The sequence below is a fragment of the Salarias fasciatus genome, chromosome 3 (assembly GCF_902148845.1).
Source record: "Salarias fasciatus chromosome 3, fSalaFa1.1, whole genome shotgun sequence".
Taxonomy (NCBI): domain Eukaryota; kingdom Metazoa; phylum Chordata; class Actinopteri; order Blenniiformes; family Blenniidae; genus Salarias; species Salarias fasciatus.
In genome coordinates this window covers 7063570-7207748 of record NC_043747.1, presented here as the reverse complement: position 1 = coordinate 7207748, position 144179 = coordinate 7063570, and the positions used below count along the sequence as shown (strand labels likewise).

Below are 144179 nucleotides of genomic sequence, written 5' to 3'. Positions count from 1 at the left end.
CTCTGAATACACGGTGGAGAAATTAAAAGAGTGCTTTGACAAGGTGTGGGATGTGTTCTGTGAGGATCACGGGGAAGACATCGACAGTTTTATGAGCTGCATCACAGTCTACATTAATTTCTGTGTAGACTCGACCAAACCCACCAAGACAGTAAGACTGTTGGTGAACAGCAAACCGTGGATCACTCCTGACATAAAGACCCTGACATAAAGGAAAAAAGGAGGGTTTTTATTTCAGGGGACAGGGAGCAGATGGACACACTGCAAACACAGTTAGAGGAGAAGATCAGAAAGGGAAAGAGTAGCTTTGGCAGGAGGATGGGGGAGTAGCTGCAGCAGAAGGATGTCAGTGTTGTCTGGAGGAGTCTGAAAACTCTCTCTGGACACAACAACTCCAGACCTGTGCTGGGTTGGAATCAGGACTGGATGAATTTCTTTCACTGAATTTCATTCAATCCATTTTCATTACATTTTGCAGATAACTTTTAACAAGAGATTTGTTTTTCTTCTTCTTTTGTTGTTTTCTCTTTATTGAACTGTTAAGGAGCTGTACCATGCTTTTTGCATGCATATTAGGTGTATTAGGCACTTTATTATTATTGCCAGCGACCTACAGAAATCGGTGGTATAAGCCAGTCAATTGAAGGGAGCTCGAGCTTGGACTTGAATATTCATATAGATTACTCAATTATGCAAGAATGAAGAGAAAAATGATTTAAATTAACATTTTTTTAATGAGGTAACCACACAATAACAATGTTAGGAACTCACAAAAGTCAATTTTTCATGATAGGGCTTTGCATTTTGTATATAACTGGTACTCTTCTTTTTTTGGTCAAGAGGCTTTGTTGTTAGACATACCTTTAACCAAAAAGTCACTTCCTTAATATTATTCCATGCTACACACACACACACACACACACACACACACACACACACACACACCCACACACACACACATATATGCATATATATATATATATATATATATATATATATGTGTATAGGGATGAGTGAGCACACCACTATCTGTATCTGTACTCGGAGGGTGCTTGGCCTAATCAGGAAGTGTGTTTAAGTAGAAATGGGGTAGGGCAGAAATTGTTACACTGTTGTTTTTTAAGTCTGAAATTGATATGGATTGCTCAGAATTTGCTGTTTATTGTTTATTTGAAAACTGTTTGCAAAACAGTTGCAATGACCAGGGCCGGCTCTAGGCATAGGCGAACTAGGCGGCCGCCTAGGGCGCCACGTCCCGAGGGGGGCGCCGCGGTCGTACAAGGGGCGCCACGACGCTCTGTGTTCCGTGTGCCCCGCTGTGCAGCGGTCCGACGCACTGCGCTCCTCGTCCTCGGTGCTGCCCGGCACTGATCGGTATTGTTCGGCATCGCTCCTCAGCGCCCCCCCTCAGCGAAGGAACTGGTCACTTCACCTGTGGAAGTCTCAAAGAACAGTTTGTGAGAGTAGAGGCTGCGTTCCTCTTGCCTGTTCTTGTGGTCCTTGGTGGGGCCTGAATCCTGGATGCTGGTGTCCCCTTTCTGGTTAGGCCTTGGATCTGAGGGCCTACCCTTCCTTTGTTAACCACCAGCAGTGCTGGCTAGCTGACTGTGGGACCAGGGAAGGTCCCTTCCTGCCTCCTTGGAAGTCAGGCAAGAACTCCTGGAGAACCTTCCTACTCGAAGGTCCGGTAAAACTCATGAAGTGGGGAACGGAGGAACCGCGGGGCTGAGCAGTTTCTGTGAAACCTGACCAATCACAGTTCATCACCTCCTCTCAGAGAAGGGCTTTGAAGCTCAGCTTGAATTTCAAATGTGTTCCCCTCCTTTGAGGGTGGGAGGAAGGGCTGACCCCCCCCCCGTGCTGTGGGCGTGCACACACACAGCAGTCGTGGCAAATGAACAGCTTCCTGGTGATACCCGCGATCCCCAACAAAATATTTCAGACATAATTAGAAAATTCATCAAATTAGGCTTCATCAAAGCAGCAACTGCAACATTGAAACCAGGCAGGTCACAAAATTAAAAGAAAATTAAGAAGAAATTAAACAGAACGAACTGTCAATGCAAGGAATCTGCACTGTCGATTGTTCTGAACCATAATTCATAAATGTAACATTTTGTATGAGCATTGCAACTTGCGCTGTTGTAATTGTTTTTCTGTAATTGTATAGAATAAACCCTTTAATAAGGGAATACCCTAAAATTCAAGTGGCTGTGTCTACTGGAGACTGGTGTCTCTTTAGAGGGACAGGCCTGAGGACTAAATGGAGGACATGTTTAAAACAAAAGAGTTGGACCTCATTGCTGAAAATAAATGGTCAAAACTCCCAGTACAGACATTAAGCTGCTCAAGTAATTATAGGAAGAGTTTGATTGCTGTAATAGCTAATAAAATATTTTCTATTGATTATTTAGAAGCCTGGGAATAATTCTTAAAATGCCACTTTTTGTTCAAATGTAAATAAAAAGTGAGATTTCTTTTTCCACAATGGTGCATCTTGTACATCATCTTAACTTTTAATAGAACCCTGTGTCATTTCTATTAAAAAAAAAATCTGGTTGTATTAAAGTAAGTTTGAGCCAAAATATGCATGGAATACGATTAATTTAGGGCTTAAGTGTATCTACATCCAGAGGTTTTAGTTATCAGTCCTGAAGGCCAGAGAGATAAACTTTCACCAAAACTACAAGATTGTAAACCAGACCAATCGGTTCAAGATCTGGGCTTGATTTTGATTCTGAGCTGAATTTCATTCCACATATTAAAAATACAACAAGGATTGTTTTTTTTATCATCTTAAGAATATAGCCAGAGTCCGCCCGTTTCTCTCTCTGGCCAGTACAGAGGTGCTATTGCAGCTTTTATCTCCTGTCAGTTAGATTACTGTACTGCCTTGCTCTATGGTCTTCCCAAAAAGAGTGTCTTAAATCTCCAATTATTACAAAACTCAGCTGAGGACCAGGGAGCGGGCCCACATTACACCAGTTTTAAAGTTGCTGCACTGGCCCCCTGTCCGCTGTCCCTCACACTGGGAGTTTGATCTGGTTAACTGTGGGGGACACTGTGTGTGGGTCCTCCCACACACAGTGTGGGGGGCTCCACACCTTGATGAGGGGGTGCCCTGGTCTGGGCGGTGGTGGGGACGGTGGCAGGTGTCCCAGCAGTCTTGACGCATGACTGGGTGGTGTTTCCCATGATGCTCAGTGCCATGCCATGTCTCCCAAATGTATATGATGAAAGTCGGAATGTGTGTATGTGCGATTTCGGTGAAGGTGTAGCTATGTTTTTATTTTATGATGTACTGATTCCAACATGGTGTGTGACCCAGGAATGGACAGACTCAGTACCACAGGTACAGACCAACGAGTCTGGCAATCCTCAGAAACTGTGAAACAACACATGAAGGATTACGGTCTCTGCAATGCCTGGCGCCCTCACCACCCCACTGTGAGAGAAAACACCTTCTTCTCTTCAGTTCACCATTCCTACTCGAGATGAGATTTCTTAACTAGCAGCACACTGATGAATGAAATCTCAGAAATTAAAATCTATGCCTTTACTATCAGCAGTCATGCACCGGTATTGTTTAAGATTCATGGCCAATCCATTCAAAACACATAAGAAGAAAACTACAATCTGCTGTCAAAGACCCAGAGGGAAATATCATCCATGACCTAGATGAGATAAATAATATCTTTAGAGATTTCTATAAAAGATTATACGAATCACATACAGACACAACAGATGACACTGATACATATTTTAGCTGTAGTCTTCAAAAATTGCAAGATGAAAACAGAACAGTGCCACAGTGCAGGTAGACGGACCCAAGCACAGGCAGCACGAGATGAGTTGCAACTCTTTATTTCCACAGTCAGAAGGACCAATCCAGCCGATGCAGGGATGGACACAAGGGACAGAACACACGGACAGACCCACAAGGAGCCAACAAGACACACAACCAGAGCAGGGTCTAAATGGGGAAGACACAGGTTCAGCACATGAGGATGATGAGAACACGAAAACCAAACACAGACAACAGGAGGGGCTAAATGACACACACGGACACATGCATGTGGCTGACACCTGACAGCCCAAAGAACAACCGGGAAGACGAGGACCCAAGAGACACTAGGAAATCAGAGACAGGACAACAAAAGACCAGACAACACAAACACAGAGACACAGAACCGGGGGAAAACTGAACACGGGGAGCACTACCGACCATCCCAGGGGGGCAGGACTCAGGAACTAAAAGACTCGGGGGAATCAGGACTGGGGACCGCTAGGAACTTTGGAACCAGACTAGGGAAGCACAAAGAAAAAAATTGACCAAAAACTCAAATATACAACCGACACAATTCAAAATTCTGCATAGAATTCATTATGTAGGACAAAGGATGTTCTAGATGGGTCTGTCACAGTCTGATATCTACTCATATTGCAATGATAAGATGACTGACAGCTCCCTCCATGCCTTGTGGTCCTGCACACTCCTGCAGAGGTTCCGGCTTCAGGTGTGTGAAGACATGTCAACATGGTTCACATGTAACATCCCCGCAACTTCCACACTGTGCCTGTTAGGTGATCTGGGTGAAATTAACATGACAGTAAACTCTGTCCACATGGTTCTCACTGTCTTGTGCATTGTAAAGAAAACTCCTTGGAAACTTGAATTCCAGAAATAAAAAAGCAGTAATCACAGGTCACACACACGATGTTCATGACGCTCCTGTTGCATATTGTGACGTTTCCTTGTGTTCCTCACTAGAGGAACAAACTTCTCCAACACTGGAGCTCTGCTCTAAGTTTCAGCTGATTTCAATCTGGACTGAAAACATGATTTAAATATATTTTAATCATTCCAATGTTTCACTACTCTAGCTTCACTTTAATTCTTAACACTGTTTTCTCATGTTTTGATCACCTCTTGTCTGTAATTCTATGTATTTCTTTGCCTTTGAAAAACTCTTTGAATGGCTTTATATATAAATTCCACTTGCCTCTCCTTGAGGAAACACACCGGCTACACTCTGAAATGGATGACATATTGACTGAAACTTGAGCTGAGAAGACAGTTCAAGTGTAATAAAAAAAAATCACATGGGTAACTCTGTTTTCTGAAGCAAAGTTTTATCATCCAGTTACACAATCTGCGTAGTTAACATCATAATATGAGAGTAATGAAGCCATAATAACCTGCCATCCAGGGTCAGTGCTGTTTTTGATGAAGTGAAACTGAAAGAGTGAATCAGTGTTTGGTCTCCTGGAAATAAAAAGCAGGCAGATCACAGTTTAGAGTCACACCGGCAGAGAGACAGGTAAGCTGCCGCTCCTCTTAACTTCACGCTTTTATCCAGTTTATCCACAGCATGAAATGATATTTGAAGTTCTTTTTACTGTTTTTATTGATTTCATCAGTTCTGCTGTGTTACATGAAAGTCTTTATTTGACCTAATTTGACTATAAATAGTACATCAGAAAATGCTAAGTGACAAAAGTATTTTTGCCAAATTTTCCAGAGTACTTGAACGTTTCAATACCTTGAGGTTGTGTGCCTTTACTGGCAGTTACAAGAGTGAGGACATTTATATTTCTGGATTAACAGACCAGAGTATGGCAGATTTGAAATGATGTACAGGTGAAAATGCCACAAATGACAGCACTGGCTGTGTTTGCACTATGATAGATAAATAGTTAGATAATAGAGCTCAAATACTCAACATGGGAAAACCTGTTTCTTTCTGAAGTGATCCTGAATGTGTGACATTGTGACTCAAAACAAATATTGCATTAACGTGTATCTCTTCAACAGACTCCATCATGTCTAGCAAGAGCCTTCATGTTTGCCACTGTGGTTGGTCTGACTGGACAACTTACCGTGGCCTGAGAATTCACCAGGGGAGGATGGGATGCACGCCCGAAGTAAATTTAAACTCCATAAAGGCTGATTCATACTCAGTATACAAATGACGTGCAGACGCTGCTGTGGACCACTTCTGTATTGATTCTGTGTTGCTCATTCCACAGGACAGCATCTATTGACACATTGCTGTCTAGTATAAGGCAGCTGAAGATACAAGTACCATCGATGCAGAGGCTGATATCCCCAATCCATAACTGTTATCTCCTATCCATCTCCTCTTTCAGATCCCTCTGGATGCTGAATGCCTCCAAATCAACAGTGTCTTCTCAAATGTGATGAAACTTGTTCAGGATGCCCGTCAGAAAGTCCTTCAACCTCTGGAAGACAGGTCGGCTCAGCACAGTAAAAGAGCCTTGATGCTCTTATAGAAGTATTAATTATGTTTGAACAAACATGTTGTCACACTTTTATTTGTAGAAGGAGGGAAGTAGAAGGAGGAGCTGAAAGTCGGAATCCACAAGGAGAAACCAATAAACTTGAACAGGCCATTGGAAAGTTAAACATTAACCAGGTGAGCTTTAAAGATTAGAAGTCTGACTTCTGCCATTTCTAACATTGGCAAAACATTCAAACTTGATGCAGTTTGCTCAATTCTAGTTTTCAAACTCAGTTTTTTCTTTGTGTAAAATGAACCTGGCCATGTCTCGGTATGTCTTGTTACTGCCCTAATGTGCCACACCTGTGTTCATTTACCCGGGTCTGAGTCTGGTTTCTGTCCCGTCCCGTCTGCCCACCTCCTCTGCCAGGGAGGGTTGCCTCGTTGTGCGCCAGGAGGTGCACATTAGGAGGGGGGTACTGTCACGCCCTGTGCCCCTGCGGCCTCGTGGAGGCGCTCGGGTCTTGTTTTGTGTTTGTCTGCCCTCATGTTCTGCTGCCTGTCTCGTTCCCGCCCTAATGTGCCACACCTGTGTTTCCCCTACTGAAGCCCTGCTGTTCTCTCTTGTCCTGGTCGGTTCGGTGTGGGTCTGCCCGTGTGTCGCCTGTTCCCCTGCCTGCACCTCAGCTCAGCTTGCATTTTGTTCCTGTTACCTGTACCTGTAATACAAGTCAAGCTCAAGTCAGCCTGGCTGCCTGCGCGTGGGTCCTTCCATCCTGCACCCGTGACACGGTGTGGCATTTTTCTCTTGCTAACAAATCTCAGATTTCATCTGTAACAAGCCTGGATGAATCTGAGGATACGGAAGAGACCAACATTGATACCCCACCCTCCTTTGGTACGCTGAGAGCCACAACTTCAACCATGATGAATCAGATTCAGCAGGAACTGGAAAAGCTCACTTGCATTGGTATGTATATGTCTGTCATAGCTTGTTCCAAACTATGGGATTATTCATGTTTTAGATTTTCATAATTTTTTTTTATGAATTTTTGTCTTTGCAGAGCTAAAGAAGATTCCAGAATTTGCAGGTGAGTGTTTACATTTCTGTATTGGCATGCCGGAAACAAAAATGCACATATTTATTGACAGACAACTTAAAATAAGAATTCATAGTGAAGTTATACCCAACTTGGAATCTGAGATCTTGTCAGAGGAAGGTGGAAGGTTCCCAAGTTGGAAATGTTTAAAAATGTTGTGACTCCATATCTGTGGAATTGGGGCAAAAATGCAACTTTCTGAAAATGCTCAGAAGCGTCTCTGTGCAAATGGGAAAAAATGCAATTTTTCTGAAACACTGCTGCTGCACATGCACACTATGGCTGCGATAAATATTTTTTGTGCATGAACACGGGTACATGGGCAATAGCAGTGATTGTTTTTGTAATGTACCACAGAGTAGCACTCTATAGCAACCCTTGTCCGATTGTCTCAGATCGGTAACATGCATATTTGGACAAGACCTCATGTCCATCACCTTGTCCGGCCGGACAAATGATTTTTTTTTGTAATCAAAATGTTTATTTATGCCAGATTCTTGCCAGATTTACCCATTCATTTCACAATCATGGAGCGCATGCCATATAGGATTACAAACTCATGCATGGAATCCCACTGAAAACGAGACCTATTCCCTTTCCACATGACAATGCTGTTTCATGGACCCGCATATTTATGGCTCGACATCCACACAGCGCTGCGTTTTAGGAGGCTGAATAGGATGCTCTGATGTTTTTTGCAGATGTCTGATTTTTTTTGCATAGCATTCACACTAAATTGGAAATGTGACCTCCATCAGAGTACAGTGTGAACGTGATACGACCAGACAATGAACGTCTGCACAGAAAAAAGCATGAGTAGCGCTGGGGGTAAATTTCTAAGGTGGTTCGCTTCATGATTCTTCAAGTCCAATGTGTTTATCAACCAGATAGCGGTGGATGACTTTAAATTCACCCAAAGCTGCAGCCACCGCCGCCCGCCAAGCGCTGTCCGCGGGAGTAAATATGCACGCCACACTGATCAGTGCAGGGATATCAATTTTCAAGTCGTTGTGCAATACGAGCCGACATCATTTTGAGCGATCGCCGTGAAAAATATCAGATACGTATCTTATTTGGTACCACATATGAATGAGGCCTGGGTCTGATGTGAAAAAAAAAAAAAATCAGAATTGCAATGTTTACACGGTCTCAAAACTGATCAGATATGGGTCACTTGTGATAACAAAATCAGAAATGAGTCAGAATTTATAAATTACACCATCCATGGGCAGAACCTCAATCAGAAGGATTCAGACCCTTGAGTGACGCTGGGCAAGCGGCCTTCTCTATACCAAGTCGTGGGTCTGTTTGGAGGTTCGAGGGTTCACAGGGGAGAAGCCCCAGTGGCGTGTTACCAGTGTTACTCACTGCCATGGTGCACATGTACAGTAGCAGCATTTCCACTATTCTCAAAGAGCTGTGTTTTCAGTGACTCTCAGCATCATTTTCCTGTAATTGGACCCCCTGAAAGCAGCAGAAATGCTCCATTTACTCTTGAGATGTGCAAACAGTGTATTAATCGCGACGTGTCTTTCATGAGTTTATCTTGTTCACCTGCAGTGGATGTGAAGCTGGATCCGACCACTGCCCATCAGAGCCTCGTTGTTTCTCCTGATGGGAAGAAAGTGAGAGACCGTGGAAGCAACACAGACGTTCCCAACACGGCTGACGGGTTCGACATGTTCTGCAGCGTCCTGGGGCTCAACGGCCTGACCTCTGGAAGGGCTTACTGGGAGGTGGACGTCGGCCGCAAGCCCAGATGGGATCTTGGTGTGGCAAGACGCAGTGCCAACCGTAAAGGCCAGCTGGTGCTGAACCCTGAGAAGGGTTTCTGGGTTGTTGGTTATTATGAAGGCAAACAGTATAAAGCCCGGACGGCGCCACTTGTCAGAATCCCTTTGAAGGGGAAACCAAGGAGAGTGGGGGTGTTTGTAGATTACGAGGAAGGCCTTGTGTCCTTCTACGATGTCACAAATCAGTCTCACATTTACTCCTTCACTGGGTGCTTCTTTGGTGGTGAGATCTGTCCTTATTTCAGTCCAAATCCTCAAAAAAAGGAGAACAACGCAGATCCTCTGGTTGTCTGTGCTTTGTAGCCAATGAGGAAATTCTAAAGCACAACTTACTGCAGTAAAAGTCCAGGTTTAGAATTCAAAGGGTTAAACAGAGGAGTTTGCAACCTCAACCCTCATTGGCTCTCTTTCTACAAAATAAAATTTAAGAGACTGCTTAACTTATTTAATGTTCAAAATCGGCACTACTACAATATAAAATGCAGGATATATTTCTATAGACAGTTTTTTTTTATTTGTTTTCTTTTTCTTTTCTCTTTTAAAGCCTCAGTTGTTAAGCAACTTCAGCCATTTTAGTCAATTCCAGTTTTTCCCTATTTTGACTGTTTTTGCCATTGTTCTGGTGATTTTCTGTATTAGCTTATCAAATAAAGCTTACGTAAGATAAACCCATCTTTTAATCACTATACTTATACAGACTTCCATTCCAGTGGAGCTGAAGAGCTGCTAAAATATATTAAAGGTGAAATACACTATTTTCTCGAAAAGACGAAGCCCCACGTCTGTTACTCACTTTTTGAACAACGCGCATGCGTCAGACCATCCGCCCGGCTCTCCTGCTTCTCCCAGGAAACGCGGAAGTGTACGAGCGCGATCTCCTCTTCTCCGGCGTGCACGGCTCTGTTTACAGTTTCTGCGATCCGCCTCGCTCATAAATAAAGCTTTTTTTCCGAAACAGTTACAGTTTCATTATGTCAGACTCTCCATCGGTAAGTACTAGCTCAGAAGCTCACCGGCTACATAAACACTCTGAATGCGCATGCGCAAAAGGGAGAAGCTGATTGGGCGCAAGCACGTAGAACCGCCTTACGAAAGCAGCTCGTCAGAATGATTGACAAACAGACCCACCAATTATTTAGGTGATCCACCCGGAAATCAAAATGTTGTATTACACCTTTAATGGAGTTGTTTGCTGTGATCATAAAAATAGATATTTTTTTTTGAGAACATTGTATTTTCCCTTGAATCAATAAACTGGGTGGTGTGATTTTAAATGAAAAATGAATTTTTAATTTCATTGTTTCATTGCAGATTTTAGGTGCTCTTTCATGTGCAGTGTATTAGGAATTTATTTTAATGTAGGGTACCGATGCCAGCATCCGGTCTGATAATATGGAGTCAAAGGGGTGTCATAATAAAATATAAATCTCTTAAGAATAAGGAAAAGTGTAAATATAAACAGGGAAAAAATAAAAGAACAAATTAGTGTATGTAAATAAATAAACATACATCAATGAAAATTTTGTCTTTGCTTTTCTCTTTTCAATCTCTTTATCGTCTTACTGTTCCATTTTGCTGTTGCCTTTACTCAGTGGATTTATTTGTCAATCGAATTACTTTGGGCACACACACACACACACACACACACACACACACACACACACACACACACACACACACACTTTTAACGGTTGTGATTATGGCTATTCCATATAAGATTTCCCACTCCAGCTGGACGGAGCTGCAGAAGCAACAGCTCAAACATTAGTTCCAAGCTGAGGTGTGAGACCCCTGAGAGGGACACCAGAGGTCACAGTGAGGGTCAGAAGAGTTTCTGTTCTGAGATCATCAACGTGAGATTTAGACACACCAAAGAAGAACAGAGCAGAACAAGAATGAACATATTCTGTCAATGAAATATCAATTTTAGAGGGAATTGAATTGGCTGCTCTTTTAAATGATTTTCAGTATTTTCTCTGTCATGTATTACTGTTGAAGTAAGCTTAAGGATTGTAATGATATTAATTTTTTTAAATCCAGTTGCTCAATCAATTGCCAGATTAATAGATAGGATACTCAACTATCATAATGATCAATAGCTGCAGCCCTGCTGTTGGGACAGCAGGTGATGGAGAGTGAGAAGCTAGCTGAGAGACAGCTACATTTTAAAGACGCACTCAAACAAAACACTGTTTTTGGATGCAGACACATTGCTCAAGTCCCTTTGCAAAAGTCAACTAACTAATCGAGCAAACATGTCTAAACCTATTTGTTACCAGTCAGATCTGTTTAGCATGCTGATGCCGTCAGTCTCAAATATTATATAAATATTAATTCATTATTCTAACAGTAGATATACACTCACTGGCCAGTGAATTAGATACACCTACGCAATGTAAGGCAGTTGAATACAACTGCTCTGTCCTAATTTTTAGTTTTACAACTCTTTTACATTTTTAGTCGTTGACATTGCCAGTTTGATCATTCCACTTAAAGTGTGTTGTTGACGTCATAGTGGATGGAGTACCTGAGTGCATATTGAGCTGCGTTTCTGATACCTTTGTCCAATCCATTCACATAACATTATCGGAGACAAAGTATAAGAAAAACTTTTCAGTACGCCACCACCACTCATTACAACATCAGAACAAAACATTAAAAAATCTCCAAAGATGTCTTTGAATTTTTTGTTTGGAAAATATGACTTTTGTGTCAGTTTTCCTCTTTGCATTTCAAAAATCAATGCTTGATTAGGTCAACTGATCATGTTATGGGCCGGTCTGGGTCAAAGGTGGCAGGAAATTCTGACAAACTGCCCAGCGCCTTAGGAAGGGAAAGCAGGTCTCTGCCAACACTGTTTACAGTCCAGGTGGGGATCTCAACTCATCAGACTAATCGAATAATACTAATAAGGAATACTTTGAGTACTTCCTTAATCCCGTCTCCATGTCTTCTGTGGAGGAAGCAGAGACTGAGGTCTCAGAGGTAGACTTGTCCATCACCCAACCTGAAGTCACCGAGGTGGACGATGGAGGGTGGACAAGATTCACCCTGACTTCCTTAAATTGCTGATGACACCAAACAAGGAACCCAAAGAAAGTATAATTATGAAAAACTGTGGTATGTTTAACCCCCTTTAATGATTTGTTGAAATAAACTCTGTCAAAACACCATGTATTTCCAAGTTTTGTATCACTAAGTGGCTAGCTGCACACTGAGCTAGCGCTCCTGCTGAGAAAGCCTGGAGGAGACCAGAGAGTCCCTGATTCTGCTTCAGATGATGAGGCAAATTTTGAGGCAGATATAGTTCATCCCAGAAGAGAAAATGCCTTCTGTATTGTCCCTTACATTTTTGAACCATATCTGAAGGAGTCTAACTGAAAAACATCTATGAAAGAGGGATAGAGTCAGAGTCCGAATCTGTCAGTTAATTCATCTTCTTTCTGTACTGCTTAGTGGTTGCGGAATTTGTGAACACTAATCAGAGAACTATCTCGTTATAACTAGATACAACTCAGAAAATATATTTGTTCAGTGTTCTGCATGTCTGTAATTTTACAATATATATTATATTTATTGTTTTTTTATATCTATATTCATGCATCCTCTATCCTCTCGACTGGATAAACACTCTGGTGAGAATGAATATGATTTGTTATTCTACAGTGGCTCATGGTGGGTTATTAATCATTACCACAGACTTTTATTTTTTTAAATCAGTTTATTTATTCATTTTTATTGTAGTTCACATGCCAGGCCTTTAGATGGCGGCATCACTCTGCCACAGAAAACACCAAAATAGACAAGATGAGCTGCACATGCAGTGTGCATGATGTAAACAAACACAACACCAGAAGATATGGACTGATTAAATAAAACAGCAGGAGGAGCTTCTGCAGCAAAAATCAGCCAATCAGCTGAACAGGAACTGTCCGGGATGGTCAATCTGGAGCCCTGCGTGCGATGGCAGTTTCCCCACTGTCGAGATGCAATTGATGGAAAGCACATCACTATTCAGCCACCTTCACACAGCGGAAGCACCTTTCAGAACTACAAACCGCTCTTCTCCGTGTTGCTGATGGCCGTAGTTGATGCCAAGTGCCAGTTCAAGTATGTCAGCGTGGGAGCACAGGGCAGAGCGTCTGACGCGGGAGTATTTGCATAATGTGATTTCAAACAAGCGCTCGACAGGAATCTCCTCAGTATTCCTGCAGCAAACATTGCTCCCAGGCTCCGACATGGAAGTCCCTTTTATGTTCATGTCATTTGTGGTCCAACCTAATGAGAATGGGTTTGGTCTTCTTGCTCACAGATGGAGAGTGTTTCTCTCCACAATTGCACTCAATCCTGACAAGGTGCAAAAGATCATGTTAGCATATGTTTGTCTCCACAACTACCTGCGAGAGGTTCGGTCAGAGACGTAAACAACTCCAGGCTGGGCTGACACACAGACCACAGACCACAGGCTTGTGGAGGGCTCCTGGAGGAATCATGGCCTTTCCGTTATGCTCCCTCTTCAAACAGGGAGAAGTGGCTACATCTCTGTGGCTGCTAAAGAAGTGAGACAAACTGAAGAGGTATTTTGCTACACCTGCATGTCAGGTTCCCTGGCAGGATAACTTCATTTCGTAAGGCTGTTAGCCCTTCAATTCTGAGGAGCTAATAATGTTTTTCATTTAATTTTCTTCAGTGTTTGAAGGGTTCATATACTTTTTAGTAACAAATAAAGACAAACATATTCCCTGTTTTTCCTTTTGTCATTCAGAGAATGTCATCATTAAAATAAAGACATTTTCAACTCAAATGACCTTGTTTATTCTGTGGAGATATTGAATAAAGAAATATGTCAAGTGATTTTGTTCTTGGTCATACGTGACATAGGATGATGAGGCTGTCCTAGAGGGTGGTGAGGTGGTGCTTGTGTATATGATGGAGCTGGCTGTATGTGGGCGTCAGATGTTGGATGAAACAGGGGTGGCAGTGTAGATGAGTGGTCTTGCTCTCGGGCCTCGTGTAGATCATTCATGATCTTTCATTTGACCCTGGTCTTTATAGCAACGTTTCTAATTGCCCTCAACTCTTGAGTGACTTGAGCTCCAAATGTTGTGTCATGATCTGAAGGCTTGCTTCTGCTGGCAAGGAAAGCATCAGAAATCTGGTTAACACTTTACTTGAAGCACCCCTGTATAACACATTATAAGTACATTATAGCACTACAAGAACAAAAGAGCTGCTTTGTTCAGAGCTGTGCAACAGGTCTCAGCTTGATAACCCCTGAAACAGATAAGATTCCTGTAAAACAGGACAAATGATGAGACTGACGACTGTTGCTTCTGGTGCAGTGGAGCTTCGCTAAACAGAATTTATTCACCATTCCCACAATATATCCTTTCCTTATTCCAATATCTATTTAACATAACATTCATAATATCAAGAATAAAATCACAATTTATCTGCAACAGTAACAAATCCATCCTGTATTTCAATGAAACACACAATTCCATTTTTTTCACAAAGTATGATCCTAAATTCAGTATAGTACTGCTTGCCTCGTAAACCAGCCCTGCCCACTCCTCATCCCTGTTTGGATTTTGGAGTTGGGCTCAGTCTGGGTAGGAGTCCATAGACGGGGATTTCACTCTGTCCTGAAACGACAGAGCCAATCAGCATTGCCGCTTTTTGTTTTCATATTTTTTTGGCGAATTCCGGTGGCTAAACCAGAAGTGACGCTATCGCTGTGCGTATTGGAGATGACGGACTTTAACTTAAACCATCGTCTGAAAGCTGCAATAAGTAAAGTTATCGCCAAAATACCAAGAATTACAACAGTCAAGCAAGAGCAACAGTCTGCGGTTGGTGAGTTTCTAACAGGAAAAGGCGTTTTCGCGTGTCTTTACGTGTAAGGAAGCTAGCGCTAATGAGCTAATGCTAACCAAAAGCTAACGCATTTTGATGACGTATTTGTTTTGAAGCGCTGATTAGCTGAAGTGCGCTGTCAGTGATGATGCTGGCCACCTCTGGCAAAATTGCCTATATCCTCAGTTAAACAGATTGTGCCATTCTACCTCTTTAGTATAACTGCCTATATCAAGAGTGTGACTTAGGCAGTTTTATTTTGCCTAAGTCAAAAGACAATGTGACTTACGTAATTTTACCAGTGTTTCAAGATGAGATTTTCAAGATTTTTGTGTTTCATTCAAACATGGGAATATTAGTAAAGCCGCGTACGACACACGTCACCAAGAAGGATGAAGCGAGGCAAGAGAAATCCCGGGACAAGGATTCTGCCAATGAAGAGAAGTCCGTTTGGACAATGGACTTGCAAGCTGTGCTTCTAGAGAACACAACTGCAGGTTCATAACTTTACCCTTGTCAACTTGAGATCAAAGGAAGGCTGCTGCTACCTTCTGGACGAATCAGACGGCGACCTTTGGAGTGAGGTATTTGCACATATTCAGTATCGTCATTTTGAAGGTGTGATCAAAGGCCATCCAGAACTCAGGGAGATGATCGTGTGGAGCGACGGTTGGGGTTATCAGAATCACAGTGCATGTGTGGCGAATGCGTACTCTGAGCTTGCAAGGAAATACGGGGTACTAATAACACAGAAATACCTCGTCGCAGGTCATACACAGATGAAGTGTGACAGCAGGCATAGTACTATTGAACGCAAAATAGTTGCAGATCTTCACCTCAAGAGACTATGTCATCATACTCCAGACTGCAAGAATCAGGCCATCACTTTACCAGGTGAAAGTGCTCAAGCACGATGAGTTCCTGAAATCGGATGGCTCTTACTTCTTTAGCATCAGTCCAGGCAAAAAAGCTGGAGGCCCTACTGTGCGTGACTTGCAGGCTCTTCAGTTTAGCGGTGACAGCAAGGTCCATTTCAGAAGCCTCTGTGTGGGAAGAACTGCCACAAAGAGTGCAGATGCCAAATAGCCCAATGGCACGGATACGATTGTTTCCATGTGCACTGCCAATCAAGGAGAGGAAGTTCCAGGACCTCCAGTCAATGAAACCCATCATGCCTGTTGAGTGTCATCATTTCTTTGACAATTTGCCACACTGACAGGCATCCGTCAAGAACCCAGCAAAGACGACCTGGAAGGAGAAGTGAAGAAATGCGCATGCCTCCTCAGCATTATGTTTAGCTAGCTGGTTAGGCTTTATACCTGACAGAGTAGAAGTTTTAAAATTGTCTGATCCACAAAGGAATGTTAAAAAATTTGCCTAGTCATTTAATTCTCTCATGTTGCATGTTTGACTGACCTTGTTTGTGTGTCAAAATGCATCTGTTGGTTTAACTGTTTTAATTAACATTGTTAGTAAATATCATATATTCAACCAGTGATTCAGTTTTTGTTTCCTGAAAAATTACTTAGGCAATTGTTTTAAGAAGGCATCAATATTCCTTTTCAGTCAAATTAACTGTTCAGCACTCAGTTCACAGCAAAACCAATGAAATTATAACTTATTTAACCTTATTTTTAATTCAAATGACAGACACAAGTGTATTGCTCTTAATAATTTTTGGAATAAATGTGTGAGTAGAAGACAAAGTTGATCAATTTTAACCATTTTCAAAGTTCACATGAAGATATTACTGTAACATATAACCTATTTACACATCAACAATATACAGTACTCATAAGAATGATTTTCAAACCTAAATTAAATGTGCAGGAGCCATAAATTAATACATAGCTTGGCTATAAAGAAAAACTATACCGCAGCGCCATCTTAAGTCACATGCAACACACAGAGAAGGAGGAAATGTTTGTTGTTCATTCAAAGAAAAAAGGAAACATCATTGAAATACACTCACAACATAAACAAACTAAAACTATCATCTAATTTAAATGCTTAACAACAACACTGACCTGTAAAACAAGACAAATGATGAGACTGGTGACGGCTGCTTCTGCTGCAGTGAAGCTTTGATCAACAGAATGAATCTGTTTGCAAGGAGAAGCAAGGCGCCACTGCCTCGCACTGGTGACACTGGATAACTGTAAGTGTCTCATATCAAGAAGATTTTCCTTGCTCTTATAAGAAGCAACAATTAACCATTTCGGCTCATAATCACAAATCTCATTAAGAGAAACAGTATCTTCAAAATAGCTCCAGGAGGAGCCGGAAGCAGCTTAGCTCCAGAGCGCAGCAGCACTTTACAACCAAGAGCAAAGTGATGCCACTAAACAGGAGTGTTGCTTGGGAGGAAGTTGAGAATCTGAAAAAAATCCCTGGACTTTCTCTCTGCAGAATTAACACTGGTAAGCAAACAACAGAAACAAATAATGGATCTGGTGGATGAGGTCAAAGCTCTGAGGTTGATAAGTGATGAGAAAGACAAAAAGATTGCTCATCTGGAAAACAGAGTAGCAGAGTTAGAATAATACACTCATATGAATGACAATTGTGTCAGGACTGGAAACAAAGCCAAGGTCTTATGCCAGAGCAGTGTCAAGAATGGAAGTTCCTGCACTAGATGAGAAATATGAAGAGTCTGTGGAGGATCAGGTCACAACTTTCCTACATTCCAAGGGGTGGATAAGAGGTGGATAAGGATCACAATGAGGCCTGTCATCCCCTCCCACAGAAAAGGAAAGAGTACAAACCAGCCATAATCATAAGATTTGTAAATAGAAAGCATAAGATGGAGTTGCTGAGACAGGGGAGGAAGCTGAAAGGAAAGGATGTCTATTTAAACGAACATTTGACCAAGAAAATGTCACGCCCTGTGCCCCTGCGTCCTCGTGGAGGCGCTGGAGTCCTTTTCTGTTTGTCTGCCCTCATGTTCTCCCGCCTCGTTACTCCCTAATGTGCCTCACCTGCCCTGCCATGTATTTAAGTCCCGTGCTGCAGGTGTGTCTTGTCGGCTCCTTGTGGGTCTGTCTGCGTGCGTCTGTCTGCGTGCGTCCGTGTCCCTGCCTGCACCTCAGCTCCGTTGCCTTTTTGTTCCTGTGTTCCTGAGTTATTTTTTTGGACAAACACTTTATACCCCGCCTGGCTGCCTGCGCCTGGGTCCTTCCACCCCGCACCCGTGACAGAAAAACGCAGACATAGCCAAAAAAGCCCGATTCTCGAGGAAGCAGAAGAAGATCCAATCCACGTAGACATCAAATTAAGGTGTTCATAAAAGTAAATGGTACACCCGAGGAAGCAAGAGTTCTGGTCATTAGAAATATGGAGGAGTTGGAGAAATACACACACGACAACTATGCTAGGTAAAGGCCAGACAAAACAAACACTCAATGCAAATCTCAAAAGTGATTCACAACTTACTTTATGTCAGAATCCGAACAAGATATAGACACAGAACAATTTAATTGTAATTTTGAGTCAAATCATTGTTTATCAATAATACATATAAACAGTTGGAGTTTGTATACTAATTTCCAGAATATTAAAGATTATCTCAGTGAATTCAATACACCATTCAATGTGATTGCCATTTCTGAAACTTGGCCTGATCCAGAGAAAGGGATGGATTTTGAGATGAACGGGTATGAAATGAACTAAACTAACAGGAAAAATAAAAAAGGAGGGGGTGCTGCATTGTATATAGATAATGAACTTCAAATACAAAGTTGAAAGTATGACAAAGACGGTCGATGATGTGATGGAATGCATAACAATAGAAATCTGTATGGGAAATAGAATATTCTGGTTAGTTGTGTATATAGAGCACCAAGCTCAAGTGTTGATACTTTTAGAAGTGTCATGGAGGAAATGTTTGCAAAATCTCATCAGAAGGTTACCTTCCTCTGTGGCAACATCAATATTGATTTGCTTAACCCTAAAAAGCATGTGATGACAGATGAGTTTATTGCTTCCATGTTCAGTATGAGTCTGAACCCACTGATAACAAAGCCTAGTAGAATAACATCTCACAGTGAGACATTAAAAGACAATATATTTACTAACAATGTGGAAGACAAGTTAGTGAGTGGTTTACTTCTGAAGGACATCAGTGATCATTTACCAGTGTTCACAGTTTATGAACGTGACTGTAGACAGAAACGGGATGAAGAGGTTACAAGATTCAGGAGGGCGAGAAATGAAAAAACCTTAAATGCATTTAGATGTGCACTATTGTCACAGAGCTGGAAGGAAGTCTACAAATGTAAAAGTACTGATCAAGCTTATGAAAACTTCGTAAATGTATTTACAGCCCTTTATAATAAACACTGTCCTATGCAACAATACAAAACTAAATTAACCCATAAGGACAGACCCTGGCTAACTAAGGGATTGTTAAATGCCTGCAGGAAGAAAAACAACCGATAAAAGAATTTTATAAAATTGAGAACAGTTGATTCAGAAAATGCTTACAAAGCATATAAAACAAGTTAACTAATATCATGAGAGATGATGTAAAAGAGACTATTATGAAAAAATACTAGAGAACAATAGAGGCAATATCAAGGAAACGTGGACAATATTAAACAGTGTCACAAGAAATGGATCTGCTAACCACAGTTATCCTGACTTTTTCATTAATGAGGATAATAAAATTGAGAATATGCAGAAGGTGGTGGATAAATTCAATGAATTTTTTGTAAATATTGGACCAAAACTTGCAGGACAAATTGAGACACCACAGACAAGAGATGAAGGGGTGAGTCAAGTTCAGGAACACAAAACTGGGAGCTCAATGTTTTAAGGAGCTGTAGAAAGAGAAGAGATGATCAAAATCATTTCAAAATGCAAGAATAAAAAATCTAAAGACTGGAATGATATCGACATGACTCTTGTGAAATATGTCATGGATGGCATCGTTGATCTCCTGACTTATCTCTTTCATTTGTCTTTCACATGTGGCACATTTCCAAGTAAAATGAAGGTCGCTAAAGTTATCCCCTCGTACAAGACAGGAGACAAGCATCAGTTCACCAATTACAGGCCAGTGTCTTTAATTTCCCTGTTTTCCAAAATTCTAGAAAAGCTTTTTGTTGCAAGGCTGGACAACTTCATTGAAAAAAATAAGTTGTTAATGAACAGTCAATATGGCTTTAGATCAAACAGATCAACAGCAATGGCATTAATGGACTTAAAGCGAGGGTTGGCGATCTTGGAAAACAAGCATGAATGAGCCTTGGGGGAATGTAGCATTCCCCCAAGGCTCTGCCTAGCTCCGCCCAGCTCCGAACCCCATTGGAGGAGTTCCCGCTGTTATGGGGAACGCACTGGACGCGGAAGCGCCGCACACGGAGTTTCTGAGTTTTCCTCCCATGTTAACCTATCTGACTGCCCGCACACAACGCGTATGGCAGGCCATTAGAGACAATAATCGTCATTCTTTTACGCGCCAGTGAAGAAAAAAACGCCGCAAAAAACAGCCGCGCACGCTGTGGCTCGCACTCTGCAGCGTGCCCGCTGTGCTTCGTTCTATTTTTCACGCGAGGGGGGGGGATCTGATTGGACACTACATCACTGCCACAGTTGCATGTCTGATGTTCAATGACTGTAATAAATGTGACTGTAATAAAAAAAAAAACCGAATTGTTAGTGATGAATGGTTTAATGTCATTGTTTCATTGCAGATTTTAGCTGACCTTTCATGTACCCATACCAGTATGAGGCACTCAGGGCTCATAAGACTACTTGTATTTGTGCAGAGTGTCCTGATAAAACCTGGTGATGACGTCATACAATTTTAATGCAGAGTCAGTAAAAAGTATGTGAACACAAATAAAGTGATTTTCCACACTGTAAACCAGAATCAAGGTAACCTACACGTGAAACATTAGATATATAAAGATGAATATGAATTGCTGCTTCATATTTTGTCTTTTACTACTATCTCAGATAAATAGATTGTGTGGTGTTGGTCACATGGTGGTGACATCAGCACACGTCCTTTCAGTCCTTTCAGACTTTTGTTGCCGCTGCCGGGCTAGCCGACGCTAGCGAAGCGCGGCTACAAGCGCTGCTAATTCATAGTCAGGGAACCGAGGGACAGCGCATCTTCCGCAAGCTCGGACCGGCTAAGAAGTACAAGGACTGTGTGGCTTTACTGGCAGGACATTTCGCGGCTCCACAGAGCGTTATCGTCCGGAGGTTTGCTTTCCGGCAGCGCAGACAGAGACCAGGTGAGCCTGTACACCAGTATGTCACGGATCTCCGGTGTTTGGCGAGCCTCTGCAAATTCGATCATCTCGAAGATGAGTTCATTCACGATCAGCTGGTGGAGCATACATCTGATCCGAAGCTACGTGAGAGACTGCTTATGACACTGGATGATCTGTCCTTGTCCAAGGCGGTGGAGATGGCGTTTCAGTTTGAGTCGGCGGCGCAGTTAGCATCACGGATAGAGTGTGCGAACCCAACTTCATCGCACTTGGCTTCACTCGCACAGACCGTGACCCCGGCGGCGCAGCTTCCCGACCCCACTTACCCTCCCGACGAGCTGGAGGTTAACGTCGCGGGTTATCGGGACCACTCAGCGCGCCGATCCTGCGGGAACTGCGGCTCAACATCTCACCCCACACGCGCACCTGTCTGCCCAACCATAGGACAGAAGTGTCAACGCTGTGGGAAACTCAATCACTTTGCGAAAGTGTGCCACTCAGTCCCGGCAGCTACGAGACCCCAGCCCGACCACCATCCACACCGTGGGCTCAGCCTCCAAGCCTTTCACGTGGTGTACAGTGGAGCTGGAGCTCTCTGCACAGTTCCATGGCTCAACAGTCTTCTCTAAGCTGGACCTTCGCCAGGGCTACCTGCAGGTTCCCCTACACCTGGACAGCTGCAACCTCACCGCATTTGTGACCCACATGGGGGTTTTCCGCAACACCCGCATGCCCTTCGGACTCAGTTCTGCTTCCAGAAAATTATGGTCACCATCTTCGCAGGCATCCCTGGTGTGGTCGTTTACCTGGATGACATCTTCGTGCACGGACCAACACCCGCCCTGCATGACGACCGCCTCTCCAGGGTCCTGGATGTGCTCGCGGGTCACAGCCTCACACTCAACGGAGAGAAGTTCATCTTTGCAGCCGCTGCCATCGATTTCGTGGGGTTCCACCTGACTGCTGAGGGTCTGAGTCCACTACATTCTAATGTGGACGCCATCCTGCGCCTGCCTGAGCCCTCCTGTCCTGCGCAGCTGTCCTCATTCCTGGGGATGACTGCCTACTACCTGCGTTTCCTGCCCCTCTACTCTGAGACCACCGCACCACTGCGCGCTAGAGCTGGGCGATATGGCCTCAAATCAATATCACGATAATATTGAGCAGTTCACCTCGATAACGATAAATGGACAATAACTACTTGGGGGGGGGGGGGGGGGGGGGGATTTAATCACAGCTTTTTATTGTACTGGATTAAACTTATGACAGTTTACTGTGGGCTCAGGTGGTGCAAACATTATTATTTTATTTCTCATGTTATGGGGTCAATTTTCTTGAAATCCTATTAGATTTATCAATATTAGGGTACAAAACATATCTATGTATCCTAACTTTCACAGCAACAGACGTCCAAATCCGACAGAACTCTGTTGTTAATGTAAATGTCTTCTCTGTGGGCATTCGGGAAAATCCGATGACTGGAAGACTATGGGAAATTATTAATGGTACGTGGTTCCAGATGTTTCCAGTGTGATGTGGCGTTATCAGCAGCTGAGAATGGAACACGACCGGATGTCTACCTGTCCCTGAATTACAAATGAGCCCAACTTGTTTGTTTATAATCTCCTTCTCAGTTTCCTGTCCACACAGCATCACTTCAGGAAATATCTACATCCACGCAGCATAACAAGGACTCAAAACGATGTAGTTCAACTACCACGCCTTCAGATGGCGCTGTTACTCTGACACAGCAACTCCAAAATGGAGAAGAAGACACGGAGCAGGACTTGGAGCTGTACATGCGGCGTGATATAAACAAACACAACACCAGAACATACAGCCTGTTCAATAAAAGAGCATGAGGAGCTTCTGCAGGAAATATCAGCCAATCAGCTGATGAGGAGTTTTACAGTCCGGGACGGTCGACCAGCATTAATCTGCAGCCCTGCAGGCTGTTAGCCTGTAGCCGCTAGCGGCTAAATAAGCATGTCGCCATGCTAGGTGTCCATAGATCATGTCTGCTGGTTCGGATGTTCAGAGGGTCGAACAGCGTCTGTCTGCTCTGCTGACAGCTTCTTCTGCTGGTTGCTGTGATTTTAAACAGGAGTTGGTGGAGTCGCGTAGTGCAGCGTCTTAAAGGGACATGAACACAGCCCACCTACACAGCCAAGGCGGACTTTTTTTAAATACCGAATTTACCGCCATGGGAAAAATGACGTCGGTTATCGTGATAAATCTCGGTAACGATAAATTTTCGGTATATCGCCCAGGCCTACTGCGCGCCCTCCTTAAGCAGGGCGTCCCCTGGACCTGGTCTGCTGCATGCTCCACAGCAGTCCGCCGGCTCAAGTCACAACTGACTTCTCCACCTGTGCTCGCTCACTTTGACCTGGAGAGTCCTACGTTCGTCACCTGTGATGCCTCCAACACTGCGATCCCAAGGGCTCTGAGAGAACGTGTTCTGACTATGGTCCATGACGGCCATCTGGGCATTGTCAGAGTGAAACAGAGATGCAGGGGGTTAGTCTGGTGGCCAGGCATCGACAGAGACATTGAGGATCTAGTCCGGGACTGTGCAGCCTGCCTCACCAGCGGTAAAACCGGCCCACCTCCCTCCCCACTTCTGCAGCCCGTGCCGTGGCCTCAGACACCATGGACCCACATTCAGGTAGACATCTGTGGCGAACTCCACGGCACCTCACATCATCAGCGCTTCCTGCTGGTGGCCTATGATCTCCACTCCAAATGGCCAGAAGTGCTGCCTGCTGGGTCTGTTACCACTACGGTAGTCATCGGTTTCCTCTCCTCCCTGTTTGCCCGCTGGGGTGTCCCTGACACCATCACCACGGATAACTGGCCCCAGTTTATCTCGACTGACTTTGCGGCTTTTATGGAGGGGAGGGGGATTAAGCACATCAGGACTGCCCTGTACCACCCGCAGGTCAATGGCGGCGTGGAGAGGTTCACTCAAACTCTAAAGAATGGGCTCAGGGCGCACATGGTGGATGGCCTCCCATTTTCACACTCTCTGCAGAGCAACACCACACTCCACGACTGGCAGCTCACCGGCGCTCCTGATGCTGGGGCGTGAGCCGCAGCTTCCTCTGGATTGCTTGCGTTGCCCTGTTAGCAAAGTCCTGGCAGTGACAACTTCCAACGGGAACAGAGTGGCAGAGCAGCAACGGCGCATGAAACAGCGGTTTGATAAGGAGCATCGGGCTAGGCATCCAGCGCTGGCCGTGCTGGACTGGGTTCGAGTCCGGCGACCCACTCGCTCCCACAAGCTGCTCTCTTTGTGGTCCACGCCGCTGCAGGTTGCAGCACAGCTTGGACCGGCCACTTTCCTCCTGGCGGATGGTTCGTGCTGGCATGCCAGTCGCCTCTGATGGGTGGCGCCACCATCACTGACTGATCACCTGACTCCTTCAGATCTTGTCACGACAGATGGGGTTTGGGACCCACTTCATGAGCAGACGGAGATTTCAGTACAGGTGGAGGCTCCGGCAGGGCAACTCAGTGAATTGGCTGGGCCATCTAAGCCAGCGCAGTCAGGAGCTCATCCGGTTAGGGCCCGTCAGAGGCCCGCATACCTCAGGGACTACGTCACGGACTTTTGAGTTGAAGTTTAGGTACATAGCCTGTGACGTGGCAGAATAATCTACAGGGCTATGGAGGTAAACTAGTGGTCCACCCGGTTTACCTAGGGAGGTTATATAATAAGTTATTTTGTCATGTCACGCTTGAACTCGGTTGTTTGTTGTGTTTTTCGGGGTCGGGGGGGGGGGGGGGGGGGGGGGGGGGGATGTGGTGTCGGTCACATAGTGGTGACGTCAGCACACGTCAGGTATTTGTAGGCACTGTTCACGCCCTGGGGATCATGGGAAATGTATGCCAGAATAAAGCCTCATTCATTTGAAGTCACGCCGTTGTCTGGACCATCTTTTGGGATATAATAGATTGTGAATCTACAGTTTCTTAGAAGTAGCCTACCATCTAATTCTTGAAAATATTTTAGATATAATTATTAGCAGTGGCGTCGCCTGGCCTGTTTTTTCTTTAAGCCCCGGATAATTCAACTTCAGAAGAAATAATGATAACTGGACATTAACGAGCCATGAAAACATTGTAGTTTTCCATTATCAGTGAATGCAACACAGGATGATGTCTCGACGTCAAGAAGACCAATCAGAGAGGGTTTGCGTGCTGACGTAAACCATTGGCGTGCACGATTTAGTGAGAGGTTTGCAGTAATCAGAAAAGAACAACATTGAGTACAAAAATATGGATATTTGGCATTTTTTCAAAAAGAAGGAGGCTGACTCGGCTGAGGCTCACGTCTCCGGGGAGCCGCCACCAGAAACAGGAAAATGAATTATTTAAATTCTGTTTGTGAAACGTGTAGTGTTAGGGGGCGTGCCGGCGGGGCTGGGGGACAGTCCTCCCCGGGGATAGACACCCTTAGGCGGGCTGAAAATCCCTGAAGGCTCGGTACAACTGGCAACTTTTCCCGCACAATGCCGAGCCCCTTCCCTCATTCTGCTGGTGTTCTGTGGTGCGGGAGTTGAAAGTAAACAGCACTTTATGAAACTCGAGATCATTAGTGTTGGTGCAATTCATGCGTGTATACAGTGATTCTTGTAAATATTTGTCAGTATAGTTATTGATTAGACTACTCATGTATTGTTGCAGCATTTAAACTCTTAAGTATCACATATTTGAGTGATTTATTCTGGTTTCCACTTCCATTTACTTGGGAATATAATACTTTTTCATCAATTTTTAGTGTATTTACTATATACACAAAATATCTTTAATTACATACAGCCATAAAAAGAAAATTATCCTGAGAGGAGAAGTTTAATTCATGTCAAATTTTGACTGACATCTCTTGTATTTGATAATCAAAACAATATGTGAGCTCATTTTTCCCAGTGAATGCCACTTTAGCAAGGAAGGAAAAAGACGAGTAAATACTAATCCTGTTGCAGGGCCCACTTCCCTTGTATGATTACTTTTTGATAAAGTCTACTATGATAAAACAAATCTGATGTTATATTTTGTTTGCAGATGACCTAGACAGTACAGAGAAAAGGGAAGATGCAGACCCAGACCCAGACCCCAAGCAAAAGGAGGTAGAAGGAGGAGACCAATTAGACAATGAGGAAGTCTGTAACACTGAGGTCAGTGATTTGGGGACTGCAGACACAGGACCAAGGCACATAAAAAATCACTGCTTTCCTTCAAGCATGTTCAAGCAAAAAAGAGCATTTCAATCAAGTTGGTTTGAAAAATTTGAATGGCTGGAATACTCAGTAAAAGCCGATGCAGCGTTCTGCTTCATTTGTAGATTATATGGCAAACCAAAACAGACAAGGGATCAAAAGGATACACTCAACACAACAGGTCACACCAACTGGAAGAGAGCATTAGACTCTTTTAGAGAGCACGAAAAATCCAACCTGCTTAAAGCCTCAATGATTCAGTGGAAGAGCTTTAAATCCACGCAGGTCCATGGGGACATCACAGAGCAGCTACAAACCGCACATTTGTGTGACATTTTGGATCGCAGGGAGTATCTTAAACGCATAGCATCAGTGACCGCCTTTCTCGGAAAACAAGGCATTGCTTTCAGAGGGCACAATGAATCATCAGAGAGTGACGATAAGGGGAATTTTATGGAATGCATGCAGCTTCTTGAGAAATTTGACCCTTTCCTTCAACATTATAAGCCAACTTCATGTGCAACTTACCTTTCACCCTCATCCGGGAACGAGATGAAGTTATAATTTCAAGGATCATCTCTGAAATTAAAGAGGCAGAAATGTTCTCGATAATGGTGGATGAAGCAAGGGATCATCAGTCAGAGCAGCTTGCACTGTGTGCACGATATGTTTCTCCACAAGACTTGGTGAAAGAGAGATTCCTTGGATTTTCACAGCTTGATTCATTTGATGCGAGGTCCATCACTGACAACACAGAGCAGCAGCTTGAAAAACATGGAATGGGACACGTGAGATGTGTTGCTCAGTCTTATGATGGTAAGACTGCGGTGATGAGTGGAGCAGTGCGCGGTGTACAAACCCGATTCAGAGAGAAGCATCCAGAGGTATTATACATTCACTGCTATGCCCATGAGCTTAATCTTGTTCTCTGTGCCACTTGTAAAGCCATCCCAGAGGCACGTGACCTCTTCAATCTCCCGGAGTGTCTCTACTCTTTCTTTACCACGTCTCTTCTTCACCACCAGAAATTACAAGAATTTCAGAGGCAGCTTGGGGTGGTGGCCCGGGAACTTGTTCAGTTGTCTGCTACTCGCTGGGCATGTCAGGTTGACAGTGTGAAGGCCACTCTACAAAACCTTCCTGCTTTGATACAGGCTTTGGGGAGCAGTTCAGCACCTGTAGCTAAAGGGAAAGGTACAGTAACACTGAATTACATTTATCTGAAATTGTCAAAGTCAAAAAAAAAGAAATGTTTTTTAAATACTTCACTTAATATGTTCTGTTGCCATTCAAGTATACATGTCTTTGTTTTTCTGGCAGCAGATTTAAAGGATGGAAAGGGTGAGCAGATGGAGAGAAAAGAGCTGCAGAGACAGAGGTGCAACACAACACAGTGGGGAGGGGCATAAAGTAAAAGTTAAAAGGGCTCAAAATTAAATATATTAAATCTTAAACTGACTTGTGATGTGCATTTTTTTGGGGGAAATATTGCTCCTGATATAGTCTGTAGGCAAAATCACTCAACTTTTTCACATGGCAAACTAAAAAAAGCAAACTAAAAATTGCAAATCATGTAACTTCTAACAATTTTTTTAAAATTGAGGGGACATATGCCTTGGCTTTAGACAAAATATTTACAAACTATTTATTTTTTGCTTTAATTCCTGTATTAACTCTAAGTGCATCAGCCTGTTTCTATCAATGTAATATAATATAATTTTGACACATTTTGAAGTACACGTTGGGAGTATTTGGGGGCTATATTTATTTATTTCTAGACAAGATGTAACAAGGCTCAAAAAAGCATAGAGCTTTTTTCCCGGGCAGGATCCCCAAACTTCCCCATAAGGGTTTGGGCTCAGCCCCCAATGTTCTCACTGCCAAGAAACGCCCCTGATCACACGCCCCTGTGTATCTGTAAGTATGTATGTATGTCTGTACATGTGGGTGTATATGTGTGGGCGATTGGAGCTATGTATGAGAGAGTGCGGTGTCCTGTGGGGGGTGGCCCCGGTGGGCCTGGGGGCGGTGGGCCCTGGGTCTGGGTCCTTCTGCTGCCCCCTGTCTGTCCTCACCTTCACTCCTCCTGATGCATGATGGGTGTGTGCTTCTTGGGTCGGTGGCTCTCTGGCCATGGTCGCTGTCCGCCCTGGTCCTGGGGGGGGGGGGGGGGGTGGCGCTCCTGGCCCTGTCCTTCATCGGGGGGCTCCTGGGTGACGGGGGTGCTGCGGCATCCCCGGACCCCCCCTCTCCCCCCCGCTCTCATGCACACACACATAGGGCTTTGGGAGGCGGGCTTATCAAGTTGGGTGTGGTGGAGGGGGCCATCTAAGTGGCCCCAATCACTGCACGCTTCAGTGGCTCGCCTCTCAGTCTTAATTGCACTTAGTCATCTAACACGACCAAATACATACAAACACACACGTCGGGGGGTCTTGGCGCGCTGTGTCGGGGGTGGGGCTGTTCAGGTAGATGAAACTGCTCGTTTGGCCTCACTCGCGGCATGGTGTGGTTACTGACCCTCAAATTTTAATCGCAAACAACATATACTCCATCAACACTCACGAGACGGAGGGGGGGGAGGGAGGGCAATGGGGTCTTCTGCGCCCCCGTTTCCGGATTCCTTCTGGTGGGGGGTGGGGCGGGGGGGGCTGTTGTTTTCCCCACAGGCCGGGGGTTTGGAGCGGCTGTGGTTTGGGGGGCTGCTGGCTCTGGGGGGTGCATACCTGTCTGCGGCGGTGGGGTGGGGGGGTGGAGGCGGCAGTTGTGGGTGGCGGGGGGGCCTGGATGTGGGGTTCGGTGTTCCCTTGCCTTCCGGGGGTGTCTCCCACAGGATGTGACAGTTGGATGACGCGGGAATGTGAGTGTGTTTGGGGTAGGATGGACTGTGTGTGTGTGTGTGTGTGTGTGTGTGTGTGTGTGTGTGTGTGTGTGTGTGTGTGTGTGCGTGCTTGTTAGCGTGTGCGTGAGAGTGTGTGAGTGTGTTGGAATGTGAGTGTGTGTGTGTGCGTTTGGTTTAGGGATGAGTGGTTGTGTGTGTGCGTGTGTGCATGTGTGTGTGTCAGTATGAGTGAGTGGGTATGAGTGTTGGGTTGGGGCGGGGGGGAGTGAGGCGGGAGAGGACAGGGGGTGGGAGGGGTGGGCCGGGCGGTGGACGGGGGGGTGGGTTCCGGGTGGGGGTCGTGGGGTGGGGGTGGGTGGGGGTGATGCCCTGGATCTCGGGGTGCGTGGCCGGAGCGCTGGGGGGTGTACTGGCCTGGGGTGGGTAGCCGCCCATGTGGGCTGGTTCTCCCGGGTGGGTCATAGCCCTCCGCCTGGGTGGGGGGTTGGCTCCTGGGCTCTCGGGCCTTGGGCTCTCGGCCCTGCCCGCCCCGGGCGTCCGGCGCCCGGGGTGGACCGGCTCCTGCCGGTCGTGGCTCCGCGGGGCCCGGGCCCCGGGACTGCCGGGGTCCCCGGCCGGGGCTTTTCTCTGCCCCGTTTCTGGACCGGAGCGTGGGCGTCTGCCTGGGGGGGCGGCTTGGATCCGGGCTCTGTGATGTCCGCCGGCTGTCTGGGCTCTGAGGGCCTCTCTGGCCTGCTTCTGGCCTTCTCAGAGGTCAGAGGTCATATATGCATGATCACTATCACCATCACTGTCACCATCATATTCACATGATCACGTTGATCTTTAACCACTCTTCACATACTCGGTTACCTTGTCTTCTTGTGGTGGTTAGAATAATGGTGATCTGTAGCAGACCTCTCTTGATGCACGCCCCGAGTTTACTACTAGTTACGACTAGCTATATTCAAAAAAAAAAAAAAAAAAAAAAAGGGTTTGTGGTGTCCTTGCATTTCCTTCCTCCCCTACACCTCCTTTTATTTTTGTGGCCTGGTCTGTTCACTAATATGGTTCGGGGAAAAAAAAAAAAAAAAAATGTATGTATGGTTCTGTAATTTTCTGTGTTGGTTGTCGGCTCTGTTTTGGTGTTGTCTAGATTGGGGGTTTGGGATTATTCTAGGTTGCGTGTGGTGCGTCGACAACACTGTTTTGTATTGTGACTTTGTACATAGGTTGTGACCCCCCCCCCCCCGTTCTCCCTCTCTTTATCTTTCTCTCTTTCTGTTCCTGCTCTCTGAGCATTTCCGTCCCGGTCCTGTCCGGCAGCCATGCCGGATGCCAGCTTTAAATAAAGGCAGCAGCAGGAGGAGACTCAGTCTCGTCCTGCTGCTAACATTAAAATTTGTTCGGATAGTAAAAGGCTACAATCATACAATATTGCACGCCCCAGCTGCCGAACAGGACAAGGGGAAAAAAAAAAAAAAAAAAGAAACGCCCCTGATTAGTAGATATAGTAGTTGATATTACGTACACTGACGAGCAATGATTGCCATCACACACAACAGTAGTGTGTGGCTTTTCCTAGATTTGTGTGCAGGTATTTTGAGATTCTTGTAATTGACTCAACTGACAAGTGGATTTATAAAATTTATTTAAGTGGAATGTTTATAAAATTCCACAGTAAATAGATGCATCAGATATGCAACTTTGGCCATATTGTTCATTAAATTAAATGCATGTAATTATGGCTGTGATCTGTGTCTAAAGATCAATGAGTTTTTTTGTCCAGGATGGTCAACTGACCTGTCAAAATTTTCAACACTTTAAATACAAATCAAAATGAACTGAAAAGATGGTAATGCATGATTGACTTCTTGAATGTTACCTTAACTGTATGTGTGCCTGTTTCAAAAACCTAACATTGTTAGTGGAATCAGAAATTGGCATTATTCTTGCTGAGAAATGAGAAATGTGTATTAGTGAGAATAGCACTAGAATAATCTAAGCACATGGAGTAATACTTTATTTTTTCACTCAACAGATTCATCTAATCCTTCAAAGATCTTTTATAAGTAAGTTATGTCAGCATTTGAATTCTGTTTTTTCAACATGATGCAAGATTATTATCTTAACATATGCAGTGCAGTATTTTCTCTTGTTAAGACAGCTGTTGCTATTTGTTATGTAGTATCAAATTGCTGATGATGAAATTAGGCATTGTTGTCCATATAATACACAGTAGTTCATGGGTCAAACGTAGCTACTTTTTAATGTGCAGGCAATCCAGATGCCCTTAAATTCAGTAAAAAAATCTGTGATTATGAGTGACTGCAGCCTGTTTAAAAACAGCCTATGTAATTGGTAGTGACAAAATTAAAAGTTGTTTAAGTGTTTTGGAAAGTTTTACCTATTCATAAAATAACTCAAAAAATGTTCACAGAACGCCCATACTGAAGGTTGTTAAAGACCTTAATTTTGTCTGAAAACTCATTAACTGATTTAATCAAGCATAGCATTTACTCTGTGGGAGAATGCCATTTATGGTAGAGTTATGTCAGCACTTTAAATGATGTTAATTATAGCATGATGCAGGTTTGTCTGTGATGATGCCAAGCTGACGTTTGACACATATGATGCAGCCATTCAGATCTTGGACTGTCGTGAGACAGGTTAGTTTTACCCTATGATGATGTGTTGTTGCAATAGTAATCCTCATACATGTAACATGTGATACCAAGTTGGTGAAGTTACTTTCAATTGATTACATGTAATTTTTCTTTTTTTCTTTTTTTTTCATTATTCTTATGGATCTACAACCCAGATGATGTCCACAGCCAACATATTCTTGCTACGTCTTTACCTTTCTATGGATGTTGCTGTGAAAGTAACCCTGTCTGAAAGGCCAAAATCTGTGGAGGAGCTCATAAACATTCTGAGAGAGAAAGTCAAGGAAAGACTGGACTTTGAGTTCACGCTACAGTACGAAGATCCTGACTTTGACGGACAGCTCAGCTGTCTGGCTGATATTAAAGAGCTACCAGACAAAGGGCACACTGAGAGTTGTCAGATCAGAAAGTGACACCAGCTCCTGTGCAAGTTCTGACACAGACATCCTTCCTCATGTGCCTGTAAGCAACCGCCAAAAGACCTGGCCTGATGTTTTCCCTGTGCCTACCTTTTCCTACGAAGTGGAACATGTCCTTGCAGAGAGAAATGATGTTTTTGAGAGATCTGGAAAGACTGTGAAATTAAACAGGGCCCAGAAGCACAACATACTGGAGACAATGGCTGCGGCAATGCACGCTTACAAAGCCTATCCCAGTGACAGAGATGTTGGTGCAGCAGCTGAAGCTCTTGTCATAAAACACATCCTTGTCTGAAAGAACTTGGAAGTGTGAGTGGATGGTACGGCTGGAAGGTGAGCCTGAAGTTTAAGATGGGAAATTACCGCACGAAGTTAGCCAGATCTGGATGCTTGGAGGTTTCCCTCAACTCAGGAAAAAGAAGCAGGAACAACCCTGATAAAGAGAGTCCCCACTCCAACATAAAGAGCTCTGCGAGCTGAAGTAAACTTCCTTCCAGACTTTCCCCGTGGAGAAAACCAGGCTAGTCTGGAAGAAATGAGACTGCAGATTGTGCAAGAAGTGGCAAAGAGTGAGAAGAACAAAGTCTTCATCGAAAAGCTGATGCAGACAACCTTTACCCTTTGTCAGGAGATTGTCCAGGAAAATGCACCGGTAAAAGACATCGTGGAGAGATTACCAGCCCTTCAGATGGAAACTCAGGTAAAACAATTTGCCAGTGTTTGTAATATTTGCCCTCCTTATTAATCCTGTTTATTTGTTTGTTTGTTTTTTCCATTAAGACCCCAAGTGTTTGCCGTTGTTCTATAACCATAACAGCATTACATTCAGGATGGTGATAGTGTTGGTTGTCACATTCCTTATGGTTTTATGTTGTTGTTTGTTTTGTTTTTTATCTCAAGATTTACGCCAAATTCCACCGAATCACTAACATAAACCTTCGAAACCGGTTCTACTCAGAGCTTGACCGGCACATACCACGACTTCTGGCAATAATACAGACAGAAAGCAGCACGCACTGGCAAGGTCTCTGAAGCACTGCGCAACATCTTTAAGCTGTATGATCAGGTAAGTCAGACATGGAATTGGATTGTTGAAGATCTGCAAATAATAGCAAAGACTGAATTTCACTGTCACTGCTATGCAAATTAGTTCGTAAAAGCTCGTTTCATTGAAGTTTAAGAGGCAGTTTCTATCACAGCTTTTACATAAAGAAGGCCAATCCTACACTGTAGTGCAGCAGTTCTCAAACTGGTCCTGTCCTGCATGTTTTGGATGTTACCCTCTTCAAACAGCCTGCAGAGCATGATAACGAACATTATTTGAATCAGGTGTGTTTAAAGAGGGAAACATCCACAACACGCTGGACAGGGGTCTCTGAGGACCGGGTTGAGAAAAACTGCTGTAGTGGAGTTCCTTGCCGTTTTTCCACAAAGTACAGAATAATAACATACAGAAATCCAGTGGATCAGGATGTGCACTTAATGTACATTTTTCTTTTCTTTCCAGCAGGATACAGGATATTGACATCAAGTGCACCACAGCTCTTTGGGCCCGTTCAGCTTACCTGTGTGAAGATGACCCAGATTTCTACAAAACCTGGAATGTAAGCAATCCAAATTAATAGACTCACAGGAATCAACCAATCTGTAGCAGAATGTGAACGATCTAGTTATGCTATATTCCTGACATTGTTATTGATCATCATCTTTTCATGGATTTGCAAAGCATCATTTAATAAACTACACATTAAGAGCTTTATAAACCTTACAGATAGATAGACTTTGTCATTGTTGTGTCCAACAGTGGAATTTGGTGCTTTCTTTCAGTACAAATGCAGATAAAAATGGATGACAATGGAAAATACAAATAAATGTAGTTTGAAAAACTATAAACCATCACACACTAACAGCTTTTGAGGGGTTCTGTTTTTCCGTCTAGTTCCTTTAAGTAAATATGTAAACCTTTTTTGTACATATTTTAGGCTGAGGAGAAGGACGAGCCAGACATCACAGACAGTCCTGTTGCCCTCGTCATGGTCGTCACTGACAGCACCTCAGAAATGGTCCCCTTCGCTCCTGACAGCTTCTCCATTGTGGTGGAAGACGGCATGATGATGGGAAGTATCCCCACATTCTCACATGCATTTACACTGGAATTTGGGTTGATGTATGTACAGCATTTGGCGTACCCCTGCAAACTCACCAGCACTTTTACATTTATTCAAAAAGTGGTGATGGGGCTTGATGATGGCAAACCACTAAAACCCCGCCGACCTGCTCTGAAAAATGGCCTGCTCCAGTAAGTGTGGATATCATTGCAAGGTGCCAGGAGAACTACAGCACTGCAGCTTTCTTTTTTTTCTTTTAAGAGTTGTTAAAAGCGGAGAAAGAACTTAAAGGTTGTATAGAGGATTTTCCATGGAGAGAGAAATCCAGTGACAGTTAGTCCTTTTTGAAATGCTGCGCATGTGTGACCCACACCCCCTCCTCCCCTGCTCTCTACGAGGAACGCCTCCTTCTTACGTAGAAAGTAGCATGTAGCATGTAGCAACTTAGCATCATAGTGGAGCTGCAGGACTGGAGCAGAGCTCACAGCTGATCTGTGTGGCTGCAGCCTGCAGGCGTAAACAACTGCCCAGCTATGTGAAAGACTGCCCTCTCAATGATAAAGAATCCTTTAAAACATTCCTGGATCCAGACAGTGATCCGTATCATCACCAAAATTTAATGGATTCTAAGTTAGCCCAAGATCCACCTTTCCACAAAGTTTCATTGCAATCCGTTCATTACTTTTTCCATAATGTTGCTAACAGACCAACCAACAAACCAACCAACAAACCGACGTGATTACATAACCTCCTGGCGGAGGTAACTATGTTGGGAGCATCCATTTTAATGAACATAATTAGGTTCAATAAACATAAAATGGATAAAGGACTAAAAATTTTTGAGTTTTTAGTAAAGCAAATGTTCATGAACTGTATACATTAATTATAAGTACACTAAACCTAAATACAACAATAATAAATAGAAAACTTTTTAAGTTTGAGAAAATTGTCGTCTTTATTGAAGTGCTGACTTGAAAATTCTAGTTTGCCAACTTAAACATTTCGAGGTAATCGGTTTCCACAAACATTTTGAGTACTCTGAACTTATCCGGGTTCACAGTGCAGAAATAACCTCACAAGACACATTTAATGCTTATGAATGATTTCATTAGCAAGAAGCTTTTTCACCATTTTTTTAAACTATGATTATGGGTGCTTGGCAATAAATACAGTTATCTACTGCTGAAAATCATGTTGGTAATTTGAAGAATATGCTGTAATAAACCAAGACCAGAGAATTCAGGTTCATCTGGAACTGTGGTCACATTAAGGAGTTCACTCTGTTTGACCTTACAGGCCAACAGTATGTCAGCCCCCAGAGGACAAACCGGGAATCACCGCTCAAAAGAAATGGTCTTTACTGTTGCAGCAGTAGTCAAAAATTATAAATATCGAGGGCGTTACTCGAGCAGATCAGTCACTACCTTACCCAAGGTGGGGCCCAGTTACTTCCTGAAATTTGCTGACAAAAGCGACCAAATGAAAACACAGCAGCTTGGTGCTTCGCACTTCACACAAACAGGGTCACCTCACACCCCAAGCATGCAAAGTCAGTGATGAACTCTGTGCTTTTAAAGACTTCCTGAGCCTTATGTCTTGGGTGTGAATTTCACTGGTATGCTGTACACGTCTGTGCACACAAGACACTGTTATTAAGGCTCAGTAAAATATTTTCACATGGAGACTTTTGACAGGCAATAAGAAACTACTGCAGAGACTGACCAACATGATATCCTATTACACAACTTATAGGATGAAAATAAGCTCAAATTCTCACTGGATGTCTTCAAAAAATCTTTCACAATCTGTCAGACGGCTGCAGCTCATCCAGTCTCCACCAACACAAAGGAGATGGAGCTCAATACAGCTGAGCTTCAATCTCTGCACAGGCTGCCTGTGTGTCAATTGATCCACTTGAAATTCTTAAAAAGCTTTCAACAGTCTCCAACCTGGACCTAGATACAGCTAAAATCCAGTTGCAGAATATGAAACATGCAGAGCCCTGAAGTCTTCAGAAAGAGGTTTACTCAGTGTTCTAAAAGTCAGAAGAAACAAGTTGAAGCAGCTTTTAGTTCCTCCACCTGTGGAAGAAGCTTCCTACTGGTACTTCTTTTAAATTGGGACTTAAAACACTGTTGTTTGCTCAGAGTTTCCAATAAATAACACTAGGGATGTGCGAGTATCGGGCCGATACTGGCCTTATTTCAAAGTATCGAGTACTCGTGAAGGCTACAGATGCCAGCCGCCGATACTCAAGGCAAGAAAATCCCACGCGTAGTAAGCCCTCCTCACCAGCAGATGGCAGTAGTGCAACCAAATGGGATGCAAGCTGCCAACAAACATGAAAGAGGAAGAAGCCCTCCTCTCCGGGGAGCTGACAGGAACTGAGCGCTACACTGCAGCGGGCTGACTTCTCCATGAGCGTCACATCCAGAGCAGAGACAACAGGAATGAATCCAGAACGGCTGCTCGTCTCACCAAAAATTCGCCGGTGTGGAAATTATTTTATATCGGCGAAAAGGAGCCGGGGGTCGGTCGTTGTCGCCGTCGCTCAAAAACTCGAAATAAGGAATTTCAGTCATAATATGTTTTAATCACAATATAACAGATAAGAGACAATTGAAGACTCAATTGTTCAGAGAACACCTAGGGTCTTAATCCGACCCCATGTTCGGGGAAGAATAGATCAGGTGTTCTAAAACCCAGCACTTATGTACCACTGACTAAGTTGACACACAAAAAAACAAAAAAAACCAAAAACAAAAACAAAAAAAAAAAACAAAAAAAAAAAGGGGGGGGGGGTAGTGGCTCCTCTTCTGCAACTTGATGGCAACTCCCTTGACCAATCGCACTTGAAGCAATTGAAGCATTTACTAATGGTTTCTTTCTTTCTTATGTCTATATATTCTTGCTTGTGTTGTACGTCGCTTTGGACAAAAGCGTCTGCTTAATGAAATTGTAGAATTGTAGAATAACATATATACATAATACAGAAAAAAACTAAATAACTAAATTTTAATAAATAAAAAACTAAATAAATTATACATTTTTTTATCTCTATGTTTTTATATATATATATATATATATATATATATATATATATATATATATATATATATATATATATATATATATATTAAGTTTCATCACTTTGAACACTCGGACACGATTGAGAACAACAAAAACAACAACAACACATGGCCCTGCTATACGGTCATAATTCCCTCATGGCGCACGTCACTTGTCATCAGAGGTGGTTTTTCTTCAGCTTCTTCATTTTATGGCTGAAATAACTCTATATTTTGGCCGTAGTTTGTTGTAGAAAGTAAAACACGAGATGCGCCACTGCAAACTAGTGTTTGTGTGTGTGGTGACTGGGTGGGGGTGGGGGGGGGGGGGGCAGTGTGACTGTTTACAAGACGGAGGGAGGGGGAGTGGACACAGTGGAGTGCTGCAGCGAGTGCCGACGCACTGGACGCGGAAGCGGGGTGCGCGCCGCGAACGTCTCGGCGCGTATTGGAGGCGTGTCTGCTGCCTGCGCTCTCCGCGCTGGTCGACTGCACTCGGCTGGATCTATCTGCTCTCGGTTTTCACATTTAAAGAGCATTTTAAACGTTAGAACTAAGCAGAGCGGGCGCGCTGCAGAGCGCGAGCTGTGGCGCACGCGCGCATTGTGTGCGGGCAGTCAGATAGGTTAACATGGGAGGCGATCAGAAACTCCGTGCACAGCGCTTTCACGTCCAGTGCGTTCAGGACAGCATGTGGAGCGGTCTTTATGCAGGAAAACTAAAGTTTGCGTGTAATAAAGTAACAATTATTTTAATTTAACTTGACCTTCTTGGGGGGGCGGGGGGGGGGCGGGGGGGGGGGGGGGCGGGGCGCCACCCTGATATAATGGTAGGGGAAACACTGAGACTTTTATTTTGGACTTAAACATAGATAAAACACAAATAAAAGTAATTTTTCAAAAATGATCTGTCACTGCATTATTTAAAATTTTATGTATCAAAAGTATCGGTATGAGTATCGATATCGGTGAGTACTGAAGATGAAGTACTCGTACTTGGTATCGGTCTGAAAAAAAGTGGTATCGCACATCCCTACTGGAAACACAAACAATTCATGTATGTAAAGTCAGATCTGTGTCTTTGACTGAAGAACGGAGAACAAAACTTACAGAGTTATTGTTCCAACTCGATGTCACCGTGAACCAGCTCTGGTGAAACGAAATATCAGATCAATTCCATGGAAACCTTTTGGCACGGTGAGATCAAGCAGGTGGTTTCCTGGATGTTTTGGCTGCTGTGACTTGTGGATTCGCTGGAAAGGCGGCGACTGATTGGGCTTTGACAAGCAGAAGATAAAAAGAGAAGAGCTGGGAGCAGCGCTCAGTAGAACAGGACTCGATAGGAATCGGCTCATCACCTGAGAGGTAAGCATTCCCTGAACACACTGAAAAGAAATAACTTATTAGTTCTGATTATAAACCTTTAAATTATATGTTGAGATGTCAGTTCACTTTGTGCTTTCTGTACCTTCCTGTTGTAATAAAATCTCACTTTGCTGGATTGAATTACTGGACACGGTATAACAGTAAGAGGCTGAAGACCGTTTTATTTGTCTGTGAGTCTCTGAATGGTCTCTTCCTGCCTGACGCTACTGCTTGGGGCCTCATATCAGCTGATCAGCTGCTCTGGAGGTTTACTCAGTGTTCTAATAGTCTGAAGAAACAAGTTGAAGCAGCTTTTAGTTCCTCCACCTGTGGAGCAAACCTCCTGCTGACACTTCTGTTAAATCAGGACTTAAAACACTGTTGTTTGCTCAGAGTTTCCAATAAATAACATAGTTCATTCCATCTTAATGTTTTCATTTCATTTATTCTCTTTTCCATGTCTTTATTGATCGCCGTGCTCTCATGTATTTCCCGTATTTTCTTGTAAAGCCCTGTTGTGTCGTAACGCTGCATTAAAAAAAAGCCCTGTTTGAAGACAAGTTGTTGCAAGAAATTTTTATATTTGCATGTGTAAAAGCTAAATCCTGCTTTCTCTCTCTCTCTGTCCAGACATAATGAACATCGCTAACCTGACCAGCATGTTCTTCACGGTGAGCCTCATCTCCGGGATCCATATGACAGACGTGAAACCGTGCACCCAGCAAAGCAGCATGGGGAAGTACAACGATTTTCTCAAAAAACATGTCCTTCAGAAGAATTTCAATAGAAGTTCTCTTCCAGCATGGGAAAGGTGAATATAAACATTTGATTTTCTGTACTTTTGCTCCATTTTGAATGTGTGATCCAGCTGTAGCTGGCAGTCAGGCTGCATCAGTGGTAAAGTGGCACTCGGAGATCTCATTGATGTCTTCATGATGTGTCTAACAATGAGTGTTGATTTCATCCTGAAGCTATTTGACGGAGCAGAATCTGTGGTGCCGAGTCCCCGTCCAGTCCTTCTTGGAGCGCAGCCAGAATGTGGAGGACATCTGCAGAAATGGCTGGCAGGTGAACAAGGGAAGAAAAAACCTGTGTATCAGCGGGTCAAATAAGACCGTTTATGATGTGAAAACCACGAAGACCACCACCGACTGCAGGATTCAAGTAGAGAATGTACAGCGTCCTGTGGTTGTGGCGTGTGACAAGGTTGGAAGCGTCTGCCGTCCTGTTCACTATGAGAAATACGAAAACCAAAAGGCAACAAAGACTCCCTGCTCACTTCAGCGGGGTTTATTAGGGCAGCCGCGGGTCAGTGAGGTGCACAGACATCTTGCATTCGGGAGGTTGTTAGTTCGATTCCTGTCTGCAAATCGAAGTGTCCTTGGGCAAGGCACTGAACCCTAAATTGCCCCCAGTGGGTGGACTGAGCGCCTTGCATGGCAGCCGCCTCCACTGGTGTGTGAATGTGAGTGTGAATGGGTGAATGTGTTAATGCAGTGTAAAAGCGCTATATAAGCATAGACCATTAGTTCACTTCAGTTTAATTTGAAAAACACCAGCATTAATACTGTGTCAGCTTAATTCTCAGCTTAATTCTTACGTAATACTTTGTGCTATGTTTTATTTTCTGATTTTTTTTTTATTTTTACTTTTTTGCGATTCATGTTGACCATCAAATCTAAAACAAATTAATATTCTTTGTTAACACTGCAGAATGTCTCACTTTCCAGCAGGGATGCAGCGATATCGATTCCAGCGGCGGGTCTGATGCTGCAGCTGCACTCATACTTAAAAACAATCCCAAATAAAACCCAATAGATTTTCCAGGATGACGTTCATCAGAAACATCGGCTGCAGGGAGACAAGGGAGGACGAGCGATGTCCGCTGTTTGGACATTCTTTAATATCAATGAGAATGAAAACATGAACAGACTGTAAATGATGTTTTGCCAAAAAAAAAAAAAAAAAAAAAACAATCAATCAAGAAATGAAGTTCACAAAACACCAGGAAGTTAATCAGAAGTGACATGAGGTCAACCAGAGTTAACCCTGAATGATTTCAATAACAAGATGATTTCTCACTGTTTTCTTTCACATTGTTATTATGGGTGTTTGGTAATTAATACAGTTTATTAACGCTGAAAATCATGCAGATATTATTCGAAGAACTTGATCATGTAATATTAAATCTACATTCTTTGGGACGATGTTACTGGTCGTGACAATAAGGGTTCATTTGAAGACTGTCTTTACTGCATTTAGCAAGGTGTTTTTTTCAGGTGTAAAAACTTTGATTTCAACATTTCTGATGTTAATCACACTTCTTCCTTTGCTTTTGTACTTATTCTTTATTTTCCTGAATAAAGTCGATGTTTTCACACAAATAAGAAGTTTCTTTTTTTTCTTCAAATATTAAAAAAATGTTTGTTTCTTTCTTTTTAGTATCGTTATTAATAAGAGTTTGAAACCCACTGGTTGTGGGTTCAAACACCGTCCAGGGTCTGTCTGTGTTGAGTCTTCATGTTCTCTCCCTGTGTGTGGTCAGTCGTTTCCTCCAGGTGCTGCTGTTTCCTCCACAGTCGGTTAAAAACAGGAATGAGAGGCTCACTGATGACCCAGCGCTGTGTGTGTGTGTGTGTGTGTGTGTGTGTGTGTGTGTGTGTGTGTGTGTGTGTGTGTGTGTGTGGGTGTGTGGGTGTGTGTGTGTGTGTGTGGGTGTGTGGGTGTGGGTGTGGGTGTGGGTGTGTCTGAAAAGAACATGTACTTCTCCCCTGCCAGCAGGGGGCAGCACAGAGCTGCGGCTTCCTTGTTCAGTTATTTGTGACTTGCAGATATTTTCAGCTGCGTCAAAACGCTCCAGGAAAGCTTCACCACGGTTCATCCGGTTTGACAGGTTTGTTATTTGTTCTTAAAACTCTCCAATAATCATAGAAAATCTCTTTTTGTTGTGTTGAAAGTGAAAGTATTCACTTTTACACAAAGAGACAGACGGAATGAAAGATTTTTCTCGAGTTTTAACTTCAGTTAAGAGTTTGACCTTTGACCAAACTACAAATAAATATCTGCCGTTCTTTTTCCTCCAAGAGTCATGTTTGCACACATTCTTGTCTGCTATAATATAATGTAATAATGGGAGCATTCAGGTTTTTAGAAGCAGAAGAAGGTTTATTGTCCTTTAAAAAAAAGCTCCCTGACTCTTTTGCCTTGTTGTGGATTTTATTGATCTTTCTGTACATGACTGAGCACACAGGAATCTGTTGTTAACCTTTTGTGAGGCACTCAGTAAAATGTTTACAGTGGTGTCAGTCTTCACCAAAAAAAAAAAAGTTTTTTTCCTTTGTAACAAAATTATGACAACCTGACCTACATGACATCCTTTTACACAACCTATAGTATGAAAATAGGCTCAGGAAGAGGTTTCACTCAGTGTTCTAAAAGTCAGAAGAAGCCAGTTGAAGCAGCTTTTAGTTCCTCTAACTGTGAAACAAACTTCCTGCTGACACGGACTTAAAACACTGTTGTTTGCTCAGAGTTTCCAAAAAAGACCATGTATTATTGTATTACCTTAATCTTAATGTTTTCTGTGCTTTCTTCTCTTCACTTCTTTTATTCTCTTTATTGATCGCCGTGCTCTCATGTATTTCCTTGTAAAGCCCTGTTGTGTCGTAACGCTGCAATTTAAAAAAACCCTGTTTGAAGACAAGTTACTGCAAGAAAAGCAGTCAGAAAAGCAATAAGATTAACATGAGATTTGTTTTCTGAGAAAAAGTTATTTTATTGTTTCCATGGATGAATGTAAAATGAACCATGCAGGGTTAAAATGATCAGGGAAGATGAACAAAACACATGAAACAATCCAGTTTTTGACACTTTCACATCAGCAGAGTGGTCACCTCCCCTCGAAAAAAACCTGAACAATTTCACTCATTTTACTAATTTGCTTACATTGTATCCCCATTTATGAATTTTTTTTTACGGCAGCATTCAATTGCAAGTGATTTTTTTTTTTAATCAAACTGATTTATGTTCTAATCGTTGCTTAATCAGCTTGACCTTTCCCTCTGCTTTCATCATGAATCTCCATATTTAAAGTTAAAGTTTGAGCTCTATGTAAAGCGATACGCTGAAACTCAGAAGAAGCTGTGAACTGTGACAGTCGGGATGTGTTGATATTTGTATGCATGCTTAATCCTGCTTTCTGTCTCTCTTTCTGTCCAGACAAAATGAGCATCATTAACGTGACCACCGTCTTCTTCGCTTTGCTGACCCTCATCTATGGGAATCATGGTGCAGACTCTGATCCGTGCATCAACAAAAGCAGCGTGACAAGCTACAATAATTTTGTCCAAAGACATGTCCTCCAAACTGTTTTCGACAGAAATTCTCTGCAAGCATGGGAAAGGTGAATACAAACATTTGAATTTCTCTACTTTTGCTCATTTTCAATGTGTGATCCAGCTGTAGCTGGCAGTCAGGCTGCATCAGTGGTAAAGAGGCGGTCAGAGATCTCATTGATGTCTGTATTCTGTGTCTCTGTGACGTGTCTAACACTGAGTGTTGATTTCATCCTGAAGCTATTTGAGGGCTCAGCAGCTGTGGTGCCGAGTCCCCAGACAGTCCTTCTTGGAGCCCAGCCAGAATGTGGAGAACATCTGCACCAACGGCTGGAGGCTGTCGAACGGAAGAAAAAAGAACCTGTGTATCAGCGGGTCAGATATGACCGTTTATGATGTGACAACAACGAATACCAACAACGGCTGCAGGATTCACGTTCAGAGAAGACAGACTCGTGTGATTGTAGCGTGTGATAAGGTTGGAAACCGCTGCCTTCCTGTTCACTATGAGAGATACACAAACCAACAGGCGACACAGATTCCCTGCTAAAATCGACAAGATTCATAACTTCAGAGTTCACTTCAATTCACTCTGGAAAGAAAAAAGACATTGATTGACATCAACTTGATTCTTATCAAATACTTTACGCTGTGTTTTGTTTACTAATTGTTTTTTGTTTGTCATTTATAATGAAAGTTTAAAACAAATTGACCTTCTTCATTAACACTGCAGAATGCTTCACTTTCAAATAAGGATGGACCGATATCGATACCAGTATCGGGTCTGATGCTGCAGCTGCCCTCATACTTATAAACCATCCCCAGTACAACCCGGCTAAAACTTTCTAACGTCTCGCTGTGTGATTCATTGTTGATATCAGGCTGTGAATAAAGTCAATCTCTGAAAACTGATGTTGATGGAGCCCTGTTTTTATTTCTATAGAGGTTCTGGGTGGGACGGCTGCAGGGTGGGACTCAGAGGAGTGGACGTGCAGCAGTGTGATCTCTGCAGTAGTAAAATATCATCATGGAGGCAGCTCAGCATCTGCATCGACACCACGGACTCCACCAGCTTTGAAGACTCAAGTTATTTACTCTGCTCCCTCGAGCCAATGACGCCTCTCCTCCAGGGTGACATTGACAGCCAGTAGTTCCTGGTCTCCCACATTGCAGTGGTGCTTCGCATCAGTGAGTTTCCTGGAGAGAAAAGCACAGGGATGTACCCAACTATCGGTGGGTGAGAGCACCGCCCTGATACCGAGGTTTGAAGCATCCACCTCCACAATAAAGTGCAGATCAGGGTCTGGCAGGACCGGATCTTCAGTGAACCTCCACTGGAGTTCTGTGAAGGAGGTCTCAGTTTGCAGGGACCACTCGAAGGTGGAAAGTAAAGAGGTGAGGGAGTGCAGGGGTGCAACTACTGTACTAAAACCGAATAAAGCGACGGTAGAAGTTGACGAATCCCAGGAAGCGTTGAAGCTCCTTACGGTTGGTGGGAGCGGGCCACTCCCTGACTGCCCTCACCCTCTCAGAGTCCATCTCCAGTCAGACCTCTCTGATCACGTATCCCAGGAACAACACCCTGGGTACGTGGAACTCCAGTTTCTCAGCCTTGACATGTAGCTGATGATCCAGGAGTCTCCGCAGCACCTGACGGACATGTTGGATGTGAGAGGGAAGGTCTGTGGAGAAGATCAGGATGTCGTCCAGATAGACAAACAGTGACATTAAGAAGCTCTCGATGCACGTCATTTACAAACCCTTGAAACACAGCTGGGGCGTTCGTAAGTCCAAAACATGTTCTTCAGAGGGATTGATAGAAATTCTCTTTCAGAATGGGAAAGGTGAATATCAACATTTGAATTTCTGTACTTTTGCTCCATTTTGAATGTGTAATTGAGCTCTAGCTGAGCTGGGAGTCAGTCTGCATCAATGGTAAAGTGGCGGTCAGAGATCTCACTGATGTCTTTATGACGTGTGTAACACTGAGTATTGATTTCATCCTGAAGCTCTTATAAGCCCAGGACGGCCAGCACATCTGAGAACAGCAAATGAACAGCCCAAAATCATCCAGAGCTCTTCCATTTATTCATTACACCAGGACACAGTGGCAGCATCTCCCCACAACAGGCAACCCAGGTGTGTGTGCCCAAACCCTTTATATAGCTGGGACCAAACCATCCATGTGGAGTGCTGAGGGTTGCGCTCAATCACATTAACAGTTATTAAATTAGTGCTATTTACAATTAAGTATCCTATTGACATCATTCAACACTCACTCTATGTACAAAAACAAACAGTTCTATCTTCTCCATTTATACATTTAAGTTCCCTTTAAACCACGCATTACAAATCCCTCAGTGAAACCTCCCCTCCGCAGGGCTCCACTTGGGTCAGTCCAATAAGGGTGACGATGTGCAGCTGGCCTGCACTCACATGGGCGTGCTTCCATGCCAGTGCCCCGGCCAATCACCTCAAAGACAGAGAACTGGTGAGAAGTTAAACAAACAAATCGATGTGAAAACTAAACAAGGATCCAATCTTCAGTGAACACAAAACCATCTATAAAAGAAAAACCTACACCTAAATGAAGACCTAAATAAATGACATGAAGACCTAAATAAATGCGTGAAGACCAGTGGCGTAGCTGGGATGTATTCCACATGGGTTTTCATTTGTGTCAAAGGGGCCCGCATGTTTGGCATGCATTGCACATAAGAGTAGAGGACAGAAAAAAGCCAAAAAAGTGCAGTAAATAATAATAATAACATTGCGCATGTTCTATCCACAAGGAATCTAGGTCTTTTGAGTACAGGAACTACTTGTGATACAGCTTAACTGCTACGAAGTAAATAAAATGTGCGGAAACGATGGTTCAGTTCTTGTCTGTTACTGAAAAAACGGTGCATCGCGTCATTGAACATATCACCAGGGGCCCCTCTTCTTCTGTGGCGTCTGTGTAAAATAAGGTTGAACATGCAAACAGCACACCTTGTGGCATGAATTGCAAATGCAGTCATGGCCCCATTAGGTAGGTTTCTGACGTGTCATTGTAAATTATCCAGGGGGTTTCAAGTTGCGTCGCTGATGTCCGCCGTCTGTCGGGGCCCCCTATCAGCAACTAACCAGTGAGTAATCGTAAAGGGCCCCATGCGGGGGACTTTCGACACGCTGTCGTCGCAGTGTCTAGTGTAGCGCCTTTAATTTGTCATTGAAATTGACTGATGTCAGCCGTCCCTCGGGACCCCCTTCAGCTCGGGGCCCGATGTGTAGCGGCGCCTCTGACCGGAGAGAAGCAGCTGCTGCTCATTCCGCCTCGGATTTAAAGCTAGGGTCAGCAATCTTGGAAAACTAGCATGTAGCACGAATGTAGCATCTCCCCAAGGCTCCGCCCAGCTCCCACCCCATTGGAGGAGCTCCCGTTGGGAGCGAACGCACTGGACGCGGAAGCACCACGTGCACGGAGTTTGTGATCGCCTCCAATGTTATTAACCTTTCTGACTGCCCGCACACAACGCGCATAGGAGCGCAGCGCGCCCGGTTCTATTTTTCACGCGAGCCGCAAGCACCGAGACCGTCTTGGCAACAAGCGCGCACGCTGAACCAGGGTCAGTGCACGCCATTGAGATGTATGCGCAGGGGGCTGGTAGAACGGCGAAGGGATTTGATTTGTTTCTTAAGAGCAGTCCGCGCCTTACGATTGGTCGGTTTTTACTGTCCTGTGGCCGCTACAGTGGTCAGATTGTTTCCGCACTTTTTTTCCGTACACATAATGTATTGACTTCTCCCAGGGGGCAAGGAGCATTTCACTCAGTATGACAAAAAGTGCTTTTGGACAACATTGTCTACCCGAGCTTTAAACAAACAAACAAAAATGCTCTGCAGTGGATTTCACCACAAGAGGACCCGTGGGTTTTCATAACCCACCAACCCTACGTGAATCACACCTCTGGTGAAGACAGAAACTAAATGAAAATGTACAGAATAGAAAGTAAGTGGCAGGAAACACCTGATTAGTGAGGACTGGCTGACAGCTTCCTCACATATCATAACCACAAAGACCAGCACCGGCTGCACGATTCGCCTGGAGAAAGTACAGAATCTTGTGGTTGTGGCGTGTGACAAGGTTGATAACATCTGCCGTCCTGTTCACTATGAGAAATACAACCACCAACAGGGATCAAACATTCCCTGCTCACCTCAGCAGGATTTATAAGTTCACTTCAGTTTACTTTGAAAAAGAAAGGCATTAATGTCAGCTGGATTCTGAAGTACTCCTTCTTGCTGTCTTTTGTTTTATGATTTTTTTTTGCGATCCATATTGACCATCAAATCTAAACAAATTAATATTCTTTATTAACACTGCAGGATGTTTCCCTTTCCAGCAGGGATGCAGCGATATCGATTCGAGCGTCGGGTCTGATGCTGCAGCTGCACTCAAAAACAATCCCAAATAAAACCCAGTAAGTTTTCCAGGATGACGTTCATCAGCAACATTGGCTGCAGGGAGACAAGGGGGGACGAATGATGTCTGCTGTTTGGACATTCTTTAATACCAATGAGAACGAAAACATTAACAGACTGTAAATAATGATTTGTCAAAAAAAAAAAAAAAGAAACAATCAATCAATCGAGAAATGTAGTTCACATAACACCAGGAAGTTAATCAGAAGTGACATGAGGTCAACCAGAGTTAATCCTGAATGATTTCAATAAAAACATTTCTCACGGTTTTCTTTCACAATATTATTATTGGCGCCAGCTCAGGAAGGGGGGTTCTGCCGGGGCTGCAGCCCCCCCACCCCCCCCTGGTGGCGGCTGCAAGCTGTAGCACCTTACATTAGAGTTGACTGTAAACTCACAAAAAAAAAAAAAAAAAAAACACTATAAAAATATAAAAAGTCTGTGTGGAATGGATTTACACAGAGCTGTGGGAATATGTGGAAAAATCTATTTAAAGGAAATGAAATTTAAATAGCTTGTTGAGGAGACTCCTCCCTCACCCGGAAGCAGCTTCTTCACAATCAAACGACAACGATGGCAGACAGCAAGCAGAAGAGAGAATATCAGATTTTTCATCTGTTTATCGCTTGCCGTGGGTTTGCAGGACTTGTGTTCATCTGATGATGCTTTTTTTTAATCTATCCTTACTACTTGTCCTGTCAGAGGGAGTGAGTTTTGAAGTATAGACCCACCTGACTGGTTTTTTGTTTTTTGTTTTTTTGCATCTTCAACACCAAGGACAGCGCCTAAAATGGCAGCGATTAACTGCTGTGAAAGTGTTTTCGTTCCCGTCTGTTCTTGTTACATAGTGAATTGCTGCCGATCTCCTTATGGAGAAAAAATGTAATAAAGTTTGAATTTGTTAGAACTTCTTAATGTTTATTTCTGTGTATCATACGGTTTCCAGCCAGTTGCCTGCTATAACAGCAGCACAGAATGCAAACACGTCCCTCCTTCATTCATTCAGTGAGCTCTCTCTACTTAAACACCTTCCCGCGCGCCTGATTATGGCTGTTTGGCAATTAATACAGTCTGCTACTGCTGAAAATCATGTAGATAATGTCATTATTCAAAGAACATGATCTTGTAATATTGAAAATCTCCATTCTTTAGTAAGATGTTACTGGTAGTGACACTAAGGGTTCATTTGAAGACGGTCTTCACTCCATTTAGAAAGTTTTTTAGGAAGGTTTTAGGAAGTTTTTTTTTAGGGTAAAAACTTTGATCTCAATATTTCGGATGTTAATCACACTGCTTCCTTTGCTTTTGTACTTATTCTTTATTTTTCTGAATAAATTAGATGTTTTCACACAAATGAGAAGTTTCTTTTTTTCCTTCAAATAATAAAGATTGTTTGTTACTTTCTTTTTAGTGTTGTTATTATGAAGGACTGAGTGTCACTGAAAACAACATGTACTTCTCCCCCGCCAGCAGGGGGCAGCACAGAGCTGCAGCTTCCGCGTTCAGGTGTGTGTGTCTTGCAGATGTTGGCAGCTGTGGACAAAACGCTCCAGGGAAGCTTCTTCATCACGGTTCATCCGGTTCAAAAGGTTCGTCATTTGTTCTTCAAACGCTCCAGTAATCATAGAAAATCTGTTTTTGTTCTGTTTTCATTCTGTATTCATGTAGATAATCCGTTCTATAAAGTGAAAGTGAAAGTATTCAGTTTTACACAAGGAGACAGACGTAATGAAAGATTGTTCAGTAGTTGTAACTTCATTTAATAGTTTGAACTTTGTCCAAGCTTTACTGATAAACGCTGTCGCTTTAAAGGCCTCCTGAGCCTTTTGTCTTGTTGTAGATTTTATTGATCATTCATGACTGAGCACACAGGAAACTGTTGTCAAAACCCTTTATGAGGCACTCAGTAAAAAAATTACATTTTAATTTTAATAGGCATATTTGTAGTTTTTGGTGTCAGTCTCCATCAAAACATTTTTTTCTTTGCAATAAAAATATGGCAGAAAATGACCACCATGTACTTAAACTTAAAGGGGAACAGTCGTTTTTACAATCTGGACCTTATTTCACATTCGTAACAACAACATTTACTCACCCGTTTGACTTTCGTGTGATTTGCAGTTGGTTCGGAGATAATTAGATGCTCCCATATACAACAGCAGCGGGCGGGGCACCGACATGCAGCCGTTACAGACGCTCTTTTCTCTTATGTTTGTTGTGGTGTGGTAGATATATGTAAATGTATTAACTCAGCATCACTTAACGCTATTGGGAAGTCTGTAAAGCGGCTAGATTGAGCAACTCTCCGGGAGCGCTGAAGTGATGACGTCATCACACTGCGCCGTGGCGCACATTCATTCTGTTTGTTTACATGGAATTAGCGTCTCTGCTCTGCAGTTAGACCACGGCATCTCGATCGGCTTTTTAGACACTCACAGTTTATTTTCAGCTGGTTTTAACTTTGGTACAATGGTTCCAGTGTGCATATATCCTGGCTGTGAAAGTAAAATGACCAGCTGGACGTCATTGAGCTCACAGGCTCCCACTTCGTGACCGGGATTTATTGAAGCCCATCCAGAGAATGAACCTGAAAAAGAATGCCATTCCAGCGGCTGCAGGAGGACAGGTCCAGGTAACGTGATGCTTTTATTTTTTCCTTTACTAATGTCTAGATGTTAGGATGTTTACTGTTTAGTTCATTTGAGCAACAAAAGGATGATACAAGTATATCTGTCAATGACAAGAGTTGTACATAAACAGTAAAATATTCTGTACACTGTTGCTCAAAAGGAGTAGGAACAAGTTTCTAACATTCTAGCCAACTCTAGACATTAGTAAAGAAAAAAACGAATAGCATTAGCATCACGTTACCTCGACCTGTTCTTCTCCTGCGGCCGCTGGAATGGCATTCTTTTTAAGGTTCATTCTCTGGATCTTCTGGCCTTCATTTCTTTCCTGAACTGGGAAGAAGTCCTCAGATGTGAAGTGGGCACTACACACCCGATAATCCAAACGTCGTAAAGTTTGAACTTTGATGCTGGGGTCCATGTTGAGCGCTATTAGCCATAGCTTCAATAAATCCCGGTCACGCAGTGGGAGCCTGTGAGCTCAGTGACGTCCAGCTGGTCATTTCACTTTCACAGCCAGGATATATACACACTGGAACCATTGTACCAAAGTTACAACCAGCTGAAAATAAACTCTGACTGCCTAAAAAAGCCGATCAAGATGCCGTGGACTGACTGCAGAGCAGAGACGCTACTTCCATGTAAACAAACAGAATGAATGTGCGCCACGGCGCAGTGTGATGACGTCATCACTTCAGAGTTCCCGGAGAGTTGCTCAATCTAGCCGCTTTACAGACTTCCCAGTAGCGCTAAGTGATGCTGAGTTAATAAATGTACATGTATCTACCACCCCACAACAAACATAAGAGAAAAGAGCGTCTGTAACGGCTGCATGTCGGTGCCCCGCCCGCTGCCGTTATATGGATATGGGAGCATCTAATTATCTCCGAACCAACTGCAAATCACACGAAAGTCAAACGGGTGATTAAATGTTGTTGTGACGAATGTGAAATAAGGTCCAGATTGTAAAAACGACCGTTCCCCTTTAAAGCACCAACAAATAATGTTGTAGCGTTACGACACTGAAGCAAATACTGGGAACTACTTTTTCTTTTGAGATCACTACGCCCAGACGCCATGTTTAGTAAGTAGTTCCGTCTTAGCAATCTTAACATTAATAACTCAATCTCATAATTTTGCATTAATATTTCACAGCGTAGTGAATGTGTGGATTATAACGTGTCCACCAAAGTGTTTTGGGGTTGTTGGATTGTGTATTTGATGAGTTTGACGAGGGGGAACCAAAATACCGTTCACCTCCATTGTGTTCGTCCCGAAAACCTTCCCCAACTCACGTTTGAATAAACAACAGCTCGCCCTCACAAAAAAAGTAAGTATGCTGTTCAAAATGACTAAGGAATTGTGCTAAATGGGCCAATTTGCCAAAATGTTGAAGTATCCCTTTAAAAACCTTGTTTGAAAGCAAGTTACTGCAAGAGAAAAGCAGTTAGAAAAGCAATAAAATTAATAGAAGATTTTTTTCCTTATAAATAGCTGTTTTATGATCGATAAGCATAAAATGAACCATGTAGAGTTAAAATGATCAGAGCAGATGAAGAAATCACATGAAACAGTTCAGTATTTACCTCTTTAACATCAGCCGAGCGGTCACCTCCCCCGGAACCAAACCAGCACAGTTTCACTCTGAATATCAATTCGTCTACATTATATTTACTTTTGTGTAAAGTGATACGCTGCAACTTAGAAGAAGCTGTGAATTTGTGACAGTCGAGATGTGATGATATATATTTGCACATATGAAAGCTAAATCCTGCCTTCTTTCTCTCTCTCTGTCCAGGCATAATGAACATCGCTAACCTGACCGCCATGTTCTTCGAGGTAGTGAGCCTCTTCTCCGGGATCGTTGTGACAGACTCTCCTTGCACCAAGGAAAGCACCAGGGAGAAGTACAACGATTTTCTCCGAAAACATGTTCTTCAATATGCTTTCGATAGAAATTCTCTTCCAGCATGGGAAAGGTGAATATGAACATTTGAATTTCTCTACTTTTGCTCCATTTTGAATGTGTGATCCAGCTGTAGCTGGGAGTCAGGCTGCATCAATGGTAAAGAGGTGGTCAGAGATCTCACTGATGTCTTTATTCAGCATGTAACACTGAGTGTTGATTTCATCCTGAAGGTATTTGAGGGACCAGCAGCTGTGGTGCCGATTCCCCGTACAGTCCTTCTTGGAGAAGAGCCAGAAGGTGGAGGACATCTGCACCAGTGACCGGCGGGTGCTGAACGGCGGTAACCTGTGTATCAGCAGGGAAACGAAGGACATTTATGATATCATAACCACAAAGACCAGCACCGGCTGCACGATTCGCCTGGAGAAAGTACAGAATCTTGTGGTTGTGGCGTGTGACAAGGTTGATAACATCTGCCGTCCTGTTCACTATGAGAAATACAACCACCAGCAGGGATCAAACATTCCCTGCTCACCTCAGCAGGATTTATAAGTTCACTTCAGTTTACTTTGAAAAAGAAAGGCATTAATGTCAGCTGGATTCTGAAGTACTCCTTCTTGCTGTCTTTTGTTTTCTGATTTTTTTTTTTTTTTTGCAATTCATGTTGACCATCAAATCTAAAACAAATTAATATTCTTTATTAACACTGCAGGATGTTTCCCTTTCCAGCAGGGATGCAGCGATATCGATTCGAGCGTCGGGTCTGATGCTGCAGCTGCACTCATACTTAAAGCTCGTGTCCGGAGTTTTGAAAGAATGAGGTAAGCGGGGCGGGTGCTGCGTTGCAAACTCTCCTCTGCCTGGGCGAGTGTGCGTGCTGTCTGGCTGCGTGCACACATTGATTGACAGCATGACAAATTGGAAGCACGGAATCTATTGGCTGAAGCTGACCACCGCTTTTCCGGATAACATGGGCGTCTATGAGACGAAGGCGGAGCTCATAAATACATTTTTATATTGCTTTATGCTAATATTATATTATATTATATTATAGTATAGTATAGTATCGAACCAGACTGACACATTTAAGCTCTGTTAGAAAATGATACATACAGTGGAAACGAACAGAAACTCCGGACAGGAGCTTTAAAAACAATCCCAAATAAAACCCAATAAGTTTTCCAGGATGACGTTCATCAGCAACATCGGCTGCAGGGAGACGAGGGAGGACGAGCGATGTCTGCTGTTTGGACATTCTTTAATATCAATGACAATGAAAACATTAAAGCTAGGGTCGACGATGTTGTCCAAAAGCACTTTTTGTCATACTGAGTGAAATGCTCCTTGCCCCCTGGGAGAAGTCAATACATTATGTGGACGGAAAAAGATGCGGAAAAAATCTGACAACTGTAGCGGACAAAGGACAGTAAAAACTCCGACCAATCGGAAGACGCAGACCGCTCTTAAGAAACCAATAAGATGCCCCCCCCCCCCCCCCTCCCCTCATGTGAAAAATAGAAAGAAGCAGAAATGGCGCACGCTGCCGTTTTTTGCGGTGTTTTTCTCTTTACTGTCGCGTAAGTGAATGCCGATTATTGTCTCGAATGGCCTGCCATACGTGTTGTGTGCGGGCAGTCAGATAGGTTAACATGGGAGGCGATCAGAAACTCCGTGTGCGGCGCTTCTGCGTCCAGTGCGTTCCCCCATAACAGCGGGAACTCCTCCAATGGGGTGGGAGCTAGGCAGAGCCTTGGGGAGATGCTACATACAAATACATGTTACTTTTCCAAGATCGCCAACCCTAGCTTTAACAGACTGATGTTTTGCCAAAAAAAAAAAACAACAACAATAAATCAATTAAGAAATGTAGTTCACATAACACCAGGAAGTTAATCAGAAGTGACATGAGGTCAACCAGAGTTAAGCCTGAATTATTTCAATAACAAAAAGATTTCTCACTGCATATTGGCACTGCCTCAGGAAGGGGGGTTCTGCCGGGGCTGCAGCCCCCCCTGGTGGCAGCTGCAAGCTGTAGCACCTTACATTAGAGTTGACTGTAAACTTATTAAAAAAAAAAAAAAAAAAAAACTATAAAAATATAAAAGTCTGTGTGGAATACATTTACACAGAGCTGTGGGGATGTGTGGAAAAATCTATTTTAAAATAAATTAAATTTAATGTGTTTGTTGAGGAGACTCCTCCCTCACCCGGAAGCAGCTTCTTCGCAATCAAACGACAACGATGGCAGACAGCAAGCAGAAGAGAGAATGTCAGATTTTTCATCTGTTTGTTGCGTGCTGTGGGTTTGCAGGACTTGTGTTCATCCGATGATGTTCATGTTTTTTTTAATCTACTTGTCATGTCAGAGGTAGTGAGTTTTGAAGTATAGACCCACCTGACTGGTTTTTTGCATCTTCAGCACCAAGGACAGCGCCTAAAATGGCAGGGATTTACTTCTGTGAAAGTGTTTTCGTTCCCGTCTGTTCTTGTCTTATACTGAATTGCTGCCGACCTCCTTAAGGAGAAAACGATGTAATAAACTGTGAATTTGTTAGAACTTCCTAATGTTTATTTCTGTGTATCATACGGTTTCCAGCCCGTAGCCTGAGTGGCGATGCGCTTTACAGCAGGGAACAAAATGCAAACTCCTTCATTCATTCAGTAGTGCGCTCTCTCTACTTAAACACCTTCCCGCGCGCCTGATTATGGCTGTTTGGCAATTAATACAGTCTGCTAACGCTGAAAATCATGTAGATAATGTCATTATTCAAAGAACATGATCATGTAATATTGGAAATCTCCATTCTTTAGTAAGATGTTACTGGTAGTGACACTAAGGGCTCATTTGAAGACGGTCTTCACTCCATTTAGAAAGGTTTTTTTTCACGGTAAAAACTTTGGTCTCAATAGTTCTGATGTTAAACACAGCTTCCGTTGCTTTTGTACTCATTCTTTATTTATCTGAATAAATTCGACGTTTTCACACAAATAAGAAGTTTCTTTTTTTTCTTCAAATAATAAAGATCGTTTGTTTCTTTCTTTGTAGTGTTGTTATTATGAAGGACTGAGTGTCACTGAAAACAACATGTACTTCTCCCCCGCCAGCAGGGGGCAGCACAGAGCTGCAGCTTCCGTGTCCAGGTGTGTGTGTCTTGCAGATGTTGGCAGCTGTGGACAAAACGCTCCAGGGAAGCTTCTTCATCACGGTTCATCCGGTTTAACAGGTTCGTCGTTTGTTCTTCAAACTTTCCAATAATCATAGAAAATCTGTTTTTGTTCTGTTTTCATTCTGTATTCATGTAGAAAATCCGTTCTATAAAGTGAAAGTGAAAGTATTACGTTTTCCACAAAGAGACGGAATAAAAGATTTTTAAGTAGTTTTAACTTCATTTAATAGTTTGAACTTTGTCAAAGCTTTACTGATGAACTGTCCCTTTAAAGGCTTCCTGAGCCTTTTGTCTTGTTGCGGATTTTATTGATCATTCTGTTCATGTCTGAGCACACAGGAAACTGCTGTTAACCCTTTATGAGGCACTCAGCTAAATGTTTACATTTTAATTTTAATGCTAAAATATGTGTGTTTTTTGGTGTCAGTCTTAATCAAAACATTTTTTTTCTTTGTAATAAAAATATGACAGAAATCGACCACCATGACATCGTTTTACACAACGCATGAAAGTAGGCTCAGGAAGAGGTTCACTCAGTGTTCTTAAAGTCAGAAGAAACAAGCTGAAGCAGCTTTTAGTTCCTCCACCTGTGGAACAAACTTCCTGCTGACACGGATTTAAAACACTGTTGTTTGCTCAGAGTTTCCAATAAATAGCATGTTTAATTTTATTGCCTCCATCTTAATGTTTTCACTTCATTTATTCTCTTTTTCATGTGTTTATTGATCACTGTGCTCTCATGTATTTCCTTTATTTCCTTGTAAGGCCCTGTTGTGTTGTAATGGTGTAATAAAAAAAAACCTGTTTGAAGACAAGTTACTGCAAGAAAAGCAGCTAGAAAAACAATAAAATGAACGTTATATTTTTTCTTATAAAAAGCTATTTTAGAGTGTTACTATGGATGAATACAAAATGAACCAAGCAGAGATAAAATGATCAGAGAAGATGAACAAAACACATGAAACAATCCAGTTTTTGACCCTTTAAGAGTGGTCACCTCCCCCGGAACAAAGCCGTTCACTCATCTCACTCATTTTATTAATTTGCTGACATTATGTTCACTTTTTTCTTTCTTTTCTTTTTTTTTTTTTTTTTTACAACAGCATTCAATTGTAAATGTTTGTTTTTTCAAACAAAAGTAATTTATTTGCTATTTGTTGCTCAGTTGTCTTGACTTTTCCCTCTGCTTTCATCATATATCTCCATATTTAAAGTTAAATTTTGAGCTCTGAAGCTGTGAATTTGAGACAGTCGGGATGTGTTGATGTATATTTGCATGCAGAAACGCTAAATCCTGCTTTCTGTCTCTCTTTCTGTCCAGACAAAATGAACATCATTCACCTGACCAGCATCTTCTTCACTTTGCTGACCATCTTTGGGCGTCATGGTGCAGACTCTGATCCGTGCACCGAAGAAGCATGTGAATTGAAATACAATAACTTTCTCAAAAGACATGTTCTTCGGGAGAATTTTGATAGAAATTCTGAAACAGCATGGAAAAGGTGAATACAACCATTTGAATTTCTTTGCTTTTGCTCCATTTTGAGTGAGTGATCCAGCTCTGGCTGGCAGTCAGGCTGCATCAGTGGCAGGGGCGTCACTAGGTTGAAGTTCAAGGGGGTTTCGCCCCCAGGACATGCACAGGATGTGAGCGATGGCAGCACAAAACTCCACAAACCGCTAACAAAGACTGAAAAATTATTCATCATTATTTCTGGGTGTTTTTTTTTTAATTTTTTTGATACAGTGCAAGTACAAACAAAGGTTTGCAAAGTAACAGTGTATTTACAGCTGCAGTCCTCAAACCGGGGTCCCTTTAGCCCCATTAGTTAGTGAGTCAGAACTTAGGGTCCATGAATTCTTATAAAGTAAATTAATAATACATTTACAAACAAAAAAAAGTGTATATCTACATGTGGGTGGCAATGCACCAATAAACAAACTAATCACTCCCAGAGCTATGGACCAATAAAAACTCGGACATGTCTGATATACATCACTAAATCTGTGATCTTGCATCACACACAGCTCCTGCCTGGACTCAGAGTTTTTAGCTCGTGACGATGGAAACATATTTAAATCAGCCTCTTCATCAAGTGGTGCTCAGTCTAAACCGGCAGAACTGAGAAGATACCGTGACCTTGATCTGGAGTTTGGTTTCTTTGAGAACAGCGACAGAAAGCCAAGATGTGTGTGGAGTCTTCAGCTGGTAGCAGATGAAGCCATGAAGCCACCGAGTTAAATCAGCTCCTGATCACCAAGAACCAGAGTTCAGAGACTAAACAGAGGAGAGAGTGAGCCTGAAAACAGGAATGGTGAATTTGACTGTAACTTCAGAAAAAGCCCAGAGAGCTTTTGGTTTAGTGGTGGAGGAAGATCTTAGTCTGTTTGTCATCCATCATTCCAAAAATAGAGAAACCGTGTTGTGAGAAACAGCCTCGCCTCCTCACTCAGACTCACTAAGATTGCACCTGTGTTTAAAATGATAGAAATTGTTTTGAAATTACTCCAGTTTCATTGGGTTAGGTTCATTTCTATTACACATATCTTAAATTAAAGGTGCATTAAGGAGTTTTTCAACTTTAAAAATACTTATTTTCCACCATAAATATGTTCCACATTTTTAATGCTGTGTACAATGTGCCCTGACATATTCATTACAAGTACCTCTAACAGCGCTAAATTGTCACTTGAAAGTCACAGTGCCGGTCCGGCACCAGCATTTTTTTGGGGAGAATTTGAAAGGAATGACGTAATGCGCGCTCCAGCTGGTTCGGTTTCATTTTGTCCGCCATTACTCCGCCAGATGCTTAGTGAGCAACAACTGAGCAGGATCTTCCAGAAAGTAAGAACAGACTGGCTTCTAGCACTGCCACAGCTCCACACAGACTCCACCAGGTAAAAGAAACTTCAATTTTACTTGAGCGCTACTAAACGAGCGAAGACGGAGTTCCTCTCTTCCGTGCACGCGAGCCACAGGCACGACTTTTTCACTAAGCTGCATTACGCCCAAGGCCTGCAGGGGGCGCTGTTTCGCATAAAACATGCAAACTCCTTAATGCACCTTTAAGGTTTCAACATAAAACAAATAGATCATTTGGCTTTTGTTGTTGCAAATGTCAGATTGTGTTTAATTAACATGAGGATTATGAGGCATCCTTGAAAAATGTTCTCCCCTGTAGAAGTCCCTGGATCCAGACAGTTTGAGAACCCTGGTCGATAATGTTAAATCCAAGTTTTAATTTTCAGACAAGGAGCATTTAGTTTATTCAGAAGGGACTTTCTGCTCTTAACTGGAGTTAGTACTACCAGCAGTGATCAATACTTCCTTAAAAAAAACCTTCATATATAAATGTTTCATCCATCAGTCAACGTTCCTCGCTTAAAGTTCTATTTCGCTCCATGTTTCAAAGTCGCAGCCTGCAGGTACCAACTGCATGTCAGGTTATGGGGAAAACCTGGACAGGATTTATGGTAGAGGTGTCCCTGACTAAGAATTTCCATAGTCGAATCTGATTCGTCTGATCCTGCTGATCGTGGACTGATCGTCCAATCTGTCATCTTTTTTTTCAGAATCATTTGAGTATAAGCTACAGCAGAATGTTGCAGTAATAAAAAAAATAAATAAATAAAATAAAAAGCACAGGCAGGTAAAATAACACTTTTACTTTGTTCCTACACACTGAAACACAGACAGGGACAAAGTGTCGTAACTTTAAACATCAAACAAATTAAGTGTAGTTCAAATGACCATAACTTAATCACACTGTCGGGTCCATTTCGCAGCGCAACATCCATGCAAAAACAAAGACTAAATTAAATAGAATTAGACTTTTAGATAAATGTAAAAAAATATATATAATAATCTAAAATATTACTAGTGATAAGAAAGGAGCTGCTGACACAACTTGCATTTGACTTTGTTTGGATAATCTTTGACTTGTTCTGAAGTTTTTTTCCTGACATTTTGAGCCTTTTAAAGTTAAGCCAAATCACCACCAAGATGCTGCTCTGTGATGGAGCTCTGCAACTCGGATTGTGCCACTCACCATGGTGGTTCATTCACAAACACTAAATAGACAGAACATTGAATAAAACTACAAGTTAAGTAAAAATTTCCACAGTGTATTTGATATATCATGTTTATTTGAAAAAACAAACAAACAACGAAAGCATTTCTATGTAAGATCACTCATTCAGCACCCCCATACAGCTGGAATGGAATGGTCCTCGTTTAATAACCACATTTTGCAATGCTTGACTGTATGATTGGCCGTCGAATTAGGCCCCTTGTAACGGATCATCGAATCGTCGAATATCTGAAGACACCCCTAATTTTTAGTGATGTTGTCGTTCTATGTATGAACGAGTGGAATGGATTCACTGTCGGTCTCTCTATTGGGGAAACTGACAGTTTATTGTTCATATTTAAGTAAATAATAAACTGTTATATGATAATTCATTTAAAATAATATTCTAACCGGTTTAAAGTAGAATATTAATTTATAATAAAAAAAAGTTTTCTTAAATAACCCCAAATAATTTAGGGGGCCTAAGAAAATTTTAGGGTGGCTTCAGTCCCCTAAAATAGGCCAAACAACGCCACTGATCAATGGTAAAGTGGCAGTCAGAGATCTCATTGATGTCTTTATGATGTGTGTAACACTGAGTGTTGATTTCATCCTGAAGCTATTTGGACAAGAAGCAGCTGTTGAACCGACCCGGAGCCAAGGTCCAGTCCTTCTTGGAGCCCAGCCAGAATGTGGAGGACATCTGCACCAATGGCTGGCGGGTGTTGAATGGAAGAAGTAAAAACCTGTGCATCAGCAGGTCAGATATGACCGTTTATGATGTGACAACGAGAGACAACAACGGACAACTGATCCCTCCGATTCCTAAGCCAAGAAAGGGACCTGTGATTGTGGCGTGTGATAAGGTTGGAAACCGCTGCCTTCCTGTTCACTATGAGAAATACACAAACCAACAGGCGACAAAGATTCCCTGCTGAAATCGATGAGATTCATAACTTCACTGAGTTCACTTCAATTGCCTCTGAATAAGAAAGGCATTAATATCAGCTTGATTCCTATCAAATACTTTATGCTGTGTTTTGTTCACTTAAATCTAAAACAAATTGACCTTCTTCATTAACACTGCAGAATGCTTCACTTTCAAATAAGGATGGACCAATATTGATACCGGTATCGGGTCTGATGCTGCAGCTGCTCTCATACTTATAAACCATCCCCAGTACAACCCGGCTGATACTTTCTAACGTCTCGCTGTGTGATTCATTGTTGATATCAGGCTGTGAATAAAGTCAATCTTTGAAAACTGATGTTGGTGGAGCCCTGTTTTTATTTCTATAGAGGTTCTGGGTGGGACGGCTGCAGGGTGGGACTCAGAGCAGTGGACGTGCAGCAGAGTGATCTCTGCAGTAGTAAAATATCATCAGCATGGAGGCAGCTCAGCGTCTGCGTCGACACCACGGACTCCTCCAGCAGCCCTGAAGACTCAAGTTATTTCCTCTGCATCTGGAGAAATCGTCCAGAAAGAAGACTGAATGATGAAAGAATCTAAATTCTGAAGCAGATCAACCAAATCAAATCCTTTTAATTAGTTTAACTTGAACCCTGAACTTTCACTAAAGACAGTTGTACTTTGTAACCTCCTCAGCAGATAAACAGAGGATCTAGATTCTTCTCATTTTGTGGCTGTGGACTGAAACAAGGATGGATCTCGAAGGACACAAGGCCGTCCTGGTTCTCTACAAACTCCCCACTTCCTCAGGCTTCTCCTTCAGACTCTGATCGCTGCTGATATCATGGATTTGGTTGTGGTTGTATCTTCAGGATGCACAGTAACCCAGTCACCCTTATCAGGGTTCAGCACCAGCTGGCCCTTCAGGGCACACCCGCATCTTCCCACAACGTCAAACCCAGACTTGCTGCTGATGTCCACCTCCCAGTGAGGCCTTCCAGAGGTCACGCTGTTGACCCCAGGACACTGCCCAACATGTCCAACCTGTCAGCAGGAGGGAGAACTCCTGTGTTTATTCCGCTGTCAGAGTCACTGAAAACAACTTTTTGAGAGTGGTGGAAATGGTCCACGGCCGTAGTTAAAAGCCCTTCTGCACAGGCACGAGTAGATCCACAATAACAACAAGGTTTCCCTCCAGAGTGTCAGGACCCCCAGCCTGTATTCTCCTGGACTTGATAGTTTCGTAGATGAGAGTCACCTGTAATAATCCGACTTCGTTGCCTGCCCCTGTGAATATCTGTGTTCTCGGAATTGTTCACGCTTGAAGCGTAAAGCTCATTTCACTTCTATTTAAAGATGATAAAAAGTTAGTTCAATAAACTGTACAGTGTTACCAGCGCATCAAGGATCTCTGTCTTGAGAGTTCCTCGTCCACGAGGACCGACCCGTCCCACAGCCTTGAAGGTTCAAGTTTAAGACTGCGTCTACAGTGTGTGGAGTCTCCACTCAGTTTATTACCACTCCAAGTGATTTATTTGCTCTTTCATTGCAGTCTATTTGTAGAAGATGAAGCAAAAACTTCATTAGTATATTTTCATTTAGTATTAGACTTTATTTTACTAGTTTTTTTCTGTTTCTGAATCGCAGCAGGGGCAGAGTCAAATGCAGTCGGGATAATGGCGACGTGTGAAATCCATTACAATTTAAAACATTTTGGGGCAGATATTGTTGCGCGATTAAACAAGAATTATTAATTTAAAAAGTTCTTAATAATCAGATGACTTGTTTGAATTGGACCCCATCCCCAGTAGTCATCAATACAAAATTTCAGGTGAATTTTGGTGTGCCTGCCCCCAGCTGTGGGCAATAAAGTAACTGTAAAGGTCCGAAAGTATCAATAAGGTCCCAGTATTACTGAAAAAAGTCATAATAAAATAACAATTAAAATGGAGAGGCATCAGTCAAATGCCATTTAGAGTAAAAAGTATCACTATAACACCATTAACACTGAAGAAATATTAATGCAGTACAAGAAAAACTAATTAAGTTTCGATAAAGTACAACTAGGAGGAAAAAAACAATGAAATTCCCATTTAGAGTAAAAAAAATACCAATAAAGTATCAGTAGTAATAGGAAAGTAAAGACTCGACTGTGAGAGGAAGCAGGGCTCAATTAAGGGAAAATTGTAATTTAACGTAATGAATATCTTGTCCTCCAGGTTCTGTTTTGTTTTTGAAGAAGTGAAACTTCATCAGTGAATGAATGTTTGGCTCCAGGAGATAAAAAGGAGGCAGATCACAGATCAAATCTGTATTTACATGAACCGAACACAGCAGGAAGAAGTAAACATGTCAATATGTTATTTCAGTATTATCATTATCAGACAGATCTTGGTAGACTGAAAATGATGTCCAGTCAAAAATGCCGCTGGCTGAGTTTGCACTGCTGTATTTGAATTGACATTTTACAGAAAGGTTCATAAAAATGCAGAGTTCCTGAGTAACTGGAAATAATGTGTGTTCTTTCTGTTATAAAAGTGATCAGTTTCATAGAGCTGGGATAAAATTCATTGTCCACAACAGAAATGGACAATTTTGCAAGATACAAGAAAATGCATCCCTCAGACACCCAAGTTTCAAGGATTAGTTGGAATTCTCTGAATTGTTGTTTTCACAGTCTGAATCCTTTAAAACTGTGTGGCTCACATGTAGAAAGTCACAATAAACTCCTCTACATACATGATGTCACTGTAAACTAAGGGCACTCACAGTTCGGATCGGCTCGTGGCTTTAAGCCATGGACCAGATCATTTTTTGGATCCAAAAAAAAGTAACACTTTATTTGAAACCCCCCTGTATAATACACTATAAGTACATTTATAAAGCATCATAATGCCATTATAACATGTGTAGATATAGTTATATAGATGATCACAATGCCAGGACCGAACCCTAACCCTATGCTGTATAGTGAGTTATATGTGATATATCACATTGATGTCAAATTGCGTCCCTGCTACGCAAAATGCGTACAGGTTGGCAGGTCTGTCTCATGCTGGATCTATTTTCCTTTCTGATGCGACTTTCTCGTACCACAACACTTACATATCATCCATAAACCGTCTTCTGTCAACACTTATTTAACAGGGTGGCTAAAATGCTCCCACTGCAATTTAAATGATGTTGGAGGTTTTCAAGTTCCTATATTCTTCCGCTAGCCGTGGCTGTTGCACTGAGTGTTGGTTGAACATGCTGCCTTCACGTGAACAACCATAACTTATTTTTTATTTAATAATTCGTGGAGCACGTTTGCGCCGATCCATGAAGAGGAATCCGTACGGATCACGGATCAACGGTAATCCCGCAGCACCGCTACTGTAAATCAAACTCTTGGCAATTAAAGTGGAACAAATACATTTTAAAGCAGGTCAGAGGACAGAAACGTGTACTGCTGAGGGAGAAAAGTAGTAAAATGCATTTAAAATACTTAAAAGGAAAATGGGAGATATCTGTGGCATTGTGGCTCAAGACAAAACTAATATGAATGTTTCTGTCTTCACCAGACATCATCATGGCTGACAGGAGAATTCCTCTGGAAAAGGAGGGACACACGTCTGAAGTAAATTTAAATCCCTTAAAGCCTAATTCATACTTGACATGCAAACAATGTGTACTCACTGGCTTCACCACATCGCTCTGTTGTGGGATTAACTGGGAATAATGTGGTGTCCATCACACTTGATTCATGTTTAGCAGGTGCACACACCAGAGATGCTACATGCTAAACATAACAGACATGACTTATACATCCATTAACAGCTGTCTGGAACATGTTTCTCACACAGTAAGTTCAGTCCCTCAGTCTTTGTCTTCAAATTGCGTCCCGTGGGCCAATGGTGGCCCACAGCAACATTAAATATAAGTGATGAATGTGGGAATGTGAGTGTTTGTGAGTACATTTGTGAGTGTGTGTGTTTTTTTAATTTATTTATTTGATAGGGACAGTGCACATTAATAAACTTCTGAACCGCCAAAACAAAACAGGCGTAAATATGCCGGATTATAGCCACAAGGCTAATTTACATCCGTGGTCCCTAGGCAGATATGAGAAAAAAAGGAACGCAATTAGAACAAAAGAGAACATGTTAAAAACAGAATCAGTGATTACAAGACTGGTTTGCTTTAAGCCACACTTTGAGCTGAGCTCTGAAAAGAGGAAAAGTGGAGCATTCTCTGACAGTGAGGGGGAGACCGTTCCAGATCTTACTGGCCTTCACAGACAGAGCATTTTGTCCAAAAGCAGTTCTTCTGAATGGCACCTCACAGTCGCCCCTAGAGGTGGAACGTGTCCTTGCACCAGTCTTTATTTTAAAATAGTCCAACAGTGGAGGGGGTGCCAGTCCATGAAACACTTTATACACAAAACATGCTGATTTGAAATGCTTAAAATTCTCTAAACTCAGGAAGTTGTGCTTTTGTAAAACATCACAGATATGGTGGGATCTCGGCTTTTTGTCAGAAACTTTTAATGAATTTTTGTAAAGAGATTCTATAGATTTTGAAGTACCCACACTCGTCAACGACCAGCATGTGATACAATATTCGATGTGTGACAAAATCATTGAATGAACATTTTTGCGGCTCCAAGCGTTATATATTGACGAATCTGCCTAAAATTTCGTAGATTAACCTTGACTGTGTTTGATAGGTTCTTGACATGTTTTTTAAAACTGAGTGTTGAGTCAAGAATCACACCTAAGTACTTAAAATCAGGAACAAATTCTAGTTCTTCACCTCTTAAAAATACACCAGACTGGGTAATGTTTAAAGACTGTTTGAAGAACATCATGCAGACCGTGTCTGGTGTGTTGTGTCGCCTCCTTGTGGGTCTGTCTGCGTGTTTTTGTGTCGCTGCCTGCTTGTCGGCTCAGCTCAGCCTTCCTGAGTCCTGCGTTCCCGTTCCTGCAAATAAACGAGTTTTGTACCCCGCCTTGCTGCCTGCGCGTGGGTCCTTCCACCTCGCACCCGTGACACAGACTCTGTGAGGTGATCTGATCCAATCATACTTTTAAGGATTTGATAACAGTAAAAAATGCCAGTGAGGGGAGCAGGGAAGTCTTGATCCAGTTGATAATCACTGGCTTCACTGTGCCATTCTGTTGGTTATTTCATGGAGGCTGTTGGATAAGAGGAGCATCCAGCACAGTGGTCAGTGGAGGAGGTCACATGACTTCTCAGTGTTTGGGGAGAGGAGGGAATAACTGAAACAAGCATGCATAACATGCACTTGAGGCTTTTTCCTCCTCCTCTGGCTAAAAGTCCTGTCAAGGTTTGTTAAACTTCTCAGACACCTTGACAGTAGCATCAAACATCAGTCATGATGAAGTTTTGGGCTTCTCAGTTGGTGCTTGGTTTTGAATTCAAATGAAGTTTAGTAAAAGCTACAAGTGTAAGTGCTGATCCCTTGGGTGCTCTGGTGTTCATTCACCCACAGAAAATTTAGCCAGATAGATAGCCAATAACAAATAAATACAGAAATAAACAAAAACTGTGTTTTGAAAATGAACCATGCTTAGTTGAATGAAGAAGTGTTGTGTTAACCGGCAGGGCCGGCGCGGGCTTCTCAGGCACCCTGGGCAAGCCTGACGCCCCGTGGTAGTGTCGCGGAGAGTTATTAGGGAGGGGGGGGGGGGGGGGGACCGGGGGGGGTTAGAAGGAGACCGCCGAGTATCGCCGAAATTTGTCGGGGGGGGGGGGGGGGGGGGGGGGGGGGGGGGGGGTTGAGTCGGCAATATCTGTCGAGGGGCGCGAGCAAGCGAACCAAGCAGTGCGCTGCTCAAACAGCCGTCACAGCAGCGCAACTTGGGCAGTGCGCCTCACGGCCACATCAAGCGCCCCCCTATGGCTCGGCGCCCTGGGCAAGTGCCCCGGATGCCCAGCCTAATCGCCGGCCCTGTTAACCGGGTATCAAACCCCTTCCTCCCAGTCTTCCTTCCACCAGAAGGAGGGAGGGTGTAGGCAGCTTCTCTGGGTCTGAGTCCTCCGGAGGACAGAACAGACCCTGAACAGTAACATTGGTGGCTCCTGCAGGGAGGGGAGCCAGAATCTGATCTTTGCCTTCCTTTAGGTGTAGGAGACAAAACCATTTCATGAGTCTCTCAAACGTTCCTCACAGGAGAATCAACCTGTTCTGTCATGGCTTCCATCGCACGATTCAGGTCGACAGTCATAAGTTTTTCAACTGTAAATCCAACTACTGCTAGTTAAAGTGGAACAAATACATTTTAAAGCAACTCAGAGGACAGAAATGTGCACTGCTGAAGGACAAAGATAGTGCAATAGATTTAAATACTTTAATCCTGGTCTAACGAGGAATCTGGTTCTTTCTCAAGTGATTCTGAATGTGTGACATTGTCGCTCAAAACAAATGTTGCATTAATGTGTTTCTGCCTTCAACAGACGCCATCATGACTAACAAGAGCCTTCAGGTTTGCCCATGTGGTTGGTCCAAGTGGACAACTTACCGAGGCCTGAGAATTCACCAGGGGAGGATGGGATGCAGGCTTGAAGTAAATTTAAATCCCTTAAAGTTTAATTCATACTTGATATGCAACCGTTGTGTAATCACTGACTTCACCATATCGCTCTGTTGTGTATTTAGCTGGGAATAATGTGGTGTCCATCACACTTGATTCATGTTTAGCAGGTGCTCACACCAGAGATGCTACATGCTAAACTTAACAAACATGACTTATACATCCATTAACAGCTGTCTGGAACATGTTGCTCACACAGTAAGTTCAGTCCCTCAGTCTATGTCTTCAAACTGCAGCCCGTGGGCCAATGGTGGCCCACAGCAACATTAGGTATAAATGACGAATGTGGGAATGCGAGTGTTTGTATGTGAAGACATTTGTGTGTGTGTGTGTGTGTGTGTGTGTGTGTGTGATTATGGTGAAGTTGTGGTTATGCGTGATTTTATTAAATACTGATTGTTGTATTTATTAGTGTAACACATTTTGAGTTTTTTTTTTTTAACATCGACAATGCTTCATAAATAAAGTTCGGTTTGATTTGGTTGAGAATCACAAGCATGTATTCACCCTTATCCTGTTTTCACAGATCAGTCATCCCCTGCATGATCCTGCGGGCGGTGGCAGCAGCTCTGATGACAGTCTAGAAGAGGATGAGGACTCTGGAGAGGATGACAGGAAGGCATCAGAGGAAGAAAGAGAAGAGGAAGACGGTATGTGTTTTGAAGCCAATGGTATTTCACACAACTACTTTAACGGCATAAAGAAACTTGTGGACTCTGTGAGGTGATCTGATCCAGTCATACTTTTCAGGATTTGATAATAGCTAAAAATGCCAGTGAGGGCAGCAGGGAAGTCTTGATCCAGTTGATAATCACTGGCTTGACTGTGCCATTCTGTTGGGTATTTCATGGAGGCTGTTGGACAGGAGGAGCATCCAGCACAGTGGTCAGTGGAGGAGGTCACATGACTTCTCAGTATTTGGGGAGAGGAGGGAATAACTCCCCAAAGCACGTTATTCTGGCTCCTTGTTGTCCGGTTGAAGTGTAGTCGGGACGGTGTGACTTAGATGGTACCACGTGTCACCCTTTCCTTTGAGCCGGACCGCGTGGGAGGTACGTTCAGTCACCTCGTATGGTCCAGTCCAACGGGGTTCAAACCACTTCCTCTTGTAGGCCTTCAGCAGAATGTGAGTCGCACCACCGTCTTCAGTCACATGGGGCGTTGATTGTGACTCTTCAGGACCTCTGGCATTCTGGAACCTGGAATTATAAGCACTCGCAACATCAGCCATGTCATGCTTACCTTCGCCAGTCTTTGTGGGCAACGGTCCTGTCGGTCCTGGGAAACTCCGCTGAGTGTTAAGTTCATACGGAGACATTTCTCTCCTAGAACTTAAAGACATTCTGACAGACATCAGTGCAAGAGGGAGCGCCTTTAACCACGTCAGTCCTGTTGAAGTCATAATTTTAGCCAGTTTTTCTTTCAAAGTTCTGTTCATTCTCTCCACCAGTCCTTGGGACTGAGGATGGTACACTGAACCGAATTTGTGCCTGAGCCCAAGCATCTTTTCCACTTCTTGGAGGTGTGTGTTTTTGAAATGTGTACCATTGTCAGATCTTATTAGTTTGGGGAACCCATGGGTTGGAATATAATGGTTTACCAAGGCTTTTACCACATTCTGTGCTGTTTCTCTCCTGCATGGATATGCTTCTGGCCAGCCTGAATAGCTGTCCACAATTACCAGTAGGTACCTGTACCCATTGCAAGTGGTGATCATGTCAGTGAAGTCCATTATCACCTCAAGTCCAGGTCTCGCCAGATGTGGTCTCGCATTGTTCTCAGTAGGTTTTGTTGCAGGTCTGGAGTTGTGACACTTACATATAGTGCAGTTGGACAGTTCTTCATGAACCACATGGGTCATGAAAGGGTGCCACCAATGTTGTAGCCTACGCAGGACTTCCTTTTGACCACAGTGATCTGGTAGATGTGCCTCCTGGATCATGGAGATCAGTCGGCTTTGTGGTATTGCTGGCTTGTCGTGACCTGTCCACAGTCCTTCGTCACTCACCTTTGCTCCTCTCTGCAACCACATCGACTTCTCCTCAGGAGACGCCTCTTTCTGCCAGTCCTGTAATGCTTCTGGTGTATGTGGGAATGATGTGTGTCCTTCTGTGTGTGGACCTGCTTGGATCATCTGGTTAGCGTCGGCTGGGCTGTTGCCTGCAGTCCGCTTTGCCACTCTTCGTTACCTTGAGAGACCTTGTCTCGGGATTTGGAATGTCCCTTACATTTTACAATTGCCACCTTTGAGGGGAGCAGCAATGCCTGATGTAACTGCAAAACTTCCTCCAGGTACTTGATAGGCGTTCCTGTTGCTGTAAGAAACCCTGCCCTCAGCCATTCACTTAGTGCCACATGTACTACGGTGCATGCATACGCCGAATCTGTGTAAATGTTCACTGTTTTTGCTTCTGCCAATTGGAGTGCTTTAGTTACAGCCAGAATTTCTGCTCTCTGAGCTGATTGTTTACCCTCAACGAGTTGTGTGTGTAATGTCCTGTATTGTCCTGTTCTGTCTGCTGATGGGGAAATGTCCTGGACGACTGCATAAGACGAGATTAGACCATCTGGTCCTTTGTAGCAGCATCCATCTGTATAGATGTCCACGTCTGCGTGTTGTATGGCATCTGCAAACAGTCCTTCTCTGATTGTTTGTTTTGCAGCTTCATCCACGCAGTTATGTGGATTGCCTTCCTCCTCATCCAGTATCAGATCAGCCATGTTGACAATGGATGACGAGAAGAAAATGTGTGGTTGATGCAGTGTCGCTTCAATCTTCCTTTGTCTTCCTGATGTCATGGAGAACAGTTTGCTTGTGACATAATGCATAACACTATGTTCTGTGTGAATGTGTAGTGGGTGTTTCAGCACTACATGCGATGTTTTTTCCACCAATCTCGCCAGAGCTGATGCAAAGGCCGCACAAGTAGGATGTCGTTTCTCATAGGGTTGTAATGCTGTAGACGCATACAAACAGACTATTCTGTTCTCCCCCTTCTTCTGATATAAAATAGCAGAAGCAGAGGATGCCTTGGCAGAAACATCAAGATGAAATGGGATTGAATAGTCAGGGATAGCTAGGTCAGCAGCAGTGGACAATTTCTGTTTTAAGGCAATAAAACAGTGTTGAGCATCAATAGACCACTGAAGAGGGGCTGAGAGGTTACGCATACCAGCCTCATTGACCATTTGGCGCAATGGCAATGTCAGAGAAACGAAATCTGGGACGTGGTACCTGGAAAAATTTGCAAGACCCAGGAAACTCAACATCTGTTTAACAGTGACTGGCTGAGGATGAGAAAGAATGGATGAGCGATGGGAGGACGAGAGGCCAGTCCCAGCAGCAGAAATGAGACGGCCAAGGAAAGACACCTGTGCTCTGGCACATTGAACCTTTCCTCGGGAGCATTTGAAACCTTTGGAATGTAGCCACAGGAGGAGAGATTTTGTGGCCTCCAAACAAGTTGATTCAGTTGGGGCGGCCAGCAGGAGGTCATCGACATACTGGACCAGAAGAACACCATCCTGTAAAACCAGACCCGTGAGGAGAGATTTCAGAATGGCGTTGAAAATGCCTGGGGAGAGTTCAAAACCTTGAGGGAGACGCGAGTAGGAGTACTGACGTCCCTTCCAGGTAAACGCAAAAACGGGGGCGACTGTCGGAGAGAGCGGGAGACAGAAAAAAGCGTTAGCCAAGTCAATGCATGTAAAGAATTTATGAGAGGGGGTCAAATCTCCAAGAGCAGAGAATGGGTTAGGTACAGGAAGTTGGGGAGTAGTAACCGCAGCATTGATGGCCCGTAGGTCATGAACCATGCGGTATTTACCCTCTTTCTTCTGTACGGGGAGAATGGGAGTGTTCCACGGAGAGGGCTCCGAAAGTGGAATGAGAACACCAGCTTCTAGGAGACTGTCAATAGTCTCCGATATCCCTTCCTCGCCAGCCGGAGAGGTGGGATACTGCTTCTGATAGACTGGTTCTGGGTTGAAAGAAAAGGTGACAGGTTCTATATTACAGAATCCAACGTCCGTTGGAGAAGATGACCAAACCGAAGGTGGGAGGGAGTCCAACATGGACTGAGCTCCATCTGCATCGGTGGTTTCACGACCATGAGATCTGTCCATGGTCACATGTTCTGGAACAGCATCAACATTATGAAAGGTACAACAAACACAGTAGGCATCAAGAGAGGAGCTGTACAGGAGGTTAGGAATTGGTGTGGGTCGCCAATCGGGAGCTTCCACACAGGACTTAGTGAACGGCCCTAAGTCTTTCGCGGTGTGTGTGGCGGCAACAAGGAGTGAGATGTGTGGGTGACAGGGAAGTACCCCTGGGTCCTGGGGTGCCTCCATGCGGTACCACTTTCTTTGGGTAGGTGTAAGCTTCACTCCTAATGCCACACCTGGTTTTCCAATATACATTTGATGTATCGATAGATCTTTATAAAAAGATCGACCTGCGACCTTGTGGAATTCATCTGCATAGACTGGATCCTCATTCCTGTCATAAAACAATGTACAGTGATATGGGTCAACCAATGGGAGGTAAGGTCTGAGCGAGCGAATCCACGGGCGCCACAGGTCGAGCAGCTCCACACATGAACCCCAGGAGGGCGTGGCAGAGTCGATCAGAGCCCAGTAAACATCAGCCAAAGGGCTCATTGGCTCAGGAAGTTCTTCATTCGCTTCCATCATCAGCATGCTGTCCGTTTGCTGGCTGCAATAAAAGGTGGAGCCATCAGGGAAGATCAATATCATCCCATCAGCTGTGCACTTGATCATGGGGCACAGGCGAATGAGCAGATCACGGCCGAGGAGGTTAATGGGACACTATGGAGCAAAAATGAAGCTGTGGCGAGCTATTTGGGAGGCAATCGTGACAGTCACAGGGGAAAGAAAATGCAGGTCGTTTGGCTTTCCTTCAAAACCAGTGAGAGAGACAGTCTTCGGGGTGATGCTGGCACCTGGTGGTAGGAGATGAATAGAAGAATACCTCGCACCGGTGTCCACCATAAAGTCAATGTCCTTCCCTTCTATCCTCAACGTCAGACAGGGGTCCTGCAAAGCCTCTGTCTGCACTGGTTCAGGATCGCGTCACTGTGGATATTGTCCCACTGATCCCTGTGGGCCGGGCTGCTGCTGAGGAACAAGGTGCATTTGGGGAACCTGGGGTTGTTGGTTACCTGTCGCACCAGGCTGTTGGAACCCCTGTGGCTTGGGTCCTCCGTAGCCTCCTCTACCTCGTGGAGATCCTCTTCCTCTCGGCCTGTTGTTCATGGGCTGACGGCAGACACGTGAGATGTGTCCGGGCATGCCACACCTCCAGCAGTACACGGTGTCACCACCCTGACTCGGGAAACCACATGGACCCGCCGCCCCCCACGTCTCCGGTGGCCCCATATACATTTGTGTTGTCATCGCCCCTCCAACATATGGTGTGGGATCAGGAACCGGAATTGGTGCTGACTGTGGGGGTGTCTGTGTGTTATCAGTGCAGGGCATCTGTTTATTTTTACTGCCCGCTGCTTTAATATTCATGTCAAGCAATTTGAGCTCTAAATTGTCTTTGTGTGTGGCTTTGGCCTGTTGTTCCTCCTACCAGGTTCTCAGATGATGTGTAGTGTGCGTTACCCATCGAGCATGCTCCGCTCCAGGCAGATCCGGGTTGTCCTTCAGCTTGGACACCACAGGGGCCGGCAGTCCCTTCATCACCGCTCCCCTAAAAATCTGAGAGTGCAGAGGTGAGGTGGTGGGATGCTGTCCGGTCCTCAGCGTGAAGTCCTCAGAGGCCTGGGTCATAAATTCATTTGGAGTCTGTCCTGCTTTGGGGGAAAACACCAAATCAGCATAGACACACGCCGGAAGAGGGAAATACCCCTTCAGACAGTCAGACAGCTGGGTGGTGGAGCGGGTTGCCAAAGGTTCAGCCGGGTCATCTCTGTCCCAGCCAAGCTGGGCCAACACCTGCTGACGATCCGCGGCACTACAGCATCGGGTCAGAAGTCCCGTGATGTCACCTTTGGACAGTTGCTGTCCTGCCGTTGCCTTGGTCAGGGCCTGCAGCCAAGCACCACCACCGTCCTTAATACTTGGGAGAGAAGAAGCAATAGTGGAGAGGCCAGTTACAGAGAAAGGAGTGTATATAATGTAGCCCTTCCAATCTTACTCTTTAAGAGGATGGGCCCTAGGTTCGGTTCAGTAACACTCTTGTATATTTGTGTGATATTTTTGGATTTAGCAATTGAGTAAATGGCACCTCAAATCACAACAGAAACCTTAGTATGGAAAAAGCAGATTCTGAATTTAATAAAAGAAAATAATTATAAACAAAAACAGTATAATAAAACAGATATGAGCACCCTTGTATAAAGTCAACACAAATGCAACACACTTCAATAACCAAGGTTTTTCTCCAGCAAATAAAATATTATACACCAGCAGTGTCTCAGTTTCAGTCTCAAACCTTTTATCAAAATAAAGCCGGCACCCCATTAAAATAACAAACGTTGCAGGCCTGAGTCGTGGCTTGAGAACGTTGGAACCCAAACTTAAGGGTCCGAGCCTTCCACAGATGAAATAAAATAAAGAAGAAAAGTACCTTTTTCCAGAGCAATGTTCCAGTCAGTTCACCTCAGTGCGGATGAGAATTGAAGCACACACAGGGATCCTCCTCCATGTCCTCACGGTTTGTGATGGTTCTCCAACGCTGCCAGAGGAACTCTGAGCATCCCAGGCAGCTCAGAGTGCTATCTGGTTGTCCTCTTGTTTCCAGACCGGGAACGGACTCACAGCTACGTGGCTAGCTGCGTTAGCTAACAGCTGCATGCAAACAGTCCCAAAACGTGTCGGCTAGCTTTAGCCTGCACTTAGCCAGTGAGGCAGCTTCTGACTGAAAACGGACAGTAATAAACTTCAGGCCGAAATTAACTGCCGCTCCCACTTCTACCTGTCGCTTCCCAGACTGTCAGGCCGACAATCCAGCGTACAAGCACTCAAAAACTCACCGAAATTAACTGTTTTCCTCTCTTTCCTCGAGCATGCGCGTCTCCTCTCCTCCCGCGTGCCGCAGCACTTCCTGTATCCCTCCGCCGTCAGGTCACATGACCAAAACATCCCGGTTTTAACAAAATCAATCTTACATTAAAATAAAATAATGCTTTCTCTTTTTGTTTTTGCATCATGACATGAAACATTCTCTTTTTCAAACACAATTTAAAATGAATTTAACAATTTTTTAAAACACAATCAAAACAAATGACTTTTTACATCTTCTTAACATTTTGTTTTTTAAATCAACCATGAACTATTTATATGAAATGTATTTCAACATTTCATCAGGGTTACATTAACTTTTACTCTTCCCCCATGTCCTACTGTTGACATTAGTGGCATGGCAAAGTTCAGTTCATCATCCTCAGCCCCACCATCATCCTGTTTTGGTCGTCTCTTTGATCTAGGCCTCAAGTCATATTTGATCTTAGGCGGTCCGAGGTCTGGCGGTCCGCTGGCTGTAAGGCGGCTCATGGTCTCGTCGACCTCTTTTAACATCCGATCCACCTTGTACATCTGTTCCTGTTCCCAGCGCTTGACGTCGTGTTGTTCCCTGAGGCGCTGCATCTCTCTCTGGATCTCTGCTTCATTGGCGTCCTCCTCCTCTGGTGGAGGATTGTTTACAGTATCGGCGCGCTGTCGCTGTTTTACCTCCTTCTTCTGTTGTCGCCATTGTTGTAGAAGAGCCTCGCTGCCCAGTAAATGTGTTGCGTCCACGCCGGGGTTACCCTGTTGCATGGACAATGTTGTGGAAGTAGGCTTAGGTGTGGACTGTTGTTTGTCTGTGCGTGAGGTTACTGTTACTTCACATAATCCCTCATCATTAGTCCAATGACCCTCTAATATTCCTTTTTTTATGTGCAGGACTGGAAGCTGCAGAGTGGGTTCTGGTGTGGAAACAAATGGATTATGTGGTGAGAATGGGGCTGGTACAGGCATATAGGGTGGTGGCTGCATCTTACCACCAGATGGAGTCAGATAGTCTCCAGGAGGAGTTGTCAGTGGGAGGAGTGGATACAAAGTAGGCATCGTGGGCTGGTTCTCAGTCACATGCAAAGGCACGCCCTCAGTCTTAAGGCCTCAGTATACTCCCCTGTCGCCGCCACGGCGTTCCTACGCCGGCAACCCTACGCCGCTACTGAACATATCTTGCTCCTGCGTCAAGGGAACGCCCTCCTCTGCCAAGCCGCTAGCAGTCACAACAACAATGCGGCTTCCGTAGCTCCGGCTTTACCTAGACATAGATCTATAGACATAGATTTCTAGACGTACGTATCTAGACACGCGTGCATTTACCGAACATATATCTGCATATATGACATATCTGGTGACACCGGGCTGTGGTGGAGGAGAGGCTGAGCAGACCGTGATGAAATATTGGTGAAACTAATGAGCTTTTGGACGATTAAAGCCGTTTGAGGAGCGGCTATACACATAGTCCCGTCTGCTAACAGTGCTAACACTGCTAACAGTATAGGAATGTGCGCCGCTCAATTTTGGATCTCAATTTCTCCCGAAGCACTGTTCGGATCAGAAAAGCATTTCGGGTGAGTTCTACTTTATTCTATAAACAACGCGAAAGCGGACCAATCACAGCCCTCGACGTTCACGTCACCACGCGTCGAAACGACGCGAAGTCACAATTTTCAGGAGGCGCACGTCAAGCCCCGACGTAGCCCGACGTAGCCCGTCGTAGGGCTACGACGTCTACGTCGTAGGAACGACGTAACGGCGACGGGGAAGTATACTGAGGCCTTCAGTCTCTGTCAGAGGAAGAGTCGCTTCCTGTCTCTCGCCAGCGCTCGAAGAGGAAACTTCCTCCCCACTGGATGGGCGGGCACCGCCCTTTGATCGCTGCGCGGCGCAATGTCCCATTGCCATGCATCGTGAAGCTTCCAGCCATTCATCAATCTTCCGCAGCGCACTATCTCTTTTACGAGCATTCCCCAGTAATCCTGTGTTTCTGCCGTCTCCCAAAGCCTTTTTCTTCTTCAAACACGACTCCTCCACCTTACGCATTAAATCATACAAGTCAACAGCTTTCCACAGCGGTGGAAGAAACCCAGACTTCACACTCCCCTCCACCCACTCTCTCAGCTTCCTCTCCCTCTTTTCTCTGTCCTTCGGATGTCCATTCACTACGCCTATCTTACAAATCGCAGCCTCCACTTGCTGACCAAACGAGGCATTGTTTTCCGATTTCCCAACATCATTCAGATCAAACCAATCTATCTCACGATCAAATTCTCCATCCATTATTTAATTATTTAATTATTTAATACACAACACAACTCTTGGATCCAAATATCACCCACGCTGGTCGGTTTTTATCTTGAACCGCCGAAACAGGATACAGCAAGTTTTTCTCTCGAACTGCAAGAAACGGAATACACAGTTTTTCTCCCGTTAACTGTCAAACGGCACACGGACCAGTTTTCATCCCGAACTGACAAACGGCAATCACACTAGGGTTTTTTCTTTAAAACCCTCACACCAGAATACAGACCAGTTTCTCTCCCGAACTGACAAACGGCTAACAGACCGATTTTTCTTGAATCGACAAACAGTATCCCAGTGGCCACAATTTTTTTCATCAGTTCTGCTGGATTACCACACGAAAATAAATTCTCAGGTTACTCGGCATCTTACGCCAAGACAACGGCCCTCAAAATTCTGAAGGAAAAATCCTTCTTACCTTTTAAGGTTCACCCGGGTGATTTTGCAGACCGTCATTGGTGCTCCGTCGCCGAGTACCGAAAGTCCTTCCTCCCAGTAACCGCTTCTTTTCCAATCAGTTCAATGAAAATCACGTCGGGGTCACCAATTGAAGGGTTTTTCTCTGTCTGGGAGAGGATGAAATCAGTCGGAGCCAAAGTCCAGCAGAAATGATGTATTTTATTACAAGATGCGCAGTCAGGGAGCAGATTCACACAGTTCAGAGTCTGTAAGTGAAAAAGCCGAAGCGGTTCTCATCCATCACTGTCTTATACTTTCTCTGAGGTGTGGTCACTATTACATCAGTTACTAAGAATCTTCTGAAGAGCAGCATTAAGCAAAACAAATCCTTAATAAGCGGCCTGGGCAGGGGTCATAATGACCTGTACCAGGTTCGTGCAGGCACCGCATTCCAGCAGGACCCATCAGCAAGCAAAAGCTTCCTTTAACAGTACAGAGTATCACCAGTGTATTTTTCACCCTTCACTGTCTCTGTTGCCTCTGGTGAGAGGAGCTTTTCTGCTTTGAAGCTCATCAAAACGTATTTGAGGTCAACCATGTGCCAGGAGAGGCTCACAGGACTCGCACTGATTTCCGTAGAGAGAGATGTTTGGAGGTCCTTAGATATGGAAGATGTTGTGGCTGCATTGCAGAAGCCAAGGCCCGAAGGCTGCAATTTTAAGAAAAAAAAATTGCACTACAAGTGGACTACAGATATAAGACCTAAGTGTCATAGTTGTTGCTCAGTACTTCAATTTTTAGTTTGTTGTTTTTATGCTTGGTTTTTATCATACTTAAAGTTTTGCACAGTTCAGTTGTGTTTGTGGCATTTATATAGCGTGTGTAAAGTTTGCATTCTGTTAAGCTATGTTATTATTATTTTATTATTTAAGAAAGTATTTATTTGCTGATCCGTCATCCGAGACTTCATTCATCATAATTCTGGGCTGAGAGGCCCCATAGTCCCTCTTGCCTATGGCCCCCCCAGGGGGTCGAGAAATGCCCCTGCCTGTTTCCTCCGCAGATCATTAAAAACAGGATTGAGAGGCTCACTGGTGACCCCAAGCTGTGTGTGTGTGTCTGCCTGCACCCTCTTGAAAGAGCATGTGCTTCTCCCCTGCCAGTAGGGGGCAGCACAGAGCCTCAGCTTCCTTATGTAAGTGTTTGTGACTGGCAGATATTTTCAGCTGCGTCAAAACGCTCCACAGAAACTTCCTCATCACGGTTCATCCGGTTTGACAGGTTCGTTATTTGTTCTTAAAACTCTCTAATTATCATAGAAAATCTCTTTTTGTTGTGTTTTTACTTTGGATTAATGCGTTCTGTAAATTGAAAGTGAAAGTATTCAGTTTTACACAAAGAGACAGACAGAATGAAAGAATTTTCTCTCGTTGTAACTTCAGTTAATACTTTGAACTTTGTCCAAACTACAAATATCTGATTTTCTTTTTCCTCCAAGCGTAATGTTTGCAGACGTTCTTGTCTCACTGCTATAATATAATGTAATAATGGCAGCATTCATGTTTTTAGAAGCAGACGAACTTTACGGTCCTTCATATAAAGCTCTCTGACTCTTTTGTCTTGTGGATTTTATTGATCATTCATGACTGAGCACACAGGAAACTGCACTGTATGTCACGGTACAAGGTGGAAGGACCCACGCGCAGGCAGCCAGGTGGAACGGAAAGTCCTTTATTTCCAGAACAGCAATGCAAGGCTGAGCAGAGGTGCAGGCAGGGACACGGAAGCACACAGAGACCCACAAGGAACCAACAAGACACACCAGGGAAGCAGGGCTTTTAAAGCTGAAGCTGGCACTGATCTTGCACAATTTCTGCTGCCACGTATGACCGGCCTGATTTCTTCCACATACCTTGGCATTTTGCAAAGGATGAACGTGCCAGTGTTTTGTACCTGTCGTTCTTTTCCTCTGCCTTTGTTGCATCTGTTGTTGCAATGAGGTTTAACAGATGGCATGCATACCTTTGGTGTGGAGGAAGTTGGAACTCAAGTCCGTTGTCATCTTCCAGAATGTTGAATGCGTCCACCTAGTAGTTGGTATCAGGTTATTCAGCTGAATCTTGGTCGCATTCTGACTCCTCAGGATTCTGGCTGTGTTCTCCAAAGACAGTGAAAGCTTTAATGAAGTTTGATCCACTGTCGGTTGTTGTTCTTACGACTTTTCCCCTAATTTTGTACTGGCAATGAATGTCATCAATTGCGGCTGCGAGGACATCGAAGGTGTGGGATCCCTTCAACCTCTTACAAGCAAGTGCAGCAGACTGCCTCTCCAGTTTCCTCATCAATCCAATGAACTGTCATGCCTACGAAACTTTGTTGGTGCACTGTCCAACAATCAGTGGTGGTGCCAACATAGCTGAGCTTGGTGAGACAGGAAAACAAGTTCCTTTTCATCAGATGAACAGCTTCCTCGATTCTGGTTCGAAGAGTAGGCCTTGAAATGACATGGCACTGAGGGTTAAGTGTGGTGATGAGATCTTTAAATGCTGGTTGCTCTACAACTGAAAATGGATGGAGCCCATCACAGATGAAACGCATGACAAGACTGTCCACTTTGGCCTGTGGCACACATCTGCTTGGGCCTGCCATCATGTCATCAAGCTTTGGTTGTTTAGTCAGCATTCCTGGAGGCTCCAGTGTCCGTTTTCGTGCTGTCACACAGTCACCAAACGCCTTCAACTTCGATGGATGTCTCCTCTGAAAACATATAAATATAAAATTACTTCCATTACTATGTAAATCACTACCTTTATTAAATACTCAGCATTTTATGTATTATACTCATAGATATGTTTTCTACACCGAATGCATTTGTGCATCAGAATGCAAAATTTGGTCACAAAAACATATTAAGTACAATAATGAACGTATACAATAATAAACCACAGAAAATCTGATCTAAATGATTAAATGTAGTCACACAATGTGTCTTGGTTGGTTCACATAAAAAGAACATATATTACATTTATATATATTTATGTATAACATTTGTAATTTGTTAATTTGTTTTGAGGATGCTAATGGAAAAGATTTAGGGCTTCCACTCTAGCATTAAAAGTGGAGGCTGTAAAAAAACAAACAAAAAAAAACTGCGGTTCGGGGTTTGCATGTAAGCAGAGAAAAATGGAGACTGGCTTTCTGCCTCCATCAACACTGTCGAGCTGGTGTGTGAGCAGTTACCGTATTGGCCCGAATATAAGATGATGTTTTTTTCCAGAAACTGCATCCTCAAAAGTGGGGTCGTGTTATAATCGCGGACTTACGGTAGATGGTCAATACGCATCCGCGCCGCTAGATGGAGCCAAAGTATCACTGAGCAGAGAGCGAGTGGAGCGATGAAATGAGATCAAACTAACTGATGAAAAATGGCGGATCATCTGGAACAAAGGGGATGGAACGCTGGACAACTGAGCAACAACAGAGGCGAAGTTATGATACCAACTTTAAACTGATGGTGATCAACGCAGCAGAGTCATCAAACAACTGTCAAGCCGCCAGGAGATCTGGTGTAGCAGAGCCTCGTTCTTATTGGAGAGCACATAAAAAATGCCTACAGATGCTAACACTATGAGAAAAGCTTTCCGTGGTCCCAGAGCGACGCTTCAGAGAGACTGATAGAAGGGTGAGTGAATACGTCACTGAAAAACGGAAAGACAGAATGTCCACCACCAGAGCCTGATTCAGCTGAAGGAGCTGGAAAGTTATATACATCATTTATGCAGTTTGGACCCCTTGAGGTTTCTTATTTGTTGCTTATTGTTTCTTATTTGGAGAAAGAGAATATATTTTTTATTCAATACTGGAGTAATATTTTTTCTTCCTATATCTCGTGAAATGTTATCTCAGTTGTGAGTTTTTGAGTTTATAATAATTGTATAATAAAAAGTTCTTTTATGAGTGACCTTATTGTTTTCAGTATTTTTTTTTCACAAAATGATCTTTGAAAAATAGGAGTCGTGTTATAATCGGAGTCGTCTTATATTCGGGCCAATACGGTATTTTGGAAAACGGAGGGAAGAAAGTGTCCGTTTATGAAAAGATTGTAGCATGAATTGCAATGCTTTCTCAGATGCAGGATTATTAGGTTAAGACAGATGCTAACGCTAAATAACTAGCTTTCAAATTCGGATTTTTTAGGAACATACCAAAGGCGGTAAAAGAGTTAAAAAGTTGCCGAATCATGCCTGGATTGCACAGACCACAGGCGGAGAAAGCAGCTGCTGGATGTATGCTATGGTAGCTGTACTGTACTGTACTGATCAAGTCAGGTTGGCGAGCTAACTTGAATGCATGATTAGCCAGCCGAATCCCAGCATTAGCGAGTTGCCACAGGTTGCTACTTCCAATATATTAGCAATACTTTCCATTATTTTGGGATATAGTTAGCCTGTTCGGTGTCAGTTTAACTGTGGAAAGGAAACAAGAAACATGACTTACCTCAACATGCTTGCGCAGGTTGGATGTCGAATTTTTGTAAGCAGAAATTGTTGTCTTCTTGGGCATACATAATCTGCATTGCATGATGAAACTGTCTCCCCTTTTCTCTATGAAGCTGTAGTGGTCGCTAATATAGGGCCAGGGTTGCACAGCATTTTTTGAATCTGTATCCTCACGGTCGTCCACTTCAACGCCTTCGCCAGCCTCCTCCATGTTCGTCTGTGTGAGTTGCGCCATCGCGCTGTCTCTGCTAGCGCCAATGAACCCTCTCCTTCCCGTGATTCATTTCCAATATTTTTTTTTTATTTTTTTTAATTTCTCTTTTTTACTCAGTAACGTTTGTGATGTAAAATGTACCGGAGTACATTACTTAAAAAAAACGGTGCTTAAGTAAAAGTAAAATTACACTTTTTAAAAATTACTTGAAAAAGTATAAGTACACAAAAAAGCTACTCAATTACAGGAACGCGAGTAATGTAATTCGTTACTTTCCACCCCTGGAAATAAGTACAGTAAATTGCTGTGAAAATATTTAGGTTGAATTACTGGAAAAGTAATGCAATTATTAACCAATAATTTACTGTAAATTTACAATTTAACAGTGTAATATATTGTAAAATCCATTTAGTTTTAATGAACCCTCTCATTTTATGCTCAAAAGAGAAAACAGAACAAAATAATGACTTTTTGTCACTTTATATTCAAGCTTGCGATCAGTGCAAACTGCAATATTACATTTAACAGGAAATTTTCCTGGGCAAACATAATTCCAACATATTCAGAACAAGCATACGAGCTCCTTTATAAAATGTATAAAATTTGCAACAGCTGTATGGTCCCAATACCACTCCTTCCTCAATCGACAACATCCACGCCCTTGGCTTCATCAGGTCACCTGAAATAAGCAGATGTATGCAGTCATAAAGATGTGGAATGCTGAATGTGTCGTTGAGATGGTGAGGAACTTTCAATGTTAAAAGAAAACATCAGAAAAGATCAGAATCAGAAGAGATGGAGATAAGATACAAAATTAAGAAAAAACATTTTCAGAACATCAGTCATCCAGTTACAGTAAGTAGACATATGTAATGAATATATAATAATTTATAAAATATGCACAGTTTTCACATTTTTCTTACAAATATAAAGTTCAAATCAAAGTAACAATACCTTGTACAATCAAGCAGGGGGTGCTTGGCAGCTCCTGTGTCCTTTGCACATCAGCAGCAGTGGCACATGGCTGTAGAATAGGATCCCTGTTTCATACAAATGTTGCAGCAAAATTTGTGCTTACTTATTCAATCACTACATGCTTATTTATCGTTTTAACAACTCACTTAAAAAAGAGAGAAAAAAACCCACAAATGTGGAGCAAACAGTGACACTCAACGTCCCTTTAGCTCACACAAACAGTTAATCACACCGACTAACCTGTAAATCCTCTGTGTGGTCGTCCCTTGCAGCCTTCGGTGAGGTGGGTGTCACACTCGTTTAAAATGTCAATATAGTGGCGAAGGTGGAAAACGAGGTTAAATGACCTTCTCTTGTTCTTCGGGCGGGTGGTATCAAGTCCATGCACCAACAGTTGATAATAGGGGTGTAACAATACATGTATTTGTATTGAACCGTTTCGGTACGGGCCGTTCGGTTCGGTACAGGACTGTGCACGGGTCAGTTCACGGGCCAAAGCTTGGTTTTTTTTTCTCCGGCTCACGGGCCGGATGGTGCGTGTGTTTACGTTCTGCCGCTAGCATGTGCAGCTACACCTGCAGCCATGACTGCTACTGCTAGCAGCTTCGTCCATGCTTCACATGTCCGCGTGGCGCATTGGTCCCTGGGACATCATGTCATGAATTTCTGTCCACGGACGTCCGCAGCGCGCAGGACAGATTTTGTGACCGCGTTGCGCGTATGCGCACGTCGCGCCGGTACACGCATGCGCCAGAGCACCGCAGCAAACAAACCATGACAGACGCTAACTTTGAAAAGTGAGTCTGCGAAGCGAACAGGCTGCAACTCTGTCTGCAGACACCCAGAGAGAAGCTGGAGGACGGAGAGAGCAGAGTCTGTCAGGAGGAGGAGAAGGTCTGTCACAGAAGAGAAAGCCGTGTGCGAACTATACCGCGGCTGCCGGGGGGGCTCACTTATTGGGGGGGATGTGCGTGCCTCGGAGGGAATATGTCTGCTTTAAGTAACGCTTAAGGCATAGCGCCCCCACGCTTCAATGGTGAGGACAAGTACTGCATGCAGGCCGGCATCTTTATTAAAGTGAAATAGTGATACGCAAATCATCCATTAAAATTGGCCTAATTCTGCCTATAATAGGCTCTATGCACAACTCAACCACTTCCTGAACTTCAGGAGGCTCCTTGTTTCCTGTCTTTCATGATAGGACGAGCTGATTAATACAGGTGTGTCTGAAGGTGTTACAGAGGTCAGACACACCTGCATTAATCAGCTTGTCCAATCATGAAAGACAGGAAACAAGGAGCCTCCTGAAGTTCAGGAAGGGGTGAAGTTGTGCATAGAGTCCATCCATGATTTTGATCATACAAAATCAATAATAATAAATTAAAGGAAATACATGGGGGAAACAGCATTTTTCCAATATTTAGCCCCCCCCCCCCCCCCCCCCCCCCCCTAAAATTTCACAAATCATGTTTTCAGGTTTTCATGTCTCATCAAGGGGGGCTGAGACCCCCCTGGCCCCCCCATAGTTTGCAAACTGAGTGAAAGTATCTAATCGCTCGGGCGCCGCCCGAGATTCAGAAACAGAGAAAAAAGGCTAAATAAACTCTGATACTAAATGATAACGTACTGACAATGTATGTGCCTCATTTCCTATAAATAATCTGAAATAAAGGAGCAGATAAACAGTCGAGAGAGCCGGAAAAGCTTCTCGAGGATGCGTGGCACAGCTGAGCCCAAATTGTAGCAGGAGAGAAGAGCGTTGGCGTCGGTGATGTGCCGCAAAATGGACACACACATGCGGACACGGGAAGCATGGACAACAACAAGAAAATATAGGTTTTGCATTTTGTTCCCTACTGTATCAAAACCGAACCGAACCGTGACCTCAGAACCGAGGTACGTATCGAGCCCAGATTTTTCTGTATCGTTACACCCATAGTTAATAATATTTGAAAAAAGCCGCGGCAGGTCCCACAATTCAGTGCAGTTCATGTAATTTGTTGTGTTTTTTTGTGGAGAGTCTTAATATACTATTTTGCACTGAAATAACACAATAAAATGCTGTGAAATCACAGTATTGACTAAAACAACAAATAACACAATAGTTTACTGTGATGGCACTGTTTTTATAGTAAACTTCTAAATTACAGTGTCATACTGTCAACATTAAAGAGGCACAGCGCAGTTTTGAATATTGAATATTGAATTATCAATTATTCACACCCACACACGTTTTCACCTTTTCCTGATGGGCAGCAAGAGCTATTTCTGCAAGATCGCAGTCGCTCCTGTTTTCCTGTGCCAGGGCCCTGCAGGCGCAGCAAAATGAGTGATTCGGGTACGAATCGCTCTGAGCTGTGCGTGCACGCTGTCCTTTCTGATAAATGTGTATTCGCTGCTTCGCCGACCGTCAACCGCCAACCCGACCCCATCCGAAACCGGCCCGCCTTCCGCGGTGGACACCGCCCCACGGAGGAACCCCCGCGACCCCCCGGGGAGGAGGCCTCCCGGAACCCGGCTGCGCTTCGCGAGTTCTAGTTCCACAGCTTTCACTGGAAGTTCTCCTGTCTGTAGCCAGAGCAACGGGTGAGCAACTGAGCTTCACGGCGTGGCTCAGTCACGTTCAGCAGGTGTTTCGCACAATCGAGTATGGGAGACCCTACCAGAGGCATAAAGCCCCCAACAACATAGCTCCTGGGATCATGCTGGCACTCACACTCCCCCACCACTTTAAGGTTGCAGGTCAGAGTTCATAGTTTCGATAAAGGTAAAATGATACATTGAAAAGGAAACTGGGTTACAGAAGCATGCTTGGTTTATTAGGCTATATTGTAGTAAGTATTGCTACTGAGATACGCTTTTTTTCCACAACAGGGCTCAAAGGCAGTGCTATGGCTGTCTCAAGCTTCCTGTAACCTTCCAAGTCACTCTCTAAGTTCATTGTTTGATAAACAATAATTCATTCATTCATTCATTTTGCAGAAAATAAAATAGTTGCAAGTGCATTTTGTAATAATCTTCTCAAAATGTAATAACTTATTGCATAATATTTGTTACAAAATGTGTTGGGGCAGTTTATTACAAAATGCGGCTTTATTACGAAATGAAATGACAACATCATTACATTTCGGGCACTTATTACAAAATGCGGCTTAACACGCCTTCATGTGAACAACCTTAGCTTATTTTTTATTTAATAATTCGTGGAGCACGTTTGCGCCGAACCATGAAGAGGAATCCGTACGGATCACGGATCAATGGTAATCCCGTAGCACCGCTACTGTAAATCAAACTCTTGGCAGTTAAAGTGCAACAAATACATTTTAAAGCAGGTCAGAGGACAGAAATGTGCATTGCTGAAGGAAAAAAGTCGTAAAATGCATTTAAAATACTTAAATCCTGAACATGGGAGATATCTGTTTCTTTTTCAAGTGATCCTGAATGTGTGGCATCGTGGCTCAAGACTAAATTTGCATGAATGTTTCTGTCTTCACCAGACATCATCATGGCTGACAGGAGAATTCCTCTGGAAAAGGAGGAACGCACGTCTGAAGTAAATTTAAATCCCTTAAAGTCTAATTCAAACTTGATATGCAAACGAAGTTTAATCACTGACTTCACCACATCACTCTGTTGTGTATTTAGCTGGGAATAATGTGGTGTCCATCACACTTGATTCATGTTTAGCAGGTGCACACACCAGAGATGCTACATGCTAAACTTAACAAACATGACTTATACATCCATTAACAGCTGTCTGGAACATGTTGCTCACACAGTAAGTTCAGTCCCTCAGTCTATGTCTTCAAACTGCGGCCCGTGGGCCAATGGTGGCCCACAGCAACATTAAAGGGGCTGTATCATGCTTTTTTAGCTCGTCCAAACCCTAGAAATGGCATTAACATGGTAATAGTTTATTTTTGGCGTTAAGGAAAAGTAATTTTGTGTGAAATAAAAGATTTTCTGGGGCTAATTCTGAAACCCGGAATAGAAAACGCTCCGTTTCACTGAAAATCCCACCTCTCCCCCTGTGGACTTTGTCTGACAGCTACTTCAACCAATCAGCGCTTCAAAACAAATACGCTGCCTAGCTTTAGCTCTTTAGCTCTAGCTTCTCTACACGCAAATACACGTGAAAACATCTTTTCCTGTGAGAAACTCACCAAGCGCAGATCCTTCAGCCCCTTCAGACCCTTCAGACCCTTCAGACTCTTGCTCTTGCTTGACTGTTGCTTTCAGACGATGGTTAAAGTTTATCTCCATAATTGGAGTTACAAAAAAGCGGCAACGCTGATTGCCGAGGGCCTGCGGGAGGGGGGCTCAGGGGAGCCATCTTCTCCGTGTGACGTGAACGTGGGAAACAGAGCGTTTTCATGGTGTGGGAGGGGCTGCCTCTCTGAGCAGCAGAAACACAAGGAAAGCTCAAACACGCAGGCACGAAGGAAAAAAACGCTTTGGGGGTGTTTTTGGTGAGTACATAACTATATAACAAGGTTAAAACATACAAAAAGTGAATTTTGCATGATACAGCCCCTTTAAGTATAAATGACGAATGGGGGAATGTGAGTGTTTGTATGTGAAGACATTTGTGTGTGTGTGTGTGTGTGTGTGTGTGTGTGTGTGTGTGTGTGTGTGTGTGTATCTGCACGTGTGATTGTGGTGAAGGTGTGGATATGAGTGATTTTATTAAATAGTGATTGTTGTATTTATTACTGTAACACACTTTGAGTTGTTTTTTAAACAAGAAAAGTGCTTTATAAATAAAGTTTGGTTTAGCTTGGTTGAGAGTGTTCCACCCTTATCACAAACATGTATTCACCCCTGTCCTGTTTTCACCGATCCAGATCAGTCCTCCCCTGAATGATTCTGCAAGCAGTGGCAGCAGCTCTGATGACAATTGGGAGCCCCGTGGAACAATAAAAAACAAGAAAGGTGAGGGGGAATTCCTGAAAAGGTGTTTTTTTTTTCACATTTGTATTTATTCAAAACATTTCAAAGTGCAGTTCAAAAATTATCGAAAACTTTTTGATGTAAACAACAAATGTGCATGATAGACTTTGCAAAGTTCTGCAGCAGATATCTTGTCATCTTCAGGTGACGTTGCTTCCCGAAAAAATAACCGGTGGGAGGAGGCACCTGCAGCCAGTCTGTTGCATTGGTGCATCTCTGTGCCCGCGTGCCTTTCAATGGCCGCCTTTCCTTGGGTGCTAATGTCAGCATCACATCGACAAAGTGTGCAATAAGCACGTAAATCGCCTTTGCTGCTCTTGCTAATAAGTGTGTGCTCTCTTGACCACTCTGAGTTGAATGGCGGCTGTCTTTTCGGCATGTTGACATTCAGTGAGACGTGGTAGCTGGCACATGGGAACAGGGGGCGGCTTGTTTACATTTTTTCAACCAATGAGAAACCAGCGCATTGAGTGACACTGCTATTAGCCAATCATTTTTAACCACATTTCTTTTTTTTTTTTTTTAACCAAAAGTCTTACACCATTGGCCGATATGCAGTGTTGCATTCAGGTGCAACTCTAAAAAGGAGGACAAATGAGCGTCCGGCTTGAGACTGCGCCGGACGCCGGACAAGACGTTTAAAATCCGGACTGTCCGGCCTAAATGACGTATGGCCACCCGAGATGGCAGTCTAGAAGAGGACGAGGACTCTAGTGAGGATGACAGCAAGGCATTAGAGGAAGAAAGAGATGAGGAAGATGGTATAGATTTTGAAGCCAATAGTATTTCACACATCTACTTTAAAGCTATAGTGCGTAACTTCGGTCGCCCTCTAGCGGAATTCTGCGTTCTTACAACAATAAAGCCGGCGCTTCCACATGACGTACGCCCAGCTGTCCCCGGTGTCCCTCCTCCCCCTCTCCCCCCAACCGCTGCCACGGAGATTCGTGCGTTGAAAACTGTTTTTATTCTGGTGTGAATAAAGACAGCTGGTGAAAAAAAAAGATGGACTCTGGGAGACAAGGTGCCTGCTAATTTGTAACCGACAGGTTCGTGGATGAAAAGACCCAGTGGTCGTCATCGGAAATCATTTGTTGTCCATTGGTCTGCAGTAGCTGCGTCTTGATGAAAAACGAAGTGTTAAACACAAAGTACAGTGTTTCCTGCAGGAAAAGAGTTTGGCGGCGGGGTTGGTGGGGGGGGGGGGGGGGGGGGGGGGGGGGGGGGGGGGGGGGCTAGCGTGTGGTGTCGCTGCTAACGCTGCCGGTGTTCGAATGTCAGAGAGTTTTTTTTTTTTTTTCTCTCCTCTCCGTTGTCGGTGCGCTGCACAATTTAGCACGGGTGGGGCTCCCGGACTGAAAAGGTCTGGCGGAAACCATGAACTCGCATGTTGCTTCTTCGGTCTGCCTGTGAGCTGAGCCTGCTGCTATGAGACCCTCCCGTCCTCCCCCTCCCTTCTTGTTGTGTCGTAAAATGCGTAATTTCCTCCGCGCCAGCGCGGGAATGTCGCCGGTCGACAAGGAAAGCAAGAATTATATATATTGAAAAGTCCCGCGACATGTTAGAGGAGCCGATCGGCTTAATATGCATTTTGTCATCTCCACTAGTAGTGGCTTGGCTAAAACGGACATTCATAGACATTTAAAAGTTACGCACTATAGCTTTAACGGCATAAAGAAAAAAGTAGACTCTGTTAGGTGATCTGATCTAATCATACTTTTAAGGATTTGATAACAGTAAAAAATGCCAGTGAGGGGAGCAGGGAAGTCTTGATCCAGTTGATAATCACTGGCTTGACTGTGCCATTCTGTTGGTTATTTAATGGAGGCTGTTGGATAAGAGGAGCATCCAGCACAGTGGTCAGTGGAGGAGGTCACATGACTTCTCAGTGTTTGGGGAGAGGAGGGAATAACTGAAACAAGCATGCATAACATGCACTTGAGGCTTTTTCCTCCTCCTCTGGCTAAAAGTCCTGTCAAGGTTTGTTAAACTTCTCAGACACCTTGACAGTAGCATCAAACATCAGTCATGATGAAGTTTTGGGCTTCTCTGTTGGTGCTTGGTTTTGAATTCAGATGAAGTTTAGTAAAAGCTACAAGTGTAAGTGCTGATCCCTTGGGTGCTCCGGTTCTCGTGCACCCACTGAAAATTTAGCCAGATGGATAGCCAATAAAAAATAAATACAGAAATAAACAAAACTGTGTTTTGAAAATGAACCATGCTTAGTTGAATGAAGAAGTGTTGTGTTAACCGGGTATCAAACCCCTTCCTCCCAGTCTTCCTTCCACCAGAAGGAGGGAGGGTGTAGGCAGCTTCTCTGGGTCTGAGTCCTCTGGAGGACAGAACAGACCCTGAACAGTAACATTGGTGGCTCCTGCAGGGAGGGGAGCCAGAATCTGATCTTTGCCTTCCTTTAGGTGTAGGAGACAAAACCATTTCATGAGTCTCTCAAACATTCATCACAGGAGAATCAACCCGTTCTGTCATGGCTTCCACCGCACGATTCAGGTCGACAGTCATAAATGTTTTCACTGTAAATCCAACTACTGCTAGTTAAAGTGGAACAAACACATTTTAAAGCAGCTCAGAGGACAGAAACATGCATTGCTGAAGGAGAAAGGTAGTGCAACTGATTTAAATACTTTAAGTCTGGTCTAGGGAGGAATCTGGTTCTTTCTCAAGTGATCCTGAGTGTGTGACATTGTGGCTCAAAACAAATGTTGCATTAATGTGTTTCTGCCTTCAACAGAAAAGGTTGGCAAAGGATTTTTCCAATTTAATCACAAGAAGAAGAAGAAGGAACGCACGCCTAAAGTAAACTGAAATCCCTTAAAGCCTAATTCATACTTGATATGCAACCGTTGTGTAATCACTGACTTCACCATATCACTCTGTTGTGTATTTAACTGGGAATAATGTGGTGTCCATCACACTTGATTCATGTTTAGCAGGTAGCATCGCTGATGTGTGAGCCCCAAAACTCTTTAGCATGTAGAATGTAGCTTGTCACACGGCTCAGAGTTACGTGGGACATCGACGTAACTCTGCTGGTCCAAATGTCTCTGCTGATCAAGTCACTGATGTTGCATAAACTAGCTTAGACCCCCTCTATGATGAAGCCTGGTCCTGGACGGTCTCAGTCCTGCATGTTGTAAATGTCTCCCTGATCAGCACACCTCAATCCAACTTGTTAAAAAGACCCAATAAGAATCTCTTCATGTGATTGAGGTGTGTTTCACATGGGAGAGACCTCAAGCATGCAGGACGGGGTCCCTCCAGGGCCAGAACTGACTCCCTGGTCCGAACTGGTTGCTGCCGTCGCAGAGGGGACGCCACCATTAGCAGAACAATTAACTGTAGTCTTCACAGAAAAACTTTGAAAATCTATTGTTCAGTTCATGTGGTCTTCCACAAATATTTCCCTTTTAGCTGAAGAAATCCAAAGACACCAAACAAAGGAGCCGTTCATCTAGAGAGCCCACAGAAGAGGAACGAGGTCCATCAGGTATACATCAGTACTTTGTTCATTCATGACTTTCTTTAGTTGCCTTGTTTAAGCCACATTTCCACTGTCAGTGTCATGTGACCAAATTCAGAATTTTTGCTCTTATGTAGTCACAATAACACTAATACTAATACAAATACTAATTAAGATAGCAATAATAATAACAATAACAACAATAATGTTAATAATAATAATAATAATAATATTAATAATAATAATAACAATAATAATTAAAGCCGCACGCGGCATTGGTCGGGACCGAGCGCCCTCGCGGGCCCACGACTGAGACATCCACCCACAAACATGCCAGTTGTTTGCATCTCCCGTTCACTAACAAGTAGCTGTTAGCATCTGTCATCCACTAACAAGTAGCTGTTAGCATCTGTCATCCACTAACATGTAGCTGTTAGCATCTGTCATCCACTTACATGGAGTTGTTAGTGTCTCTCATCCACTAACATGGAGCTGTTAGCTTCTCCCATCTGCTTTTGAGAGTCACTGAATGAAGGCACTGAGTGTCAGAGTTTGATTGACAGCTGCTGTCAGCTGTGTAACTGCACTGTAAGCCCATACGAGGGGGTACCCAAAAATTCCCGGAATGTGGTCATAAAATACTAACAATAATGAGTTTGGACTTCTGGCCGTCAGATGTGCTACAGGTAAGCCTCGTGCTTATCTGTGAAAAAGCTGAGCTCTCAGAGTGACACTGACGCCTGTCAGGTGCTATTCATAGTAACAGAGTGCAGCAGCGGTCTGCCATTTTTCCAATATGCCGACATTAACCGGAAAGCCAGAGCAGCGCGCAAACATTAAATTCTACTTTTTGCTGGGAAAAACAGCAGCAGAAACACTCACCTTGTTGCAGCAAGTCTACAAGGATGATGCTCTGGGGAAGAATCAGGTCCATAAGTGGTTCGGGCGGTTTGAGAAGTTCCAGATGTCGGCGCGTCAGGTCCGCTCAGCCGTGAAAACAATGCTGATCTGCTTCTTCGCTGTCCAGGGTATCGTCCACAGCGAGTTTGTCCCTCCAGGTCAAACTGTAAATCAGGACTACTACATGGAAGTCCTCAGACAGCTCCGTGAGGATGTGAGGAGGAAGCGGCCCGCATTGTGGCGGAGTGGAGCCCGGTTGATCCACCACCACAGAGCGCCAGCGGACACGGCACTGCGCGTCACGCAGTTTCTGGAGAAGAATGAGACGAATCTCCTCCCCCATTCGCCTTATTCGCCAGATGTAGCCCCGAGTGACTTTTTCTTGTTCCCCGAGTTGAAGAAGGAGCTGAAGGGACAGCGGTTTGCAGATGTGGAGGAGGTGAAAGAAAAAACGCAGCCGGCAAAAAATTGCACAATTATGCACGGGTCTGACGACGCATTCGTGAAGTGGGAGACACGGCTGGAGCGCTGCATTAATGCGGATGGAGATTATTTTGAAGGCGACGGTGGTGTTTCATTTTGGAATGTCAGAAATAAAAAGTTACAATCAAATTCCGGGAATTTTTGGGTACACCCTCGTATATGGTAATGTCAGTTAGAGTGGGAGAGAGGAGAAAATAAAAGTTTCTGTTTGGGAAACAACTGCTCCTTGTTCCTTTCATGTTTGGCAAAACTGAACAAAAAATACCACGTTTGATAGAAAATGTAGTTGTCTTTCAGTAGGTGACGCTTTCAGAGCAGTCAGACTTTTAGTTTGGACCGTAGAGGCCTCAGTTTGTGAGAAGCGATAGATTTTTCCCCATCCGGCTCCATTATAACTGAGAGCAAAAAAATGCAGAGCGCACACCTTTTCACTCTCGCGAAAACTGCCACATATCAACATATTTTCCCCACTTATGTTACATCTTCTTGTTCGGAAGAACCTGATGACGCTTCACGTTTGCCCGGTTTGTTGACAGGAGTCACGGTTTAGCCACACTCGACACTTGTTCGAGGTGCTGAAAAAAGGTGACTTTTTTCATTTTTTCCCTATTAAAACGGATGAGGGTTGGAGCAAGGCAGGTTTTCACACTTCCAACTTTGAGGGCTAAAAACATCCACACCGTTACACTTTTGACAAAGTTGTTCACACAAACGGTCTCGGAGGAGATAATTTTTTTCGTGAGTGATTTTGAGCAAAATTTTACTTTGAAAGGGAAATCGCGGACTTCCTGATGGATTTAGGTCAGGGATGTCAGTGCGTGAATTTTAGATCTCAATGAGATGAACGTGTGAGTTTTGGTTTGATCTCTCTACGACATTCCTACGGGCCGTTGCGGTAGTTTTAGTGTTTCTAGGTGGCGCGAGAGAGCAGATGCGGTCAACGTTTCCATTTTATGATATTTTTTGCCGGTCATGATGTGCGTGCCAAATTTGGTGAGTTTTCGTTCGTGTTTAGGGGGTTAAATTTGGAGTCAAAAAGGGGGTGGTCGCATAATAATAATATCTAAGAAATGGACGAACAACAATAGAGACCTTGTCTCTGTCCCTAATTAAAGCCGCAAGCGGCATTGGTCAGGACCGAGCCTCCCCGCCGGCCCACGACTGAGACGTCTTTGTACCTTGCTGTCAGAAATCCAGGTCACTGGGGGTTTTGCTCCTCTGTAAACATCAATTTTCTTGATTTTACCTCATTTTCTGTTGTAAAAGGGCTTTTATTTTGGAAAGGTAGTATATGTTGTCACTGACACTGGTTAACCCAAATTTGCCAATGTGTTTTGTTTTAAATGTCACTTTTCACAAAATTTTGACTTTTATTTTCTTCTGTTTCTTCAGACCACCAGTGTGAGACATACAGCGACCCACTGGGCCGCCGGGCTGAAGCCACCGACTGCCCGGAGGGCAGTCTGAGCGCCACGGCGACTGTCACAGGTAAGCCCCGCCCCCCTCCATCATCCCTCGCCCCCTCTGTCCCAATACGTGTCTCCGTCTTACGTGCTAGACTCCTCCCCAGGCAACCCCAACCTTCAGGGCTTCAATGGCTGTGCCCCGCCCTCCGAGTGCCTTGATCCTGGGCCCAGGAAGCACTCCATTGCCCTGGACCCGGATCCGATTCGGAAAGTCGTGAAATGCTGCAACCAGCTGAACCCCAACCCCAAATTTCTCCCCAGTGAGTGTCACAGTGATTAATCTGATTAATTAATTAAAGCCACAAGCGGCATTGGTCGGGACCGCGCCTCCCTGCTGGCCCGTGACTGAGATGTCCTCGTACCTTGCTGGCTGAAATCCAGGTCACTGGGAGTTTTGCTACTCTGTTAACATCCATTTTCTTGATTTTACCTCATTTTTTGTTGTAAAAGGGCTTTTATTTTGAAGGTATGTTGGGCTTTTATTTTGGAAAGGTAGTACATGTTGTCATTGAAACTGGTTAACCCAAAATTGTCAATGAGTTTTGTTTTAAATGTCATTTCTTGCAAAATTTTGACTTTTATTTTGAAGGGGTTTGAGGTTCTTATTTTGACACTCCAGCAATGGGCTCGGTTCCTAATAAGAAACAAACGAATAACAATAGAGACCTTGCCCGGAGGCCAGGGAACAAAGCCAGTGTTCCGTGAAGCTTCACTGTCTTCCTTGGTGTTCTCCAGACCACCAGTGTGAGACATACAGCGACCCCGACGACCCACTGGGCCGCCGGGTTGAAACCGTCGACTGCCTGGGGGGCAGCCTGAGCGCCACTGCGACCATCACAGGTAAGCCCCCATCACCCCTCCCCTGTGAATGAGATCAGACAGATTGGGGGGGGGGGTGATTCTGAATTTGACCGGGAGACAGTGAAGCTGTTGGAGGACGGAGGTGATGTGAAAGGAGGAGGTCCTGGAGATTATGCGGGTGTCAGAGTTCTGGACCATTTGGAGCTTATGGAGAGGCTTGTGAGGGACACCAAAGAGAAATGAGTTACAGTCGTCAATATGGGAGGTGACGAGATCAGATCTGTTTTAGCAAAATGCCGGCAGGAAAAAGACTCATGCATTCAGATGTTTTGAGATCTAATACAGGACTTGTTCATATATGGAAATACAAACTTCTCAGGCACTGTGAGATTAGCTTCAAACATAAGTCGTCATTCTTTTTTTTTTTTGGACTTCGTAGTTGGTGCTTAGTTCTGAAATAACGTGAAGTTTAATAAAAGCTCAAGCTCCCACTGAAAATGTGGAGCACGGCTGGTGGATAGTCAATAAAATCAACTGAGGTTATTAAAATGAATTCTTGAGGGAGTCTTGTGTTGCCCGGGTATCAAACACCTTCTTGTTTCAAGAAGGAGAACACCATCGTGTCGATAAATTTTTTTGGCACAAATTCTTTTTTACCTCCAGTAAAATGAAACAACATGAAGTGAGGTGAGTATATGGCAGCGAACCCTTTCTGAACCAGGACCTTCTCTTTCTCTCCAAGTCAGCTGGAATAGACCAGCACCCTCCTTTGAAATTGGACGGTTTATTGAAAAACGAATGAGGTCATGTGGTAAATGTGGCCTTAGTGATCATCTTTTTTTTCCTGCAGATTTTCAGACTTCGCCGCAACCACCTGTAATCACCTGTGGTGGGGATTTCTCCAGTTGCCGTCGAGAACTGAACTTCTCCACTGAGGACCAGCAGGTATGAATAATCTCTTAAATGAATGCTAGGAATCAGTATCTGGACTCGGCTCACCGCTGCTGTCACAGGTGAAGGAGGGTCTCAGACCTCCAAGCAGATGGAGAGACAGGAGCTCTTTGTTCAGGGGAGGTGGAGGAGAGAGGGAGTCCTGCAGATGAGGCTCAGAGCCAGTGTCGGCTGTTCCAGAGTGTCCAGAGACATGGAGGCGAGGGTCAGAGTCCAGATATCAGTCTGGAGCTGGGTGGAAGTGTAGTCTGATGAAAGGCACAGGTGAAAGACATCACGGAAAGAAGAGGAAATGGAGAAATGACTGACACACTCACAGTCTGATGCATTGAGAGTCACCAACTACCCCAACAAGCATGTCTGCAGATTTTTGGAGGAAGCAGGATTAAAACACGAACCTCTTTGAGATGAGAGAGCTCACCACTGCTCCACCGTGTCACCTTAAACAAAAGTCGTGTCTCCACTGCGCAGTTGTGCCGGTACAGGGAGCACGGTTGTGAACGGCCGTGTAACGTGACGGATACGTGATGCCATTAAGCGAAGGTAAACACAGAGCTCTACTCCGGCTGTTTTTCCTCAGCAGCACTTCTCAGTGACAACTTGGTTTTGACTTACTGGAACCACTGAGTATCATTTTTGGACTTTAATACATCGGTATTAGGATTACTATCGCAACCATTGGGGGCCCAAATTCTCACCTTCTTCCCATTTTTGTGCAGCAGAATTCACCAAGTGTTGGCTTGAGAAGACAAACGGGGTTCAAACCGCGGTGAGATACAATAGTTTTACCCTCACAACTTAAAACCTTTCTGTTTGCTCAAGCATTTGCTTAGTTTTCGGGCCAGATTTGATCTCCTTTTTAATGTGGTCTATTTATCTATTTATCTATCTGACTATTTATTTGTATTTAATTGTTGTTTTATTGTTGTTTATTGTGTTGTGAAGCACTTTGTGGCTCTTTACCTGTGAAAGGTGCTATATAAATAAAAAATACTTACTTACTTACCCTAGTTTTCATGTTAGTGCAATATTTTATTTATTTTATTTTTTATTTAACCTTTATTTATGCAGGTTATCCCATTGAGACCCAGGGTCTCATTTGCAAGAGAGACATGTGCAGCAGCAAATAAATATCAGACAGACGCACAAAAATAAAACATGAAAATATACAGACACTAAGATGAAGCAGTAAAAACACCAATAGTCATGCAGACGGACACCACGTAGATTAAAAGGAGAGGCCAAAAGTGACACACAAGGGTTCCAGTAAGTCAAAACAAAGTTGGCATTGAAGAATGAGCCCATTATATGTTCAACCAGATTCTTTCAATTTAATTTTATCCAGTTGAGCCTCACACAAGACTGGATCCACCTGACCCACGACCAGGTCCTTCTGGGTCCAGAGGAGGGGACATTGAAAAAAAGAAAAATCACAGAACTAAACATAATGTATCATAGGAAAAGATTTCATCAGGGGAGCAAAATTATGTCAGTCTGGAAGTTGAATTTGCTTCTGCTCAGAGATATTGACCTTTGAACTCTGACGTTGGTCCCTCTTTTAAAGCTTCTACTTTGACAATGAAATATGCGAGAATCATGGAACTAACTGTTATACAAAGCTCTACAACTCTATTATGTGAGTTTTGGCTTGATATTATCACCAGCAGGGGGCATCAATCCAAATGAGTGTATTCATCATCAATCTAAACCCTTAAATGTACTTAAAGGGACTTAAGGCAAGATTTGTGAAAAACTACACATAAATTTCCAGTTTTTTCATTGCTAATGGGTCGTGAAGCACTAAAAACCTAAAATAACATCCCAATCCGCATATCTGTCTGCTGCCTTATACAGGCTGTGTGCCACAGAATTTGTTGCAGTTCGGGGTCCAAATTTCCCGCGCAATCGTGGGGATGTGACGTAAATTGACGCTGTATGCGCGTTCCCGACAGCTCTGGAACAGGAAGAACATGGCCGCCGTGGACACGGACTCAAACACCATAGATATCATATAAGAACACTAGATGGCTCATGTGCGCTGTAACCCAAAGGAGACTAACGTCGTCACATGGCGGCCATCTTGGTACATGGCCGCTCACTCACTCATCACATTGATGTCAATGGAGCGTCAACTTTGAAATAACTCTCCGACGGTTGAACACCTGCAGCTGCCCACCCCCGAGCCGACAGCTCACATTATTAGCATTTCCCGCTGCACACCGCCCCCCCCCCCCCAAAAAAAACACGCTACCCCTCCATCCAAACTTTTTCCTACATATTGATTCTTCAGTAGCTATCAAACGACCTGAATCCACTCAAAACCCACAAAAAAAAGTGCCACCACGAAGAAAAAAGGGACTTTATCACCGTTATCTCCTGAGTCAAAAAAATAAATAAAATGACCGAAGACAGTGCACGCTCCCATGCCGCCTTGGCTGGTGGCTGCAGTTCCCCACAGCGCTTATCGCGGCAGCACTGAGGTAAATTTTGTAAAGTTGCCTTAAGTCCCTTTAAATTTTTTTATTTCAGTCTTCTATTTAGGGAGAGAAAAAAATTGAAGAAGGAACAACAACTCCCAACAGAGTCACAATGCAATGTGTCTGAAGACGCCTTGACATGTGTAGTTCTACCTGGCTTTCAAATGGTGTGCCAGCGATGGTTTGATTTCTCGCGAGATACTGCAATTCCCTCGAGATCTTGTGTTCTCACGATAAGGCCCCCCCTGCTCCTAAAATCAGTGGGTTGTTGTCCATTGACAGCCTATAAGATGGTTTTAGCGCAGGGCCCCGGGCAGATATGGAAACCTGGATGATCTGGTTCCAATACCTGTCGAACAGATGTGCATCTGAGACACACGTGGTGGGTTATTGTGCGTATGGGACCACCCGGTTGTCAGTCCGTGTTTTTTTGGAATATGGTTCCCATAATGCTTTGCGACTTTTTCACATGAGCAAAGAATCTCTGCTTGTTTGTAACTAAAAACAAGCAGGGTTAAGGGGACATTAGGGTTACCGCCCTAATGTCACGGTGCAGGGATGGAAGGACCCACGTGCAGGCAGCCCGGCAGAGTTGAGCTTGTCTTTATTGAAAACAGGAACGCAAGGCAAGCTGAGCTGAGATGCAGGCAGGGGAACAGGAACGCGCAGACAGACCCACAATGAACCAACAAGGACAAATGAGAACGCCAGGGCTTAAGTAGGGGAAAACGCAGGTGTAGAACATTAGGTGTCACGCCCTGTGCCCCTGCGGCCTTGTGGGGGCGCTCGGGTCTTGTTTTGTGTTTGTCTGTCCTCCTGTTCTCCTGCCTACCCACCTGTCTGCTCCTCATGTTCTCCAGTCTGTCTCGTTACTGCCTTAATGTTCCACACCGATGTTTTCCCCTACTTAAGCCCTGCTGTTCTCTCTTGTCCTTGTCGGTTTGTTTTCCCATGCCTGCACTCTACCCTGCCCTGCGATCCTGTGTCTATGGAAATAAAGGAGTTTCTGTTCAGCCTGGCTGCCTGTGTGTGGGTCCTTCCACCTGCATCCGTGACAGTAACACTTCTCTTGCCCTCAAACCTCAGGTTTCCTCTAAAGCAAGCCTGGATGAATCTACAACCTCATGTTTTGTTTCTGCAGAACGGAAGAGGACTCCAACAGTTTCAGGTCAGTGTTTATATTTCTATGTATGAATGCTGGGAAAAAAACACATTTACAGAAAGACAAATTAAAATAAGAACACATAGTGAAGTTGTTTCCAACTTGGTATCTGAGGTCATTTCAGGAGACTCTGACATCGCGGAGTCCATGGCTTCGGGTTCCATTTACAAAATGTTCGATCGGAGGCACTGAAAGTGCTACTTTCTCAAAATGGCTCCCAAGGTGGAACTTTTTGAAAATGCACTGACTCCATATCTGTGGAAAAGGGAGAAAATGCTACTTTAAAAAAACAAACAAACAAACAAACAAACACTCAAACCGTCTCTGTGGAAATGAGAAAAACGCAACTTCTCTAAAATGCTGTTCCTGTGCATGAGCACCACGGCTGCAGTAAATAGTTCTTCTGTATATTCTTGGACAATTAAAAAAAAAAAAAAGTTTTTGTAATGAAACCACACACGCGTGTGCAGAAAACAAGACGCTGTTTACATTTACAACGGGAGAGCAAAAATCTTTGAATGAACAGACGACCGGGTTGGTTTGGTATTACATGTGACTCTCAACTTTAAAACTACCAAATCCCAGAGAGTATGGACTGTGAGTCTCAGTCTGGACATAAAGGTTGTGCCTCTACTAATAACTACGGCCACGGTGTCCTTGTACAGTGACAGCATTTCTACCATCTACATGGAGTCTGTTGTGTTGTGCGTTAACAATTGACCTGTGAAGTTTTGCTTTCCTCTGTTTCTTCAGACATGAAGCCCTCCCTCCCCACCATCATCACTGGGAACGTGAGATCCATCCTGAACAAGATGGACGAGCTAACGGCGCTAACCTGGTGCCAGAAGGAATACCAGGAATGTAGCCTGATGCTGTTCAGTGAGATGTGGCTAAAAGCAGATATCATTGTTGGGGTGGAGGGGTTTCGGCTGATAAGGGGAGACGGGTCACTAGACATGGGTAAGGGGCGAGGAGGGGGGGTAGCTGCATTTGTAAACAATAGATGGTGTCACCCTGAGAAGATTACTGTCTGTGAGAGACTATGCAACAGCGACATTGAACTGCTAGCCATTAGCATGCATCCATACTGTCTCCCAGAGGAATTCTCAGAGGTTATTGTGGTAGTTGTGTACATCCCCCCCTCTGCTGATGCTTCATCAGCCTGTGAAGCTCTTCGCTCTACTGTAAGCAGACTGAAAAGAAAGGATCCAGAAGCTCTCCTCTTAATCGCCGGGGACTTCAATAAAGCAGCTGATTTCACCTTGCCAACATTCAAACAATATGTCAACTTTCTCACTAGAGGAGATAAAACCTTGGACTTGTTTTATGCAAACATTGCCGAGGCATACACAGCATCACCCCTTCCTCCACTGGGGGGATCCAACCATGACTTGGTGTATCTTCTCCCTGTGAACAAGTCTGAAGTGGACAGAGAACCAGCTGCCAGCCACACAAGGAAGATCTGCTCTGAAGACATGGTGGAGAAATTAACAGAGTGTTTTGACAGGGTGTGGGATGTGTTCCGTCAGGATCATGGGGAAGACGTTGACAGTTTTATCAACTGCATCACAGTGAACATTAACTTATGTGTAGACTCCACCAAACCCGCCAAGATTGTAAGACTGTTGGTGAACAGCAAACCGTGGATCACTAATGGCATAAAGACCCTCCTCGAGGAAAAAAGGAGGGTTTTTATTTCAGGGGACAGGGAGCAGATGAAGAAGGTGCAAGAACGATTAATTACGGAGATCAAAAAAGGGAAGAGTAGAAAAAGAGAGCTGAAGGAAGATGCAGAAAAAAGCAGTAGCAGAAGGTTGTCAGTGGTGTCTGGAGGAGTCTGAAAACTCTCTCTGGACACAACAACTCCAGACCTGTGCTGGGTTGGAATCAGGAGTGGGTGAATGACAACAGGTTTATTATTATGTTCTTTTCTTCTTCTGTTGGTATTTTCTGTTTGTTGAACTTTTAAACAGAACAAACATCTTGTATATAACTGATACACAAAGACTTTCTTTTCTTTCATTTTCTTTATGTTACTCCATCCTTGTCTCTCCCATTTACAGCAAGATGATAAAAAAATACTGTATGTGTTTGTATATCATGCATATCGAATGGAATGGACAGGTTTTTCAACAGGTTTTAATGGCCACTTCCCAGCTGTGCTCCCAGGAGAATAAACCAACTACTGCAATATATTTATATCCATATTTAGATTTCTATATTGCAAGCAATGCAAATGTTTTATTTGATGTACACTAGCATTAATTTTTGCTTGCACCTTTTTATCTGTGTGTATTTTTTTATTTATGTCCTTTTACATGTGAATTTTCCTGTCCTGTGTGAATAATGTTGCTGGAAACACCACTGATTTCTCCACTAGGAGAATAATAAAGATACATCTTATCTTATATTCAGCCCAAATCCTCAAAAAATAACAAATGTGAGGCTATGTAGCTGCTGAAGAAATTATAAAGTCAAACTTACTGGAGTGAAAGTTGAGGTTTAAAATTCAAAGGGGATCTGATACATTTATGATGTTAGGAGCTGCATTACTGAGCCTGTCTGATGTTCAACGAGTGGATGGTGTGATCTTGAATAAATAAGGATATCTGGTGAAATATGTTTTTTTTCATTATTTCATTGCAGATTTTAGGTGATCTTTCATGTACCCGTACCAGTATGGGCACTCATTACTCATAATACTGTTCAATTTCAATTCAATTCAATTCAGCTTTATTTCTATAGTGCCAAGTACAACGCAGTCATTACGAGGTCCTTTTACAGAGAAAAATCAACAAATCCACATGAGCAAGCATTAGCAACTGTGAAAAGGTAAAACTCCCTTTTAGAAGGAAGAAACCTGCAGAACCAGGGTCAGAGGTGGCGGCTTTCTGTTTCTTTCTATATTCCGGTTGGGGTGACGGGACAGAAAGAGAGAAGAGGATAGGACAGACAGATTGAATTTCTGTTTCAGCTCAGCATTGCTCCAGTTGATGAAGGTGGATCAATATGGAAGGCTTCAGATCACGAACATCAGGGATCCTGGGGGGAGGTGGAGAGAGAGAGAGAGAGAGAGAGACTACAGGAGGGAGAGAATTCATAGACTAGAAGCGAGACAATGGTTTATGACACGAAGTGAAACATGTCAAGTGAGAAATGAGAGAAGTAAAGCTCGGTGCAGGTCCTCCAGCGGTCTTAACCTTTAGCAACAACACCCCTAAGAAAATGGTTCACTAAAGCCTGAACCAGCCATGAGACTTTACCAGCTCTTGGCATCTTAACGAACAGCTCTTTAAGATATGACGGCTGTTCAGAGCTTTATAGGATAAGGGAAGGATTTTAAATTCTATTCTAAATTTAACAGGAAGCCAGTGAAGAGAAGCTAATAATGGGGCTGATATGCCACACGGTGGAACAGTGGTTAGTGCTCTTGCCTTACAGCAAGGAGGTCCTGGGTTCAAGTACCGGCTGCGTCTCGGGTGGAGTTTCATGTTCTCCCCATGAGTGCGTGGGTTCCATGCTGATACTCCGACTTCCTCCCACGGTCCAAAGACATGCATGTCAGGTTAATTGGTTGCCTGAAATTGGCCTTAGGTGTGAGTGGTCATATAGAGTATTTGCAGCTGACGTCACACACCCGGCCTTGCAATGCACACTGGGCAGTCGCCACCATGTTGGAGTGAAAACAAACACTCAGGTGTGAGATGCTCTTTCACTATTTGAGAGGATTATGCCCCTAATTTTGGTAGGAGGAGCACATGAAAAGATGGAAAATGACCACAAAACGGTAAAGACATAAAATACGTTGTGTTTGCTGTGAAAAGTTTTGAGATTTGGTGAAGAAGTGTGAGAAACATGCGATCTGAGGTGCTGGCTGTGAAATGTGAAGATCGGTTTTGGGTTTGTTTTGCCGCTGACGGGAGGCGGTCGGCTCAGAGAATATTATGCCTGGTGTCATCGTAAAGAGTAGATTTTCTAGTGTCATGTGAAACTCAATATGAGATTCTGACTGTGAAGTGATCTCCTCGGCTCTGAAGTCTGGCCACTCCCATCTGAAACATCTGGACTTGAGTAACAACAGCCTGCAGGATTCATCAGTGAAGATTGTGTGTGCTGGACTGGAGAGTGCAAACTGTAAACTGGAGACTCTGAGGTCAGCTCACTGTCTGTAGTTAGAATAGTCAGAATCTGTTGGAGGGAAAACACTGACAGCAGTTGAGAAGGATTTTCCCCTCTCTCTCTCTCTCTCTCTCTCTCTCTCTCTCTCTCTCTCTCTCTCTCTCTCTCTCTCTCTCTCTCTCTCTGTCTCTCTCATAATAAAACAGGTTGAACCAAGAGTTGCCCAGTCACAGTAAACAGTAAACTTTGTGTTGTTTCCTTGTGTTTGTTGTTAAACTCAGCTCATGTGTGTCCATGAAGCAGCAGAAATCCTCAGTGTGTAGCTTCTGTGTTAACGAGAGATCCGGAGACTTCTCTGGAAAGAGCTCCTCTCCAACTGTTGGCAGTTTGGACTTGACATTTAAAAGGCATCTTTCACACTGCAGGCAAATGCAACTTAATTCGGATTCTCTCCTCACAAGTGAGGCTACAAGAGACACAATTTGAAGAAAACTTGAAGTTGATTTTTTTCAAAATCCAACAAGCGATAAAAAATATGGAAAAAAATTCCAATATTTGGTTGTAATGGATGAAAGATATGAGAAACAACTCCCAGAGTTTTCTGTTTTGTTTGTTTGTTTGTTTTTTGTTCTTGCTTTGTTCCGATTTTTTTTTTTTTTTTTTTTTTTTTTGGTGTGGTATAGCCTATGGAAAATGGGAAATGATATAAATTGATGAAATTGTACGGCATCCATATTTACTTCAATGAACAGCATGATCAGTGTGTGTTTGGAGCGTCCAAAGTAGCTGAGATCGACTCAAGCGCCCCATGACCGTGAAAAAGGCTCGGAAAATGAATTCATGTGCTTCATTCTCTATACACAAACTGCAATAAAAGAGCAGACAAACACTCCAGGCTGCTGGAAAATGGCCCTGACTCGGTGAGTCTTAGCAGAGACTTCACCAATCACTGATTAGCAATATAAATGAACGACATGGAATCAATCAAGAAGCGCCATTTGATATGTTCGGTTTTGGGGTGAATTTAAGGTCAGCCATTGCTATCTGGTTGATGAACACACGGTCGTATGATGGTCACGCTGTACTCTGATGAAGGTTGCATGTACAATGTGGTGTGAATGATCAGATCTCAGCGACAAATCAGAATCGAGCATCAAGACCTGCAGTGTGATGCCTAATATCACTTCTGTCTCTCTTTATTCAGGTTGAACTGCAAGTTATCAGAGATCAGCTGTTCTTCTGTGGCTTCAGCTCTGAAGTCCAGCCCCTCCCTCCTGAAACATCTGGAGCATCTGGACCTGAGTTACAACGATTTGCGGGATTCAGGAGTTGAGCAGCTGTGTGGTTTTCTGCAGAGTCCACTCTGTGATCTGCAGACTCTGAGGTCAGACTCCATGTTTGAGTTTGTGTGTGGTGAAGGTTGTGTTGACACTAAAGGTCAGACATCAGGCTGATCTGAGAGTGATCCACACTGAGGATCTCCATGAGAAACTGAGACTTCTCTGTATTTTACTCCTGTGACTGTGTCAGAACTATGTGCAGCTCCATATTTCAAAACTTGGTAGAAGAACCTCTGACACGCTCCATGTTGACCTTCAGCTTTCAAAGCAGGCCGATCTCTCCTGGACCAATCCTGTTGGCTTCAGCTGTTTAGACTTTATATTTCTCAACTTCATCTCAGTTCAAAGTTCAACATCAAACTTTATCCACTCATCTCACTTCCTTCTCTCTTTATTCAGGCTGAGGAGCTGCAGTTTGTCAGAGATCAGCTGTTCTTCTCTGGCCTCAGCTCTGAAGTCCAACCCCTCCCTCCTGAAGCATCTGGAACACCTGGACCTGAGCAGGAACCCTGTGCAGGATTCAGGAGTTTCTCAGCTGTGTGGTTTTCTGCAGAGTCCACTCTGTGGTCTGCAGACTCTGAGGTCAGTTGACTGTCTGTTCCTGTTGTAGAAGGAGAAATGTCTGTCAGCAGCTGTGATCTGAGACTCTGATCCTGCAGTGAGAGAGTGGACTGAGCTCAGCAGCAGCTGACTGCTGTGTGTGGACATGAGGAGGAGTGTGAATGTTGTGTGTGATGAAGATCCACAACAGCAGAACAGCTCACTGATTAGGACTCAGTAATGTGAGCTCAACTGTGTCGATTTTAAGAAGAGACCGGAAATGACAACCAAGGGTTCCCGGAAGCTGAAACAAAGTTCTCCATGAAGACCTTGGCCACTATATTTAAAACAAATCCAATTCAATCACATTTCATCCTGTTGAGCCTACAAGATAATTTGAATAGAGAACAACTAAAAAATAAAAAGGATATGAAAGGAAGAGGCTAGACTAAGGAAAGAGATACAAGATCTGTTTATATTTGTATATTTCCACACAGCCACTGTGCTGTGGGGAAGTAGAGATTCACGAATTTGAATCTGTTGTCCAAGACCAACATGCAATGCGACTGCACCAGTAGCTTCAGTGTGCGTCAGATACAACTGCCTACTTAATGTGCAATGCATCTTTCTTAGTGTGTCTGCATTGGTAAAAACCCATGGTTACATGGATAATTACAAGGTTTCTCTCCTCTACACCCATGTTTTCTATTCTTACGTGATGTAGCCGCACTCAGCGAACAGCAACATGGAGGAAGGAGAGGCTACGGTTGAGGAAGAGATATTTAATGTGAGTCAAACGACACACAAGTCAAGCATTTGGCGCAGGGAACTCAACTCTCATGCATTGAGCATGAGACACACACATTCCAGCCCATTCACACGCCCCACACCACACCCGACATTTCTCATAACTCGGCCGTCATCAGGACATTAAAAAGCAAATAATGACAGAAGATTGTAACAGCTACACAACCTGTTGTGCCGTGCAGCACCCTGCTGCTTTTCGAGACACACCCCATAACAGCAGCACGCCGTTTTCGTCGCTACCGCTGTCAGTGAGCTGTTCGCTTAACTGTTAGCCATGTAAATGGTAAATGAACTACACTTTCATAGCACTTTCTACACTGCTACAGCAGAGTCCAAACTGCTTTTCGGTGCATTATCACACTCACCTATTCACCCTGGTTAAGCCCCCCTCAGTTTTCAGAAGTTGACAACCCTGGTTTGGCGTTACTTTCACGCAATATGCAATGAATGTTGTGTTGCTACTAAATACCTGAGCAGCATGACAAACATGGCAACGCACATGAAAACCTCGGACGCTGCTCTCTCCACTTCGTTCTCGGACTCTTGTACTCCCACACACATCTGAAACCAGCAGCAGCAAAACTGGTGAAACAAGTATTGCTGTTTTTTTTTTTTTTTTCTGCCTCTGACACTCCAGTGGCAGCTAACTCCACTCGCTCGCAGGCAATAACCAGCAACAGCATCCATTTCATCTGTCAGGATATTCAGCCAGACAGTGTCGTGGATAACAAGAGTTTCCAATATCTCTTACATGTTTCTGACCCTCGGTACAAAATAACAGTTCGAAGGACCTTTACTGACACACACATCCCTGCTATTTTATAATAAAGTAAGAAGAGAGAGAGTCTAGTCCCTGAGCAAGGCATGAGCCTTTGGGAGTGGGAAGAATTACCAACGGGGAGGCAGTGACCATCTCCCCCTCTGAAGTTCACAATGCTATAGTCCTACTGTCTGTTAATAAAGCTGCAGGTGCTGATAATATCACTGCAGAGTAGGGCTGCCACGATTGGTCGATTAATCACGATTATGTCGACTATGTCGAGTCGTTTTATTATTATTATTATTATTGAATTGTTTTTGTCTCGAAACTGCCGCAGCACCTTCCACTGCCGCGTCTGCCTTTCTGTATTTGACACACATGCGCAGTCGTGTCAGCCGTGACAACACCAGGCTGGTGTCATGGCTACCCGGCAGCAGTGGAGCTCAAAAGTGTGGGAGCATGACAAGAAAACGTCAGAGAAAAGTGCAATGCAGTATCTGCAGGACAGAACTTGCCTTCCACAGCAGCACAACTGTGACGCATGAGCAGCTGAAATAGAAGATGTCGTGGCTAGTGACTAAGATGAAGAGGGACCGTCGTCTCGGTAAGCTAATAATATTAGCATAAAGGGCTAACTTTCTATTTAGTCATAGCTGTCAACGTTAACATTAGCGGTGACGATTTGACTCATTAGCTGCCTTTAGCACACATATTTCATGTTTTCTGTAACGTTATAACAGTGATGTGTTTTAATAAGAAGTGATGTCAGGCTAATCTTCTCTACCGTTATGTTTCAGAGCTTCACCCCATCGGAGAGGGTTTTCTCCGCAGCAGAACATCTGCTCCCAAAAGAGAGCAGCCTGTCTCCAACACATGTAGAAATGCTGACTGTCCTGGCTGTGAACCAGAGCCCTGTGCAGTTTGGGATGATGTAGAGTCAGAGTGTAATAAAGTTGTATACAGTTGAGCACTGAACACAAAATGCACTTTTGTTTTGAGTCAGTGAGATGACAACTTCAATAATTCCTTAGTTACAGGTGCCTGCCTCATTGTTGCTCTGCTTGATGCCAAACACAAATTAAGAAAATAAATTAACATGAAGGATTTATTTTTGTGTTGTTTAGGCAAGTGCCTTTTCCGTATTTTACTCAAGTAATTGCACTTTATGGTACACAGTTAAACAAGTGTTTGTTGCATATTTCAATAACGGTTTAATGAACTATCATCTGAATTGTCTTTATTTTTAGTTAGTATATACCTGAAACACTTAAAGCTGAAATCTAATTATGGCTATATAAGAGCAGCTTCATGGTGGTGTGATAAACTATGTTTTACTTTATTTTATATATGATGCGATTAGTCGACTACCAAAATAATCGTTTGTGGCAGCCCTACTGCAGAGCACCTGAAGTATGCTACCCCTAAAGTTGCTGTACTCCTGGCCTTATGCTTCACTGGCTTCATGATCCATGGGCTACTACCTGCCTCTCTATTGTCTGTTACGCTAGTGCCCGTCATTAAGGATAAGGCTGGCAAAGTTGGAAGTGTGGATAATTACAGACCGATAGCTTTAGCCAGTGTCTTCTCTAAAGTCCTTGAGAAAATATTGCTGGGTCGAATGTGTCAATGTACAAGTACTACAGATAATCAGTTTGGATTTAAAACCAAGATGGGAACTGATCTATGCATCTACAGCTTAAAAGAGACAGCACAGGTGTATTTAAGACATAACTCCTCTGTGTTAGTAGGATTTATCGAGGCTTCCAAAGCGTTTCACAGAGTGAACCACCGTAAGCTTTTTGATAAATTAAAACAAAGAAAGGTGCCTGAAAGCATAATAAAGATTTTGGCGGTGGCGGCTTTCTGTTTCTTTCTCTATTCCGGTTGGGGTGACGGGACAGAAAGAGAGAAGAGGATAGGACAGACAGATTGAATTTCTGTTTCAGCTCAGCATTGCTCCAGTTGATGAAGGTGGATCAATATGGGAGGCTTCAGATCACGAACATCGGGGATCCTGGGGGGAGGTGGAGAGAGAGAGAGAGAGAGAGAGAGAGAGAGAGAGAGAGAGACTACAGGAGGGAGAGAATTCATAGACTAGAAGCGAGACAATGGTTTATGACACGAAGTGAAACATGTCAAGTGAGAAATGAGAGAAGTAAAGCTCGGTGTAGGTCCTCCAGCGGTCTTAACCTTTAGCAACAACACCCCTAAGAAAATGGTTCAGGAAAGCCTGAACCAGCCATGAGACTTTACCAGCTCTTGGCATCTTAACGAACAGCTCTTTAAGATATGACGGCTGTTCAGAGCTTTATAGGGTAAGGGAAGGATTTTAAATTCTATTCTAAATTTAACAGGAAGCCAGTGAAGAGAAGCTAATAATGGGGGTGATATGCCTCACGGTGGAACAGCGGTTAGTGCTCTTGCCTTACAGCAAGGAGGTCCTGGGTTCAAGTACCGGCTGCGTCTCGGGTGGAGTTTCATGTTCTCCCCATGAGTGCGTGGGTTCCCTGCTGATACTCCGACTTCCTCCCACGGTCCAAAGACATGCATGTCAGGTTGCCTGACATTGGTTGCCTGAAATTGGCCTTAGGTGTGAGTGGTCATATAGAGTATTTGCAGCTGACGTCACACACCCGGCCTTGCAATGCACACTGGGCAGTCGCCTCCATGTTGGAGTGAAAACAAACACTCAGGTGTGAGATGCTCTTTCACTATTTGAGAGGATTATGCCCCTAATTTTGGTAAGAGGAGCACATGAAAAGATGGAAAATGACCACAAAACGGTAAAGACATAAAATACGTTGTGTTTGGTGTGAAAAGTTTTGAGATTTGGTGAAGAAGTGTGTGAGAAACATGCGATCTGAGGTGCTGGCTGTGAAATGTGAAGATCGGTTTTGGGTTTGTTTTGCCGCTGACGGGAGGCGGTCAGCTCAGAGAATATTATGCCTGGTGTCATCGTAAAGAGTAGATTTTCTAGTGTCATGTGAAACTCAATATGAGATTCTGACTGTGAAGTGATCTCCTCGGCTCTGAAGTCTGGCCACTCCCATCTGAAACATCTGGACTTGAGTAACAACAGCCTGCAGGATTCATCAGTGAAGATTGTGTGTGCTGGACTGGAGAGTGCAAACTGTAAACTGGAGACTCTGAGGTCAGTTCACTGTCTGTAGTTAGAATAGTTAGAATCTGTTGGAGGGAAAACACTGACAGCAGTTGAGAAGGATTTCCCTCATCCCCCCCCCCCCACCCCCCCCGCTCTGTCTCTCTCTCTCATAATAAAACAGGTTGAATCAAGAGTTGCCCAGTCACAGTAAACAGTAAACTTTATTTTGTTTCCTTGTGTTTGTTGTTAAACTCAGCTCATGTGTGTCCATGAAGCAGCAGAAATCCTCAGTGTGTAGCTTCTGTGTTAACGAGAGATCCGGAGACTTCTCTGGAAAGAGCTCCTCTCCAACTGTTGGCAGTTTGGACTTGACATTTAAAAGGCATCTTTCACACTGCAGGCAAATGCAGCTTAATTCGGATTCTCTCCTCACAAGTGAGGCTACAAGAGACACAATTTGAAGAAAACTTGAAGAATGTGATTTTTTTTCAAAATCCAACAAGCGATAAAAAATATGGAAAAAAATTCCAATATTCAGTTGTATTTAATGAAAGATATGAGAAACAACTCCCAGAGTTTTCTGTTTTGTTTGTTTGTTTTTTTTTTTGTTCTTGCTTTGTTCCGATTTTTTTTTTTTTTTTTTTTTTTTTTGTGTGGTATAGAATATGGAAAATGGGAAATGATATAAATTGATAAAATTGTACGGCATCCATATTTACTTCAATGAACAGCATGATCAGTGTGTGTTTGGAGCGTCCAAATTAGCTGAGATCGACTCAAGCGCCCCATGACCGTGAAAAAGGCTCGGAAAATGAATTCATGTGCTTCATTCTCTATACACAAACTGCAATAAAAGAGCAGACAAACACTCCAGGGTGCTGGAAAATGGCCCTGACTCGGTGAGTCTTAGCAGAGACTTCACCAATCACTGATTAGCAATATAAATGAACGACATGGATCAATCAAGAAGCGCCATTTGATATGTTTGGTTTTGGGGTGAATTTAAGGTCAGCCATTGCTATCTGGTTGATGAACACACAGTCGTATGATGGTCACGCTGCACTCTGATGGAGGTTGCATGTACAATGTGGTGTGAATGATCAGATCTCAGCGACAAATCGGAATTGAGCATCAAGACCTGCAGTGTGATGCCTAATATCACTTCTTTCTCTCTTTATTCAGGTTGAACTGCAAGTTATCAGAGATCAGCTGTTCTTCTGTGGCTTCAGCTCTGAAGTCCAGCCCCTCCCTCCTGAAACATCTGGAGCATCTGGACCTGAGTTACAACGATGTGTGGGATTTAGGAGTTTCTCAGCTGTGTGGTTTTCTGCAGAGTCCACTCTGTGGTCTGCAGACTCTGAGGTCAGTTGACTGTCTGTTCCTGTTGTAGAAGGAGAAATGTTTGTCAGCAGCTGTGATCTGAGACTCTGATCCTGCAGTGAGAGAGTGGACTGAGCTCAGCAGCAGCTGACTGCTGTGTGTGGACATGAGGAGGAGTGTGAATGTTGTGTGTGATGAAGATCCACAACAGCAGAGCAGCTCATTGATCAGGACTCAGTAATGTGGGCTGAACTGTGTAGATTTTAAGAAGAGACCGGAAATGACAACCAAGGGTTCCTGGAAGCTGAAACAAAGTTCTCCATGAAGACCTTGGCCACTATATTTAAAACAAATCCAATTCAATCACATTTCATCCTGTTGAGCCTACAAGATAATTTGAATAGAGAACAACTAAAAAATAAAAAGGATATAAAAGGAAGAGGCTAGACTAAGGAAAGAGATACAAGATCTGTTTATATTTGTATATTTCCACACAGCCACTGTGCTGTGGGGAAGTAGAGATTCACAAATTTGAATCTGTTGTCCAAGACCAACATGCAATGCGACTGCACCAGTAGCTTCAGTGTGCGTCAGATACAACTGCCTACTTAATGTGCAATGCATCTTTCTTAGTGTGTCTGCATTGGTAAAAACCCATGGTTACATGGATAATTACAAGGTTTCACTCCTCTACACCCATGTTTTCTATTCTTACGTGATGTAGCCGCACTCAGCGAACAGCAACATGGAGGAAGGAGAGGCTCCGGTTGAGGAAGAGATATTTAATGTGAGTCAAACGACACACAAGTCAAGCATTTGGCGCAGGGAACTCAACTCTCATGCACTGAGCATGAGACACACACATTCCAGCCCATTCACACGCCCCACACCACACCCGACATTTCTCATAACTCGGCCGTCATCAGGACATTAAACAAGCAAATAATGACAGAAGATTGTAACAGCTACACAACCTGTTGTGCCGTGCAGCACCCTGCTGCTTTTCGAGACACACCCCATAACAGCAGCACGCCGTTTTCGTCGCTACCGGTGTCAGTGAGCTGTTCGCTTAACTGTTAGCCATGTAAATGGTAAATGAACTACACTTTCATAGCACTTTCTACACTGCTACAGCAGAGTCCAAACTGCTTTTCGGTGCATTATCACACTCACCTATTCACCCTGGTTAAGCCCCCCTCAGTTTTCAGAAGTTGACAACCCTGGTTTGGCGTTACTTTCACGCAATATGCAATGAATGTTGTGTTGCTACTAAATACCTGAGCAGCATGACAAACATGGCAACGCACATGAAAACCTCGGACGCTGCTCTCTCCACTTCGTTCTCGGACTCTTGTACTCCCACACACATCTAAAACCAGCAGCAGCAAAACTGGTGAAACAAGTATTGCTGTTTTTTTTTTCTGCCTCTGACACTCCAGTGGCAGCTAACTCCACTCGCTCGCAGGCAATAACCAGCAACAGCATCCTTTTCATCTGTCAGGATATTCAGCCAGACAGTGTCGTGGATAACAAGAGTTTCCAATATCTCTTACATGTTTCTGACCCTCGGTACAAAATAACAGTTCGAAGGACCTTTACTGACACAAACATCCCTGCTATTTTATAATAAAGCAAGAAGAGAGAGAGTCTAGTCCCTGAGCAAGGCATGAGTTTACAGTCACACTGGATGGCCGGACATCTTGTGCTACTCAGTCATACATAACTGTCATGGTACACTATATTGATGACGAGTGAAGCCTCTGTAGTGTATTGAACAGAAAATATCATTTCATTTTGTGTTGGCCTGGTTGGTGACATCATTGTCATGCACCTGTTTGTGTTTTGTGGTTGGTCGCACATTAGGAAAACTAAAGTAAAGTGACTTAAACGTATCTGCCGACTTTTGATTATTTGTGTCACTAAAAATAGAACAAGACACAATAGTGGTGGCGAGGATTATTAGTGGAACGCCGTGCAACACTTGCGTGTCATCCTGCGTGCAAAAACAAGCTCTGTGATGGAGAAAAAAGTAGAAAAAAAACAGGAAAAGTTGCTGCGGATCTAAATTCAGTTGGAGCTTTTGCTGCACACGGTCGGGCATTTTGACAAGACAATTTGTAAATGAGTGGAGAGAACTGTGTCGAGAGAGCTCACTCCACGATGTCTGGTTACATAGGGAAAACAGACACTTTTGACAGCACCACAGATGACTGGAGTATGTACTGTGAGAGGCTGGAGCAGTACTTTGAGGCAAATGATATAAATGAAGAAAAATATGTCCCAGTTCTGCTGAGCTCCATGGGAGGAAAGACCTATAGTTTATTGTGGAGTCTGACTGCCCCATGTAAACCAGCTGATTTGGATTTATGAAGCTCTGGTGAAGACCATGAGAGATCACTTGACACCCAAACCACTTGTGATTGCAGAACGTTTTAGATTTTAAATGCGCAACCAACATGAAGGAGAGTCCATCTCAACATATGTGGAAGAGTTGATGAGACTGTCTGAACACTGCGATTTTGGACAGGAGTTGAATGATGCTTTGAGAGACCGCCTCGTTTGTGGACTACTGAATGAAGGGATTCAGAAGAAATTGCTAACAGAGGAAAAACTTGAGTTTAAGAGAGCTTTTAATGTCGCCGTTTCCATGGAAACAGCCGCAAGGGATGCTGTGGAGTTACAATCAGGAGTGAAAACACATGTCAATGTGAACGAAATCACAACTGTAACCAAACAGAAAGGAAAAGACCAAAATGAGCTCTGTTACCGGCGTGGAAGGGGATCTGAGAGCAGATTCCACAATGAAAAGTGCAACAAATGCAACAAAGTGGGACATGTAGCACTTATGTTACACGCTAAAGGCTAATCAAGCCCAGGACTAGATGATGATAATTCCAATGATAGCAACAGGCTAGCTGATCAGAAGATTCTGGGTTCGCTCACGGAGAGAGAAGAGGCAGAGACTTGGAGTTGAGTTTGCAAGTAAAAAGGTACCATATATTGAGCTCTTCGAAACAAAAGGAAAACAAACAGGACTAACAAACATAACAGATTTGCAAAACTTTAACCTGTGCGAATGGCCATTCGAGATACTCTCAACAAGTTACAATTGTGATGAATATTCGAAGGTGACAGGTATTAGAAGTGCAACACAAAGGAACGATGATGATAACAGCAATTGATTTTTCACAGTGGTAAGAGGTGGAGTCCAGCTTCACACCCCTTGGACAGAAGCAATCAACCCAATTGTCCATTCATCCCACCCAAAGTTCACATGACCCACGTCTGGGTCTAAACAGCTGGTGACTCTGCGGAAGAGTCCGAGCATGTGTGGGTTGTGTGGGTGTAGGTCAAGTCGTGTGGGGGTGAGAGGTTGCTGGCTTCAGGAGCCCCTACCGGCCCGGCAGAGGTAGCACTTGGTCTCCGGCTGGAAAACCGGAGCTCTGGTTAGGCTCTCGGCCTGGTCTCTAGCTCGCCATCATTCTTTACAGGACCACAGGAAAAAAACCTGGCCTGTACAAAGCACCAAATAACGAATATCAAATACATGTACATATCAAATAAATACAAATCCTTGTACTAATAAATTGGACTGAAGTAATTGTGCGCACTGACCAATTTATAGCACTACCTGCACAGTAAGTTACATTGCAGTGAAAGTAATCCGAAAAGAGATTCAAAGAGTCTTAAATAGTAATAAAATACAATCTTTCAGTGTCAAAGTTCAATAAATAGTCATATCATTAAGTAAAGTGCTTCATGCAAACTGTGGAAATTAATTAATTAGTCCACTGTTGACAGATAAAGTGCTCATTCAGTGCATCAGTGAAGTTTATAAGCCACAAACTTACAAGATCACATTCAAAAATAAAGGCACTTAAAATACATCATCACACTTTTCTGACACCAACGCTGGAGTATTTGGCTTATCATCACAGTTCAGGGTAAGTTGATATTTTTGAAAACAAGGCACAACTTTGAATAACCCATGCATGCTAACACCTGCCTCTAGAATGAATGGAGACGCTAGGCTAACAAACGGACTGAGCACTCACCGATTCCACGGTCTGGATTACACGTGTGTGCTCTAATCGCACGATCTCGGACGCGGTAGCCGACGACTCCTATGATATAAGTGCATGGTTAAGTATAGAGCAGCACAAAGACAGTTTAACCGCAAAGATTTGACTGAAACCGACCTGAGCACAGCCTTCTCTTGGCATCCCCACTGCCTCTCCGTGTCTCCCTACTCCCCGGCATGACCCTGCTAATAATAGGTGCGTTCGACATGAGAAAGCCATAGGCAGACCTTTAAGACTTTTGAGCCGCCCCGCCCAGATGTGGCCCGGCGTCACTGATACGTAGGACCTACGTAGGGCATCGAAAACTCGCGAGACCCAAACGAGATCGGTCACAGAGGTAGCCGCGTGAGCTGCTGGAGAGCAACTCACCGCGGCTACCTGGCCCTCCTCTCTGGTTCATCCAGGCAGGGGATTGGTCCCGAGCCCACTCGTCATCAGTTTGATGACAACGCGCTTTATTTGCATAAATAAACACCCAGTCCCGGCTCCAGCCCAGTGTAGAGGGGGGGGGGGGGGGGGGCAAAGGTGGCGAAAAAGTAACGGAGCAACACAAAGACAGAATCCACAGATCAGAGGCCTGTTCTACTGTGTCCAACAACGTATGATCATTAATCACATTGGTAAAAAGCACAAATAGTAATAAAACAAATGATAAAATAACCAGCCCTCACCTTCAGTAGAGCTGGAGTCTCCACTTTTTTTTTTTTTTTTTAATTTTGAATAGCGCAACACTTCATATTGATTTGATCAAGCCAGTGGAGTTTGCTGTTGCTTTTTAAGCACAAAATAGACTGAAAACTTTATTAATTTTTTGGACTGAGGGGGTGAGGCAGTCTGCCCCCCTTGATGCCTGGTTGCACTTGCAGCAGCAGGCACGCTTCACATGACAGAAGCCAAAACGTAACTTAAAATTATTTTGTTTTTTTAAAATTGTATTCATTTCAGTTAACTGAATATGATTTAACACAATGTGACACACAAAAGAAATTATGAATTCTTTTGTTTTTAATAAGAAAAACAAAATTACCCCTCTGACAGCCAGGAGGGCAAGGAGGCACAGGCGGGGGGGGGGGGGGGGGGGGGGGGGGGGCATTGCCACCCCGGACGACGGGCCTGTAAACACCCCCCCCTGTGGAGTCATGAGAAACACCAACATGGAGAACATAGGGTTGTCCGACTTGGTAGGCAGACTTATAACTCCGCCCCATGGCTGCGCCGTCTACTTCGTCTAGCTCTGTCTACCTCTGGCTTTGCCATCGTGAACGCACCTAATAGCCGGCGCTAAGTCACGTGACTGTGTGACGTCGTCATGAATGAAGCGATCTGATTGGCTAATCGCCAAGCCAACGGGAACATGTGAAATGCCGCGGGATTTGAGAGAGAGTGAGTGCAGCAGATCTGTAAATGACTGGATGTAGACGAGAGAGAGCAACATAATGACAGGCTGTCAGGATTTGACACCTGGGTTACAGACACATTCAGCGGGCACATCGATCTGACTAATTCAAAGTTAACACAGAAGAGAAAAAGTCTCACAGAGACACTAAGAAAGGAAACATACATGCGGTGACAGACATATCAGATGACGACAGTGAAACTCGAATTGCCAGTTTGGAGATTTACAATGTAAGTGATGGATCACCTGATAAAAACAGTGAATCGACTAATCCCATTTGGCTCAAGCCACAAGTGAATGGCAAGACCATACTCATGGAACTGGACACGGTCTCTGCACATTTTGTGATGTCGCAAAGCAAGTTCGAGAGCCATTTCACACAACTGGAGCTGTATCTTATGAAGAATTTCTTTAAAACCTATACAGGTGAAAGGATAATGTGTGTTGGTGTGGCACAAGTACAACGACCAACAAATTAAGCTGAACCTGTACGTGGTGAAGACAGGTGGACCAGCACTCTGGGGACGTGCTTGGCTATGGAAAATCCACCTCGACTGGGCAGCCATTAAGAGTTATGGACTACATCCAACATTCAATCCCTCACGCAACAGAAATTGGATGAAATTCCCGCTGAGGCTGCACCTGTGTTTCAAAAGGGATAGGAACACTCCGTCAGATCAAGGGAAAAATAGTGTTTGAGAGTGATGCAGCACCGAAGTTCCACAAAGCATGGCCCATTCCTGATGCTGTTGGACAGAAAGTGGAAGATGAACTTGATAGAATGCAGCCTGAGAGAATCTTGTCTAAGGCTGACGTGGGCCACGCCAGTAGTTCCTGTGTCAAAGAAGACAGGAAACGCTTGCCTATGTGGTGATTTTAAAGTCTCTATAAATCCAGTGTTGCAAGCAGAGCGGTACCCCCTGCTGAGAATAGAGGATATATTTGCTAACCTCGCAGGTGGACGAAAGTTCAGTAAGGTCGATCTGGCAGAAGTCAACATGCAGATGGAATGGAAGAGGACTCAATTTTGACAATAAACACACATAAAGGGCTCTATCGATATACCAGGCTAGTCTATGGAGTTGCCTCAGCACCAGCCGTGTGGCAGAGGGCCATGGACCGGGTGCTCCAGGGCTGCCCAGGCACTCAGTGTCATTTGGACGGCATCATAATAACAGGATCCAACAACACAGAGCACCAAGCACCATGCAGCAGGTCTTAAAGAGACTGGAGGAATATGGGCTTTGTGCACGATGTGACAAGTGTGAGCGTTTCAAAGCGAGTATCGTGTACTGTGGGCATGTCATTGACATGGAAGGACTGCATAAGTGTGATAAGAAGGTTCAGGCTGTTGTAAATGCCCCCCAGCCACATGCCAACAGTTTCAGGTCAGTGTTTATATTTCTATGTATGAATGCTGGGGAAAAAAAACACATTTACAGAAAGACAAATTAAAATAAGAACACATAGTGAAGTTGTTTCCAACTTGGTATCTGAGGTCATTTCAGGAGACTCTGACATCGCGGAGTCCATGGCTTCGGGTTCCATTTACAAAATGTTCGATCGGAGGCACTGAAAGTGCTACTTTCTCAAAATGGCTCCCAAGGTGGAACTTTTTGAAAATGCTCTGACTCCATATTTGTGGAAAAGGGAGAAAATGCTACTTTAAAAAAACAAACAAACAAACACTCAAACCGTCTCTGTGGAAATGAGAAAAACACAACTTCTCTAAAATGCTGTTCCTGTGCATGAGCAACACGGCTGCAGTAAATAGTTCTTCTGTATGTTCTTGGACAATTAAAAAAAAAGTTTTTGTAACAAAACCACACACGCGTGTGCAGAAAACAAGACGCTATTTACATTTACAACGGGAGAGCAAAAATCTTTGAATGAACAGACGACCGGGTTGGTTTGGTATTACATGTGACTCTAAACTTTAAAACTACCAAATCCCAGAGAGTATGGACTGTGAGTCTCAGTCTGGACATAAACGTTGTACCTCTACTAATAACTACGGCCACGGTGTGCTTGTACAGTAACAGCATTTCTACCATCTACATGGAGTCTGTTGTGTTGTATGTTAACAATTGACCTGTGAAGTTTTGCTTTCCTCTGTTTCTTCAGACATGAAGCCCTCCCTCCCCACCATCATCACTGGGAACGTGAGATCCATCCTGAACAAGATGGACGAGCTAACGGCGCTAACCTGGTGCCAGAAGGAATACCAGGAATGTAGCCTGATGCTGTTCAGTGAGATGTGGCTAAAAGCAGATAGCAATGTTGGGGTGGAGGGGTTTCGGCTGATAAGGGCAGACAGGTCACTCGACATGGGTAAGGGGAGAGGAGGGGGGGTAGCTGCATTTGTAAACAATAGATGGTGTCACCCCGGGAAGATTACTGTCCGTGAGAGACTATGCAACAGCGACATTGAACTGCTAGCCATTAGCATGCAGCCATACTATCTCCCGAGGAAATTCTCAAAGGTTATTGTGGTAGTTGTGTACATCCCCCCCTCTGCTGATACTACATCAGCCTGTGACGCTCTTTGCTCTACTGTAAGCAGACTGAAAAGAAAGGATCCAAAAGCTCTCCTCTTAATCGCCGGGGACTTCAATAAAGCAGCTGATTTCACCTTGCCAACATTCAAACAATATGTCAACTTTCTCACTAGAGGAGATAAAACCTTGGACTTGTTTCATGCAAACATTGCCGAGGCATACACAGCATCACGCCTTCCTCCACTGGGGGGATCCGACCATGACTTGGTGTATCTTCTCCCTGTGAACAAGTCTGAAGTGGACAGAGAACCAGCTGCCAGCCACACATGGAAGATCTGCTCTGAAGACATGGTGGAGAAATTAACAGAGTGTTTTGACAAGGTGTGGGATGTGTTCCGTCAGGATCATGGGGAAGACGTTGACAGTTTTATCAACTGCATCACAGTGAACATTAACTTATGTGTAGACTCCACCAAACCCGCCAAGATTGTAAGACTGTTGGTGAACAGCAAACCGTGGATCACTAATGGCATAAAGACCCTCCTCGAGGAAAAAAGGAGGGTTTTTATTTCAGGGGACAGGGAGCAGATGAAGGAGGTGCAAGAACGATTAATTACGGAGATCAAAAAAGGGAAGAGTAGAAAAAGAGAGCTGAAGGAAGATGCAGAAAAAAGCAGTAGCAGAAGGTTGTCAGTGGTGTCTGGAGGAGTCTGAAAACTCTCTCTGGACACAACAACTCCAGACCTGTGCTGGGTTGGAATCAGGAGTGGGTGAATGACAACAGGTTTATTATTATGTTCTTTTCTTCTTCTGTTGGTATTTTCTGTTTGTTGAACTTTTAAACAGAACAAACATCTTGTATATAACTGATACACAAAGACTTTCTTTTCTTTCATTTCTTTATGTTACTCCATCCTTGTCTCTCCCATTTACAGCAAGATGATAAAAAAATACTGTATGTGTTTGTATATCATGCATATCGAATGGAATGGACAGGTTTTTCAACAGGTTTTAATGGCCACTTCCCAGCTGTGCTCCCAGGAGAATAAACCAACTACTGCAATATATTTATATCCATATTTAGATTTCTATATTGCAAGCAATGCAAATGTTTATTTGATGTACACTAGCATTAATTTTTGCTTGCACCTTTTTATCTGTGTGTATTTTTTATTTATGTCCTTTTACATGTGAATTTTCCTGTCCTGTGTGAATAATGTTGCTGGAAACACCACTGATTTCTCCACTAGGAGAATAATAAAGATACATCTTATCTTATATTCAGCCCAAATCCTCAAAAAATAACAAATGTGAGGCTATGTAGCTGCTGAAGAAATTATAAAGTCAAACTTACTGGAGTGAAAGTTGAGGTTTAAAATTCAAAGGGGATCTGATACATTTATGATGTTAGGAGCTGCATTACTGAGCCTGTCTGATGTTCAACGAGTGGATGGTGTGATCTTGAATAAATAAGGATATCTGGTGAAATATGTTTTTTTTTCATTATTTCATTGCAGATTTTAGGTGATCTTTCATGTACCCGTACCAGTATGGCACTCATTACTCATAATACTGTTCAATTTCAATTCAATTCAATTCAGCTTTATTTCTATAGTGCCAAGTACAACGCAGTCATTACGAGGTCCTTTTACAGAGAAAAATCAACAAATCCACATGAGCAAGCATTAGCAACTGTGAAAAGGTAAAACTCCCTTTTAGAAGGAAGAAACCTGCAGAACCAGGGTCAGAGGTGGCGGCTTTCTGTTTCTTTCTATATTCCGGTTGGGGTGACGGGACAGAAAGAGAGAAGAGGATAGGACAGACAGATTGAATTTCTGTTTCAGCTCAGCATTGCTCCAGTTGATGAAGGTGGATCAATATGGGAGGCTTCAGATCACGAACATCGGGGATCCTGGGGGGAGGTGGAGAGAGAGAGAGAGAGAGAGAGAGAGAGAGACTACAGGAGGGAGAGAATTCATAGACTAGAAGCGAGACAATGGTTTATGACACGAAGTGAAACATGTCAAGTGAGAAATGAGAGAAGTAAAGCTCGGTGCAGGTCCTCCAGCGGTCTTAACCTTTAGCAACAACACCCCTAAGAAAATGGTTCACTAAAGCCTGAACCAGCCATGAGACTTTACCAGCTCTTGGCATCTTAACGAACAGCTCTTTAAGATATGACGGCTGTTCAGAGCTTTATAGGGTAAGGGAAGGATTTTAAATTCTATTCTAAATTTAACAGGAAGCCAGTGAAGAGAAGCTAATAATGGGGCTGATATGCCACACGGTGCAACAGTGGTTAGTGCTCTTGCCTTACAGCAAGGAGGTCCTGGGTTCAAGTACCGGCTGCGTCTCGGGTGGAGTTTCATGTTCTCCCCATGAGTGCGTGGGTTCCATGCTGATACTCCGACTTCCTCCCACGGTCCAAAGACATGCATGTCAGGTTAATTGGTTGCCTGAAATTGGCCTTAGGTGTGAGTGGTCATATAGAGTATTTGCAGCTGACGTCACACACCCGGCCTTGCAATGCACACTGGGCAGTCGCCACCATGTTGGAGTGAAAACAAACACTCAGGTGTGAGATGCTCTTTCACTATTTGAGAGGATTATGCCCCTAATTTTGGTAGGAGGAGCACATGAAAAGATGGAAAATGACCACAAAACGGTAAAGACATAAAATACGTTGTGTTTGCTGTGAAAAGTTTTGAGATTTGGTGAAGAAGTGTGAGAAACATGCGATCTGAGGTGCTGGCTGTGAAATGTGAAGATCGGTTTTGGGTTTGTTTTGCCGCTGACGGGAGGCGGTCGGCTCAGAGAATATTATGCCTGGTGTCATCGTAAAGAGTAGATTTTCTAGTGTCATGTGAAACTCAATATGAGATTCTGACTGTGAAGTGATCTCCTCGGCTCTGAAGTCTGGCCACTCCCATCTGAAACATCTGGACTTGAGTAACAACAGCCTGCAGGATTCATCAGTGAAGATTGTGTGTGCTGGACTGGAGAGTGCAAACTGTAAACTGGAGACTCTGAGGTCAGCTCACTGTCTGTAGTTAGAATAGTCAGAATCTGTTGGAGGGAAAACACTGACAGCAGTTGAGAAGGATTTTCCCCTCTCTCTCTCTCTCTCTCTCTCTCTCTCTCTCTCTCTCTCTCTCTCTCTCTCTCTCTCTCTCTCTCTCTCTCTGTCTCTCTCATAATAAAACAGGTTGAACCAAGAGTTGCCCAGTCACAGTAAACAGTAAACTTTGTGTTGTTTCCTTGTGTTTGTTGTTAAACTCAGCTCATGTGTGTCCATGAAGCAGCAGAAATCCTCAGTGTGTAGCTTCTGTGTTAACGAGAGATCCGGAGACTTCTCTGGAAAGAGCTCCTCTCCAACTGTTGGCAGTTTGGACTTGACATTTAAAAGGCATCTTTCACACTGCAGGCAAATGCAACTTAATTCGGATTCTCTCCTCACAAGTGAGGCTACAAGAGACACAATTTGAAGAAAACTTGAAGTTGATTTTTTTCAAAATCCAACAAGCGATAAAAAATATGGAAAAAAATTCCAATATTTGGTTGTAATGGATGAAAGATATGAGAAACAACTCCCAGAGTTTTCTGTTTTGTTTGTTTGTTTGTTTTTTGTTCTTGCTTTGTTCCGATTTTTTTTTTTTTTTTTTTTTTTTGGTGTGGTATAGCCTATGGAAAATGGGAAATGATATAAATTGATGAAATTGTACGGCATCCATATTTACTTCAATGAACAGCATGATCAGTGTGTGTTTGGAGCGTCCAAAGTAGCTGAGATCGACTCAAGCGCCCCATGACCGTGAAAAAGGCTCGGAAAATGAATTCATGTGCTTCATTCTCTATACACAAACTGCAATAAAAGAGCAGACAAACACTCCAGGCTGCTGGAAAATGGCCCTGACTCGGTGAGTCTTAGCAGAGACTTCACCAATCACTGATTAGCAATATAAATGAACGACATGGAATCAATCAAGAAGCGCCATTTGATATGTTCGGTTTTGGGGTGAATTTAAGGTCAGCCATTGCTATCTGGTTGATGAACACACGGTCGTATGATGGTCACGCTGTACTCTGATGAAGGTTGCATGTACAATGTGGTGTGAATGATCAGATCTCAGCGACAAATCAGAATCGAGCATCAAGACCTGCAGTGTGATGCCTAATATCACTTCTGTCTCTCTTTATTCAGGTTGAACTGCAAGTTATCAGAGATCAGCTGTTCTTCTGTGGCTTCAGCTCTGAAGTCCAGCCCCTCCCTCCTGAAACATCTGGAGCATCTGGACCTGAGTTACAACGATTTGCGGGATTCAGGAGTTGAGCAGCTGTGTGGTTTTCTGCAGAGTCCACTCTGTGGTCTGCAGACTCTGAGGTCAGACTCCATGTTTGAGTTTGTGTGTGGTGAAGGTTGTGTTGACACTAAAGGTCAGACATCAGGCTGATCTGAGAGTGATCCACACTGAGGATCTCCATGAGAAACTGAGACTTCTCTGTATTTTACTCCTGTGACTGTGTCAGAACTATGTGCAGCTCCATATTTCAAAACTTGGTAGAAGAACCTCTGACACGCTCCATGTTGACCTTCAGCTTTCAAAGCAGGCCGATCTCTCCTGGACCAATCCTGTTGGCTTCAGCTGTTTAGACTTTATATTTCTCAACTTCATCTCAGTTCAAAGTTCAACATCAAACTTTATCCACTCATCTCACTTCCTTCTCTCTTTATTCAGGCTGAGGAGCTGCAGTTTGTCAGAGATCAGCTGTTCTTCTCTGGCCTCAGCTCTGAAGTCCAACCCCTCCCTCCTGAAGCATCTGGAACACCTGGACCTGAGCAGGAACCCTGTGCAGGATTCAGGAGTTTCTCAGCTGTGTGGTTTTCTGCAGAGTCCACTCTGTGGTCTGCAGACTCTGAGGTCAGTTGACTGTCTGTTCCTGTTGTAGAAGGAGAAATGTCTGTCAGCAGCTGTGATCTGAGACTCTGATCCTGCAGTGAGAGAGTGGACTGAGCTCAGCAGCAGCTGACTGCTGTGTGTGGACATGAGGAGGAGTGTGAATGTTGTGTGTGATGAAGATCCACAACAGCAGAACAGCTCACTGATTAGGACTCAGTAATGTGAGCTCAACTGTGTCGATTTTAAGAAGAGACCGGAAATGACAACCAAGGGTTCCCGGAAGCTGAAACAAAGTTCTCCATGAAGACCTTGGCCACTATATTTTAAACAAATCCAATTCAATCACATTTCATCCTGTTGAGCCTACAAGATAATTTGAATAGAGAACAACTAAAAAATAAAAAGGATATGAAAGGAAGAGGCTAGACTAAGGAAAGAGATACAAGATCTGTTTATATTTGTATATTTCCACACAGCCACTGTGCTGTGGGGAAGTAGAGATTCACGAATTTGAATCTGTTGTCCAAGACCAACATGCAATGCGACTGCACCAGTAGCTTCAGTGTGCGTCAGATACAACTGCCTACTTAATGTGCAATGCATCTTCTTAGTGTGTCTGCATTGGTAAAAACCCATGGTTACATGGATAATTACAAGGTTTCTCTCCTCTACACCCATGTTTTCTATTCTTACGTGATGTAGCCGCACTCAGCGAACAGCAACATGGAGGAAGGAGAGGCTACGGTTGAGGAAGAGATATTTAATGTGAGTCAAACGACACACAAGTCAAGCATTTGGCGCAGGGAACTCAACTCTCATGCATTGAGCATGAGACACACACATTCCAGCCCATTCACACGCCCCACACCACACCCGACATTTCTCATAACTCGGCCGTCATCAGGACATTAAAAAAGCAAATAATGACAGAAGATTGTAACAGCTACACAACCTGTTGTGCCGTGCAGCACCCTGCTGCTTTTCGAGACACACCCCATAACAGCAGCACGCCGTTTTCGTCGCTACCGCTGTCAGTGAGCTGTTCGCTTAACTGTTAGCCATGTAAATGGTAAATGAACTACACTTTCATAGCACTTTCTACACTGCTACAGCAGAGTCCAAACTGCTTTTCGGTGCATTATCACACTCACCTATTCACCCTGGTTAAGCCCCCCTCAGTTTTCAGAAGTTGACAACCCTGGTTTGGCGTTACTTTCACGCAATATGCAATGAATGTTGTGTTGCTACTAAATACCTGAGCAGCATGACAAACATGGCAACGCACATGAAAACCTCGGACGCTGCTCTCTCCACTTCGTTCTCGGACTCTTGTACTCCCACACACATCTAAAACCAGCAGCAGCAAAACTGGTGAAACAAGTATTGCTGTTTTTTTTTTTTTTTTTCTGCCTCTGACACTCCAGTGGCAGCTAACTCCACTCGCTCGCAGGCAATAACCAGCAACAGCATCCATTTCATCTGTCAGGATATTCAGCCAGACAGTGTCGTGGATAACAAGAGTTTCCAATATCTCTTACATGTTTCTGACCCTCGGTACAAAATAACAGTTCGAAGGACCTTTACTGACACACACATCCCTGCTATTTTATAATAAAGTAAGAAGAGAGAGAGTCTAGTCCCTGAGCAAGGCATGAGCCTTTGGGAGTGGGAAGAATTACCAACGGGGAGGCAGTGACCATCTCCCCCTCTGAAGTTCACAATGCTATAGTCCTACTGTCTGTTAATAAAGCTGCAGGTGCTGATAATATCACTGCAGAGTAGGGCTGCCACGATTGGTCGATTAATCACGATTATGTCGACTATGTCGAGTCGTTTTATTATTATTATTATTATTGAATTGTTTTTGTCTCGAAACTGCCGCAGCACCTTCCACTGCCGCGTCTGCCTTTCTGTATTTGACACACATGCGCAGTCGTGTCAGCCGTGACAACACCAGGCTGGTGTCATGGCTACCCGGCAGCAGTGGAGCTCAAAAGTGTGGGAGCATGACAAGAAAACGTCAGAGAAAAGTGCAATGCAGTATCTGCAGGACAGAACTTGCCTTCCACGGCAGCACAACTGTGACGCATGAGCAGCTGAAATAGAAGATGTCGTGGCTAGTGACTAAGATGAAGAGGGACCGTCGTCTCGGTAAGCTAATAATATTAGCATAAAGGGCTAACTTTCTATTTAGTCATAGCTGTCAACGTTAACATTAGCGGTGACGATTTGACTCATTAGCTGCCTTTAGCACACATATTTCATGTTTTCTGTAACGTTATAACAGTGATGTGTTTTAATAAGAACTGATGTCAGGCTAATCTTCTCTACCGTTATGTTTCAGAGCTTCACCCCATCGGAGAGGGTTTTCTCCGCAGCAGAACATCTGCTCCCAAAAGAGAGCAGCCTGTCTCCAACACATGTAGAAATGCTGACTGTCCTGGCTGTGAACCAGAGCCCTGTGCAGTTTGGGATTATGTAGAGTCAGAGTGTAATAAAGTTGTATACAGTTGAGCACTGAACACAAAATGCACTTTTGTTTTGAGTCAGTGAGACGACAACTTCAATAATTCCTTAGTTACAGGTGCCTGCCTCATTGTTGCTCTGCTTGATGCCAAACACAAATTAAGAAAATAAATTAACATGAAGGATTTATTTTTGTGTTGTTTAGGCAAGTGCCTTTTCCGTATTTTACTCAAGTAATTGCACTTTATGGTACACAGTTAAACAAGTGTTTGTTGCATATTTCAATAACGGTTTAATGAACTATCATCTGAATTGTCTTTATTTTTAGTTAGTATATACCTGAAACACTTAAAGCTGAAATCTAATTATGGCTATATAAGAGCAGCTTCATGGTGGTGTGATAAACTATGTTTTACTTTATTTTATATATGATGCGATTAGTCGACTACCAAAATAATCGTTTGTGGCAGCCCTACTGCAGAGCACCTGAAGTATGCTACCCCTAAAGTTGCTGTACTCCTGGCCTTATGCTTCACTGGCTTCATGATCCATGGGCTACTACCTGCCTCTCTATTGTCTGTTACGCTAGTGCCCGTCATTAAGGATAAGGCTGGCAAAGTTGGAAGTGTGGATAATTACAGACCGATAGCTTTAGCCAGTGTCTTCTCTAAAGTCCTTGAGAAAATATTGCTGGGTCGAATGTGTCAATGTACAAGTACTACAGATAATCAGTTTGGATTTAAAACCAAGATGGGAACTGATCTATGCATCTACAGCTTAAAAGAGACAGCACAGGTGTATTTAAGACAAAACTCCTCTGTGTTAGTAGGATTTATCGAGGCTTCCAAAGCGTTTCACAGAGTGAACCACCGTAAGCTTTTTGATAAATTAAAACAAAGAAAGGTGCCTGAAAGCATAATAAAGATTTTGGCGGTGGCGGCTTTCTGTTTCTTTCTCTATTCCGGTTGGGGTGACGGGACAGAAAGAGAGAAGAGGATAGGACAGACAGATTGAATTTCTGTTTCAGCTCAGCATTGCTCCAGTTGATGAAGGTGGATCAATATGGGAGGCTTCAGATCACGAACATCGGGGATCCTGGGGGGAGGTGGAGAGAGAGAGAGAGAGAGAGAGAGAGAGACTACAGGAGGGAGAGAATTCATAGACTAGAAGCGAGACAATGGTTTATGACACGAAGTGAAACATGTCAAGTGAGAAATGAGAGAAGTAAAGCTCGGTGTAGGTCCTCCAGCGGTCTTAACCTTTCGCAACAACACCCCTAAGAAAATGGTTCAGGAAAGCCTGAACCAGCCATGAGACTTTACCAGCTCTTGGCATCTTAACGAACAGCTCTTTAAGATATGACGGCTGTTCAGAGCTTTATAGGGTAAGGGAAGGATTTTAAATTCTATTCTAAATTTAACAGGAAGCCAGTGAAGAGAAGCTAATAATGGGGGTGATATGCCTCACGGTGGAACAGCGGTTAGTGCTCTTGCCTTACAGCAAGGAGGTCCTGGGTTCAAGTACCGGCTGCGTCTCGGGTGGAGTTTCATGTTCTCCCCATGAGTGCGTGGGTTCCCTGCTGATACTCCGACTTCCTCCCACGGTCCAAAGACATGCATGTCAGGTTGCCTGACATTGGTTGCCTGAAATTGGCCTTAGGTGTGAGTGGTCATATAGAGTATTTGCAGCTGATGTCACACACCCGGCCTTGCAATGCACACTGGGCAGTCGCCTCCATGTTGGAGTGAAAACAAACACTCAGGTGTGAGATGCTCTTTCACTATTTGAGAGGATTATGCCCCTAATTTTGGTAGGAGGAGCACATGAAAAGATGGAAAATGACCACAAAACGGTAAAGACATAAAATACGTTGTGTTTGGTGTGAAAAGTTTTGAGATTTGGTGAAGAAGTGTGTGAGAAACATGCGATCTGAGGTGCTGGCTGTGAAATGTGAAGATCGGTTTTGGGTTTGTTTTGCCGCTGACGGGAGGCGGTCGGCTCAGAGAATATTATGCCTGGTGTCATCGTAAAGAGTAGATTTTCTAGTGTCATGTGAAACTCAATATGAGATTCTGACTGTGAAGTGATCTCCTCGGCTCTGAAGTCTGGCCACTCCCATCTGAAACATCTGGACTTGAGTAACAACAGCCTGCAGGATTCATCAGTGAAGATTGTGTGTGCTGGACTGGAGAGTGCAAACTGTAAACTGGAGACTCAGAGGTCAGTTCACTGTCTGTAGTTAGAATAGTTAGAATCTGTTGGAGGGAAAACACTGACAGCAGTTGAGAAGGATTTTCCTCTCTCTCTCTCTCTCTCTCTCTCTCTCTCTCTCTCGGTGCATGCTGGGAGTGGGCGGCGGCTGGAGCGTGTGAGAGCGTGGTGTGTGTCGTTTAGCTTGTTTTTTCTGTTTGTTTAAATTGTTAATGTTCACATTCACCGTAGTTTATTAATCACAGAGCACATTTATTAGTTTATATCGTTTATTTGGGTTCTTGGTGGGTTTTGCGGTCTGTTTGGGGGAGGTCTGGCTGCTGCCATGACCAACCTCAGGCAGCTCACCCGCAAACACGGGGTCCGGGTGGTGGCCCAGTTCCCCTGCAGCGTGGAGGACGTGGCCCTGGCTGTGGGGGAGAAAGTGGGCTACGACAATGTTAGGTCGGTCGCGAGGATGAACGGCGCCGTGGTGATCTTCCTGGACCGGGTGGAGCAGGCTAACGCTGTGGTGGAGTCGGGCATTACCGTCGCGGACAGGTTCGTCCCGGTCCAGCCGCTGTCTCAGCCTGCTGTCCGGGTCGTCCTGTCCAACGTCCCTCCCTTCGTGCCAGATGAGCTTCTGATCCGCGAGCTGTCCAGATTTGGAAAGGTGGTGTCCTCGGTGAAGGACATCCTGTCTGGATGTAAGTCTCAGCTGCTGAAGAACGCCGTGTGCCACCGAAGACACCTATTTATGATACTCAACAACCGGAGCGAGGAGCTGAACCTCCGATTCCGCGTGAGAGTAAATGATTATGATTACGTCGTTTTCGCGAGCTCAGCTGGCATGAAGTGTTTCGGCTGTGGACAGGAGGGACACACCATCAGAGCCTGCCCGGCTGCGTCTGCTCCATCTGGTTCAGCAGGATCCAGCTCTGCGGAGTCCGGCTCTGCTCAGTCCGGCTCGGCGGAGGCGGACCTGGCGGGGCCGGGTTCCGCGGAGCCCGGCGCTGCCGCCGCGGCCGCCCCGGCCCCGGCGCCGCGGGCCAACGCCTAGGGGGTCCCCCCCCCAGCGGCGGCTCCGCGCTCCGGGCTCCCGGGGGACGCGGCGGCCCCGGCTCAGTCCGAGCGGCCGACTGCGGCTCCTCGGACCTTCCCGAGGAGGCGATCTGTCGTGGCCCCACAGGAGAGCACCGAGCACGGGGTGAGTAGTGTAAATACACCGGATGAAGCTGCGGGTGGCGGCAGGGGAGAGGAGAGCGAGTCTGCCGGGTGGAGGGACACTGACGCTACTGTAAATAACACTGCGGAGGTGGAGGGGAAAAAAGATAAAAAACAAGAAAAAAAAGTGGGTGAGGGAGGGGAGGAGAAGCAAGGTGAGGTGGAGGGACAGGTGGAGCGGGATCAGGGGGAGACAGTGGTGGAGGAGGAAAGGGGAGAGACAGTGATGGAGGAGCAGGTGGAAAAGGAGCAGGGAGGGAAAGTGGTGGAGGAGGAAGGAGGGGCAGGCAGGAGCGCCTCATGGGCTGAACAGGTGGAGGAGGAGGAGATGGAGGCAGATAGAATGGACAGAATTAAACCAGGTAAAAGAAAGAAAGAGGGTAAGAATGCAGAAGCAAAGAAAAGCTGTGTGGAGGGGCGAGTGTCAGACAGTGACAGTGAGTGTGTGTCAGACAGCAGCGATATTTCTTTTAACAGTTCACAGAAAAACAGGTCACCATACAGCGCAGACAAAATCAAGACATTTTTACACCAGACCAAAAATCAGCACAGGGTGAAGGTGGGGGATCATTTCCCGGATCTCAATGGTTTTATTTTCTCAGCCAGGGTACACATGAGGAATAAACATGAGTCCGGCCTCACTGACCAGGAATGTTATAGGCTGAAAAAACTGGTGCCAAAAGCAAAAAAACAACTAAATGATGAAGGTGGCAGCCAGGTGGTTTTTAATTAATTTATTTGTTCTTATTCTGGTTTTAGACATCTCATTTACCATGGATGTTTTTAAGCTGGGTGTTTTAAACATAAATGGAGCCAGAGATCTGAGAAAGAGACAGTCGGTTTATGAGACAGCCACACTGAAGAAGATCGACGTCCTGTTCCTTCAGGAAACTCATAGTGATTTTAACATTGAGGCTGAATGGAGGAGGGAATGGAGGGGGGAGGCCATCTTAAGCCACCTTACTCCTCTCAGTGGAGGAGTGGGCCTCCTCTTCTCCAGGGCTTTTAACCCCGACTCCCTGGAGGTCCAGCATTGTGTACAGGGGAGGCTACTTTTAGTCAAAGCTCAGTTCCACCATTTTAAACTTGTATTTATTAACATTTATGCTCCAACAGCCGGTGCAGAGAGGAAGCAGTTTTTCCTCAAACTGTCTGAGGTGGTAAGTGGGTGTGGGTCGGAGGACTATTTGTTTGTGGGGGGGGATTTTAACTGCACGGAAGACGCGACTTTAGATCGCAACCATGCAGAGCCTCATCCAGCCTCTCAGCACGTCTTGAAGCAGCTGGTCCACTCTCAGGGCGTTGTGGACGTCTGGAGAAGGATGCATCCTGACTGTCGGCAGTACACCTGGTCCCACTGTAGAGAGAGCAGGGTCTCCTCAGCCAGGCTGGATCGTATTTATTGTTTTAAGCATCATTTTAATGTTTTAGGAGGTGTGATATTTTACCTGTTGGTTTTACTGATCATTGTTTACTTTTAAGCAGTATTTTTATTAGAGATGTGAGGCCAGGGAGCGCCTACTGGCATTTTAACTCTGTTTTAACCTTTGATAGAAGTTTTAGGGAGGCTTTAATGTTTTTTTGGCAGGGTTTTAGACAGAGGAAGGGAGATTTTAGCAGTCTTAGGCAGTGGTGGGACCACGGTAAGACGCAGATCAAACTTCTGTGTCAGCAGCACACCCTCAATGTCACAAGTGATATCACCAGATCTATGAAGGATCTAGAGACCGAGATAGTGGAACTGGAGCATTTAAGTGAGTCCACAGGAAATCGAGGTAATTTTGAAAACCTCAAAAGGAAAAAAATGGCTTTAGCCGACCTGCTGAACGTTAAAGTGCAGGGCGCATTGGTTCGGTCCCGGTACCAGACCATCACAGGGATGGATGCTCCCTCTAGCTTCTTCTTTGGCCTGGAGAAAAAGGCCGGGCAGGGGAGAGTGATCCACGCACTGCTCTCAGACACGGGGGAGGAGATCACCGAACCATGCCAGATACGGAGGACGGCGGTGGGCTTCTACTCCTCCCTGTACGGGAGTGAGTTCACGGAGGAGCAGGAGCTCCTGGAGGGGTTCCTGAGGGGACTGCCTCGTGTCTCCGAGGAGACCAACGAACAACTGGAGGCCTGCCTGAACATGCAGGAGCTGCGGGCAGCGCTGCAGGCGATGCCAACGGGCAGGTCTCCTGGGATCGATGGGCTCACCACCGAGTTCTACAAGGCGTTCTGGGACATCCTGGGTACGGATGTCCTGGACGTCCACAACGAGTGTCTGGCCTCTGGTTCCTTGCCAGTGTCCTGCAGGAGAGCAGTTCTCACGCTGCTCCCCAAGAAGGGAAACCTGCAGGACATCAAGAACTGGCGCCCCGTGTCCTTGCTCTGTGTGGATTACAAACTCCTGTCCAAGGTCTTGGCCTCCAGGCTGGGGAGGGCTATGGAGCAGGTCATCCACCGGGATCAGACCTACTGTGTCCCCGGCAGGTCCATGGTGGACAACGTCCACCTGATTCGGGACGTTTTGGAAGTCTCTAGTTCTTTGGACATCGATGCTGGTCTGATTTCAGTAGACCAGGAAAAGGCTTTTGACCGAGTTGAACACAGCTTCCTTTGGAGGGTCATGGAAAGTTTTGGGTTCAGCGCTGGTTTCATAGCTAAGATCCAGGTGCTGTACAGGGACATTGAGAGTGTGCTGAAGATCAACGGCAGTCTGTGTGCTCCTTTTAGGGTGTGTAGAGGTGTCAGGCAGGGCTGTGCTCTGTCTGGGATGCTCTATGCGCTCTCCCTGGAGCCCCTCCTCTCTAAGTTACGTTCCAGTCTGCAGGGTCTGTTTTTACCGGGTCTTAGTGAAAGCATGATTTTATCGGCCTATGCAGACGATCTTATTGTTTTTATACGGAATCAGGGGGACGTAGACATTTTAGTTAATATTATTAAAGATTTTAATGTGGCATCCGCAGCAAGGGTCAACTGGGGGAAGAGTGAGGCCCTTGCTGTCGGCAGGTGGCATGGCGGTCTCCCAGTTCTTCCCCAAAATCTAACATGGAGGAGGGAGGGCCTCAAATATCTGGGAATATATGTTGGTAAGGAACATTTTGTTCAGAAGAACTGGGAGACCGTCCTGGAAAAGGTGGAGGTTAAGCTCTCCAAGTGGAGGTGGCTCCTCCCGAAAATGTCACTTCGGGGCAGAGTCTTGGTTTTAAATAATCTGGTTGCATCCCAGCTGTGGCATCGGCTCACCAGTGCAGACCCTCCTCCAGGTCTCCTGGCTCAAATTCAAAGGAAAATGATAGATTTCTTCTGGGATGGTCTGCACTGGGTGCCACAGGGGGTGCTGTTTTTAGACAGAGAGGAGGGGGGCCAGGGCCTGGTCCACTTGGCCAGCCGGACCGCCACTTTTAGACTCCAGTTCCTGCAGAGGTACCTCGCAGGACCGGCGGATCTGGTGTGGAGAGGCGTGGCCAGCTGCATCCTGAGGCGTGCCAATAAGTTGGGGTTGGATAATGTTCTGTTTTTGACTGATCCCAAATTTCTAAACCTCAAGGGGCTGCCTCCGTTTTACCAGAGTTTATTTAAATGCTGGGCCTTGTTTTCACGCAGAAGGTGCCTGAAAGCCGACTCTTTGCACTGGCTGTTGAAAGAACCCCTGATCCACGGATCCAGACTGGACATCAGCGGAGCCTCGACCCCCGGCCTGACCGGAAGGCTGATCCAGTCTGGGACCCTCACCGTGGGTCAGCTTGTGGATGCTGTGGGGCCGGACCTGAGCGACACCCAGGCTCTGGGCTCGCTGCTGGGGATGCAGTCCATCCGGGTGTCCCAGGGGCTCCTGGAGAAGTGGAGGAGTGCACTGACGCCCAGGGACAGGAGCCTGCTGAGGAGGTACAGCCGAGGAGAACTCTCCCCGGATGCTGACGACCCCTTCCCCGAGGTCCTGCTGAGCCTGGAGCTGGGGGATCTGTCCGGCCCCCTCCTGAAGACCACACAGCCTGAGAGACTATCCTTACACAAGGCAGACAAAAAAATATTTTACAGGAACTGTGTGAAGAGCATCCACAAGGGTGGACTGAGCAACAGGCCCCCCACTGTGTGGTCACGGAGAACGGGACAGGCTGGACCTGGACCCGGCCCACAGTGGAGGATTTTATACAAGCCCCCCTTAAGAAAACGGACTGGAGACCTCCAGTGGAGAATTTTACACGGTGCCATCGCCTCCAATGCTTTTATCTCTGTCCTCAACCCTGCTGTTTTAAACACATGCCCCTTCTGCCATCAGCGAGAGACTGTTTACCACGTTTTTACTGAGTGTAAGAGGCTCACAAGCTTCTTCACTCTTTTAATGGCGGTTTTTAGTCTTTTTAGTGTTGCTTTTACTGAGAGAGCTTTTATCATGGGAGCTGGCTACAGACAAAAAGAAAAAAACAAGTGGCAGCTAATCAATTTTATCTCAGGAGAAGCCAAGATGGCGATTTACATCAGCAGGAGGAACAAGGTTGAGGGCAGAGAAGGACAGGACGTCAAAGAAGTGTGGCAGGTCAACGTCAAATCCAGACTCTGGCTCGAATATCGTTTTTTTAAACAAAACAAAGATTTAAATGCTTTTAAAGAGGTCTGGTGTTTTAAGGACATTCTGTGCTGTATGGACAACAATCAACTTCATTTTGCACATTTTTTAATTTGAAAGCATGAATGGTTTTAATAGTCTGACACACACTGGATCACTGTAAACTGTGCAAATAAAAGTGTTTTAAAAATCAAAAATCTCTCTCTCTCTCTCTCTCATAGTAAAACAGGTTGAACCAAGAGTTGCCCAGTCACAGTAAACAGTAAACTTTATTTTGTTTCCTTGTGTTTGTTGTTAAACTCAGCTCATGTGTGTCCATGAAGCAGCAGAAATCCTCAGTGTGTAGCTTCTGTGTTAACGAGAGATCCGGAGACTTCTCTGGAAAGAGCTCCTCTCCAACTGTTGGCAGTTTGGACTTGACATTTAAAAGGCATCTTTCACACTGCAGGCAAATGCAACTTAATTCGGATTCTCTCCTCACAACTGAGGCTGCAAGAGACACAATTTGAAGAAAACTTGAAGAAGTTGATTTGTTTCAAAATCCAACAAGCGATAAACAACATGGAAAAAAATTCCAATATTTGGTTGTATTGGATGGAAGATATGAGAAACAACTCCCAGAGTTTTCTGTTTTGTTTTGGGTTTTTTTTTTTTGTTCTTGCTTTGATCCGATTTTTTTTTTTTTTTTTTTTTTTTTTTTTTGGTGTGGTATAGCCTATGGAAAATGTGAAATGATATAAATTGATAAAATTGTACGGCATCCATATTTACTTCAATGAACAGCATGATCAGTGTGTGTTTGGAGCGTCCAAATTAGCTGAGATCGACTCAAGCGCCCCATGACCGTGAAAAAGGCTCGGAAAATGAATTCATGTGCTTCATTCTTTATACACAAACTGCAATAAAAGAGCAGACAAACACTCCAGGGTGCTGGAAAATGGCCCTGACTTGGTGAGTCTTAGCAGAGACTTCACCAATCACTGATTAGCAATATAAATGAACGACATGGATCAATCAAGAAGCGCCATTTGATATGTTCGGTTTTGGGGTGAATTTAAGGTCAGCCATTGCTATCTGGTTGATGAACACACGGTCGTATGATGGTCACGCTGCACTCTGATGGAGGTTGCATGTACAATGTGGTGTGAATGATGAGATCTCAGCGACAAATCAGAATCGAGCATCAAGACCTGCAGTGTGATGCCTAATATCACTTCTTTCTCTCTTTATTCAGGTTGAACTGCAAGTTATCAGAGATCAGCTGTTCTTCTGTGGCTTCAGCTCTGAAGTCCAGCCCCTCCCTCCTGAAACATCTGGAGCATCTGGACCTGAGTTACAACGATGTGTGGGATTCAGGAGTTGAGCAGCTGTGTGGTTTTCTGCAGAGTCCACTCTGTGGTCTGCAGACTCTGAGGTCAGTTGACTGTCTGTTCCTGTTGTAGAAGGAGAAATGTCTGTCAGCAGCTGTGATCTGAGACTCTGATCCTGCAGTGAGAGAGTGGACTGAGCTCAGCAGCAGCTGACTGCTGTGTGTGGACATGAGGAGGAGTGTGAATGTTGTGTGTGATGAAGATCCACAACAGCAGAACAGCTCATTGATCAGGACTCAGTAATGTGGGCTCAACTGTGTCGATTTTAAGAAGAGACCGGAAATGACAACCAAGGGTTCCCGGAAGCTGAAACAAAGTTCTCCATGAAGAGCTTGGCCACTATATTTAAAACAAATCCAATTCAATCACATTTCATCCTGTTGAGCCTACAAGATAATTTGAATAGAGAACAACTAAAAAATAAAAAGGATATAAAAGGAAGAGGCTAGACTAAGGAAAGAGATACAAGATCTGTTTATATTTGTATATTTCCACACAGCCACTGTGCTGTGGGGAAGTAGAGATTCACAAATTTGAATCTGTTGTCCAAGACCAGCATGCAATGCAACTGCACCAGTAGCTTCAGTGTGCGTCAGATACAACTGCCTACTTAATGTGCAATGCATCTTTCTTTGTGTGTCTGCATTGGTAAAAACCCATGGTTACATGGATAATTACAAGGTTTCTCTCCTCTACACCCATGTTTTCTATTCTTACGTGATGTAGCCGCACTCAGCGAACAGCAACATGGAGGAAGGAGAGGCTACGGTTGAGGAAGAGATATTTAATGTGAGTCAAACGACACACAAGTCAAACATTTGGCGCAGGGAACTCAACTCTCATGCATTGAGCATGAGACACACACATTCCAGCCCATTCACACGCCCCACACCACACCCGACATTTCTCATAACTCGGCCGTCATCAGGACATTAAAAAAGCAAATAATGACAGAAGATTGTAACAGCTACACAACCTGTTGTGCCGTGCAGCACCCTGCTGCTTTTCGAGACACACCCCATAACAGCAGCACGCCGTTTTCGTCGCTACCGGTGTCAGTGAGCTGTTCGCTTAACTGTTAGCCATGTAAATGGTAAATGAACTACACTTTCATAGCACTTTCTACACTGCTACAGCAGAGTCCAAACTGCTTTTCGGTGCATTATCACACTCACCTATTCACCCTGGTTAAGCCCCCCTCAGTTTTCAGAAGTTGACAACCCTGGTTTGGCGTTACTTTCACGCAATATGCAATGAATGTTGTGTTGCTACTAAATACCTGAGCAGCATGACAAACATGGCAACGCACATGAAAACCTCGGACGCTGCTCTCTCCACTTCGTTCTCGGACTCTTGTACTCCCACACACATCTAAAACCAGCAGCAGCAAAACTGGTGAAACAAGTATTGCTGTTTTTTTTTTTTTTTCTGCCTCTGACACTCCAGTGGCAGCTAACTCCACTCGCTCGCAGGCAATAACCAGCAACAGCATCCATTTCATCTGTCAGGATATTCAGCCAGACAGTGTCGTGGATAACAAGAGTTTCCAATATCTCTTACATGTTTCTGACCCTCGGTACAAAATAACAGTTCGAAGGACCTTTACTGACACACACATCCCTGCTATTTTATAATAAAGTAAGAAGAGAGAGAGTCTAGTCCCTGAGCAAGGCATGAGCCTTTGGGAGTGGGAAGAATTACCAACGGGGAGGCAGTGACCATCTCCCCCTCTGAAGTTCACAATGCTATAGTCCTACTGTCTGTTAATAAAGCTGCAGGTGCTGATAATATCACTGCAGAGTAGGGCTGCCACGATTGGTCGATTAATCACGATTATGTCGACTATGTCGAGTCGTTTATTATTATTATTATTATTGAATTGTTTTTGTCTCGAAACTGCCGCAGCACCTTCCACTGCCGCGTCTGCCTTTCTGTATTTGACACACATGCGCAGTCGTGTCAGCCGTGACAACACCAGGCTGGTGTCATGGCTACCCGGCAGCAGTGGAGCTCAAAAGTGTGGGAGCATGACAAGAAAACGTCAGAGAAAAGTGCAATGCAGTATCTGCAGGACAGAACTTGCCTTCCACAGCAGCACAACTGTGACGCATGAGCAGCTGAAATAGAAGATGTCGTGGCTAGTGACTAAGATGAAGAGGGACCGTCGTCTCGGTAAGCTAATAATATTAGCATAAAGGGCTAACTTTCTATTTAGTCATAGCTGTCAACGTTAACATTAGCGGTGACGATTTGACTCATTAGCTGCCTTTAGCACACATATTTCATGTTTTCTGTAACGTTATAACAGTGATGTGTTTTAATAAGAAGTGATGTCAGGCTAATCTTCTCTACCGTTATGTTTCAGAGCTTCACCCCATCGGAGAGGGTTTTCTCCGCAGCAGAACATCTGCTCCCAAAAGAGAGCAGCCTGTCTCCAACACATGTAGAAATGCTGACTGTCCTGGCTGTGAACCAGAGCCCTGTGCAGTTTGGGATGATGTAGAGTCAGAGTGTAATAAAGTTGTATACAGTTGAGCACTGAACACAAAATGCACTTTTGTTTTGAGTCAGTGAGATGACAACTTCAATAATTCCTTAGTTACAGGTGCCTGCCTCATTGTTGCTCTGCTTGATGCCAAACACAAATTAAGAAAATAAATTAACATGAAGGATTTATTTTTGTGTTGTTTAGGCAAGTGCCTTTTCCGTATTTTACTCAAGTAATTGCACTTTATGGTACACAGTTAAACAAGTGTTTGTTGCATATTTCAATAACGGTTTAATGAACTATCATCTGAATTGTCTTTATTTTTAGTTAGTATATACCTGAAACACTTAAAGCTGAAATCTAATTATGGCTATATAAGAGCAGCTTCATGGTGGTGTGATAAACTATGTTTTACTTTATTTTATATATGATGCGATTAGTCGACTACCAAAATAATCGTTTGTGGCAGCCCTACTGCAGAGCACCTGAAGTATGCTACCCCTAAAGTTGCTGTACTCCTGGCCTTATGCTTCACTGGCTTCATGATCCATGGGCTACTACCTGCCTCTCTATTGTCTGTTACGCTAGTGCCCGTCATTAAGGATAAGGCTGGCAAAGTTGGAAGTGTGGATAATTACAGACCGATAGCTTTAGCCAGTGTCTTCTCTAAAGTCCTTGAGAAAATATTGCTGGGTCGAATGTGTCAATGTACAAGTACTACAGATAATCAGTTTGGATTTAAAACCAAGATGGGAACTGATCTATGCATCTACAGCTTAAAAGAGACAGCACAGGTGTATTTAAGACATAACTCCTCTGTGTTAGTAGGATTTATCGAGGCTTCCAAAGCGTTTCACAGAGTGAACCACCGTAAGCTTTTTGATAAATTAAAACAAAGAAAGGTGCCTGAAAGCATAATAAAGATTTTGGCGGTGGCGGCTTTCTGTTTCTTTCTCTATTCCGGTTGGGGTGACGGGACAGAAAGAGAGAAGAGGATAGGACAGACAGATTGAATTTCTGTTTCAGCTCAGCATTGCTCCAGTTGATGAAGGTGGATCAATATGGGAGGCTTCAGATCACGAACATCGGGGATCCTGGGGGGAGGTGGAGAGAGAGAGAGAGAGAGAGAGAGAGAGAGAGAGAGAGAGAGACTACAGGAGGGAGAGAATTCATAGACTAGAAGCGAGACAATGGTTTATGACACGAAGTGAAACATGTCAAGTGAGAAATGAGAGAAGTAAAGCTCGGTGTAGGTCCTCCAGCGGTCTTAACCTTTCGCAACAACACCCCTAAGAAAATGGTTCAGGAAAGCCTGAACCAGCCATGAGACTTTACCAGCTCTTGGCATCTTAACGAACAGCTCTTTAAGATATGACGGCTGTTCAGAGCTTTATAGGGTAAGGGAAGGATTTTAAATTCTATTCTAAATTTAACAGGAAGCCAGTGAAGAGAAGCTAATAATGGGGGTGATATGCCTCACAGTGGAACAGCGGTTAGTGCTCTTGCCTTACAGCAAGGAGGTCCTGGGTTCAAGTACCGGCTGCGTCTCGGGTGGAGTTTCATGTTCTCCCCATGAGTGCGTGGGTTCCATGCTGATACTCCGACTTCCTCCCACGGTCCAAAGACATGCATGTCAGGTTGCCTGACATTGGTTGCCTGAAATTGGCCTTAGGTGTGAGTGGTCATATAGAGTATTTGCAGCTGATGTCACACACCCGGCCTTGCAATGCACACTGGGCAGTCGCTGCCATGTTGGAGTGAAAACAAACACTCAGGTGTGAGATGCTCTTTCACTATTTGAGAGGATTATGCCCCTAATTTTGGTAGGAGGAGCACATGAAAAGATGGAAAATGACCACAAAACGGTAAAGACATAAAATACGTTGTGTTTGGTGTGAAAAGTTTTGAGATTTGGTGAAGAAGTGTGTGAGAAACATGCGATCTGAGGTGCTGGCTGTGAAATGTGAAGATCGGTTTTGGGTTTGTTTTGCCGCTGACGGGAGGCGGTCGGCTCAGAGAATATTATGCCTGGTGTCATCGTAAAGAGTAGATTTTCTAGTGTCATGTGAAACTCAATATGAGATTCTGACTGTGAAGTGATCTCCTCGGCTCTGAAGTCTGGCCACTCCCATCTGAAACATCTGGACTTGAGTAACAACAGCCTGCAGGATTCATCAGTGAAGATTGTGTGTTCTGGACTGGAGAGTGCAAACTGTAAACTGGAGACTCTGAGGTCAGCTCACTGTCTGTAGTTAGAATAGTCAGAATCTGTTGGAGGGAAAACACTGACAGCAGTTGAGAAGGAGTTTCCTCTCTCTCCCTCTCTCTCTCTCTCTCTCTCTCTCTCTCTCTCTCTCTCTCTCTCTCTCTCTCTCTCTCTCTCTCTCTCATAATAAAACAGGTTGAACCAAGAGATGCCCAGTCACAGTAAACAGTAAACTTTGTGTTGTTTCCTTGTGTTTGTTGTTAAACTCAGCTCATGTGTGTCCATGAAGCAGCAGAAATCCTCAGTGTGTAGCTTCTGTGTTAACTGGAGATCCGGAGACTTCTCTGGAAAGAGCTCCTCTCCAACTGTTGGCAGTTTGGACTTGACATTTAAAAGGCATCTTTCACACTGCAGGCAAATGCAACTTAATTCGGATTCTCTCCTCACAAGTGAGGCTACAAGAGACACAATTTGAAGAAAACTTGAAGTTGATTTTTTTCAAAATCCAACAAGCGATAAAAAATATGGAAAAAAATTCCAATATTTGGTTGTAATGGATGGAAGATATGAGAAACAACTCCCAGAGTTTTGTTTTGTTTGTTTGTTTTTTTTTTGTGTTCTTGCTTTGTTACGATTTTTTTTTTTTTTTTTTTTGGTGTGGTATAGCCTATGGAAAATGGGAAATGATATAAATTGATGAAATTGTACGGCATCCATATTTACTTCAATGAACAGCATGATCAGTGTGTGTTTGGAGCGTCCAAAGTAGCTGAGATCGACTCAAGCGCCCCATGACCGTGAAAAAGGCTCGGAAAATGAATTCATGTGCTTCATTCTTTATACACAAACTGCAATAAAAGAGCAGACAAACACTCCAGGGTGCTGGAAAATGGCCCTGACTAGGTGAGTCTTAGCAGAGACTTCACCAATCACTGATTAGCAATATAAATGAACGACATGGATCAATCAAAAAGCGCCATTTGATATGTTCGGTTTTGGGGTGAATTTAAGGTCAGCCATTGCTATCTGGTTGATGAACACACGGTCGTATGATGGTCACGCTGCACTCTGATGGAGGTTGCATGTACAATGTGGTGTGAATGATCAGATCTCAGCGACAAATCAGAATCGAGCATCAAGACCTGCAGTGTGATGCCTAATATCACTTCTGTCTCTCTTTATTCAGGTTGAACTGCAAGTTATCAGAGATCAGCTGTTCTTCTGTGGCTTCAGCTCTGAAGTCCAGCCCCTCCCTCCTGAAACATCTGGAGCATCTGGACCTGAGTTACAACGATTTGCGGGATTCAGGAGTTGAGCAGCTGTGTGGTTTTCTGCAGAGTCCACTCTGTGGTCTGCAGACTCTGAGGTCAGACTCCATGTTTGAGTTTGTGTGTGGTGAAGGTTGTGTTGACACTAAAGGTCAGACATCAGGCTGATCTGAGAGTGATCCACACTGAGGATCTCCATGAGAAACTGAGACTTCTCCGTATTTTACTCCTGTGACTGTGTCAGAACTATGTGCAGCTCCATATTTCAAAACTTGGTAGAAGAACCTCTGACACGCTCCATGTTGACCTTCAGCTTTCAAAGCAGGCCGATCTCTCCTGGACCAATCCTGTTGGCTTCAGCTGTTTGGACTTTACATTTCTCAACTTCATCTCAGTTCAAAGTTCAACATCAAACTTTATCCACTCATCGCACTTCCTTCTCTCTTTCTTCAGGCTGAGGAGCTGCAGTTTGTCAGAGATCAGCTGTTCTTCTCTGGCCTCAGCTCTGAAGTCCAACCCCTCCCTCCTGAAGCATCTGGAACACCTGGACCTGAGCAGGAACCCTGTGCAGGATTCAGGAGTTTCTCAGCTGTGTGGTTTTCTGCAGAGTCCACTCTGTGGTCTGCAGACTCTGAGGTCAGTTGACTGTCTGTTCCTGTTGTAGAAGGAGAAATGTCTGTCAGCAGCTGTGATCTGAGACTCTGATCCTGCAGTGAGAGAGTGGACTGAGCTCAGCAGCAGCTGACTGCTGTGTGTGGACATGAGGAGGAGTGTGAATGTTGTGTGTGATGAAGATCCACAACAGCAGAACAGCTCATTGATCAGGACTCAGTAATGTGGGTTCAACTGTGTAGATTTTAAGAAGAGACCGGAAATGACAACCAAGGGTTCCCGGAAGCTGAAACAAAGTTCTCCATGAAGAGCTTGGCCACTATATTTAAAACGAATCCAATTCAATCACATTTCATCCTGTTGAGCCTACAAGATAATTTGAATAGAGAACAACTAAAAAATAAAAAGGATATAAAAGGAAGAGGCTAGACTAAGGAAAGAGATACAAGATCTGTTTATATTTGTATATTTCCACACAGCCACTGTGCTGTGGGGAAGTAGAGATTCACAAATTTGAATCTGTTGTCCAAGACCAGCATGCAATGCGACTGCACCAGTAGCTTCAGTGTGCGTCAGATACAACTGCCTACTTAATGTGCAATGCATCTTTCTTTGTGTGTCTGCATTGGTAAAAACCCATGGTTACATGGATAATTACAAGGTTTCTCTCCTCTACACCCATGTTTTCTATTCTTACGTGATGTAGCCGCACTCAGCGAACAGCAACATGGAGGAAGGAGAGGCTACGGTTGAGGAAGAGATATTTAATGTCAGTCAAACGACACACAAGTCAAGCATTTGGCGCAGGGAACTCAACTCTCATGCACTGAGCATTCCAGCCCATTCACACGCCCCACACCACACCCGACATTTCTCATAACTCGGCCGTCATCAGGACATTAAACAAGCAAATAATGACAGAAGATTGTAACAGCTACACAACCTGTTGTGCCGTGCAGCACCCTGCTGCTTTTCGAGACACACCCCATAACAGCAGCACGCCGTTTTCGTCGCTACCGGTGTCAGTGAGCTGTTCGCTTAACTGTTAGCCATGTAAATGGTAAATGAACTACACTTTCATAGCACTTTCTACACTGCTACAGCAGAGTCCAAACTGCTTTTCGGTGCATTATCACACTCACCTATTCACCCTGGTTAAGCCCCCCTCAGTTTTCAGAAGTTGACAACCCTGGTTTGGCGTTACTTTCACGCAATATGCAATGAATGTTGTGTTGCTACTAAATACCTGAGCAGCATGACAAACATGGCAACGCACATGAAAACCTCGGACGCTGCTCTCTCCACTTCGTTCTCGGACTCTTGTACTCCCACACACATCTAAAACCAGCAGCAGCAAAACTGGTGAAACAAGTATTGCTGTTTTTTTTTTTTTTTCTGCCTCTGACACTCCAGTGGCAGCTAACTCCACTCGCTCGCAGGCAATAACCAGCAACAGCATCCTTTTCATCTGTCAGGATATTCAGCCAGACAGTGTCGTGGATAACAAGAGTTTCCAATATCTCTTACATGTTTCTGACCCTCGGTACAAAATAACAGTTCGAAGGACCTTTACTGACACAAACATCCCTGCTATTTTATAATAAAGCAAGAAGAGAGAGAGTCTAGTCCCTGAGCAAGGCATGAGTTTACAGTCACACTGGATGGCCGGACATCTTGTGCTACTCAGTCATACATAACTGTCATGGTACACTATATTGATGACGAGTGAAGCCTCTGTAGTGTATTGAACAGAAAATATCATTTCATTTTGTGTTGGCCTGGTTGGTGACATCATTGTCATGCACCTGTTTGTGTTTTGTGGTTGGTCGCACATTAGGAAAACTAAAGTAAAGTGACTTAAACGTATCTGCCGACTTTTGATTATTTGTGTCACTAAA

The 144179-nt window shown here is 44.0% G+C and overlaps 2 protein-coding genes and 3 long non-coding RNA genes across 8 annotated transcripts; all 5 read left to right on the top strand.

Annotated features, from left to right (window-relative positions):
- The first annotated feature begins 7123 nt into the window (after positions 1-7123).
- LOC115386170 (E3 ubiquitin-protein ligase TRIM39-like) lies at positions 7124-9438 on the top strand. Its single transcript, XM_030088391.1, has 3 exons — positions 7124-7212; positions 7307-7333; positions 8903-9438. Exons 1-3 carry the CDS (start codon positions 7167-7169, stop codon positions 9436-9438), a joined length of 609 nt encoding a protein of 202 aa, XP_029944251.1. The 5' UTR covers positions 7124-7166.
- Positions 9439-41696: 32258 nt separating this feature from the next.
- Positions 41697-44126, top strand: LOC115384532 (uncharacterized). Its single transcript, XR_003930893.1, has 3 exons — positions 41697-41773; positions 43099-43282; positions 43455-44126. It is a non-coding gene; the product is annotated as an uncharacterized LOC115384532 (long non-coding RNA).
- A 5033-nt stretch (positions 44127-49159) lies between these two features.
- On the top strand, positions 49160-53603 carry LOC115384555 (uncharacterized). Its single transcript, XR_003930898.1, has 3 exons — positions 49160-49267; positions 52104-52284; positions 52445-53603. It is a non-coding gene; the product is annotated as an uncharacterized LOC115384555 (long non-coding RNA).
- Positions 53604-55308: 1705 nt separating this feature from the next.
- Positions 55309-60719, top strand: LOC115384526 (uncharacterized). The gene is made up of 3 exons (XR_003930889.1): positions 55309-55438; positions 56703-56883; positions 60071-60719. It is a non-coding gene; the product is annotated as an uncharacterized LOC115384526 (long non-coding RNA).
- A 6108-nt stretch (positions 60720-66827) lies between these two features.
- On the top strand, positions 66828-101648 carry LOC115384424 (uncharacterized). Of its 4 annotated transcripts, none has more exons than XM_030086706.1 (12): positions 66828-66930; positions 67484-67607; positions 85869-85924; positions 87210-87303; positions 90071-90135; positions 90751-90826; positions 93575-93670; positions 93753-93908; positions 94384-94488; positions 95300-95394; positions 98964-99045; positions 99793-101648. In XM_030086706.1, the coding sequence occupies exons 1-12, from the start codon at positions 66829-66831 to the stop codon at positions 100878-100880; spliced, it is 2139 nt and encodes a 712-aa protein (XP_029942566.1). In that variant the 5' UTR covers position 66828; the 3' UTR covers positions 100881-101648. The 4 variants fall into 4 exon arrangements, with proteins under 4 accessions (XP_029942566.1, XP_029942561.1, XP_029942573.1 ...); XM_030086701.1 differs by having other exon boundaries at positions 93741-93908; XM_030086713.1 differs by lacking the exon at positions 93753-93908.
- The last annotated feature ends 42531 nt before the right edge of the window (positions 101649-144179 follow it).

Bases quoted from the DNA above. Each gene is read 5' to 3' on its own strand.
- LOC115386170 (XM_030088391.1), top strand. From the start codon at position 7,167: ATGATGAATCAGATTCAGCAGGAACTGGAAAAGCTCACTTGCATTG. The intron at 7,213-7,306 runs GTATGTATATGT...TTGTCTTTGCAG, and splicing joins GGAAAAGCTCACTTGCATTG to AGCTAAAGAAGATTCCAGAA. The intron at 7,334-8,902 runs GTGAGTGTTTAC...GTTCACCTGCAG, and splicing joins GAAGATTCCAGAATTTGCAG to TGGATGTGAAGCTGGATCCG.
- LOC115384424 (XM_030086701.1), top strand. From the start codon at position 66,829: ATGACTAACAAGAGCCTTCAGGTTTGCCCATGTGGTTGGTCCAAGTGG. The intron at 67,608-85,868 runs GTATGTGTTTTG...TGTCTTCACCAG, and splicing joins AGAAAGAGAAGAGGAAGACG to ACATCATCATGGCTGACAGG. The intron at 90,827-93,574 runs GTATACATCAGT...CTGTTTCTTCAG, and splicing joins AGAGGAACGAGGTCCATCAG to ACCACCAGTGTGAGACATAC.